Below are 144,179 nucleotides of genomic sequence, written 5' to 3'. Positions count from 1 at the left end.
GTCTTTAAAGGCGAGCTAGGCTTCTTTCTCAACAACCTCTGATAAGGCTTTCATAAATTGCCTCATCAAGCATAATTTGATATGCAGGGGTGGAGCGAGAACTTTCGTTGCCTCGATGAGAGGTTTTTTGAGTACATGTTTTACTCTAGGTTCCCATGACGCTCGTTGTGGCCAATCTTTCCGCTTCCAATGATTGTCCCTGTCTCTACTATCCCACTCACACATACAAAAATAAACACGGAAACTTTGTGTTACCACCTTGCTCTCCAAGGATCATCCAGAGTACCTTAAGATCAAAGCACATAACGCTCGTTGTACTTAATTTTCTGTACCACAAATTGTAAATTTTCTTAACGTTCTTGTAAATGTATAGAACGTCCTATGGGTATCGACGCATACCTGTTGCTGTTATGAAGCAGGACAACTTTCAGGCTTTATTTCGACGAATTGATGAATAGCCTCCAATCAATGCTTTTGTACGGAATGTTAAATGTCAGAAACAGTCCACACACATCATTGAAGATTACTAAGTCCCCTTTTTCCCGAAAAGAATGGAAAAAAATTGTTGTTCTTTGTACCTGAACCAGGAAAGCGAGGTAAAAGTTGCGAGTAAATTCATTTCTTTCTGCCTGGAACCAAATAATTCTGCCGCCTCTTTGGTAAGATGTAAGTCGTGAATCATATCGTTCAGTTCCGACTGTGTAAATGGTTGTGGTGCAGACATGCCAGATTCGCAAGCCTCGTCATTCTCGTCGGTGTTTTCATATCCTTCACTTTGGGAGCCATGTACGTCAAGTAAATGTTTTTGTTGCATAGGCACGGGCACATCTGGATCATGAAGGACAGGACGTGAGGTCGATGGCACATTTGGATAAACGATGTTCTTGATATTGAAACCGTAAACACTGGTTGAACAAAAGAAACAATCAGCACTGTGATTTTGTGGCTCACGCCAGACCATCGGAACCCAAAAATCTGAAAGCCTGTTGTTCTCCTTTTGAACACCGTCTTAGTCCTTCAACACACGTATAGCAAACATAGTGGGATGCCCAAGTTTTGAATTGATGTCGTACTTGTACACCAAAATACGTGAGATACACTTGCCGCACGAACGTTGTAATCTGTCTTTTTTGCCTTGTCAACATGAACTCACCACAAATATAACAAAAGGAAGCTGCAGACCTTTTACAGTCTCTTGACGTCATGTCGAATACTGTATGTTTGCTGCTCCGCCGACAGACACGCACTTTTCATCGCGGAGGATAAGTAAAACAGTTGCACCAGCACTAACAGTTGCAGTGTACACCACGTTTAATGACACAGGTGCTGTGATCTGCCGGTTTATGTTGCCAACGATTCTTTTTCATTATAAACAAACAGACGACAGCATTTCCTATGTCCTGACATCTGTCCGTAAGTATCATATTTGTGATGATTTTCGACATATAACACAAATTTGCGATTTGCAAATAATTCTGACGTGATGGAAACAAACTACAGTCATTTTTGGATTAAGAGCACTAACATACATAGGAATTTATCATCAAATCTTGGAAAACATGATACAACCGAAATAATGTAGGCCTGTGTAATTACAGTAGGACCATTAGCCATCATTGATGAGTCTTGTAGCATGAAATCTCGCACAAACATTAGCAGTTTTAGCATTTTCTGTTGACTATCTAATCGAACTTATCTAGTTGAATAGGAATGAGGATTGAAGAGTCGATATATACCATTTCGATTGTTGAACAATGGTATCCTTATCTGCTCCGATTGTTTCACTGATAAGGGAAAATAGTTGTCGAAAACAATATGCAACTCTTGGACATCACAAGTGGACATCACTGTCTGCAGAAAGCAGTGCATCATCTCTCCGAAGTCTTTCAGTGATGGCATTTTAATAGTTCGCAGCTCAGCCATGAAGTCGACGATCAAAACTGTTGGAAGATGGGATGTTTTGGTAATCGTTTATTGGGCGATTGGAGTTGGCTTTCTAGCTCCGGCAACAAAACGTATTTTTGTGGTTTTGTTAGTACGTCTCCTTCGAAAAGTGCTTTTGTATCGAACAGGTCATGTGAAAGAATATCTTGCATAGGCACACCTCGCTCTTTCGCCACATCAATGTCTCTGATCTTGAGCTAACTGCTTGCTGGAAATGGTATCTACATCCCCAACTTTAGAAGCATGTGTTCTTGAAGCAAACAAAGTGAGCAAATTGACGCGAGATATAGTGTCAGTAAGTTTTTTACTTTTTAGTACATATCTCTCCCTCATCAGTTGGTTGTAATTCTCTTCTCCTTCCGCCAAAACATTTAACAAGCGACATGCAATTTCTTCGTCCACGTACTGTCTAGTTAGAAATTTGTGCACCTTTACTGGATGCTGCTGGTAATCAAATGGATCGCCTTGCTTAATCACAAAATCTAGCAAACGCTTAACTTGGACACAAAAATTTTCAGTACTTTTCCCGATCAAGTCATGGTGAAGTACAGTTCCTCGGTGGTCCATTAAACGAGAATTTGTCAGTTCTCTAAATATGTTGGTTATTTCCAGAATTTCATGATACATCAACCGCCATTTAGCAACGTATTCCACTTTTCTTGTTTGCCCAACAATTCCTTTTGAGCTTTTTTGGGGTCTTTGGATAGTCTGCTCAAGTTTCATATCCAGAGGGCCTGCATTGAAGGAAACGTTCTTGTCTTTCACGACGAAGTGTCCATCTTTAAACTTGCTGTAAAGATACGGCAATTTCATTTCTAGATTTCTGGCCATTCCCAGGTACCACGAAGCATATCGCAGATAATTAGTGCAATCGAACACGTGAAACATTGGCAACAGTTTAACAGTGCGGATATGTAAATCCCAATTTCCTTCTCGATCCGCCGCAATCAAATTCTTAACAAGTTCAAGTAAGTGAAGGAAAATTTCCCAGTACTTGCATTGCTCAGATTTCTCGGATGCTTCGTGCGAAAAACTTTCAAATGCTTCCAAGAGACTTCGGATATGATATTTAAATAGGTGGAAAGCTAAATGGGTCTGAATATGATCTCTTTCTCTTAAGGCATTTTGACACAATTTTGCTAGCTCTATCTGAGTTTGGGAAACTTATGTCGTGCTTTGCCCAGAAGGGTTGCCATTGAAGAGTTCGTATAACTTCTGAAACGATATGCATACCTTGAAGAGAATGGACATAATGTGTTCCATGAAGCACAGCCTGTATTGTTTTATTTCTAAAAATTTCACATTCAATCATAGCTTCTTCCATTACATTTCCGATCAAGAAACTTCCGGCACAACGTAATGCGATTTTTGTCATATGGAAAGTGCTCATCATGGGATATATATCCGGAAACTCCAGAGGACAAGAGAATATTATGCCACCACAGTCCGAAAAACTGCTTCATCACAAAATACCGGAAGAATAGGTTGATCTTGAAGCTGTCCACGAATGGTAGGACGGAAGGAATGCCGTTCGCTTAACAGGAAATTCGTTGCTTTTCGTCATAGAATGGGTAGCACTCCATGTTGGAAGTTTACTTGGATCGCTTGTGTCTTCTCCACACCTATGTATGATATCGCTAATTTCACCTCTTTAGCTAATTGTCCTGCTTGCTGTAACTTTTGATCATCACCTTCTCTTATGTTGAAAGAATCAGGAAGATTTGGACGAGTAGTTGGCCGAGAGTGCATCAAGACGCTTTGACATGGTAGCTCTGTTTTTAGTCCAGAATTTCGTCTATTAGAGATCACCGACAAGACTGATGGTTTACCTGGATCAGAATCATTGACAGAATCCTGGCATAATATCATCGCAGTGTGATGGCTTCCTTTAACTCCAGACAGAGATGAACTATCCTCAAAATGGAAATTATCAAAAGCGGCGACTGTGAACCCATTTGTTGTGAAATGGGATGGTAAAGGTATGATTGTATTTGTAGAAGATTCGATAGCATACGCCGCAAGAAGATCTCTATTTCGTTTGACTTCTTTGTAGCTTACAGATACACCAACCTTGGTCATAGATGTTATAAGTTCCTTACTTTTGCATTTTTCATAGATTGAATGCCCGACCATAACCTGCAGCTGAATTTTCTTTTTCCCATGATGAAGCCCATAGATCAGTATTTGGAAAATAGAGTTAATGTTGATGGGAACAGAAAAATCATTAGCACGTTCTCCATCGTGTTCTTCATCACACATCTTCAATACTTCCTCATCCAAGCCTGAATCAAAATCTTGGTTCTCAAATTGCACATTACTACTAACAGTCAGAAGTCGAGACTTGTTCATATGAAATAAAGATGATAAAAATGTAGGTACACTATCTGGCATACACATTGTCTCCCAAGATTTTTTAAGTTCAAAGAAATCACAAAACTTATCTCGCAGCCCGAAATGCGCAGCAAGTAAATCCTTTGTTTTAGAATATTTGCAGCACACTTTAATGTGTCATTGGCTCTAACTGTTTCCGCAATTTCCTCTGGCGTCAAACTTGCCGAAAACACTAGAAGTGATTCATTGTTTTCTGTTGGATGGGCAAAACCTTATTTTTTCGCCGTAAATACGTACAGGGAATATTTTGATTTCATTGTTATACACTTGTATATCTTTGTCAACAGACTTCATAAACTCTCTTATTTCAGATAAGATCAGGGCATAACCAGAGTTAATAAGTGTTTCTAATTTCGGGTTAACTTTTTGAAATACGGAAAATTTCACTGATGATTGTCGCACTTTCGTTTTTGTCCCTGCAACTGCTTTCTCATACTTTCTAATGTATCCTCGTATACAATTTTCATGTGCGTACAGGTCGGCTGGAAAAAATTTCCCCCACTTTCCAGGTCAACAACTCGATAAAATACTTCATCTTGGAAATGGCTAGCTGCAGCTAGAAAGGAGTTTGCACATGCTGACTCGCAAATTCTATATTTTTTCCTCACAATCTCTCCCACATTTCCTCTAGTTGCCACGGTCGCGCGTATGACGCACGGTAATAGGTACGGCGAAACAACGCTGCTAGGTTCTGAACGTTCTCGTTTTCCTGAGCGAAGCGATGGTTTCCGTGGTGGGAATAATGAACATCCTCTCTCTTCCACAGCCCTTTCAGTTACTTCAGTTTCCTTTGCTTTTCGATTAGCATCTACAGGTTTTTAATCTATAGGTCTTGTAACAAGCGTTGCCACTATGGTACACCATTTTCTCTCCTGATTTGCTTTTATACGTTTACCTACGTCGTCATCACGAATTTCAGCAACTTCTCTTAGTCTTTTAATAACAGCAGCTGTACTGGCCAATCGTTCCGACGTACTATTCCGCTGACAAATTACGCATCCGCTGCTGCCGAAGAACTCTTCCACGCGTTGACGACTAAGTTGAACACCTGGGGCAAGATTTATTCTAGAACTATCAGTCATCCTTGTTTCTTATCTGAAATAAGAAACGAAGTTTCACTTGTTATTTTATATAGTTTTTGTGGCATATAAGTACATATTCATGGTATGAATATGGTCGAACATATATGGCTTAGACCCCTTGTAAACTCGTTCATCTGAAAGGATACAATGGAATACAATAAAGATAAGAAGCTTCCTTATCTCAGACAACTATAAACAGTATGGACAAAGTAGGAATGAAATCTTATGAAATTTTTCAGGGAACATTTAGTCCTTTACTGTGCGTTATATGCATAATTATCTAGAGCAAATCCCTATTTTTCATAAAAATAGCTGCTCTCGCCCTTGCCCATCTTTACCCCTGAGAATACGCTTCGTTCCCTGGGCCTGTCCTCTCCTGCACACCCTGCTTCTTGTTTGAACTCTTTAGGCGAATAAGTGACTGCCTTACAGGCATTTGAATTAGTCCATTACTTGGCGGCCTGATTACTAGCCGCCATATTGGACGCTATGTTCAATTTAAAGCCACATTTTTCTTATATTAATTTCTAAAATCTGTTTTCCTATGATGTCAACTACCAGCAAAAATTGGTTTTCTGTAGTCTTAAAAAGGGCACGCTACATCCTTGTGCAATATGCATCAGTAGCTTTTTATAGTTGACCGTTAAAGACAACAGTATTGCCAGCTAGTAAGTTTTCTAAGTGACATTACCGATTATGCCATATTTGAATTCTTCGACCTCAAAATCATATACTTTGACACCAAAATTACCTTTCTAAGTACCTTGGTTCACTAGATATATAGACATTTACATATGAGTAGCGGCCATTTTGGAAAATGACTGCCCAGAAAGAATGAACAGGATACCAGCTTTCTACCTAAAATTTTAATTATATTTGGTCACTGTATAACTCATTCCAGCAATCAAACTCTCCGGACCTAAACAATTTTTCGAGGGTATAGGCTGGGCCCTGGACTATTAGCTTTAAATGGAAGACTATTGATCGACACTAAAGCTTTACAAAACATACCCACTTGAATACTTATTTCAAACACGAAATAATTTCTCGAATATTCGTAGATTTGATTTTCCAAACTTTTATTCCGTTGCTGAAAGTATCGATCATAATAAAAAGTCCAAACAACTGACAACAATTCACATGTTCTCTATTCATAGGATGCTACTGGTATTGGCCATGATATGTAACTAATTCTAGGAGGATTGTTAGCTGCGGAGGCACAAGTATCGCAACCTAAGACCATTGTGAGTGTATTTTCATATATTTCCAGGAAACTTCCTTGAAAGTTAGTGTAATCGTAGAATGCAATTCTAAATGTTTACTGTGTAGCCGTTTTAAGTAAATAGAACTTACGAGAGAGAAGGAAACGTCTTTCCAAAATAGACAGTCTACGTTGTGTTCTAACTGAAACTTTTTTCAAAGAATGCTTATATTCTTTAACTTCCAAGTGCTGCGACAACTTTTTAGGAAATCACTATATTGACGTGCAAAAGCATAACACCAATGTTGGACTCGTTTACATTCTGCTACTTAAAGGAGCAGTTCGACTTAGAAATGCATTTTTTTTTACAAAATTATTTCCATTTGTAGAGTTGAAAATTCTAAAAGGAATGGTGTTTGTTTGATCGCGATACGTTCAGTCGTTAGCGACTAACAGAGGAAAAAAGAATTTGTAATGACGTCATGCGTGGGCAAGCTGCAAGAGCAAGCTTCCATATACACAATGCCAAGCATTTCGTTTTTGCTACATTCTAAAGTGCGATTTCCTTTTACAGAACTGATTGTAAAAACTAAGAAATGTCATCTGCATGTAGAAAATAATATCTGGTGGTGGGAAACACAAAAGTTTTTATAATATTATAAAACGTAGTTTCTCCTACAGAGATTAAATTCGGCGTTTTACAAAAGAAACTAAAAGTTTCGAAACCAATACCATTTAAATAGATGGCGGATGAGATTGCTGCAACACCTAAGTACCTTTTATTTAATCATGGTTCCGATTCCTAAACATAAGTAAGTTCATTTTCAAGTTTTGTTGCAATTTTTAATCATGACAATATAATTTTGTGCTTCAAGGTATGTATAGGAGCGTGACATATACGGCAAACATGAAATAATATCTTTAAAGTTTGCCAGAATGCGAAAAATATTTTTCCGGTTAAATTTCTTATACTCGCATTGTTCTCTGGGGAACAACTCTCGTCACCATCATCATCGTTCATCATCATTGTCACTTAATACAGAAAAATTAAACGATGAATCAATGTCCTGAGGAACGCTGTCATCATCACTGATTCCATCTACAAGCCGGTATATTCACATTGTATAGTAATTGTATTTAGATTTATTTCTAAAACAGTACCTTTAGAATCATGGGTGACACCATCGACATTTACCTCTAATGACCCGTCTTGACTGCAACCGTCAATTGCGTCTTGTACGATTTTTTACGTAGGTAACTGAACATACATTGGCGCTTGTTCAATGGGTCGGATTCTAAACATTTCAATAATATACTTGGAACAGCATTCGTTCTCAGTGAGCGAATATATGATTCCCCTGGCATTAGCTTTTTTTTTCAGTAAAAGTGACTGCTCTAATTCGGACTCTTCAAGATGTTTGGAACAAATACGAATGATTTTATTTGGCACAAAATTTTTCCTAATGAGCTTCTTGAGCAATAATTTATATCGATCTAATGATTTCTCACGACTTGGAAACGTAAAAAGGAGAAAAAATATCACTCGGCTTTTACTGCACGACAATTATAACCGAAAACACGGCAGGTGTTAGGCATTTCTGCCTCACTTCACAGACACAGCACGCGCTGAACTAACACGTGTTTTCTGCTTAGCACTAGTGCTTCTTTCAGAAAAATGTTCCCGGGCCACACTTAGTATTCGGAGGGGCACATAGTATTTTTACACGGTCCTATTCTATTTATTATTATATTATAGACATTATTGTAGTCTCCTTAAGGGGGGGGGGGCACTGTTTGAACTCCGGGAGTCAGTGCCCCACCCAAAAACATGAAAGGTAGAAACACTGTTTCGCACAACACTACGTAATCACTGCTCTCTCTCTCTCTATTTTTTTATACTAATGCTGTAAGGAAAACAATTAACAAAAACGTCCCTCAAGAATTCAACATAAAGCAAGACTGCTAACGAACCCAAAACAATCTATTTAAAGTACACTGCACTAGGTTTATCAGCTGCACACAAGTGAGTGGTTGCTGACACATTGAATTTCTTGCTAGCCCACGTGTGACGTCAGTATTTGCGATTCATCAAAAACAAACGCCTATTGAAACTGATCGAGACGGCCTATCACGATTTTAAAAATAATACCTGTCTGTTATTTTTAAAAACTCTTTCTATTGCACCAAACTTGTTCTTAACTCGAACTGCTTCTTTAAACAAAATAACTGTAAATATTTCACTGACACAATCTGGAGAAATAGTCTCGTCCTCTGTAGTAGTTTTCAAGAAATTCTAAAACGAAAACGTGCTACCTTCACGTTTTAGTTATATACAATGTAGAAGACATATTTTGAATGAAGTAAAAACCATGTTGCATCGTAGCAAAAGCACTACCTGAAGGAGCCTTAAGGTCGGAAAACCATTTCACTGGCTGAGTCCATAATAATCTTGAAAATTCTTCCGTGTAGGAATTTATGGAATTTCCGAATTACAAATAGCAGTGCCAAAGGTTCTTTTTACAAATGTGCATAACAGTGGCGTCCCATGACATAATTTTTCGGTAGTTCACAGTTGTTAGAAAATTCTGTTAAAGAATTCTTTCAGTATTCTAAATAAGAAAAACTATAAAATGAATGAAAATAACTATATATATATATATATATATATATATATATATATATATAGAGAGAGAGAGAGAGAGAGAGAGATATTCTGTTGATTGATTGCAAACTACTGTACATCTTTTAGTACCTTGATGAATTGTGAAAGTTTAGAAAGAAGTTAGAACATAATCGACCAAAGTTAACTATCATCTGCAGGTGAAAACTAAACTGTGTCGAAATTTCAAAGTTGATTTAAAGCCATAAATGGCTGATAGATTGTGAAATGAAAATACCATTGTTTTGCTTTTCTTGCGTCTTATATGAAGGGAATTAGCAGTGGACCTGAATTGTGTAATATATTTGGTACATCTGATTGAAAAAGTATAGAAGTATGAGAACTGTAATTTACACATTAAAATTAGACTAAATGTAACTGGTGTGAGCACCAGAGTCGCACCCACACGGAGAATCTACCCCCCTCAAACTTCTTAAGTCGACATTTGCTTGTACACTTTCATAATAAAACTAATAATTCTTTAGTAGAGAAATGACTGATAGAGCCTAAAGATTTGATGTTACCTTTCACCTGTACTCTTTCTTTACTTTAAAAAATCTAATTGTATATTTTTCTTAGAACATAGATGGCAGAACTTAACAATTAGATATCATTTCTCGGCTGTAGAATTACATCGAATCAATCATACATATATACAGATGTAATATCTTATAGTAATGTCTTATAGTAACTACAAAGCAAACTTTGGACCTATCCAACAATATTTCCTGAGTACTCAGAAACAACCAAATATTCTATCACGTTTCGTTCGCATGATCATTAAAGTCTCATAATAATTTTGTAGAAAAAGAAGTAACATTTCGCTTACTTTTGATTGATGCATCAGATTTTGGGGTATTTAAATATGCTGTACGTCTTCATTAGGAGTCCGAAGATTTTAGTAGCTCTGGTGCTTTCCGTGGATGGTTAACTTCATAAAGTGCCGTGTCATCCTCATTTTTATAGTGACTAGTGTATGTCTTTGGTGGACTGGCCCCGAGTTCAATTCCAAGTGGAGGAACATCGAACACATTACAGTAATTTTCTTTTTAAACTGTAAATTTCGTCTTATATAGTCTAACCACTAATAGAGAACTTAAATACAAAACAAACAGTCATGGAATGTCTTGAGACAACAATGCAAAAGTATACATGAACAAAGCGTTCGTTATTAAAAGTGCCTTTGCAATTATCATCATAATTTGATATATTGCGTGTTTCGTGTATACTATTAACAATTCACAAAACAGCTTACATGGCAATTCAAATATACGAGATAGCAGAAGTTTGCAGTCTAATTGGGATTCCATGTAGTATATTGTGAAATTGATGGCGAGTATGTAGAAAGAGAATGGCATACAACAAAATTCGTGAAAATCATAGTAAATAATCCGAAGTTGACTTCAGAAACTGAAAGTTGTGTTACCATATTAAAGAATATGAAAGCATTTAAAGGAGTACCGTAGCTCAAAATAGTCTCAGCGCATTAGCTATAGTATCAACAGAGAAAAAATGTAAAAACTAAACTTCGGAAGAGTTATTGACAAGTTGATTGCCCAGAAGAACATCAAAAATGATTTTATATGCGAATGAAACGGAGCATTTGTTTATGAATGGGTACTTCTTCTTATATATATATATATATATATATATATATATATATATATATAGGGTGGGCCATTTTAATTAATCCACGGAAATATCTGAAAAATGATAAAACATAGAAGAAATTTTTGAAGTACACGTTATATATTGCTAAGGGGGAAAATCAATTCCGCCAAAAGTACCCCTCCCCGCCCCCGTAAATGGGGGTAACGGGGGGTAACTTTGAAATGTCAAATGAGAACTTGGGTCGAGTAATACCTCGTTCGAAAGGCCTTGAAAAACTAAGTAACGCTGTTCCAAAAGATGTTTCATATTGTGCACCAGTCTCAAAATGGCCGCCATGATATGGTTCGGAAACTCCAGTACCCGTAGTATGAAAACCATGGAAGGTAAATGAATGGAACAAAATTGAAATACGTAAATATCATAGGGAATATCGAATGATGTCATCCCTGTGATCCCAGTGGCCTCCCTGAAGGGGTCTTGTGGGCTAACTTCAAAATTTCAATGTCCGACCGGACAACGGTTCGGGCGTACGCTTGACCTACCCAATGCTGTTTTGAAGGCAGACTTCATGCATAGAGAATTGGTGCACTAAGTTAACGCAGATGGCCACATTTACACTTTGATTAACTATTAGCACTCATGTCATACTGTGAGCTTGAGGGACGAAACGGTGTGTACGTATATCCCCGAAATGCTTTCTGAATAACCAGCACGCATTGCATAAAAGTTTCTCTTTTTTTAGTCACTACAGCGTCATTTCAACCACACCATACCTATTTGTAAGGTTAGCCTTAATTTACGAATTAAAGTAGAGTTCTCGTTTGAACTTTCACTTTACTTTCCACCCCACTCACATACAGAGCGCAGGGAGAGATTATTTTGCAGGACTTGGATTTCTCTATATACATTATGGCAATTTTACTCTAATATTTTTATCTCTGTTGTATTATTCTCGAGCCTTGGAACGCCTCCGTGGTTTTCCTATTTAATTTTCGTTATTTTCATTTATGTCTAACCGTATTCATACTATGGGCACTAGACGTTTTCTTAGACACAGTCACCATGTCTTTGCGATCATTTTGAAAACGATGTCTCATGTCGAAAATTTTCTTACAGAAGCTGTTTGATATTAATTAGTCTATGTAACGTGATGTTACTCGCTTCAAGCTGCTATTTGAAATTTTCAAGTTGGACCCGGATACCTTTCAGTTGGCCCTTGGAGTCACCCCGACAACACCTCTCGATGTGCCTTACGTCAGTTAGCTACTCCAGTTTCTCTTTTGTTGATTTATCTCCAATCGCTTTCATATTACGGGATCTAAATCTTTTCTCTGACACGGATACTATGTTTCGGCGGAATTTTGAGAACACTGCCATTTCACATCAATCGTTTTCTCCTGCAATATGTTAGATTTTGCAAGATTTATCGAACGAGGTACCACTCGACTCCTGTTACTATTTGAAATTTTGAAGTTAGCCCACAAGACCCCTTTAGGGAGGCCACTTGGATCACAGGGACCACACCGTTCGATATGCCCTATGATATTTACGTATTTCAATTTTGTTCCATTCATTTACCTTCCATGGTTTTCACACTACGGGTAGTGGAGTTTCCGAACCATATTATGGCGGCCATTTTGAAACCGGTGCACAATATGAAACATCTTTTGGTACAGCATTACTTAGTTTTTCAAGACCTTTCGAACGAGGTATTACTCGACCCATGTTCCCATTTGACATTTCAAAGTTACCCCCCGTTACCCCCATTTAGGGGGGCGGGGAGGGGTACTTTTGGCGGAATTGGGTTTCCCCCTTAGCAATATATAACGTGTACCTGAAACATTTCTTCTATGTTTTATCATTTTTCAGATATTTCCGTGGATTAATTAAAATGGCCCACCCTGTATATATATATATATATATATATATATATATATATATATATATATATATAGTTATTTTCATTCATTTTATAGTTTTTCTTATTTAGAATACTGAAAGAATTCTTTAACAGAATTTTCTAACAACTGTGAACTACCGAGAAATTATGTCACGGAACCGAAAAATTATGTACCTTCTACAAAATAGGGTAATGATAAGATTTTTCTTACAAGAAATCTTCCGAAAAGTACTTCCGTATCGAATAGATCTTACATGTTAGATTTATTAGTATTGAGAAAGTATTTTATTAAAACCTAATACTACAAACCTATCGAGTAGGATATACGAGAGTATACGGAATATATCCACCTAATTTTATTATACTTCAGCATATATTTACTTTAATTGAGAGATGTAATGGAGGTATAAGGATGGATATAAGCTATAGTTTTGAAAACAGTCGAGCGTATATCTACCTAAAATTTTAGCAGTACATAGCGGATGGAAATTATGGATAAGAAATAATAAATACCAGCACATTTATAAATCAATCACATTATCACCACACAACACGTTCTCACTTTTGCCACTTTGAAATACACTGAGAGAATAATGTTTCTGCGCATAAAGTATGATCTCCGAAGTAATTTTCGCGCCCTCATAAAAAACTTTTCTGCGTTTTTTAGAAGTGTTACAGCTGAACGTACGTTGCTGCAAATACCAATACTGTTTTTTTTTTCTATTTTGAATGTGTTAAAGACGAACGTTGAGAAAAATCAGTTCCAAAATTTATTTCAGTTCCCTCAATACAGAAGGTAAGATTTTACCATTGTAGCAATGTTACTAATTATGTTTTAATAAGCTATTCGATTTTCTGACAAACATTTAGTTTATTTAGGCAGGAAAACCTTAGCTTAAAGATATATCAGAGATTATATGTATTTTAAAAACGTCTTGAAAATAAATTAAAACTTAATTTTGTTCCGCGTTAACTTAAGAATCTCTGGGGAAAAGTTCTAAACCTCCCATTCCCTTCAGTGCGACCTGGGAAAGCCGTAATTTTGTTTGTCCCAATAGTTTATTTTCATTATAAGAAATTGAGATAAAAATAAATGTAGATAACTGATTGAAATAATGAGTTATATACTACTACTATATTTTTCTATTTTAAATAGCAGTTCATTCTTTGATTCTGTTTAAAGTGCCACATTACTTAGAAATAAGAATAGCTGTCAACGCTGCTCGTGCAAATCTTGATTTGATCGTCAGGAAACCGCAGTTCCTCTCCTCAGCTGCCCGCGTTTCCCTTCCGTACTACACACAGAAGTCTATCATGCTCGCTGCTCTGCTGTGAACGTGGTGTGATGATGGAATGCATATACGCAAGGGGTAAAGCAAGCAAAGAGTAGAAACAAAAATAAACAGTGTAAGAGTAATAAGAGTAGGAACAGTATAATAATATCCTAATATTATTAAATATTTAAGGAGCAATAAACAAAGCACGATATTCTTTGGTTCACGTGTTCTGGCGAATTGCACAAGGCGACGCCACTGGTGCATAATTTTCTAAGCGTTCAACAATGTAACAGAAACGTAGGACACTGTGTTCAATCTCATTTTACTATCATTATATCCTGCTACTATCATTAAGACCACTTCCACACTATCTAGTGACGCATCTGTCATTACTATTACCTTTTAATTTTTGTTGAAAGAATGAAATATTTGAACCTGTATAACCTGCTCTTCAGTCAACTCAAACTTAGGGCTGTTCCGATAATCGAGTAATCGGTAACAATTCGATAAAATTTCAAAACCGTTTCATCGATAAAGAATTTTAATTTTATCGAATTATCGAACTTTCGAGACTCCCGAAATGTTCGGAACTCTCGAAGTGTTTGAGGCACTAGAAATGTAAGAAACATTAGACAACTTCGAGACACTCGAACTGCTCGAATTGTGTCGAATTGTTTGAAAGCAGCAAATACAGAAATGTATCAATATGATCACATTTGTCGAGTTGCTTGAATATTTTGAAAAGTTTGGGATTATCGGAGTGTTCGGAAGAAACAATGCATTCGATGTTATCATAGTTGTATATAATAGTCTATGTATTACATATATGCAGGTGTTCATATTAAAACTTCTCTCCTTAGCAATGAAGTGAAGGAAAAGTTTTTTCCCCACAGATCTGTACAAGGTTTAAGCAGTCTATCAGAAGAGAGAAAGAGAGAAAGAAAACATGCATCACCCTAATGGAATTGGAACCCAAGACACCATTAGTCTACTAATAGTCATTTTGCCGATTGCGCCAATAACGGGGCAGGCAGGAAAATAATTTTACATATGATTTCGACAAATACAACTTTGCAATAACTTATCAGATGAAAAAAGTTGTTTGACTAGTTTGGCTGCAAGAAGAAATCATTGCAGAGATGAAGAAACCGAACTGTCCATCATTACTTCTGATAATACCCGAAACTTCGATAATACTCGAAATTTCGATAATACCCGAAGCTTCGATAATTTCAAATACTCGAACGGTTTCGAGTAACCGATGACAACTCGATAAATTTTCCCTCCCGAAGTTCGATAGGTCCTCAGCCTTATCGAACACCCTTACTCAAACTCTCTTTGTTGTTCTTTGCCCCATACCCAATGCAATCCTTCCTCATCTAGCAACTCTCAGTTGTAAAACTGGTAAGTGCCTTTGGTAAAAATTCATCATACCAAAGTAAGATTGTAATTGAAGTAATTTTTTTGGTCATGATACTTTCATTATTGGCTTTATTTTATCAGTTGTATGCATTATACCTATCTCCAAATCTCATAACCCAAATGCCTAATACTTCTTGATAAAAGTAAGCTTTTATACTTGTTCACGCATATTGCATTCTACCAGGGATAAAAGTGAGGGGGGAACGCGGGGGCGTCCTTTTCCCGTTTCCAGGAAATTTCCGTGGCGTCAAGCTACTTTCTAAAAAAAGTTAAAATAGGTAAAGATAGGCACGGGAGACGGAGTGACGTCATTCGTCTCCTACCTTTTTGGATCCATTTTTACCTCTGCTTAAAACAATCCAAAATTTAAACAGTTTTACTGTAACCTTCTTCCAGTTCGATCTCCCATATCAACACATCGTCCAAACAACATGTTACTCCTTGAAGATTTTACAAAACATGGTCCATGAACTGCTGACAAATATGTGCTTAGCAATAAAGTCCAAAAAGTATTCTCTTTTCTTTTATAGACTCCAGAGTGTATTTATTACTAAGTATTTCTTTTTTTAGCTTCTTGTTATCCCTCCAAGTATAAATAGGCTTACCTGAAAGCTAAGAGAACAAAATATAATGGTCTCGCTTCACTCTTTCAACAAATCTTCTATTTTAGGCAGTAAGTAACTAAACCGCTCAGTCACCAGATTTAGTGTTCTTTTAAAGTCAGCATAGCCTGAGGTTTCCGTTTCTCTTATTTGCCATTAACAAGGGCCTCGTTCAGTCTGAATAATCCATTTTCTCTAATATTACAACTTTACGAATTTCTTGGAATTCCTTTTTTATCGATCCATATAAAGTGGTCCAATGCATGTTGCTCTGTAAGGGCCTGGTTCGTATCTTAAGTTAATCTTCAAAATAATTCAACGCGTTTAACACTTTCTTAACTGGTTTTTAATATTTGACCATGAGAAGTGTACATAATTAATTTTTCTGCATATACAATAAAATATGTAGACCTTCATACACACACTTATTTACTCGTCAAGATGTCTACGTATCTGTACATTTATTTATATCGTTGCTATAGTAACAACAACTCTTATTTTAGTTACCGATTACACAAATAATATCTCGAAATCTCTATATGTCTTTCTTTTTCTTTATACATTATACTCCTCACATAATTCGCCTCTGATCCCTTTCTGTAAATAGGCACAGATTGCTAATGATACATACAACGTTATCGTTGTAGATGTCGCCTCGAACGGGACTTCCATAATAGTTTTATTATGAAGGAAAGAACCCTGGGTTAGATATCATGAAACATTTACCTTTTGAATAGCCCTCATATATATATAATATCACCTTTAATACAAATATTCTACTTTTCCATTTATATATAATATATTATAACATTACACATTTTTATATTTGTCAATATATCTCAATATTAATAACGACGAATTACAATTATCATAAGTAAGGCTATTCAAGAATTAAACCTATCTAATAGTCTCCTTCTAGGGCACAAATTAATTATTCCTTTATATACAAACAACACTATTTACAAATAAAGATCTTCATAATATTAAATATCGATAGGATCAAAAGTCAAGAAAGTTGGAACATATAAACGCATTGATGGCCATCATTTAATACATTAATAAACTTTAAAAAATTAAGAGATTCGATATTCATTATTCTTACTCTTTCCATATAATAAGGTGCATCCATTTGATATATCTGTCATTACTTTCATAAGTTTACATTAAAATTACGATCTTTTATTTTTAAATATTCATAATATTCAAATAAGTAATTATGAGATAACTTTGCAATAGACATGAAACACAAACATCAAACATCAGATAAAATATACAATTCTGGAAATTCAACAACAAAATAACAAAGTTTAATACAATGAACCCTTTTTCTTTTTTTAATTATTATTTATATTTGCTTGCGTCATGACCTCAGAAGGAACTAAGGTTTTGACTACATCTAACCACCGTTTTCTAGTACTTTCCGTAGGCTGTCATAGCTTGATTTCATCAAGATTCCGTAGTCCTAAAGTTTTTCCCGTTTTTACATCTACAAGTTCAAATACCTTAGGACTGAGTTGTTTAGAACATAGATAAGGTCCAGCATACAAATCACAAAATTTGTATTGCAAAATTTTTAATGCAGCGTCACCCTGAGGGTGTAAGCGTACAAATACCAAATCTTTAGGTTGAATTTTGACTTTTTCTAATTGTTGTTCTTCAATTTTCGAATTTCAAGATTTAAATTTCTGTACTCGTCGTAAATGAATCATGCTCACTAGGTGGGAATAATCTATTTCATTGTTATTGTCGAGTCGAATCCCAAAATGTTGTTCAATTGGCGTTACGTAATCTGTACCATTGTGAATATTGGCAGGCGTCACTCCAAGTGTATCAGACACTGAATAGTTCAGAAAATACGTGATTTCAGTCACATATTTAATCCAATCCTTATGATTATTACGACAACAATGTCGAAACAACATTCCTAGATGTCGATGAACATTCTCTACAACAGAACTGCTGGGATGATACGGTGTCACGAAATGTACTTTGATACCTGCATTATTCATGCCACGTAAAAACACGTGACTCCTAAACTGTCCACCATTATCACATAATACATGCTCAACAGGACCGCAATGCGGAATGTATACATTTAAGATACGGTTAACTATCGCTGATGCAGTTGCTCTTCGCAAAGGATATGCTACTATGTATCTGTAAAAATATCCATTACAGTAAGCAAAAAGGTTTCGCCAGTGGAAGCTCTTGGAAGTGGACCATACAAATCTATGGAGATGAATGAATGTGGTCGTTCAGGTATCATGGACATCATAGGTTTATACATAGAACGATAGTTGTGCTTGATTCTCATACATTCTTCACAATCATTAACATAATTTTTAATCTGAGATCTAAATGATTTCCAATAGAATGATTTATTTATAAGAGAATACACCTTCAGATAACCGAAATGTCCAAAGTCATCGTGATAAGCTTTCAATACGTGGGGCGCCAATTTAGGTGGAACGCAAATTTTGTTTCGATGTTCAAATTTAAAATCTTTAATTACCAATACATTGTTCGACATACGATACAGGGTGTTCCAAGAACGAGGACAATCACATTTATCTAGACATGAAGTCAGATGTTGAATGATCTTTGCATAAGGTTCATATTCTCTTTGCGATTTTTGCAATTCATCAACAGAAATATTTGAAATTTCTTCTTGTAAAATTTTGAAGTCATTTATTGACAATACATGATGGTTTTCACTAGGAAATAACCGGGATAGTGTATCTACAGGTACGTTATCTACTCGCTTTATATGCTTAACTTCGAAATCGAAGGATTGCATCTCTAAGGACCATCTTAACAAACGGCTATTGTATCGCTGTATTTTCTTCAAATGGCATAGTGAGCTATGGTCAGTAATAACGGTAAAGTGGCATCCGCTTAAGTATGGGGCAAATTTTTGCAAAGAAAATCGCACCGCCAATAATTCAATTTCTGTTATGGTATATGCCTTCTCCGCATTTTTCAGAGTCCGACTTACACAATGTATTACCGATGGTTCATTAGTGTTAATCCCAGGTTGCCAGACAGGGTTGGGTAATTACGCGTAAAAAAAGGTTTTCTACATGACGTGTAAAATACGCGTAAAAAACGCGTAATTTACGTAAAATACGTAAAGTACGTAAAAAACTAGAAACAGGTCTACAAATGAAAAGAAAACGTTCTGCGCGCTGAGCTTCAAAAAAATTCTTCCTAAAATTGTATGGAATCTAGCTGGATTTTGCAAAACTTAATCTGTAAGCATAAACTGAGAATTTTGTATTGGCTTTGTAAAGTAGCATTGTATAATACGGTTTGCACGCGTGACTGTTCAAAACCCATTTCATCATGTTTCATGTTTTAAACCCTCTGTAATCGAGAAAAGTTTTATGCCAGAGAAGCCATGGAAGAAACTATTGTGCAATATAATAACAATGGTAAGCCTTCGTGGTCTCCATTTGTGACGACTTTCTGCAGTGTCTGAGAAAAGCACCACGAACAAGTAAAGGAGTTTCTGTTGGAAAACCTCGGCTCTTCAGGAATAACTAGCTACCAGCAGTATCGGGGAAAATGTGGGAATTTTGAAGAACTTACGAAGAAGGGAATTACAACACCACCCACATTCTGGTATTTCGCTACTCGGTAACATAAGGAGTTGTCGGAATTTGCTATGAAGTTACTGAACATCCTAGCATCTTCTGCGCAAATTGAAAGACTTTTTCTCAAATTGGTCCTTTGCCCATATCATCACAAGAAACCGGCTCAGCTTCGAACGTTCGAAGAAACTACTTCAAATATACTACACCCTCAAATTACAAGACCACTCAAGTTATAAATATTGGTGTGATTAAGAGTATTGTGTTCGAATTGTCCTAAATTATAATAGAAATGGCATGTAACATTTTTTTAGAATTAAAATAATGGCTAAGTTTTAAATGAAATGATATAGGCAGTTTTATTGGAACCAAGTGAAATATATTCAGTATTCGAACTAGGAAGAAAGACAAATTGTTTCTTTAAAAAAAACCCGAAGAAACAAGTAGTTCAATATTCTGTTGAGTATTTTCTTCAGTTTTGTCTATTTATTATGAGCATGAAAAATGTCTACATTAAATGTTCAAATGATAGTCAAGTGCTAAGGGAAGTAATATATTTAGTGTTGTTGTTGGACTTGGAAGAAAAGAGCAAAATAAATGAGTTCATTCCGAAAAATTTAGTATAATGTTCTGTTGGGTGCTTTTATATTTTTTCAGTTGTGTGTGTTTAAAATGAGAATCTAATAACTTTTACATCGAAAATTCAATATGTTCCAGTGCTAAGTGAAGTGGTATATATAGTATTGTTCAGACGTGGAAGAAAAACAAATCAGTTTATTCTAAAACTTCATTATTTCAATATTCTGATCAGTACTTTTCGTATCAGTTATGTGTGTGTGTTAGTGTGTAATATGAATGTGAAATGAGCCTACCAGTCAATGTCTTTTTCTTTTCTAATAGAAGTTTCAAAGTATACTGAAATGTTTCGAGTTTTATATTAAAAGCTGCAAAGGTATAACAATAAATTGTTATAATCAAAAGGTTACTTGATACTTTGAAACATATCCGAACCAACACATATTTTTAATGTGTGTGCTTCTATGTTGGGTGGTTGTGCTTGGGTGTGCGCTAATAGGTGGAAAGTAGTAGTGGGCTGGCGAGGGGCTATCCAAAATTATCTTTTATTACTATGATTTGGCATGAAATCATTACTTTTAAATATAATGTTTAGAAGATAATAATGTTTTAATGCTTAAATAAGAAAACTAAGATTACAATATAACCGACTATTCAAAATGATTTTAGTTTTAATGAAAGAAATATAGTTTTCTACGTCTGCGTAAAAAACTGGTTTTCTACATGACGTATATTACTAGTAAATTACGCGTAATTTACGTAAAATACGTAACAAGTAAATTACCTTGCCAACCCTGTTGCCAGAGTATACCAGAATTGCCTGTAAGTGCTCCATCGCACTGAACAAAAAAAGGACGACTATAGTCTGGATGGTTCAAACGAATGTTTCTCATTATGCAGGTTTTTAAACGTTGGAAGCTTCGTCCTTGTGCCTCTCCCCATTGCCATGGTACTCCTTTCTTCGTAATAGAAAACAATGGTTCAGCCGTCTCAGCAAACTTAGGAATGGATCTCCTAAATCAATTAAAAAATCCTAATACCTGCCGAATTTCTTTTAAATTCATGGGAATTGTTAGATCTCTAATTGCTTGAACTTTAGAATCGCTATAGCACACTCCATTGGCGTCTATTAAGTAACCCAAAAATTCTATAGATCTCTGAAAGAATTTTGACTTTTCAATGTTTACTGTTAAACCAAAATTTTCTAATCGTTCCAGTACTAAATCCAGATTTTTTTCAAATAATCTTTCGGAGTTTTGCCCATAATCAAAATATCATCAGCGTAATAAACTACATTATCGCGTAGGTCTTGCTTTAATACTTTATTCAGACAAGAAGCTAATGCTGCACTGCCAATAATCAATCCGAATATTACGCGATTGTACTCATAAAGCTGACCTTCAAACAAAAAGGCGGTATATGGTTTAGAATCTTCATCCAATAACACCTGATTGTATGCCATGACTAAGTCCAAATTCCCAAACACAGTGTTGCCTTGTAATGTACCAAGGATCTCATCTACGGGAGGATATCTCACCTGTTGTAACTTAATGTGCGAGTTCAGTTTTCTGAGGTCCATCACCATTCTCAGATTTTCTCCATCCTTCTTGGGCACTACATGCAATGGATTGAGATGGATACTCTGGGAAGGTCGTATTATTCCTTGAGCTAACATTTCAGCTATTTGTTTGCGCACATTATCTCTATAACGATAAGGAATAATATATGGTTTTGTTACGATGGGGTCCTTGGTGTCCACTTCAATAGTGTATACAAAATCTTTACAACATCCTGGTCTACGTGAAAATACCTTTTTATGTTTATAAAGTATGTCTCTAAATGATGAAGCGATTTCCTCATCAACTGATCTTAATGAATTTAAAATTTCATCTACGCGCTTGTAGAAGAAATCATCATTTTTCATAATTGACGACTCATTTATCACATTAACATTATTTTCTTTCAGTCTGTCGAATTTAATATTAAAAACATCATTTCCAAAAGGTTTACTCTGCGATGCAATACTGTCTTGTGCAGGAATTAATTTTTGAACAATAACATCATCCAATGTTTTTATGGTGAAAGTTTTGTTCTCGAAATCTAATATGGTACGCAGCTGTGTTAAGAAATCCAAGCCAATTAATATTTTTTCATTTAGCTCATTAATGACTAATATAGGTATAATTTTAAAGTTCTGTATACCTATTTCAATTTGAGTTTTACCTAACACCTTTTTCTGTGTTTACCGGTATAATCAACCAATAACAAACTGTCTACCTTTTGTAGTCTTGGGTTCGAAAAGTCCTTAGTTATTTCTCGCCAAAATGCATACGATAAAAGCGAAACTGTAGCTCCGGTATCAATTAGGGCGCGAATAGAAATTTTATTAACTGTTATATCAGTTCTTGCCGTGCAGAAAGTTTTTAAAAATACAAAATCTTTATCAATGTTACCTAAATTTACATCCATATCATCATCAAATCTCCAAAAACAGTTAGCAATTGGCACGTATTGATAAGCGATATTCGTATCTAAAAGCTTTAGATTAGTTTCACAATCAGAAAATTGATCTGAAGTATTCGATGCTGACGTGGATTCAACCCCTCCCACATCAGCACATTCTAGTTTAAATTACGTTGACTTGTAACCTCATTTAAGTTACATTGTACCCCACAATCGATAGTACTTCTTGAGCAATTAGGCATTGTTACCATATTTTGATTCCTATTTACGAAATTCCTGCCATCTGCAAATTGATTTTGTGAGAAACGGCGATAATTATTATTCCTACTGAAATTCCTGTTGTTATTTCTGAAATTCCTAGCTCCAATTCTATAATTAGGTTGCGTTTGATTTCCGGTACCATTATAACTACTCGTTCTATTATCGAAACTACGAACATTAGAATCATTTTCAGGTTGTATGTCTACATTACGAACAGATGCATATTGTGTCTGATTACGTGCATAATTACCCTGACCTCTATCCTGCATCTTATTGTTATTCTGAATTGCAGATTGACTCTCATAACTCTGAATGAGCATAATTAAATGGTTGAAGTTTATGCACTGCGCCGACATTAACAACTGTTGTAGTCTAAATGGCAATAAGATCCTAATTGAAGCTATAATTCGGGATTCCGGATGATTCGGATTTAATGATCTTAACTCATGATAAGTCGATACTACAAATTCAGTAATACTACGGTGTAACTTTGGATTGTATTGGTTCGTTCGCAAAACAGCATCTCTATTTCCTACCATAAAATCGTTTTCATAATTTGACAAAAGAGCATTCTTAAAATATGAATACGAATGAAGACTACCTCTAATAGCCTTAAACCATGTTAAGCAAGGTGGCAACAAGATATGCGGTAATAATTTTAAGAATTGAGACTCATTTACACCCATAAGCTCGCACTCATCTTGAAATTTTTCGAGAAATGCCCTAGCGGGTATATCTCCTGGCACGCCACTAAACTTTGTGAGCGACTTTACCTCGCTAAATCGCAACTGTTTACCTGTGGATGTCTTCATACCTCTACTGGAAATGTGTTTGCGCCTGGATGTTTGCCTCACTCGTTCTTCTCTGTCACTACTCTCTGCACCACTCGAAGATCCATCAAATTCCAATGTTGTTCTGGGAGGATGATCAGGTACCCAACCTGTGGCTATAGGATGATTCGTTCCTTCGGCATCCTGGAATGGAGTTCCGGGAATACATCTTTCTTTGAGGAAATTTACTTCATCTCGCAGCACTTTAAGATGGTTTTCATGGGCATTAATTGTGGTTTCTAAAACATCCATGGATTCTTGCATTTCTGTGCTTCTTTGTAGAACTTTTTCTATTTTGTCTTCGTATTTCTCGAATTTTTCCACCACATGTAAGTTCATCTGATTTAACTGATGTTGCACATGCTCCCATCTGTCTTCATTACATTGGTTTAATTTCACTATTTTTTCGTTAAAGTCATTGTTTAACTGAGTTAATTTCTGGTCCAATTTTTCTTGAATTTGCTTGGACTGATTTCTTATCTGTTGGGCCAAGTCTTTTAGAATGTCAGCCAAATTGTTACTCTGAGTCAATTCAGGATATACATTCTGTTCACTAATCATATTATTACTTTCCGTACTCATGGCCATATTTCGCTTAATTACTTTTCCACTCCGCAATATAGTAATATTAAGGTCGCGTTGAAATGCCGTTTTTACTAACCTTCGGAACGTTTAACACTTTCTTAACTGGTTTTTAATATTTGACCACGAGAAGTGTACATGATTAATTTTTCTGCATATACAATAAAATATCTAGACCATCATACACACACTTATTTACTCGTCAAGATGTCTACGTATCTGTACATTTTTTATATCGTTGCTATAGTAACAACAACTCTTATTTTAGTTACCGATTACACAAATAATATCTCGAAATCTCTATATGTCTTTGTTTTTCTTTATACATTATGCTGCTCACATAATTCGCCTCTGATCCCTTTCTGTAAATAGGCACAGATTGCCAATGATACATACAACGTTATCGTTGTAGCTCGACAATTAAAAAAAAAAAACTCTGATTTTTTGTGTGCTGTTACCTTAACATGTCGTTAGTTCAAAAGTAGCATGATTTTAATTTTATTTGCTTTTAGTTTCGAATGGCAACCATATTTGTTTTCAAAGATGTGCCATTTTGTAGTGTTGTAAGGGGTTACAGAATCTGAAATATCTTAACCCCTAATTACCCTATCGATGTGAAACCAAAACCAAACTGTTCAGTAGGTTCTACACTTTAATATTGTAAATGAGTTATTGTCATTCATAAATTATGAATGGGTAAAATTAAAATTTGAAAATATAGGTGATTGACGTTAAAAATTCCAACTTTGGCACCTATTTTTTTTAAAGAAGGGAAGAAGTCAGGAAGTTGAGCTTTACTGAATAAAGAGGTCTGATATTGTTCTTATCATTCACTAAGTTTCAACCCTTAGACGTGTACCCCTTTTCTTCTAGAAATTATCAAAAATTCAGAAAAGCGGAAAAAGTCCATATTTCACAGGTATATATCTCTGGTGGGGGACCTGATAAAAATATACAATTCCTTCCCATAACAGGCCTACATGATATTATTCTATACGGAAAATTAGGAGTTTCAGATTAGACTATAAGTACCTTTATTATGGACACAAAGTTATACTCACAAATGAGAATAGGCAGAACTACGGATAAACGAGAGTTTACTGTATATTCATCATAAATCGGTTGGCAATGGATGAATAATGCATAGAATGGTTAAGTACAACATACAAGAACAAATGATATCCTGTTAATAAGCAAACAGAACAAATATACTGAAAACACAATTCAGCCGAGTGCTTGTTCCAACATGCACAATCGTGTTCAGACATGCATCAGATAGGAATTCACTACTGGTGCTTCACTCAGATGCTTACAGCGCAAGAAGACGGTTGTATTTCTGCAGATCTGTGTATCAATACTGCATCAAATTAGTGAAAAAAATGGAATATGATGTAGGCAAATGTATTGGTGAAGAATGTCATAAATATGTGTATGGGCCGGTAGCAAGATGCATTACGTCCCTTAGTGACTTCAGTGAAGAGAAGAGGAATCTTCTGCTAGTGCGAACAAGCAGTGTCATTGCAAACATATGCAACCACCATGGAGTAAATTTTTCTCGAAAGTACCATCATCTTTTTGGTAATTCGTGTTGCGACCCTCTAAAAATCCATAAAAATATATATATGTACATATAACCAAAGGACTTTCAGAAATTTCGAGTGCACATTTACTAAAGGACAAGAATTATGCAGTAGATCTGGTTCCTGGAAAATCATTATATGCTACATGCTACACAAAAATCTTTGTTGTACAAGAAAAAAGCAAAATCGAAAACAGTAATGTTGAATCAGGAAATGGACCTGATTTTGTCCTTCCATCAGACAATATTGAAGTTTTGAATGCAACATGTTCAAAATTAGGCGTGCCACCTGTTTCGAAGATAAGGAAGTTAAGTGTTGAACAGAGACCAAAAGCAATGCGTAGAAAGTTAGAACAATTGAGTACAGGATTGAAAAGAAGTCTTGAAGTTTCTTTTGACAGTTCAGTTGCTGATGAATCACCGACAGAAAATATGCATTCAGTGTCGCTGGCCGAAGAATATGAAGTGCTCATCGAAAAATTGAAACAGAAAGGCACTGTTATGAAGAAAAGTGGTACATTGGAATTGTTGAAGATGTGAGTATCGAACATGACGACATGAAAGTGCATTTTTACGAACCCCCAGAACCACGAACTTCATTCACAATTTCAAGAGACGACAAGACATAGGTAGCTTTCAAGAACATTTTACGAAAGCTAATCTCAATGAGCTTACAACAGAAATGGGTCGGTGTCATACTATCACTCCGCTGTTGTGTGATCAAATATCCAAACTTTCTTAAGAACAAACTGTTTAAGTGGTACGTAAGAGCCAGTATTGTTCTTGTATGTTGTGCTTAATTACTCTATGCATTATTCATCCATTGCCAACCGATTTATGATGAATATACAGTAAACTCTCGTTTATCCGTACTTCTGCCTATGCTTATTTATGAGTATAACTTTGTGTTCATAATAAAGGTACTTATAGTCTAATCTGAAACTCCTAATTTTCCGTATAGAATAATATCATGTAGGCCTGTTATGGGGAGGAATTGTATATTTTTATCAGGTCCCCCACCAGAGATATATACCTGTGAAATATGGACTTTTTCCGCTTTTCTGAATTTTTGATAATTTCCAGAAAAAAAAGGGGACACGTCTAAGAGTTGAAACTTGGTGAATAATAAGAACAATATCAGACCTCTTTATTCTGTAAAGCTCAACTTCCTGACTTCTTCCCTTCTTTTAAAAAAATAGGTGCCAAAGTTGGAATTTTTAACGTCAATCACCTATATTTTCAAATTTTAATTTTACCCATTCATAATTTATGAATGACAACAACTCATATACAATATTAAAGTGTATAACCTACTGAACATTTTGGTTTTGGTTTCACATCGATAGGGTAATTAGGGGCTGAGATATTTCAGATTCTGTAACCCCTTACAACACCACAAAATGGCACATCTTCGAAAACAAATATGTCTGCCATTCGAAACCAAAATCCAATAAAATTAAAATCATGCTACTTTTGAACTAACGACATGTTAAGATAACAGCATACAAAAAATCAGATTTTTTTAAAAAAAATTGCCGAACTGTGAAACATTTATTCCTTTTCTGGACCACTTCTCATGGATTTACCCATAGAGTAAGCTATATTGTACGCCTTCCGGAAAATTGTCGTCATACCTGGCTTAACTGGAATAGTAATTCTATAATCTTAATCGGAGTTGATTGTTTCTTTAAAAGTATCCTCAAATTGTTCCATTAATTTTTTAGTTATCTCACAATTTGGTGTAACAGAACTTTTGTCTACTTTAAAAATCTGAACCTATCAGCACAGAATTAAGCATATATGTATACTATCTAATTAGGCATTATAATATCCTCTATTAGACCTATTATCATGATATCATCTGTTTATTTATTGCCATCGTAGTTAACGTCCACGCTTGATTCTCTAAACGTACTTGTTCTGAAATGGCAATTTGCTCTGAAGAGTTCACCGCGTTCTTTAATTTGCCTTCATATGCTCATGTTTCTTGCCCCTGTGGTGCAATCGAATTAGCACATATAGCTTACACAGCTGCCCTAATCGGCCAGAAATGAATGTTGTGTTCTCCACAACGCAAGTAATACATTGTGGTACTGTATAAATTGTCATGGCTAAGACCGCATACATTAAACGAAGATTCGATAAAACTAAGTTTTTTATTGGATAAAACTGTGGAACATTACAGTATTTTTTAAAAAAATAATTTACTGTATGATCCAAACACTACAAACTTAGAAGTGAAACTAAGTAGTTCAGGGTTTATATTTCCCTGTTTTTTCCTTGGTGGAACTGAGGGAAAGAACTGGAAAAACTTCAGTCAATGTAGCTGATCTCCGAACTCGAACTCTGTACTTCTCGATGCGAAGCAGGAACAGTATGATTACATGTTTACATGATTATGTTTTATATTCTCTTTTCTACTTAATTCAGTGCGACGGAGACATGAATACATATGCTTGAAAGACAGTTGAAAACGCTCATGTTCTTCAGATTTACTCGACTCCTTCCGCCTCTCAATAAGTTCACCTCACGATCGCTAACGGGCCTTATGTAAGACCACTCGACTACAGCACTAGGATTCGTTTGCTCAATTATACTGACAGTGAATATAATACAAGAAATGAATCCAATAAAAATAAACACTTGGCAACAAATGAACTTATATAAGAGTGGCTGCATATCAACGCTACATTATTTATTTTCGTTTTTGAAAATTGAATGTCGTTGTTTTTCTTAGAAAACCAAGGATTGCGAAAAAGGTTCCATGCATAATTCCTAACTTTACTTTTAGGATTATTTCCAGCGCGTTCTGTTAAACTGCTTTCTCGCACGTGTAAAAGCACCATAAATGGAAACTGTGAAAGTCATTGTGCTTAATAATGGATTATTTGTTTTAGATTTTGTAAAGGGATAGAAAGATAATTTCTGGATTTTGTGCTAAAATATACAACTTTGAACTTTCTTGTGTGACATATGACTTTTCCGTTGCGGAAACGCACTCTCTAATCCTCTCAACGCAATGAAATTAGTTTGAATTAAGCTACAGAGAGAAATGTGGAACTATGCGTAACACTGTTGTCAATTAAAGAATGAAAGAATTCTAAATACACAGAAAGTAACTGATGGTAATATTCTTATTGCACTTCATGGCGTCTCATTACAAACGAACTTGAAAGTATGTTTTATGTTTTCTTCATACAGTTTTTAAGAGAAGTTTATATTATATTTCGTAGAATTCGCTCTTATGCAGGAAGTGCATTAATTGTATATAAATGTATTCTTGAAATATGGCATAAAATTGATAGCCTAATCCTTTACGTGATAATTTGACAGTGTTTCAAAATGATTTGAACGATTTCAACTCATATTTTTTTTATTAGATTTTCTATATTAAGCGACTTATTAAGAATCTTAAACAGATGTACTATAACTGTCTACATTTTAAAGGTAAAAATTATAATACGTAACTTTAAAAAGCTCAATGCAAGTCTCCCTTGTTACTCTGCATACAAGAACTACTCGAACATTATCCTGGTACATCACATGACTTACATAGACAAACCAAGCAGCTTCTTTTGAAAATCCCGTCTAATACAAACAAATGAAAGTTTGATCTTAACGACCTGACAAAAAGAGGGTGATGTGTTAATGTATTGTTTTTGTACTTCATACTAACATAAATACACATATCACATCCACTGCTAATGAACTGTACATGCTTATAAATTCCATACCACTGTTTCTAACCGGAATATCATACAGGAACAAGAAATAATAGAGTAATGAACATTGTAGTTAAGTCACTCTTTCTGCTTTGTAATTCACCACTACATGCAATTAACATGATGCATTTGACATGCTTTGTTAAATTACATGTAAACATGTTTTGTGTGTCAGTATGATAAATACTTATACCGGTACCTGTAATGTTCTTGCTGAAGATATAAAAAAAAATATTTGATAAATACTTAGTTCTGCAGGACATTCACACCACGTCGTCGCCATGCACACAGACACTGAGTAGCAATATAAACCACTGTAGCCAGTCAATGCACAAATACAATAAAGAATCAGAAAAAATATAACTAACAACAAATAAATTAAACAACTATGTTTCTTATATCATGTGAAGTCTCTTACGTGTGTGTGAATGTAAACATGTCAAGGAACGAATTGTGTACGCACGTTCCAGCATTACAACCAACATTTTGCGTGACTGGGAATGCAGAATGTATCTAACAATCATCAGGGATGAGGAACACTTCGAACATGTCCTGTAACAGTTGAGTGATCCTTGCTGAACGACGAACCTCTTTTGTTGGGGATACAACAAAGAGATAGTCATAACTTCGTAAAAGTTAGCGTTGGAGCAAAAAAAGTGCCATTCAATTTCTACAAAATGAAATTGCTATTAAAGCGACATACCACGTACTATGATTTCGATTTAAAACCTAATTCACGCTAATCAACTTCAAGATAGCAGAAACCATTGTGACGTGTCCTCAAACATTTTTTCCTTATCCCTATCTCTCACCTACATTGTTACTTTGGTTATGTTTTGCAGCGTTTACCATTTATGCGGGTTTTTCCACACTTTTATTCACCATGTGTTTATTGTAATTGATAAAGTTATGCACCATGCGCCAATTGATTTACATGGGTATTATTCGCATTTTAAGCTGTATCCATTCGCGAGTTCACTTGTGTGTTGGTTCTCCCTGCATTGGAAAATAATTCTGCGGACGATCCAGTTAGGAGTATGTGCCTCACTGTTAACTCTGTCTGTATCATTATTAGAAGAACAAGGTACGATCTGATATAGATCATTGTTTTTACATATATAGTGCGTAAATACAGACATAAACAATTCTTCTCAGGAGAACTATCAATTATTAGCAAACGACGTACTTTTTTAGCGCCAGAAAAATACATTTTTGTCGATACGCATCAAATTTTACACTTATGATTGTAATTTTGTTAAGCTTGATGTGGACTTTCAACTGATATATGTCTTATTTTTCAAAGATATTTTGATTAAATAGAAAATAAAGTTCAAATGCTAATCATAATTCTGAATTATTGCCAATTAACAATAATACGTATTGTCATCTTGCTAGTAGGGTCTACCATAATAAAGAACTTATTTTATTTATTTATTTATCATTATTACCTATTATTCAACTATTGCTCCCTTTACAATAGGTATTACACGTATTTTACATTTTTCTTAATTGTACACAGTAATGCAGTACATAGTAATACAGACATTACAAAGGAAAAAGCAGAAAGAAGAAATATAATAAGAAACATATACAGAACAATGAAACAAAAATTATATATATATATATATATATATATATATATATATATATATATATATATATATATATATATATATATATACAAAATGTGATATCACATTTTCCTTTGTAATGTCTGTTTTTTCTCTATTGCATTACTGTGTACCATTAAGAATAATGCAAAATACTGTAATACCTATTGTAAAAGGAGCAATAGTTCAGTAATAGGTAATAATGATAAATAAATAAAATAAGTTCTTTATTATGGTACTAGAACGATGACAATACGTGTTATTGTTAATTAGCAATAATTCAGAATTATGATTGGTATTTAAACTTTATTTTTTATTTATCATATATTTAACGCATTGCATAGCAAAAGAATAAACACATCGTTTCGTTATAAATGTACAGTAGAATATACATATGAACAGAAGAATAAAGTGCAAACCATTATTATTCTTATATAGCACTTCATATTTTTATATATGGTTTTTTAAATTATAAATTTGAAAATTTGCATGGTCCAAAACTCATTGCAAATTAATAATTCATCATTAGTTATGAAAGTACTGTCTTACTTTTTAATGTACCTTAAGACGGGGTTACTTTGCACCAGATTTAAGGAATTTCGAAGAAAATGGCATGTAACTTACAAACGTAATGATTTAGAAGACTGTATTTTAAACATATAATACATAAATACATATATAAGGAAAACATTCGTGCAAGTACATTAGAAAACATTCAGTATGACCATAGTTATTGAAATATAAACTTTGTTGCAAAGTTACCCCATAGGTGGGGATACTTTGCACTACATACAAAAAAAAAAAATGTTCAACGTACGAACATAACGTTTTTGTGCAATGTTTTCCCTTCAGTATTTATGCATTTCACTTCCTACCCAAAACTGTATGCAGTGTACAAATATTGATATTGGAATGATGGTACCGGTATCAGTACTTAGTATGAATTATCGATATTTGTAAAGAAAATTATGTATTTTCTGGTACCGGTACAGAAACCACATTGTAATAGTTTAGCATATGCCCAGAGAAATGCCAACTCAGGAAGAGAAAAAAAAAAATGTCCATGAACTGATTTGCCTTGGTTGCTTTTTATGTCCAAGAATATAAACCCAAACGTAATCAGTGGAATATTTACGGGGTTTGGGGCTTTCAATCTGAAGCCCATTCACATTGCATGATATCTTAAAAAAAATCTAATGTTAGTCATTCCTATGCGTATAAGCTCCAAGCCTCCCCCCAGAAAAGCTAAGCTTTCCTGAGTGAAGCCCCTCTCAAACTATTTTCTGGATCCGCCGCTGTTAGTAATTTATTTTCCAACAAGAAATCAATTCCGGCATCTACCTAAATAGAAAATGTACCTAAAATTAGAAGGCAGGAAGTACCAGCAGCAGTAATTTAATATCTAAGGGGTTACTTTGGACGGTGCAAAATAATCCCGATTAGAGGCCGAAACCCCTTCTCCCAGTTTTATTTTTTTATGACTTTAAAACATTTCACACTTCAATTTCAACTATTGCTTCAAAGTCTCATTATACACAGTAGTATTCTACGAAATTGACTTTGACGGAAATTCTTGTAGGTGATATCTTTGAAATTTTATCAGCCTTTACAGTAACTGCTTTCCATATATGCACAACAACAAACCCTCTGGATAATTAGAACTGATGTTAACCGCCAACATTATAGCCAAAATACAGTTAGATATTCTATCTTACGGTGACAGCTGAAACTTTCTCTTTATAGTTCATGATTTTACCAACAGAAGCCCGTGTAACTCGTTTCATATTTTGTGCAAAGTTACCCCTGAAGTGTAAAGTAACCCCGGCTTACAGTATCCCTTTGTATAGTTATATAATGACCCCATATTCTTCGTAAAGTCGACCTCACAACAGTTTCTCAGTAATAGGATGTGTTTTCTAGTTATCCTTATTATTGGCGAGTTTTCATGTACGAGAGTATTCGACTTACAACAATAAAAACGTAAACGTACGCGAAGACTGTGCTTCCTAACATGAAAGTTTGATGAATGTAAGAGTTCCTGGCTCTCAACAAAACCATTAAATATTTTGTACAAGAACATGCGATCAATTAATTCACTCCTATCACACAAGTTATCAAATTTAAATTCCCTAAATAAGATTTTATAAAACATTCTCTCTTCATACGATGATCAACTTCATAAGATGTTTTCTTCAGTTTCCTCGAAAACTACACGTGAGTTTTAACATTGACAAATATAATTTTGTTCTATTCAGCAAGATCTATCGTTTAAGTGTTAAGTGTCTTGTAATCAATACGTTCGCTCCATCGCCAATATTCTTCTTGGTATTTCTTCCATGCTAAAGTTCACTACTACCTTTTTCTGTATCACTCCAACTTTTTTATTATGATATTTTGTCAATACTCCAAGTTATATGCTTCCACGTGAATAAAAGCTAGAACTGCGCATGTTAACCAACTCTACTGGGGAATGACAAGAGAATATTTTAATGACACAAAAATGTACTGCAACATTTTGTTAGATGCGATAATATAGGATTTCGGTGTTCACCACGATACCTTAAGACTATTGGAAATGTACTTTAATTGAGGATTAGCGAACTCTAGTCAAAGAAACCAGAAATAACGGCGATGGGAATCGATGTATCCCTCACACATCATATACCTAAAAGAAGCCGTTCGTAGGTTCTACAGAGTCTAGTATATAATGTTTCAAATTTGTCATGTTTATTAATCATTGTGTCTCACAAATGTTTAAGAAAGCGAGTTAATTGGCGGGAATCGAAACAGTAAAATATACCATTAGCTCTTACCATTTAAAACAGAACAAATGTTACAATTTCTATGGAAAATATATTATTGAACAGAATTTACAGAATGGCTATAAGAAAAGGAAAGGGGCGAAGAGCTAGAAGCGAAATAAGGTAAGAAATTCTAATATTTTAAGTTCTAGCACTTATTAAAAAATTCTAACGAAAGAGAGAAAAACTCCTTTTTCTACTATCCTGAGCCCGTTAATAATGTTTCTTAAGCTCAGGTTCTTTCTCTCTGTTCTCTTGAGTCATCTTACCCCTTTCGTCTCTACACCCAAATAAGAAGAAAGAAAAGGAAAAGAAATAGTAATAATTTTCTTCTGTTATTCTTTTACCTCAATTTCTGGAAAGAAAATTAAAGCAAAAAGTAACCTTGGACTTAAGAAGAAAGTGGAGAAATATGAGTTCGAATTTTTAAAATTCTTTCATTCGTGAAATTACAGTACGAAGAAGAAAACGAGAAAATAAGGTAAAGGAAAACTACGTGTATTTTTAAAAGTGTGTAGGAGCATTCCAGGTTTTCCATAACTACTACTTTTATCTTAGGGTAAAACATGCAGATCAAATAAGAAAAATATAACTGTAGTATAGTGATTATTTTCAATTATTACTTCTCATAGATGAACTGAGTTTTATGCATTTTATATGGGCGATTTTCAGCATTACGCACTGGACAATTGTACACAAAAACTGCTTTTCTAAACAAAAATGTATTTTCAAATAAAATTAAAAGTATGTCAAAATTGGGGGGTAATTATTAGTGCATAGTTAAATAAAATGAAACATTCAAAACAATTGCAAATTTGGTTTATAAGGCCAAATTTAAGCGTTACGCACGAGACTTAGACAAAAAGCTCATTTGACAATCTCTATTTCATGAGATTTTCTCTCTGGCAGTATTTTAATTTTATATCCCATCACTTATGTTCTACATTCATTCTCCTTACTGTGCATTATGTTTTTAAATTCGAAAATAGAATTTAATTAGAATCATATTTTGTTATCTTTTTTGACTCACCGTTACGCACGGAACAGAAAAGTAACCATGCAATTGTTTGGTTGTTCTAACATTGTTATTATGCAATATCCTTACTAAAGAGATTGATATTTTAACATTAACATTTGGACATTAACAAGAATAAAAATTTTGCATCCATAATTTAATTTAAGTAAATTAAATTACATTCCAAAGTATCAAAATCGTTTTGCTTTGCTAGGCAAATGCTTAGTGTTATTACCATGTCTTTGGGCTACTTGTCTGAGCACTGATTGGTGGCGTTCAAGCCACATAATGTTGTACAACTGTTGAGATGCTCGATCGTCTGTGCTAGCTACCAAACGTTGATTTGTACAAACGTTGCCATTGTCAGGTGAAACGCGGGAGTGAATTGGAGGAAAACAGTTGGTTTTTGGTTATATGGTATGATTTTGTTACTTCACAATGAAGATTTGCTTTAGTGCGAGCTTTTATAATAAGTAATATGGATTTACAGGCAAGTAAATCTGTTCCAAGTAATATAGTCAGTGATGAACTGAATCGATCAACAAAATCAATGAGTTTCGCTGAAAGGGTTAGAAAATTTAGACTTAAACATAAAGACAAGTGAAACTGAAAAATAAAGTGAGAATGCAGCGTTATAGGCAAGTTAAAAGAATAACTCCTTTTCCTTTTGCGAAACTCATTCAGCATGGTTTTGTTGTTGGCCACTTAGAAGAGGAAAACACACTAAAATTAGAAGAAGAACAAGGTAATTCAAATAGATTGGTTCAAGAAAAACGAAAAAGAGTAGGTGTATTTCTCTTAGTGAAATTTGGTTGTGGTTCTTCCAGAAATAGTATGAAATATTGGTATGTATATGTGTCTGAAAGTGATGGGTACATTAGAGTAACATTCTGAAATTCATGAGCAACAGTTGTAGGCTACAAAGTTTTGTTTCGATGAAAAGAACAGATATTATATCCCAATTTGATCAAGTTTTAAATATACTTCCAGGAGCTAATTTGCTGATAAAGGGTGAAATAATCTTTATAAATCTCCAGAACCAATAGACGTTTTTGAAAAGAATTTAGCGAATCTGTTTGCCCTCTAACAAGACTGTCAAACTAACTTAGATATCTACCTTTCTAATGAAAAAAAGAAAGTGTGATTTATCATAATAATTTCTTTCTAAGCCTCGTGGTAAATGTTTCTGTGTAGCTTAATGTAGATGTTTATGGTAGTTATGTTTAGTTTAGTGTCTCTAATCAAATTCATGTTTTTTGAGTTGATATAAAAGTTTCCTCATTGTTTAACCTCAATAACAATAAACATGTACTGAAATCTTAACTTGATTTTATTCACTTTCTTGCATAAATCTGTGGGACAACATTTCTATATTTCATGAAATAAGGAGGATAATAAACAAATTTAGTAAGTACCACTAACAGGATAATTATAATTCTACTTTGGGATAAAAGTTTCAATACTTTATCTTCTACAGTTACAAAGGAAACACTAAAAATATATGTTTTATGTTATGCACAGGACAGCAAAACATGACATGAAAAAACTACGATTTTTGCCTACCAGAAGCAAACATTAATTAAAACAAAATTATCATTTTTTTGTAGATCTACTTCACATTTTTTGCTATTGTTCATGTAATTATAGATTTAGAATTTAGTTTGAAAATTATTTGAAAGTTGTGACATGTGAAAAGATAAAATGTAGAACAGATAAAGTTTATGTGGTCAAAACCTAAGAAATATATTTTACAAAAAGATTTTTAAGTGTCTCAGTATGTAAAGCTACACTATTTCTTAATGGAAAAGAACATCATAGTTTCAAATTAATTTTGAAAATTTGCTGATCGCCCAGAGAATCGCCCATATAGAATTATAAGCAATTGAATTACATTTAATAAATTTGAATTGAAGAGTGGTTTTCCGTAACAGAATATCAAATAATGTGGATTACACTAGACTGTCTCTGCTCCTGACATTTCTTACAAAGAAGGGTGCTGGATTATAATTTAGCGAAAGTGCTAAATTATTGAGAGTGTCTGAAATTGAATTTAACACATACAGTACTATAATTTACTAAATATAATGTTAAAAACATTGTAACAGAAAAAGATGTAAAGAAAGTTAATGCTTGAGATTGTACGTAGATTATCAGTCATTATAAAGCATGTCATCGCTGCACCTCGAAGAAGCATGTGAGGTTTTTTTCAAAAATGAGTTATGCTGTGCAAATAAACCTGAAAGCTGTCAGGCAGCGTCCCTTATAATGTGATAAGTAAATATTAATTTGTTTCGGCACAACAATAAAAAATAATAGATTGAAACTAAAGGCTTCAGGCTCCCATAACGTACGTATTGATTAATGTATACAAATCCTCTATGTGCTTATAAAGGCGCGAAAGGTAAACCGACATGTACTACTACGTAAATACAAAAACAATAATATTATATTGTTGAAGCAATTTACAGCAATATCCAGTGCATAATATACGCAAAACCAATTTTATTATATTTTTCAAGTGATTCCGTGTATATATGGCAAAGTGTTAAGAATTTGGAAAGTTTTTTTTCTTCTTCTGAAAAGTTGTGGTTTTACCACATAGTGGTTCTTTGAGGCGCAGCAACGATGTCCCAAATTTTCAGTTGATACAATGAAGATGCTCGACTTCGGCATGCATTATCACGCAATGCTATCCAAGCAAGAATAAACGGAAGCCATAATAGTAGTGTATGTATTTTTCCGCTACTACAGTATAAACAAATACAATCGTTAATCTAATGTTCTCAGGATTGCTGCCAAAGTGAATGTTGCTGTGCTGAGCTTTCGTTACCATACAGCGGTAATATCTTGATAGGTCTGAAAATGTTGCCGCTGTATGTTAACGAAAGCTCAGCACAGCAACATTCACCATGGCAGCAATCCCGAGAACATTGCGTTAATAGTAGACGCCAGCACAACTTCAAGATCATCACAAATTAAATCATTGATAGATTCTTGCAACGTTATGCGATAGACACCAGATGTTGGGACGAGATTGCTTAGAGGGCAGACTACTGAGAGCCGGATTAGCAGGAGGTGAAATTTTAAATTTTGTTGAACGACAAATTGAATAGACAATCAGAGATAATTATCGCACTTGTAAATCATTTTCCTTTATTCATTGCAGAGTGCGCCTAATTTTATTCTTCAGAAAATTGATACCAACAAGTATTCTCATTTCAGATTTTGCCAGGGATGTGAAAGGGGGGACAACATTATCTACTGACATAAGAATTTCACGTTTTCTATTAGTATTTTAGAATACAATTTATTAAAAAGCACATGTACCTCAAACTCAGGGAATCAATTGACCCCTGCTGTTCCCAAATGACGCCCCTGATAACAACAATGGTACTTTACTAATAATGTAACAAACAAGGTATTTAAAAAAGTGCATTTATTATTCTTTGATTATTACTTCAATTTGTTTTGGCCAAAGTTCCAACTTCCATTTCTTAAATTTCATTGAATAACGGAATATTATTGTTTTCTACAAAATACGTTGGAAAGCTAGGAGAAATGTGGTGCTATCTGTTGGTGATTGAAAATCTTTTAAGCTCACATTACAGAAAAAAAAATTCATCATACTTAAATAATCTTCATTGAGACATTACTTACATTCAAGGGCGCCGATTTCTCTGTAACTTGATTCAAATATGAGTTTGGTTGCAGACAAGGGTCTAAGAAGGCATACATGAGGATTTTAAAACAAATTGAATTCAAATTATGCCAAATATTGTATATTCATAAAACAATATATAAAAATAAAATACATATTCATAATAAATTACATGGAGGCCCACATAAGCATTGGAGGCGCCCCCCAGGAACGGCGCCCTTGCTTAAATTACTTAGGGATGAGGTGGTTCTGTCGCGCTGACATATCGGATAGTTTTACCTGGCGCAATCAAACTTGTTACGCAATATTGACCATTAGTATTGTGAAAAATATCTACGTCAAAGTACCATTGAAGTATGGAGATGTCTGATGAAGAAAGGAGTGCAAAAAATGCCTAAAGGTAATCTAAGATATATATACAAGAGGTACGAACGACTCAATTAAGAAGTAGTGTGGGATTAAGAAGGCCAAATCCCAGTTAGGTTTGATTACGATAAGGGCTCAGCCTTAAGCCCATACCTCTTCAGCAGTGTCATCGATATTATAACTCAAGATGTGAGAGACAATGGCCCCTGTTATACGACATTGGCCAACGATGTTGCACTATGCAGTACAAACAGGAAGGGAGTTTAAAGGAAAGTAGAGAATTGAGGAACTGTTTGCAAAATATAAGAGTAAAAATTAGCAGAAAGGAACCGGAGTGGCTCGAGTTAAATGGAGAAGGAAATAAGGAAGTAAGGCTACAAGCGGAACGATTGAATGAAGTAAAATTTATTAAATACTTAGATTCATCTGTTGTCAATAATGGTGATTTGGATGTGGAAGTAGCTCACATATTGTAAGACGAATGGCGAAATTGAAAGAAGGTATGATTTCGTTCTGTGCCCTCAGAATCACGGTGCAGATTAAAGGGTTGACAGTGTTTAGGCCATAGTGAGATAGCAGAAACCGGGGCTATTTAGGTATAGTAAGAGAGAAATCAATTTTCCTGATAGCTAACACACTTGACAATTTTGTTTATGCTGCGAAAATAAGAACAAATTAGTAAATTATTGTAGTACAATATATTAAAAAATCAGAATCCCACTATAAGATGGATATTTAGAAAAAAAAATATTAAAATGGGAAGAGCAGAAAATGAAACTTGCAGAAAACACGGGTCTATTTTGGTCTCTGAATTGGCCATTTGAATCATTACTGTACTGCACTTTTATTTTATTTTATTTTTTTAAAATATTGCATATCTAAATGTAATTTTACGCACTACATGAAAACTACGCCAAGAAAATAATTATTTTAGAGAACGGCATCTTGTTAAAATTAGAAGTTTTTACAAAATAGTAAGTTAGAAACTTGAATCACCATACTACAAAAGTAATCGACCGAAACAGCTTTAAAGTTGTTAAAGAAATATTTACTTCACAAGTACTTCCACACATAAACTGATTTTTCCCGAACTTCCTACATATATCACACGATATAACTTTTTTTTTACATGCTTGGTAGCGAATCCGAACGTATTCCCGAGGGCCTGGTGGCATAGTAGTACTAACAGCTTTCATTTCTAATACATGGGACCCTCGATTCCAGCTCCCGCCAAGTTAACTTTGTAGTAGACAAACACCGTGTGCGTGGGTTTTCTCGGGATTCTTCAGTTTCCATCCACTTTCTCATTACACCATTTCCTTCTAATCTCATCAGCGTCTCCTTTAGCTTGATCGGCATAACCGTTGGACGTAAAACTAAACAATTTCATTTCATTTTTCCGATCATATTCTTGACAGATTCAGTAGAGATATATGCAAATGTTAACTGTCAGTTTACATGTCACATTTTTCTCGAATTCAATAACATTGTAACATTTTATCGCGGCTATTATTGACTGACACAGGTCGTATAGGGATTTTTTCTTATGACTTCTCTCCGCATTCGAGATACTCTTGATGCTCTTTCGAATATAATATCAAATGCTTTTCCAAAACTGTATTCCGCAATTCTATTGTCGTTCGCCTTTCATGTACATTCCACGTTAGTATTAAGAATGTGATCTGGAGCCTCTTGTGACAAAATTTTTCATTGGTTTAAAAAAAACGCTCTATCCAATATTTATAATTTGTAGACACTGCGGCGATTAACACGAAATTTTAATCTCATGCTTTTCTCAAAATGTCGACTTAAATAGCCCAGTTATTTGCTTCTAACATTTTTTTGTAACAAAATTTATAACTATTTTTAGTGTTGCCCATGGGACAAGACGAGACTAGAAATAAAGTTTTTTCGCTTCGTTTCGTAAATTTTGTAGAACTTTTGTTTCATTTCAAAGAATTCTTGTCTCATCTTGATTCTAGAAGAATACTTTCTCGATTCTCGGAAAGCTTTTCCCGTTCCATCTCATTTTCTAAATTTATGTACAAAATTTGTGCCCCGATTTTTTCTTAATTTCATTTAGAAGTTATAAAAATCCTTCCGTGCCACAAGAGGTGCACAAAGGGTGTAGTATAACAATATTGAAACCATATTTATTATTGGAGTTTATTGTGTTATGATTTGCGTGTCTTTAAACATTGAATGTTTATTACAGGGATCGCGATGGCTCAATGACAGAGTGTTCATCTTTGGTGTGTGAGGTCGCAGTATGATTCCAGCTTGAGCCAAGTGGGCCTTGTGGTGACTATGTTTGAATTTTCTGGAGATTCTCCCGTTTCCTCCCACTTCCTTCATTCTATCATTTTAATAATTCTCATCATCACCGTATCCTTTTTGCCTAGCTGAGATAACTGCGGGATGTAAAGATTTATATTATGTTACTGCTAGTATTTTTTTCATTTATAGTTTTCATACTATGAATCATGTTATATTAAATGGTGTTTAAGATCTAAGACTTGGTTGAGGTAGTGTTGCTTATGAAATTGAAAAAGAAATTAATCTTAATTCCATAGCATTCACAGTAATAAACTCATAAATTCACATTCATCACATACACTACCAACACTTAATTTAATTTTGTAAACCGATTAGGTTGAAAAAGATTCAATTTTGGCACCAAAGATAATTGTTTTCCTTCCTATTTGTTAGCAGCCTGTGATCTAACGATGCCAGATAGTGCTGCAGTTGAATAAAATTTTTATTCCAAAGAGTACCTCCAGAGGTCATAGAGAGCCATAAATTTTCTTGAAATGAATTTAAATATCAATTAGTATATTACTATTATAATTAGGTGGAAAACTTATTACTACTTTCATTGAATAACAGAAAAATCAAGGCTAATTATGATTTATAATTATTATTTTCGAAAATTACATTATAATTATAATTTAATGACATGTTACATCTCGTATTTGAATATATACTTCTCGTCCCTTGGGCAACATTAATTATTTTTAAAAATCAAAGTCTTCACATCAAATTTTGCACAGTCAACAACCTATTTAACTCTTCCATAAATGAACTAAATATTCAATATATGGCATGGATATATGGAAATATACAAAAAGTAGTTACAGCAGTCTGTTATCACTCCAAATGTGTTTCATCCTATGTCTAATATTTTCTATGTAAGCTTTACTTGGAAGAATACTAGGTATTAAATACAATGATACACAATGGTCATTAAATTTAGATTACGGCCACTTAGCACGTTTCTATAAAGTCCCGACCTAACATATATTTAGCTGAAAATATACACGTAGTTCTTGTAAATAAAAAGACCAAACGAACTGTGTGCGGCCTGACTAATAAACCAGGACCTGTAAAATTCAACTGTCCGGTTGAAAATCAGCGGTTGGTAATGATACTTGTGACACAGGGAGAGAGAGTAGTAAAAAACTTACTTCAGCAGACAGAAGATTCAGACGAGCATACGATGAAGAAAATTTGTGTGCATTTCCAATTAGTTTCTGTATGTGAGAAAAAATCAACAACAATTAATCAACTGACATAATTTATACTTGGCTGATCCTCAGATAAGAATTTCAGAAAATTCCCTGAGATGAGGAGTTGTAAATTGCAACATATTCCACGCCTTGAAATTGGAGATTTTGAATGGAATAACTCATACAGAATCAGGCACATAAGTATCTTTGATACGATAAGTCATTATTTAAAATTTGCAAAATGATTTTATAAAAATAAACGTGTACTGGATCGAGACATGGCAATGCTGTTGGCCATGTATACTGTTCTAAAATATCTTCGTTGATGTCCGTTCGTACAAGTCGTGTTCTGCCATGTCTTTCGATCAGTTCTATTAAAGTACGATTTTACATGTAAATTGGGTATAAAATAGCATCCTTTTCTTTCGAAATCCGGATTTTATCATCCCTGTATACATACACGTGTGTGTGTGTGTGTGTGTGTGTGTGTGTAAGTGTGTATGTAACCTCTTTCTTAATAACTGTTATACTAGTATTTCTTCTAAACTTTTCGGCACGCCTCTTCTAAGTAAATGAAATGCACGGTTTATAACAGAGCTATTGACTTCTTGTCAGTCACGCCTCACTAATAAAAGCAGATCGTAAAGAACATAAATGGGAATGAACATAAATGAAACTAACTAATAAGTCACTAATCTAAGAAGAAATAGTAATAGGACAAATATTACGAAAGAGAACACTTATTTTAAAGACAATAACATACATACAATACATGCTTTTTTGTTGATTAAGTAGGCTCTTGCCAGATGTATATTGACCAGCAGAAGGCTAGCTAAGCCGAGGCATAGGGAGACTGAAGAGAATGAGGACGGATAGACCTTAATGTATTGATTGTATGTCTCAGTCACAACGTTAGAAAGACAATTGTCTAGATACGAGGTTTTTTGTTGCATTGTTCACATTACTGAACTTCATCTCGGCGAGATATCTCATCTAGTCAATATACAGCTAGCCTTAGGAGTGGATTTCAAGCATTGGAGATGATTTTGCGAAGTCCAGAAGAAAGCTTTAGCATTGTTAACAAATTTATTACTATTATTATAATTAGCCCTATTATTATTTGTTGAATACCAGAGATCACGGGTATCTTGTTCTGTTGATAGAACCGTGAATTTCCTAGTACATATCGATAAAATGGTAGAGCAGTCCTAATCTCAAACAAATTTGTCTCCTGTCAAACATGGTACCGAAAGTGAGCGCGGGAGCGCGACTGCCCACTTAGTGGATGTGCTCACCCACCCAAACAGAATTAGATAAATTTATTCAATATCTTATACTTCAAAATGAATAATTTGTATTTTCAATTGTAATGTAATTATACGGTTTTAACACTCTGTTTAACTCTAAATTTGTGATAATGATCCCAAATTTGCGACAACGACTTAAACAAAACTTCATTTGTATTAAAAAAAAAAAAAAAGAAAAGAAACAGTCGTGTCATTGGAAACTTATTTATTGCACTGAAGGAAAGGACTTTGCTTTCAGAGCCCATTGAACGATGGGCAGCGTCAAGTAGTATTGTCTCATTTTAGTAGAAGAAGAATATTGTTTTGTGTTGGCGATAGCTTCAAGTTGAAAAATGCTGCAATTAGTTATAACAATGCACGACATGTCTTACCTGTGTAACATTAAACTGTAAACACATTTGTTTTAAATATTCCTTATTGTAGTACTGTGAAGTTGATCTTTGTTGCAAGTCACAACTCTCTGTGCTTGTCCAGCTGAAATATGACCAAGATACCTATCAGCTGATACTTGTCAGAAATTACCTCGGTTCAGAGAATCGAGATTTTGCCAATTTATCCGTTTATCTTAGGTTGCAGCATATGTAGCTATGAAGACAACATTTAAAGCAATTATTCTAACGATTGCTGAAATAAGTATTTATAATGAGAATCACAGTAGAATCGCAGGAGAAAAACCGCTATTTAGTGAAGTGAATTTTTAGTTTGTGTATGTACCAAGTCAAATTGGTCACACTTTTTCTTGGAAAGTTGAAAAGATTGTCAGATTACCTACAAAACAAGAAGAGCACATTGGCTGATGCTGTTTTATTCATGACGGTTTTATTTGAAAGATGAACTGGATTATTTCAATGATATTCAAAACACAGTCGAGGAGCTTCAAGCAATTTGGAATGAGTCTTTGACTATTGAAGATAATCATTAAATATCTCTACGGTGTCTAATGTGCAGAGCACTGCCCCCTCGCTTAAATTGAGGAAAAATATATCAAATACCAATATTTGAATATCGCACAAAATATTTCTTTGTGTAATTGACAAAATAATTACAAAGATGAAAAGGCGTTTTACAGAAAGCAAATATTGTATGGAAGGTAAGTAGTTTTCATACAAAAAGCGAGTAGTTCCTCTCATTTGAGAAAATTGAGCCACTTATACGTCATTATGGATGAGATGTAGATTGTGTCAAGTTAGAACTGATGAGACTTCTTCCCAAAATTTGAAACGTTTTAAGGAGAGAAAAGTGCAAAACTACCTGAGTTTCTCAACCTGTCGACGAGACGGATCGTTCCAAAATTCCTGTCCACGAAATTCACAAAATAGCAGTCATTGCTTTCATCATTCCTATATTCTATTATAAAATTCTTTATCGTATCTTAGTAACATTAAAACATATCTAAGAAATCGATTAGCAGTCACCAAAGCTATACTCATTTTCAATTCAGTAGAAATGAAAGAAATTAATTAATATTGCCTTAGTGGGTATGATGAACGCATTCGATGCCGAGCATAAAAATTGATGCATTGCGCTTCATTAAACTGCAGTTGTAAAAGTTGATTTATGTAAGTTTACGAGTATTCGTGGTATTTCAGATGTGATCATACCGTAATATTCTAAAGTCTATTGTGGTTTCTATGTACCAACAATGTAATTTTATTATTACTGTACTAAATATTTCTATCCAGTTTATAATTTTCATTTTCTGTTGCTAACTTAAGTAAGAGTTTCAAACAATTCTGTGTATACTTGTAAGGTCTTAATGCTTACATATCCAAGTTCTCAAACTTTCCTATTCTTTTAGTAATTGAATTTTTACCGTTGTTACGTAGTCTTGGTTGCATACATATAAATTACTTTAAAAAATCCAGTGCATCGGGTCAACAATATACATCAAAATGTGATTGTGTTAAAGAACTTAATTTTAACACAATCCAGTGATTCTAGCATGACTACTACTTAAAAGTGTTATTTCAACACCAAGAGGTCTGGTGTTACCGATTTTATACAGAAATGGGGTTGAGGTGTGTGAAAAATCATTGCAGTTGTGTTTCATAACTAGGTAATTGAATGAAGGAACGTAGAAATAGGAACAGTAAATTTTCTGATATTTACATAAGCAGAAATGCTGCTATCTGTTGTTGCTATGTTCACTATGTTTGTCTTCGTCGTCGACTATATTTCTTTCCTCGTAACTATGATGTACTTATAAATAATTTATACTACATTATCATACCTTATAAGAGTCATGTAAAAGTAGTTGTTTAGCAACCGTATTTGAAACAAAACAAAGGCGTGTTACTAAAATGACTTTTCCTCATGTCAGGTAGTTGATTTAACTGCTACCATTTTTGACATTTTACTACAACTGCGATGAAGTAGCACAAGGGTTGGGTCAAAATTTAACATAAAGCAATTGTGTTCAAGTAACACAGCAATTTCTTTATTGTTCATGATTATTCATGTTTACTTTCTGTAATAAAATTGCTCAAGCATGTGTGCAGTACCCTATTTTTGTATTGTAGTTTTAATTTACTCTGTATTGTTTGAACCTTCTTTCATTTCTAAACGTGTACATTCTTGTAATGAAAGGACTCCTTGAAGGGAGGGAGAAAAGGAGGTAGCATTTTAAGAATTAATCTCTCTTGGCCTTTCCAATATCTACTACACAATTGTATTATTAGCCAAAAATGGCCTTCATAGACCAGTTCTCATTTTCATTGCCCTAGGCCAAAAAGCTAGGTCTTACACCCCGCCGCCCACCCCATTACGCGTCTCTAGTATCGAAGTTAGATTTAACATATTTTTCTTTTCATGCTTGTTCATGTAATTAAAAAGTTATCACGCTGTTACATGATTATTTTTTTTACTTATATTATGTTCACCGGAATCTGAACTACGAAAACAAAGGTAGTTCAAATATTATTTTAAAATTTCAGTCAAGTATAAACATTTAACGCATTTGAAACCTCAATAATTTATATGATAAAATGCATAGTGAATTAGATAGATATACTTTACTCATGTAATAAGAATATGAGTATTTATATACAGTGTACCTACAATGATGGTAAAAGGAGAAAAATCCCATTCTACTACAGAAAAATAACTACCTACTACAGTGTTTACTGCTAGACATCCTCTGCAATAGTGCATTTAAGAATACATTTTTTTATCGGGTGGTGAAGATTCTTTGCTATAATGACTTTGTGGTGGACAAACACCGTGTGCGTGGGTTTTCTCGGGGTTCTCCCGTTTCCTCCCACTTTCTTCATTCCACCATTTCACTCATCTCTCATCATCACCGTCTCCTTTAGCCTAACCGGCATAACCGTGGGACGTTAAACTTAAAGATTTCATTTCATTTCATTTTCTTTGCTATAATGAAATTTAGAGCTATGTGGGATGTGGTTCATCACCAGAAAGACTACACCTTTCAAATTGGCTTAAGCGTAGTCCCAAACTGAACAAGATGACATTCCTTCTAGTAGTCAAAATTGGGAAAGATCGTAGTGACTAATACGATAAGTGGAAATTTGGCATTAGCACCTAGCAGTGATAACTTTAGAAGAATTTCCGGATGTACGAAATCCCTCCCGGAGCATAATTCCGATCGTGCTCAGCCTGGGTTAGCAATATTTTTGCAGTACCACTATCACGCTCTGGCTAATCAATTTCTCCTTCCCACCGTGGGACGTAAAACTCAAAGATTTCATTTCATTTCATTTCAATTTCTCCTTCCCCTGGGGAAATCTGAAATCATCACTTGGTGGTGATCAGAGTAACTTTTATGACTAGTATCACTTCCTCCTCTGTACTAATTAATCTTAATGTTGGAGGAATCTTTACCAATATAGGAGTAATAGGCTAACACTGTTGATAATATTCAATTAAATAAATTAATGAATGATTAAATATTTTATCTTCTACACTAACTAGTAAATGTAGTAGAGTGATGAATCTATTTAAAAGGCAAAACAATTAATAACTTAAAATATAATTTAATTTAACAAACTAAAAAGAGAATGTAAAACCAATTTCTGATGAGAGGACTAGTAGTTTTAGGTGTAATTTTGAAGAATTAAGCAATTAATAATTTAAATGATAAATAACAATATATAAACAAGGAGCCAATAAGTAGTAATACATACGACAAGTTAATTAGGAATAAATGAAATATATTGAATCCCCTTCCCCAAAACAAAGTTTATTTAGATATCTAATTTTACAAAAATAACAATTTACATGATGATGTTAATAAAAAATAAAAACAAATTGCCTGTCAGGAAGACCTTCTGAGAGACAGACTGTACTTTGTTCCAGTCCAAATCTTTCTGAATAGATTGTGAAAGAGTAAAACATTTCTACTTGTATCAAATCGTCTACTACCATCTGTCTTTGTCTAGAGTTTAAATAAGAAATTACAAAGGGAAAGAGATAACACAGGAGAAGAATTTTGCGAAAGAAAATGTGAGAAATAGAATAGTTAGCAAGGGGAGAGGAATATGAAGAAATGTATAATGAAATAAAACCTATGAAAATTATAAAAAAAAAAAAACTGTGATACAATTTGAACCATTGATATCCAAAGATAAGTCTTATCTCTCGATTATTTCTGTTAATTATACATTAATATGCACTGAGAAAAGTAAAACTCTGAAAAGTTAAGAATGCCTTTGAATACCATAAAATAGTATTAAGCTATAACGATGTAAAACAGTATATACATAGCATATAAATTAAAGATTTGAACTAGTAAAAGGTAAGGTTAATAAATATTTTGAAATATTTACAGTCTATCTCCTGGCAATGATCCTCTATACATTTTTAATGAGTCACCTTGGTATTTAATTTTAATTTATATTTCTTCTCAATATTCACAAATCATCTGCTTAACAGATAATACGCTGCTGATAATAATCAAAATTTCAGTTGTAATAAACTTGCAGCAATTAAAATGTAATTATTGTTTGATATTATAAGCGAAAATACTATATATAAAGGTCACACGTTTAGTGCACGTATATAACATCATTTTTTTTAAAGGATAACTTGAGGTTGTATCTTGTGTGTACAAATTCAATTGAAGTAAGACTCAACTCAGCAAGAGAAAATTGCTACTAGTGTTAGTCGCACTCATTGCAAAAACAAAACATTACATGTTGGAAATAAAAGTATTTTCCTCTTAACTTAAATTAAGAAAGACCATCTTAGTTAGAGGGTGGTGGCTCAGTTGATTACCTAGGGTTTCCTTGCAGTGTTTATAACTACACTCGCGAGTCCAATGACGCGAACATCTTATTGTATATTCTACTGCAAAGGTGGTGCCTCATTTCATGGCATTAGCTTCCTTCTGTCTCGGGGAATTATGAACTCTAGGCTGTCAAGTTCAGTGGTATACGAAAGCCTGTGAAAATGTTTTTCCCTTAAACTTGCCCCCAAAAGAACGTGACTTGAAAGTAGATTCATTTGTCGTCACTCATTCCTCCACCATTAAAAAGAATAAGACCAACGAACGACTTGTTATAAAAGCGGAACTGACTCATAAAAGTTACTCCTCAAACTAAAACCACCACCTCCATCACTTTCTTTAACACCTCCGACCTCTCTCTCTTTCTGTATATACCAAGGCAACCAACAAACTCTTCTTCGGCGCGAACTCTTTGGTCTATTCTCTTATTGCTGAACGACTTCTGGCTTTCCGTTACTCAGAAAAGGCGGGTCAAAAGACCTTTTCCAATAGTACGTGATAGCTCCCATTCATTCAAGACATCTCCGAAGATTTTCCTTATTTTTCGTCTTTCTTTTAGTTTTCTTTTCTTTCTTTCTTTCCTTTTCCTTTATTTTCTTTTGTATGTTAGGAAGTTCTGAAGATGAAGTGCTTGACATCATCAAAGGAAAAATGTTCCTTAATTTAACTCATTTTTATTTTATTTATTTATACAGTGGCTTATCTCTTCCTTATCCTAGTGACTGATTTGTAATAACAATAATAATGTTTGTAAACGTGTTAAAAGCAGCTGAGCAAAATTATTGCACTTGGTCACAAAATTCAATGTTATTATTGTTAACACTATACAATGAGGTAGAAGAAAAGACAAAAGAAACACAAAGCATTATGGTGATTAGATTTACAAACGGTGAATAAAAATCCGACAATATAGACTCCGCCAATTCCTGAAATATTGAGAAACCAATAATAAAAATAAAACTCACTACTAGGTTACATTATAAATTCTGAAATAAAGTACTACTCATAATATAGAACTAGTGTAGTTTATTTGTGTTTCTGTTGTTTTTGTGTATGTTTCTGTTAGTTGAAATATTTTAGCCCTCATACCATAAAGATTTTCATAAATACTAGCTGAACCTGCGCTCTCTACACAGTGCATCATTCACATATGAGCATGAATCTCCTTGTTATTCCTCCCATCTGTACATGTCCCTTTACAGACACAAGTGAAAGACGTCTTGATAAAAATTGGCAAGATATACCATAAAGAGGAGATTTTTTTCGATTACTTTTTCAATATCTCGCACCGTTTGGGAGATTTGAACCTACTTCCCGTTGGACTTTTAATTCATGTATGATCAGTGTTTTCTTTCTTCTTGCATGCAGTATGTAATAAGCAAATACTGTACATTACACACACAATTATAATGTCAGTGATATATGGTGTTCATTGGATAAAACACTCCAAACAATGAAGATTCAAGTTAGAGTGAGGGGGCCGCGGTGGCTCAGTGGTAGAGCGTTCACCTCTGGTGCTTGGGGTCCCGAGTTCGATCCCACCCTCCGCCAAGTGAACTTTGTGGTGGACAAACACCGTGTGCGTGGGTTTTCTCGGAGTTCTCCCGTTTCCTCCCACTTTCTTCATTCCACCATTTCATTCATTACTCATCATCACCGTCTCCTTTAGCCTAACCGGCATAACAGTGGGACGTAAAACTCACAGATTTCATTTTCAACTTAGAGTGAAGAAATGGTTATCCTTCGTTTTTCGTTATAATTTGGACATGAAACAAACGCTTGAGGGGTATGCAACCATTATATACAATAATGTGGTGTTGGAATGTATAATGCGTAGGATATGATGCTTTTTTTCAAAACTCAACACCCAGTGTATCCGTAAAAATGCAATAAAGAAATAATTGCCAAGCTTTTTTTAATATTCAATTAGAACTGGACAATCTACACCAAATTTGCAATCGATCAGTGAAAACGACATCTTTTTAGAGACTGTAGTTTCCGAGATCTCATTGCCGAAAGGATTGGCCACAAACATAAAAACGTCCACAAGCGTATAGTTTAAAAGAAGTCCAAAGATGGCGGTACAATTCTTTTACATTGATTTTGGAAAAGGCTTGTTAAAATACAGAGGCTCTGAACAATAATTTTTTAAAAAATAAACTTTATATAAAAAAGTCTATTTAAATAATTTATACACATACACATTTATATTAAAGTACACATACTTTAAAATATTTGTCTTTGTTAAACGTGAAATCACAAATAACCGTAAATCAAAGGTTTGAAATCCAAAGTTGTAGGTTGGAGCTTAGGCGCTTCTGTTCTGCAAGGGAGAAACAACGTTTTACGGGCTTTATTTGAACTACACTTCAATTCCATATTCATAATCTTTCTGATCCCACTCGACCAGCTAGTCAAACAACCCCAGATGTAGTAATCACGCCTCTATCGCTTATATATGACTCTGAGGTAAAAGTTCTTGACACGATTGGAAGTGATCACTGTCCTATCAAACTAACCATCAAAAAGAGTTAGAGCCACATATTATCCACCGTTACGGTAAGGCTGACTGGACTCAATTTTGACAGACCATAAATATTGATGTCTCCAATTTTCAACCATCAAATTCAGAAACTAACATGTACAATGTTGTCAAACATGACGGACGCTTTACATACTGGTGCTCAACAATCTATACTTGTGGGGAAAATTTATCCGTCTAAGCCAAAATTGGCTCCATCCTACCTTTCTTTAATGCAGAAATCACCACAGCAATTTCGAGAATATAGACGAACCGGCAATGAAGAATGTCTCCGTCAACACATACAATGGCACCGAACTGTTACAAATTATCTCACAGCATACAAACGTCGCACTTGGATCAGCGCGTGTAATAAACTAAACCACGAAGCCTCACTAAGCCGATATTGGAAAACCTTCCATAGACTCACAGGCAAAAGCACTAAAATATCGTACCCTCTGTTGGACAATGCTGTCTCTCTCTTTACAGATCATGATAAGGCAAATGCTTTTACAACACAATTACAAACAGCTTTCACGCCTGCAATATCATATAATTCACATAAACGCAGGGACTTGTCCACTATTCCAGCTTTACAACCATCACTCTCACACGTAATAGATATCGACCATGCCCTTTCAGTACCAATCACTACACATGAACTTTAACGCGCACTTCATAAGAAACGTAATACTTCACCAGGCATCGATCATATTTCCTACCGGCTAATAAAAGAAGCTCCACTCTCTTTACTTACACTACTCGTTACAGTCTACAACTTTATTCTCCGCACCGGCTTTTGCCCTGCGGATTGGAAAGTATCCAAAATCTGTATGTTTCTTAAGCCTTATAAACATGCACATTCTGTTACTTCTTACCGCTCAATACAACTGACAACAGTTTTCAGTAAACTGTTTGAGAAAATTCTTGTCCAGCGGCTTCATTTACATATCCAGGACCATAACTTTTGCCCATACATCAATCAGGTTTTCGACTAGAATTTTCTATTAACGATCAGTTACTTCGGCTCTCTACAATAATAACAAATCAATATAACAATGCCTTTCCCTCTTGCCTCGTTTTAATGGATCTTGAAAAGGCTTTTGATAAAATATGGCACTATGATCTTATTCAACAGTTGCAGAATCTAAACCACCCTATCTGCTACTTACGTATCATCTATTCCTTTTTAGGAAAACGAATCGGAGATGTCTATAGAGGTACTGCTATCTCACACCCTATCTTTCCGTATTGTGGCGTTCCACAGGGTTCTGCACTCAGCCCGCTCTTATATATACCATATGCCTCTAATATACCAAAACCTATGGAAAATGTTTTCTTATTTCAATATGCCGATGACATGGCCTTTCGAGCTCTTGGCAAGACCATGCATCAGATCAGCACGGCATTACAATCCACTCTCAATGGCTTTATGCAATGGTGCAAAACTTGAAAACTTACTGTCAATAGTGACAAAACGCAAGCGCTGGTCTTTTTACCCCCGAAACTCCGCTCCAAGGTTCATCGCAATCCGCGACACCTTAAAGTCACACCTAACGATCATTCTCTTCAACGAACTACTAGGGCCACTTCAACCAACATATCTCGGGGTTATATTCGCCTCCAAACTTAACTGGAAGGCTCATCTTGAGATCTCTCAAAAGGCTAATATCCGGCTCAATCTTCTTCTCCGCCTAACTGGCACTGCCTTGCTCCAGTTCCTTTGGCCTATCTTAACTTTTGGACACATCGCTTGGTGCAACGCTCCCACGAAGTTCTATGACTATTTGTCAATACTTGAGCGTCATGCCATTTGACTTGCTCATCGTATCAGGCTATCATATCTCAACTTTCTGACTTACGAGTACATTGACTTCCCTCAACTGATTCAACACCTCGCCGATATTCGCTTGAAATATATACTCTCTCGATTACCAGCCGCATACCCATTTCTTCTCGATACTACCCTACAAGCAGATGCTGAAACTGACGCCCCATATAAGTACTTATACACACCATTAAATATACGTATTACGATGTATCTTAATACTGAGCAACCTACCGCCGATGAGCGCGATATCTTCCATATTTATCATATAGTTGATCATCTCCCTCATTTGCTTCCATCTCTGCACCATGTATAATTTCAGCACTAACACTGGGCTTTCCCCATGTCGTCAACAGCCTCGAGCCGCCCCGAGACAGAAGAACTAATCTGCATTTGTCTTCTTAACAATGTGTTTGTGATTGTGGCGTGAACGCACTGTATCTCATCTTTTACTGTCATCATATTTATTTCACAAAGCACCTCAATGTATATATACTCTTTCTTAAATAGTAAAAAAAAACTTTTGTTTCCTAGTTGCACCACTTTTATACGTGTTCTTTTCTGCACTCATATTTAAATTTTGCACTAATCTCGTGTTTAGATTTCTTTTTAATCTTTGGTTTTGAAAATTACACATAGACCATCATCAAATTCTTTAAACAGTAGTGTACTAAAATCTGTGCCAAAGGGAGGGCGTAATCCTTTAGTGGTCAGGGTTAGAAATAGTCTTTAAAATTAAATGATGAATAAAGCATTCGCCAATCCCTAACCCTTTACTATTAAAAGAACGTTTATGTTCGTACTTAACCAGCTGGCGCAGTACAGCTTTCGTAACGATCCTAGACTATTCTTTGAGTACGTGTGGACGCACGGCGATCGAAATTCAGTTTCGGACGTTAGGTTACGAGAGATCGAGGGTTTCATCCAAGTGGAAGTCTGGTGAAATACACTATCATTGTGTACTTTTTATTCATCATTTCATATCATTTTGCTTTACTCACTTCACAGTTAGCTCTTCAATCTTGATCGTTTTTGGTATTGAGCTATGGATACCGGCCAGGCTTCAGGATTATCAGCTTCCCGGACATCCACTATATCTATGAAAATAGAGAAGCGGGAACCTCGTAGGGAAAAATCCAAAAAACACCATACGGATGATCCCAGCATCTCTAGTTCAGACGATGAACGTCTCGTGATGGATGAGGATTTTCCTCCTCTGCCAACCTCCGAAGCTACAAACGGGAGGCCATAGTTATCTTCTTCAAAACTACGATCCTAAGTACCGGAATTCGAAACTGCTTCTCCAACAAATTCTGAAATACCGACCACGCTCGGAGATATCACAAATAGTAGAGACCAAGAACGGCTTCATCATCAAATCACTATTAGCGAACTTCGCTACCACTATCCGAGACAAACATAGCTTTGAAATCTTCGAAAAAAAACGCAATCTTATTTCCGAGGCCCAGTAACAGGCAGAAACATCGCCCACCCCCACGTCAACCACCTACTATGTCGGTAGTAGTCCGCGGGGTTGATCCATCAATAACGGATGCAGAGATTGACGAAGAACTCCGAGAAGAAGCCTACTCCTTCAAAAAAATGTATCCGTATTCGGGATAATCATGTGTCTACTTACATGGTCGGGACCTTGACCACTTCGCAAGACACGATAAACGATCTTCTGGATAACAGTGTTTTCATCTTCAAAAAGTGACATCGTGTCGAACCTTCACGATCACTAACACCACTTTCTCTTAGATGCGAAAGATGTCAGGAATACAACACATTCCACTGATCCATTCCACTGATCGCTGCACAAACCAATTCAAATGTGGTTACTGCACTGGACCTCATCCAACTCGCACATGCAGTAATCTTCAACAAGCTCCTACTTGTAATACTTGTAAAGATCTCATCCAACTTATAGTTAAAAATGTAAATCTCGACCTACTCCAGAACAGTCAAAATCAGAACTAATAGTACCATTACGTACTCACGACGCCTAGAACCAAACAGTGGATACACCATTGGAACCCAACCAATTTGTTACCCTTCATCAACTGTTAGCATTCATCACTTTGACACTTCAAAACGTACATCCTTTTGCACGACCACTCATGTTACAGCATGTTCAACACGCCGCTCGCAACCTTTTCAATCTCGACTTCCATGTAACCTATAATGGTCCCTATGTTCACTTCCATGCAAGTACACTCACAACTTCAGTATAAATCTATCTTAAACATTGCTCTTATGACACTCATATTCTTATTCCTCAACATCCGCTCATTATGCACTGATAAAACTCTCTCTGGACAACTTCTACTGGAAGAAAAAGTCAATACTTTCATTCACAATGAAACTCATCCCGCATTCAAACACCTGCCGTCTTCTAGGCTATCACATCTTTCAAGGTATAATCTTCTGCCACTTCACCAAGCAGGATTCCGCCCACAATTCAGTATTAATGATCAGCTCATGCGTCTTCTAAACTATATCACTAATCAATCAATACGGCTAAACCATCCTGCTTAGTCCTTTTTGATCTGGAAAAGGCATTTGACAAAGTTTAGCATCAGGGACTTCTTTCTAAGTTACATAATTTTCACCTTCCACTCGCATACATAAGATTCATTATAACTTCTTGTCTGGACGACTCGCATACGTTTTCATCAATTAACAATCATCTCATCCTATCTTCCTTCATTCCTTTGTACCACAGGGTTCCTCTATCTCTCTCTCCTCTACTCTACCTGCTATATGTCACCGATAAGCCTCCACTTCCAACCAACGTTCATTTATTTCAATACGCTGATGACACAGCCTTTCTTGGCGTAGGCCGCACTTAACTTCACCAACTTAATATAGCACTACAAGAGGCGATTGATACATTTGTCCTCTGGTGTGATATTTGGAAACTTAAAATCAATGCCTGTAGAACTCAAACTACAGTGTTCCTACTACCAAATAAACGCTTTAAAATTCACCGCAATCCATCTCTCTTGAATCTCACCATTAACGACACCCGTCTTCAGCTTTCTTAAACAGTCAAATACCTGGGACTTACATTGGACAGACACCTTACTTGAAAAGCACACCTACAAGCTTACCGACGACTTCACGTACTTAAGCGACTAACTGGCACAACTCGGGGTCTTCATTCAGAAATTCTATTAAACACCTACAAAGTGTTTCTTCGCCCAGTGCTGACTTATGGCCATCCTTCCTGGATTGCAGCTCCCCCTTCCTATTATCACAAACTAAAAGTCCTAGAACGATACGCCCTTCCTATCGCCTACAGCACCAAACTTCCCAGTCCAACTCAGGTTTTGTACAATGGAATGTCTTTTCCCCACATCTTATTTCATCTCGAAGAGCTTAAATACTTTCAGACACGTCTAAATTTGCATCACCTGCTCCTCTGTGACACTATTAACGTTCATACCAACTTTGATCTTTTACATCCTATTACACATTCTCCTCATTCCCTTCGTTTTACATTGTATCATTACTCTCTCCAACCCGACCACCCCGATCTTCCATTCACTCGTACTTTTCTCATAGACCATCATTCACCTCATATCATACCGTCATATTCCGCACAGTAGTTCTTTGTTACTAACAGGGCTTCCTCTTGTCTCTCATCAATGCTTGGAGCAGCCCCCAAACGAGAAGATTAACTTGCATCTGTCCTCTAACAATCACCCTCGTGTTGTGTTGTCAAGTGCACCTCTTCTCATAGTACTTTCATTCCTCTTTTCTCCCCCATAAAGAGACATTGTCCAATCCAGCACTGTACTGTAATCAATTTATCAAATAATGTCGACATTCCCCTACCTTATGATTGCTATCGCAAAGATAACAATATCCAACTTTTATATACTAAATATTATGAAATAAAGTGATAATAAAAGAACGAAAACTCCCATAGACTATCTCCCAGTCCTTTCCCCTAAATTCCCAAACTTATCTTTCCCCATGGAGGGCTAACCCTCGAGCGGGTAGCTAGCTTCGGCTAGCAAAATAAAAACGCTTTTGTTGCTATTGTAGCATTTTACTAGATAGATACTTCTATTGGGCTTTACAACAGTTTTATCATAAGAATTTTCTGTTTGGATCGAAAGATCCAATATGTTTCTGTCAATAATTTTCTTGTAGTCCTTATATCTGGATAACTACATAGAGTGTGCCCGAACCTAAACTATCAGTTAACTCAGTATGATGTGCTTATTCAGGGGAAAATACGAAATTCCGATTTAGGGGACGTTCAAAAATTTTGTGGCCTCTGATCCAAAAACTAATTATTGACCAAGATTGCAATGCTTTGATCCATTTTTTGGTTTTCCTAAAATTCTTGTTTATTAGTAAGTTCTTGACTGCACACCTTTATCGCTTTATTTTTATTCATTTATTTGAATATGAAGGAAGGATATTAAATATTTACCATGCAAGCCACTGAATATTAACAAAATATGTATTATTACAGCATGACTGTTCAATCTCCGACTCAAAAGCTAACTGTAAGCAATCTAGCTTTATCACTTTGATCTGAGGTACATGAGAACCTATTCATAAATGAAATTATTTTATAGTAGCTTACAAAGGGCAATATTTTGTATATTATTGTTCCATGCTTTCTTTTTTGTGGCATCAGAGATTTAGATAAAAATGGCGACAGTTTAAGCAAAGTGCCATGCAACTCAAAAAGCTGTAGGCGTGGTTTCTGATGCACTTAAATTTATGAGTTTCCTGTATTAGAGACATCTTGAGAACAACTTATAAATATTTATTAACACCCTTTTGTAAGTTCTTAACGACAGGCTATATAAAATTTGTGAGTTACTACTAGTACCAAAGAATTCTATATTGGATAATAGCAGTTTTAAAATACTGAACAGCCTACTTTCCAAACTTTGTGACTTACCTGTTTCAGAGAAATCTTGAAAACTACTAAATATTGTTTATTAAATATAAAACCCTATTTAGTATTATTGAACATCTGTGGAAAATAAATGCCTTTTGGACTTGAATATTTTTCTCGTTCTTTACTGTTTCGAATTTATATCACATTATATTATTTTTATTCATATTTGATCTTTCTTCTCATTACCTCTACGGTACCGAATTACGAGGCGCTAAATTACGCCAAATTACGATGCGCACCAGTTGAGAACCATCACTCTACTAGTACATTACATTTAACGTTATTTTGTTATCTGTCGGGCAATGTAAGTAGAATCTCTATCTCGCGTAGGTTTATAGCTTCTTTGTTAAAACGTCATTTACACCTTATGTGGTCTTATTACTGAAGACAGACATAAGAAATAAACCTGTAATTCACTAAGTTTCAGGGTAACTATTGGAAAAATATCTATTTTTTTTTTTAAAGTAGCAGACTTTGGTTCAAGGAAATTGTTGATCTTTTAAACATGGCCATGGTTCTTCATAAGTGAAAAGTTAGTTATTATTATTATTATTATTATTATTATTATTATTATTATTATTATTATTATTATTATTATTATTATTATTATTATTATTAATAGTAGTAGTAGCAGTGGTAGCAGTAGTAGTGATAGTAGTGTTTCTTGGAGCATTGGTATTCTACTTCTTCTTCTATGTATAAAATGTTATGTGTTTTCCAGCATAACTTTGGAACACCAAGAGCATATTTCAAGTACACTTGGTACATACATGACTTCCAACCTGGAAAAAATAGCGTGGGTTAAAACAACTCTATTATTTCAGACAACATAATAATTTTAAGCTTGATAGGTAAACAAAGCTACAATGATATTGCTGTGGTTTGTTACTTGTAAGAAAAAATGGGAAGGCCTTGTTATTTGCAATCTCATCACGGGAAAAAGCAGCTGAAATGTTTGAAATAAACTGTGGATCCAGGGGCGGATCCAGGACGGACTTCTGGGGGGGCGGTGGGTTGTAATACTGCTACTTAGAGCTAATTTTAAGAGCGTCAAAAAATAAACTATATATTTTATTTATATATAAAATAAGAAAGTTTCCTCTTTTTGGGGGGAGGGATCCCTCCGATCGCCTCCCCCTGGATCCGCCCCTGTGTGGATCATTGTTAGTAACTACTACGAATCAAGTTTTTATCAAGTCACTTTGATTAAAAGGGCATATCTTACGGAGATAGGGCCTCAAAGTGTACGATATATCAAAAACAGAGTATCTCATGAAATTTTTTCATTACACTTTCGTTGAAGTGTATATCGAAAGGGTTTCAATTATTTTCCATAAACCTATTCTCGATGTGCAAAGAACAGGCAAGGTGATAGGTAAAAATAATTTAAAACAACCAATATTGGTGTCGTATCCATAATTTTTGGGGCAGTGAGACTATTAGTGACACTCTCAATGTTCTTTATGTTCCAGTTCAGCCTTTCTCCACATGTGGGAATACAAGGAGTTAAAAATAAAATGCCCAAAAGGACCGAGATTAGTGTCGAATACACAGTCTTCGGGGTCGCTAAGGCTATTGGCGATAATCTTAATTACATTTAATCCCAAGTATAGGTGAATAGAATGATAAGCAAACACGAGTTTTGGAGTTTTCGAAAATCCAGTTTTTAAAGGGGCAACTTTTATAAAATACTTTCGTCATATTAAAATTAACATTGATGATTGTTATCGCATGACAGGAAAATAACCGTTTGAAATGAAGTTTGCAACATACTTACAACCCAAGTTATTCGTATTTTTTATAACGATAAAAGAACGCATCCTAAAAGAATAGAGAGAGACAAAATTTATGCGAAAAGTAGGGTATCTTGCGGATTTTTATCATTACAATTTCATTAAAATTAAACCTGCCATATTTGTTTCATGAGAATACGGGACACCTTCGACCCTTCCCCCTTCCAAACTTTACAACATAATACATTTTTTGGAAACATTTTCACTCCATTATTTGAAATAAATACAAAGAAGTAACGAACAATTTGTATCCCAATCTGTTCTCGGGAAACTTTATGCTTCTAGAGTGTTTTTCATTTACATGAGATTTTTTTTTTATTTGAAAATGCTATCCAAATAATGTTATTTAAGAATCTAGCAGATGAAAGAAAATCATGAACCTTCAATGTTCTTCATAGGTACGTACAATAGTGCGCAATCTAGAATGACTCAAGAAAATTAATTGCTGTCCTTACAAAAACATGATAATAATGGATTTTCACACAAACAGTATTAGTACATGAAATTTTATTCATGTATTGTACGAAATATGATTTTCTTTTCTTAAATGATACGGTGATATTCAGAGTAGAAATGCGATGGGACTAAAATACGGGACAATTGCCTGTCTCGACTAAATTGACGGAGACGCGGGACACTTTGCTCCAAAATCGTGACTGTTCCGGTTTTTTACGGGACGTATGGGAGGCTTAATTAAAATCCGTACCCAAAGGGGGCTCAATTATTTTCGATAACCAATTTTTTCCGTGCGAAGGACTGGTATTTTATTTTAACTACTTTAATTACAACAGAGCTCTTTATATCACTAAGAAATATATTTTATTCAAAGAAAATAAGAATAAAATAACAGACACTGAAATATAGTTATTCGACATTTGAATTAGCAACACTGTTTTATGATTGTAGTTGTACCTACTGATAATAGAGAACAAAACTGCTGAATGAAAACAATAGGATTCCTAATTGTCAAAGCGCATTGTTCCTCTCAGTCACGCTCTCTTGAAGCTATCCAAGTTTGAAACAATTGACTCATAATATTTAACTGCTTAGTGCAAATGCAGCTGGATTTAAGGGGAAAAGGTTAGGATCGAAATGGGAATAATTATTGTTTGCAGCTAAACATGAGTTTCACATTACCAACACTGGAAAACATACAAAGCATACAAACATAATTTCTAAGGTTTCGTTTATGGGAAGTGTTCTGAAAAGCATTAATGAGACATATTCAATTTTACAGACGAAAACTGTAATTTTAGTTATCTCATATTTCTCTCTCTTCCCATTGTAACATCCACCTGTGGTTTGACTTCAAAGTTTTCAACTCAGTGTTTTGCTCTAGTTATTTTTTAAATAAATGCTCCAGTTGCCTTGCATTTCTAGTTCTGTTGTTTCATATCGCAGGTATTTGCGTGTGAATAATGCTGTACAAACGGATAAGGAAAAGAGACATGAGTAAAAAGTACGTATTTACTTAAAGTCTTTACTGTGAAAATTTAAATTTCTTACTGTTTTAGATAAGTAGTGACATATTTTGGAAATCCAGAAATAACCAGTAACTTTAGTCCTTTATGGCACACTTGAATTATTTGCAACAACAGATTGTCCGAGGGTGATAAACTGAAAACGTAAATTAAAGGTGGTACCTAACCACAGGCTATCCATGTAAGGATACCAGAAGTTTATCCGAATTTTGTTTCACTGAACCAAGGGTCACGAATGAATTTGTATTCACGTGTTGTTTTGTAGTGTTATCCTCTAGTTCAGCGTTTCCCAACCTTTTTCAACTTGCGGCACACTACGGGTGTTACTTGGATTCTCGCGGCACACTTATAGATATTATTACTTGTAAATATAAAACTGGTATTTTTTCTGTGATTATTGGTCTCCTACTCACAGAGAAGAAAGCTCGATCATTGTTTGTTTGTTTTTTTTCCCGTGGTAAATCATTAGGCTTATTTTTCATTCTAATTTGAAAATAGAAAACAATTGCAATGAAACATTAGACTCAAGTTTTTAAAAATACGCTTTCTTTTTAAATACTGTATCCAACCTTTTACTAAGAAGGAAGATCACTAACGAACGAACAAACAAATCTCATTTACTTTTAAAACACAAATGTAGGTACTTTGTCGAAAGGATTGAATGATATTTTAAATTTTTAAGTTAGGAAATAGTCTGCAACAATAAAGAAGCAATAATGGTCATAACAATGATAACCATTTTTTTTTCAACATTAGAAATGTACAGAACAGTAACCCGGTATGAAACTTAAAATTGTAGATTCACAGTAGAGTTTCATAGTAATGTGAAATACAAATATACATTTTTCCCTACCTTTTGCAATTTTATTGCTATAAAATTAATAATTGTTTCGATTCCTCGCGTCACACCAGCGGCCCATTCATGGCACACCAGTGTGCCGCGGCACACCGGTTGGGAAACGCTGCTCTAGTTCAATTGCTCTCAAACGTCTCCTCAGGCCTATCCTCTGGTTTTGGAAACTTTACGGACCCCTCATGATGGAGAACTGAATTCCAAAAATTGCTGAAATGAATTTAAGTAAATCAAGTCCTTATTGATTTATACACTACAATACATAATTGTTAGCACCACAAAAAGTGAAGGAAAATAAATAATGGTTCATTTTACACTATGTGTAGACGTGCCAAGTAAAACAAAAACTGTAAATTTGGTATTTCCGATAATAGTAATCTTCAAAAGATATCTATTTACTTTTTGGAATATCCTCTATCCTTGTCCATACACGGAATTGAAATAAATAAAAATGAATGTTTATGGGAAGATTAAGATCTATATTTTCAATTCAAAGTATTAAAAATTCCGACGTATATTCCTGAAAATATGGCCTTTTACAAATAGACTGGTGTCCAGGAAATATTATACAAGACTGCACATAGAGACAAAAAGTGATAGATTATTTCGTTAATTTGGCTAAAGAATTCTTGTTTCAATTAAAACGTCATCAGATGTCTTGTCTTTGTCGACGGTGAAGAATGGACCAGTGTTGTCCATCTAGCGACCCTTTCAAATTTTCAAACACTATCACATACCAAGCTGGATAGAAATCTTCTCTAACGACCCAAATTTTGGAGAATGATGGAGTTAATTCTATTTGAAAAAACGAGAAAGAATAAAAAACTGTGGGTTCATTTACCACAGAACTAGTAAACATACGAGATAATTTTCTAAAACAGTTAGCAGTTCTTAGCAATATCGTAAGGATTCAGTCTTTCAATGGACCAACCCAGCTTCTCCGTCTTTTTGCATGATCTTTATTAAGGTTGCCGTCTTATCAAGTCTAGGTTTATCATAAACATCGAGAAATTTCGAGAGGAGAAATCAGAGTTCTCGGTCAAATCGGTGTTGAACTGCTACGCCAGTACACTAACAAGACAGCCTGCTACAGATGTAGGAAGTATCACCGCACTTGGATCAACTAAATAAGAGCGTCTGTGTCATGTGGAAGAGAAATGAACTTCACACATACAGTGAAAGGAAATAATTGGAACCTTCGACCTTTCTAAAATTAGGAGCCAACCCTTAAACTTATCATTTAAGATTATAAAGTCTCAAATTTAAATCAGAGCTCATCCGTGGCTAAGTGGTTAGCGAACGCGCCTTTGGCGTAGAAGAGCCAGGTTCGATTCCCGACAGGAGTTCATGTGGTTCGGATTCCACGTTAATCAGTAGGTCCTATCTCATGTAGCCTCGCTCCTAAAAAGACATTAAACTCAAAATCAACTCAACTCAACTCAAATTTAAATCAAGAACGATCGTAGGGCCCAGGCAATTAAGAGGAGCAATGGTCTTAATGAAGTTCACGAAGTCAGGAAGATAATATGGTTAACATAACAAAATATTCTCAACGCTTATCAAATTTAGAACCACTTGCTACGATAAAACTAATTTACAATAGCATACTAGTCAAGAATCGCAACAGTTCGCTATACAGAAACGTCTAAAACAATCCCACGAACCGCATTAAGGAAATGAAATAGGTACCGTCCAACAGCTACAAGACGTTCTTACTAAAAACTCTGTCACTTCGATGCTTACTTTCATCACTCTTTAGCAACAGTTGTATAACCTTAGTAGAGCTTACCACTTCATCAGAGAAGATCCTCAATATAAAGCTACAGACCTTTCATAGTACCAGTGTTGCCATTTAAATTGCATTGAATAAATAACTCGACATATAGCACAAGAAAACAATTTACCGCATTCATTGTTGAAGTTATAGATTGTAACATCCATACAAACAGAAAAAAAGACAGGAAGACGATTTTCTACAACATAGAAAAATTAAATATCGCATAACCTTTAGCAACTTCACAAGACGATAACAAATGAATCTGAAGCCATCTTTCGTCCTTGTCTAACTGTGAAGACTTCTGACTTCGCCATTTTTAAAACTTTAATTGTTCTGGACTGGTAGATATGTATTGGGCTTGACCTTTTCTCTCTGAATAAAGTGGAAAATTAATGATGATGAAGATGATTGATCATTCATTAAATTTTGAAGTATTATAATCATTCGTTCCTGTTGTTTAGGTGAAGACAGGGCCTTGATTATGAGTATTAAAAGTTTGATTACCAGTATCCAATATTTTGAAAAACGACGAAAGTAGTTATTGGCTCAATTGGCAAATAGTGATAATGGAAGAAAGGAATAACATTGAATCTTGAAAATTTAAACACATATTGTATATAACAAGTTTATATGTAACCTGGGATCGGACCAGAGGTTCTACGAACCAGATGTCCTTAAGGGTGTCTCCCTACCAATCACTGAGATAACGTTTTTCATGCGTTAAATTTAGCATAATAGAATTTCATAGAAACAAACATATAAGTAATTGATTTTATCAGTACAAGCTTTTCACCTATTTTCGTTGGGACTAAAATTGACCTGTCTAATATTTGATATATTTTGATAATTTAGGATGTATAATTACGCAAATCTGTATCTAGTATGTAGTCTGTATCTGAATGGTGCTCGAATTCCAAATCAGTTTTTTTTTTCTTTTTTTAAGTATTCCTCGTTCCAAAATCTTGAGATGGAATGCTACCTCCACGTAGAAATCCGTTCTTAACCACTTTTAGCGCTCTCTCCTCTAATGTATTTTCTTGCTAAAATCGTATATGGAGTATATGGCTTTCAGTCATGTGCCTTGAAGTTAGTCTAGTATCTAGCACGTGCATCTTTGGTACATGTAGTCCTGGGCTCGATTAACAGTAAGAGAGCTATTGACATTTGAATACATATAGAGGTTCGGATTTAACCTTAAACTGAAAGTCGATATCTCATATACATTGATTGCTAAATTCAATTCCAATCAATCAAAACAAGAAACCTTTCAGTTAGGTGAATGCATGAATGGCGTTCTTGTATTTATGACGGTACACTTGGGTTCGATTCCTGACTCCGGGAAATATACGAAGATCGAATTCAAAGTTAAATTGTAAGTCTCATAACCATAAGTTGAAAAGATGCTAAGCACGAAACAAGCAAGAGTTGCATCTAACTGAGTGTGTTCTGTTTGTAACGCGAAGATATTTACATAGAAAGATTAAATGTTTCATATATGCAGAAACTTTCCCGGAAAATTTAAGAATTCTGTATGTTTCCTGCTAGAAGAAATTTCCATCTTCTGATTTCTTCGGTTTTTTTTCCCCTACAAACTACACTACCAATTTCATTTTCATATCTTCTATAACAATCAATATATGCATTAATTGAAATGAAATTTATACTTTTATGTTCTATAGTTATGTCCTGTAGGCTAAAGGAGACAAATGATTAATGAAAGTAATTATGGTAAAATTGGTGTAATACGAACGTGAGAGAAGACGGGAGATATGAAGCTGGAGAAAACTCAGGGACACGAATTTTTGTTCTACAGAAATTCAAATAGTCTGGGATGGAAGAACGAGCGGATGTTGATGGGTTTGAGTTGACGAGATAACAAATGCTTCGAAATAAGACACTGTCAACTAAAGAACATGGTTTAGATTATGTGTAAAGTTATTTTGCGGATTTTCCGTTACGTAATGTTCTAGATTGTGTCAATCTAGATATCAGTGAATGTCTGGGTTTAGGAGATTATTAGACAGATACTTACATATAGCGTTGCCATGAGACGAGAAACACATTTTTTATTTCGAGACAAGAATAGAAACAACAATTCTCGTCTTTCTCGAAACGAGACGAAACATTCGACGAGTCTCGTGAGCTACACTAGTTCGCCCAAGCCTTAGATCTCAAAACCTGTTTTAGTGTTACATCATTCATAGTACATACACTATAAGTAAACAAAGTGATTGTATTAACACAATGAAGTACATTTTTCAATGTTTAATTATATGTAAGTTATTACACAATATACTTCAATAATGAGTATTATTTACATGTTTTTACACCACAAACTTCGTGGACTTCTCGTGACATGGAAGGAATTTGGTAAATTTTAGATGAAATTATGAGAAAAAAATCAGGTCATAAATTGTATACATAAATTTACAAAACGACAAGAAACGAGACTTCTACAAAAATATACGAAACAATGTAATCTTACTTCTTATCTCGTCTCATTTCATGGGTGTTACTAGCTACATGGACTGAATTGTGTACTGAAGATGCGCATTCTTAAGGTAGTACTCATGAGGTGTAGTTCTGCGGAATAATAAAGATACCTTCAACAAGTGTTGAATTTGATAGTCATTCTTTACCATAGTAACCAAAAGCCGTTAATGGTAGTTAAAATACCGTAGATTGCATAATTTACCAAACGACTTTTTCACACATAGAAACTTATCACCAGGGCCCGGATCTTGTTGACCTAAAATTTTCTAAAAAGTTACCTATAAAATGACACTAAAATTCCTGTAAAATGCCCCTAAAATTCACAAAAATTGACCTTAAAATTTGCGTTTTCTAAAAAAGTTTGTTTTGTTAAAAATCAACATTTCTTGAATATCTATTGGATTTTAATTACCATTTGTCACTCATTTTCAAAAGTTTTGTTTCAGTTAGTTGTATGATATTGTACATAAAGTGTTAATCCATTCCCGAGTTAAAACTAGGAAGCACACTTAAAGAATAGAATTTCGCAAGTGTAGACTGTATACACGAGAATAATAGATAAAATCCTGTTTAAAATCTTTGTACGTCTTCTAATTCATTTTTAGTTACTCACGTGATCACATCCTTTGTGGTCAACAACCCAAAACCATCCCTTTGGCCACCTAACAACCTCCCACCCCTCGTCAACCAGCTACAGCTTAGTGTTCATTAGTTTTTTTAGGAATGCAGTTTTCCATCTCGATATTCAGAAAGCAGGAAAAGAGATAAACTAATTTTGTAAAGCAGGAAAAAGAGATAAACTAATTTTGTATTTTTCAAATTTTTTAAACATTTTAAAATTTCCTTATGTAGATGAAAAAGATTAAAAAAAGACCATAAGTGACCTGAAAGTTACCTTAAAATCTTAAAAAATGACCTAAAACTTCAAAACAGCAAAAAGTGACCAAAAGTTGACCCTAAAAAAATGTACTTTTAGAACCTTGAGTTGACGGATAACGTTTTTATTTGAACTCGTCTTGTCCAATGCGTAATAGGAAAAAGTTGACTTGTCAACAAGATCCGGGCCCTGCTTATCACATACAGCAGCTAACCCCTTTTATAATTGTATATAACCACAGTAGTTAAAGACACCTATAAACTATTTGAATATTACATAAGTACATGCTTTTTTATATACATAAAAACGTACGTTCGTAGAAATATTGATTACTGGAACATATGCTAAAATCATAATGTTGAAAACAGGGAGGTAATGCAATTGTGCTTTCACAAAAATACAAAGAAGTTATGAGTTCAGCATTCAAAACATGAAAATAATCAATTCAGGTTTTGAAAACTCTGCGTTTTAAAGAGTGACATTTTGATTTATCCACGAAATGATTTGGCGTGATTACATTTGTGTGCCAACGGGGAACTTTGAAGTAGTGTACATTTGCGAGAATAAAAAAGCATGAGTACTATTTTATGGTTTTATTAGGTTTGACAGAGGGGAAAAATGCGTAGGAAATAACGTGCTAATAACAGACTATATTAATTGTTGAATAAAAAGGGTTGTCATTTGCAAAACAAATCATTAGATCTTTTGTTAGGGTTTTTCTTTTAGTGTTCATTTGCAATTCAGTTTTTGCGTGAGTTATTTGATGAAGTGTATTATTATTTCGTCTCAGTGAATAAAGAACATTGCATATCAGCAAAATTTTTGAGAGGAATGGTTTTTGCCTAATTTTTTGAAGAGAATGTGATGTTTCTGCATCAGCTCTTATGTTTTATTTTTTGGTGACGTTGTATTTTTACAATTTTAAAAATATAATAATAATAATAATAATAATAATTTCATTCCGGTGCCCCAAACAGTTCTCAGCAATAATACATAAATTTGTATGGTATCGTTATAATACATTTACAGTAACATTGTAAAGAAAGGAAAGAAAAGGATAAAACTAACATAATATATAATGGGAAATGTAGGTAAACTAAGCAGAATTAATTCCTTCTGGCGTTGTTAAAATGTTTACACCTTTAGTATCATTATGATTAAACATGACAATCTGCGAAAAGTTATTAAAAATTTACATTTACCTGAATGTTTCTTATCGTCACACTAAAACAATGCCAAATGAAAGATAATATTAGCAGTTTACAATTGGTAGATGCCAGTGTTTTTGAGATCAATGTTGAAAAACTGGAATCTAACCAGTGGTTCCAATTGCGTTACAAGCAGTAGCGTAATGCAAAAATGTCGGCCCCCCAGGATTATTTTTGGGCCCCTTTCCCATGCCCATTAACTTCCCACTATATTATGTCCCTGTAGAAGACAATGGTTAATAAATCCATTAAATATAATAAAGTTACAATTAAAATTAACGCTCACCGAGAAAGGCAAAAATTATTTTCCCTTAACCTTCAAATGAATGCTAAGATGATTTTCAAACTGATGTTGCTAAAATGGATAAATTTTTACCCATATTTTTCTTTTCTAAAGTAAATAATGTTCAGGGAAATAGACATTCCGTATTCAGCTCACTTGTTGTAGCCTATAGTTCTTGACATTTGCTTCGCAGTGGGCCCCCAAACTCTGCGGGCCTCCCCGCACTGCAGGCCGTGTGCCTCAATTACGCCACTGGTTACAAGTACTCCATAAGGGTACGTGCTGGACCGTCTAATAGTACATATCTACTAGATAGTGTCTGATGAAGCCAAACTGCTACATAGTTGGCGAAACTATCTCACGTTAATAAATTTTACAATAAACTTATTACTTTGCTCAGCGACTAGTTCAAATCAAACTTACGTATATTAAAAGCAAAGCTTGAACAATAGAAAAATGATGTACTTATCGTATAGTTGCTACCTAAGACACTGGACTTGAGACAATATTTTATTATCATTTATCCAACAGTACTAACGTCATATTTTGTACATTCATGAATGAAACTTAGTTTTTATATGTACTATTTTTATTGCAGAAACAAATTTATAATCAAAATACAACTATCGATGTTTTCGCTGGAAAAAATAGTGAGATTAATGCAAAAGTGTCCCCAATGAAAAATACTCGAAAAGGAAAAGAAAAAAAAATTTTTTTTTACAAAACCCACGAAATTACTTTTGAAAAAGGATATACATTCCTTATCAATTAACGCAGGAGTTCACGTGGGAACTACGCTGCTGGGCGATCATTCGGCCCCTCGTCACATCGAACACAATTTGGTAATGCAGAAAGGGGATTTACTAACCATGTAAGTGGTTCAAAGTCGACCAGTATTATCGTGGGCAACCTTCTGTATATTCCGGTATCTGCTGTAAGTTATACTGTTTATATAAACCTTCATATGTGAATCAATCAGTAGATTGTGTATTAGTAACATTTGAACCATCATAACATTATATTCTACTACTATCATCGCTTACCACAGACATATGATTAACCACCTCAAGCCGGTAGAGAGGCAAAAAAAGTATGGGAGGCGGTAGAAGTTAGGGAAGCCCTATCCAACCATGTTATAGTTAATCACCATATTATAGTTCATTTCTAAACCTACCGTCAAAATTTTAGGGGGCCAGCAAACTTTTAGGAGGGCGGCCCCCTAGACCCCCGTGGATACGGGCCTGAACCACCTGTACACTCAATGCCAAAATAAATTTCAGAGTCATTGATTTCTGGTATCAAATCTACATCATCATCTTAAATACTTAAATCAATAATATTGCAATTACTAAGACCATGCGCGCCACTTACGTGGTTGCTCCGGGACTTCAGTACCCACACAAATAATCGTGTGGGTGTACCGCACCCACAAGATTTTTAGTTTGATAGAAACGAAATAAAATAAATATTCCTAACTTGCCATTATCAAAAATTAATAAGCAATTAAAACATTGGGATGGAAATTAAAATTTATAACTTCTAAAACATTATTGTTTGTTTCAAATGTGTTTGTGCAAAAACAACTAACCAACACACTTAAGTCAGTCATTTTGTAGTTTATGTTCAGAACAAAATCCTTCCAAAATTCTTGTTGCAATAGCATAAAATTGTTTGCTTCTATGAAGATTTTCTTCATCTTAATTTGTATGGCTGTGGTATTTTCCTGTACTAACATGTTGATAATATCATTGCCTCTTGCAATCATTGTGTATCATGTAAGTTTTTTAAAGTAGACTATACACTTAATGTTACGATTACAGTAACTTATCCTTAACCTTGGACCCAGGTTTGAAACTATTTCCCATGCATTTAAGTCAGCCGTGTTACCGACTGAGCTAGGGTAGCCCCAAATTATCCTTATAGCACTGTTATATCTTACGTTATCACATCACAGCCCTTTATGATAGTGTTCATAAGAGATTTTAGCTAAAAGGAAATCAATCAAAAATACGGAGACTCCCCTGAAAACATATAACACGTTCCGCCATTGATATGCTCCTCATAAATTCTGGAAAGTCGGCGTCGTTGATCGATACGACTAAGTTCTGACTTTATTTGCACACCTTGCACACCATAAAATGTAATTATTAACAATGAACCAAATAGAAATCTACACAGCCCAGCGGCATCGATTTCTGTACAACTTTAATTGTTCCTTCAGACATATGTTTCATTTTAATGCTTCGTAAGCAAACACATCCAGATTCTGGAAAGAAGAAGCAAAATTTGGAGAGGTCCTTGAGCACCCTGGGATCGGTACCCGTGGCACATCTGTCAGAAAACAAAAACAACACCGTGAACAATAACGGTTTCGCTCGCTTATTGAAAGTAAAGAACAACAACAAAGAAACAAGCAAATCAATTCCAAAAATGGTTGAAAGTGAAATTTCGAATTAATAGTATAAAACGTGTAGCATATACGTAGAAAAGAACCTACAGTCCAACGAACCTACAACTTTTATGCTCATACTTTCAAACTTTTACACTAGAGTATGTTAAAATGTTAAAGGTTAATACGAAAAATGTAGAAAACACTAAAATACCGTCAAGGAGTGATTGGTACAGGGTGTAACCAGGGGCATACTAACTCATCTTGCTACACTGTAAATGCAGGGTGAGCCCATCCCAACTCTTAGCAAAGATGGGTGTCATTGAACGTTAGACAGCAGACGAGTTTGAAAAATATTTTAATCTCACTTATATCACATTGACTTCTATCTACATTAAAAATAAATAAATAAATAAATAAAATTACATTAGTCAAAGGGTTAAAAGGAAAGTAGGCTATTGGATTTCAAGAACTTCACCAGTGAATAAAGCTGGCTCTGCATCATCCTAATGTAAATGCTCACATGTCATCATTATTGAACTGTATCATTTCTTAATGGTGCAATAATGATGTAGCTAATGTATATATGTTGATTTTGGAATTTTCACTAGGGGATCTTCTAACATTTTTCATTATCGTGCAAAATAATTTCTTCTTAATTTCTTAATTAATTTCTTCTTAATTAATTTGTGCAAATTTCCTAATTAATTTGTGCATTAATTTCTTCTTTTGGAGATTGGTGAAATAATTTATATTAGATTGGCGCGAATGAAATGCCCTATTTTGACGTTTAGTTCGAAACATTTCAACAACACAACATATGGATGAACTAAGAAATGCGTCTAACATCAAAACTTTGTATATGTCCAGCAAACAGGTTGGGGTACCAAGAAAGTCAGGATGCATGCATTCCTGAACAGGGTCGTATGAAAGTGCAGTCTGGAGAAACACATTTGCGAGTGATTTTTCTTGACGAAATCAAACTGGGACATTCTACACATCAAGAAGGACAAACAACGTTTGCAGTACAGTTAGGTCAAGAATGACGAATGAACGCAAGAATACCGAAGTATTTTTTTCGTCTTCTAGAAACAAATATGGTAGAGAAGTACTGCCAACGAAATGAATAAAAAAAATAACTATATCGGTTTAAAACACTAACAAATATGTAGTATGCAGTATATCAGATTTTAGATTTTATATGCTAATTATTTATTCTTATTTGAGAAAGTATACGAGTATATACTTATACTTTTATCTTAGGCTTAATTAATCTGCACTATACTCCACTTAAAGTTATATAGCTGATCATAATTCCTATTAGGCTATGTGCTAAGGAATAAGTTTCGAAACTTTCTGATTCAGAATGTTCTTCCACATACATTCCAACAAGTTTAGCATAGTACTCACCTCAAGACATGCCGTACCACCAACAGCAATGGTGTTTAACTTTGCTACCAGCATAATGAACAATCGATCTCTGTCATAATTGCTATTGTGGGAGACTACACTGAAGAATGGGCACTGATATTATCTCACGATCCTCTCTGAAAGCTTTCCATATACCATGAATAAACAACGATGTTTCAGGAGTCCAAATGCACAAAAATTCATTGAACATAAATCGGAACTCTTCATTGAAATGTCTGAAAACGAGTTAATCTAGAGAACTATTTTCTGACTCAGTTTGTGTAGAAAACGGATGAATGTCTTATTTTTGTAAATGTGTACTTTTGTTCTGCTACGTTTATTTAAACATGGGATACCTGTCATGATGGCTGATTGGAATTAAATGACATTTATTTCTATATGCTTGTTATTGGTACGGATCACAAACTTTCAAGCACGACCAAATTCAATAACATTTTGCAAATGATATCATGCAGTAGTGAAAAATTCATAAGTCCCTTGCCACCGTTTGATCGGTAGGTAACAGTCTGTATTTGACGACAGTTGAATAGGTAAATTGCCTTTCGTTGAGGGATATACTATATTTGGAGGTGGAATGCACAGATTTTATTATAACAGTACAGGCTTAGATGTTAATTGATGGCTTTCTTTATGCTAATTGCAAACACGTGGACCCTTCAGACCATTTTTCTTTGTGAGAAATGATTTTTTGACAAGCCATCTGACGTATGCTAAACAGCACTTCAATTGTTACTTTCAGTTGAGTCCTCTTGTGGATAATTTTTATGGAAAAATGTTTCCACATGGGATCATCCTGGGTATAACAGATAACTGCCTAAAAAGCAAGTCATTTTTAGATAATTAGACCATTATTTATACATTGTTTCATAATTCTGCAAGAAGTGAACTACACGTGGGAAAGGGCCATGATGTATCTTTCTTATTAGCGATTCAGCTTTGAAGGCATTGCCCTGCTGCACGCAATTCATTGCGGAATTCATACGCTAATAAGCAATGTGAGGGCCTCTGCTACATATTATACTTGAAAATGGTAATGATGCATTGAATTTGTTCACATATATCCGAAACAACGTTCTGTATTTAAACAAGTAAATTTCACTTTACTTGTGGAACTAGGATGAGTTTTGCACTGTTGGAGTACAAAAGTGGTAGAGGAATAATGATGTAGATTGATGTATTATTATACATATTTTTCATTACAGTGTATCGTTTTTCCTCTTCTACTTGTCGGCAGATAGAAGGACGAACAGAGGATTTATTTAATAAGCCATACATATGCAGAGCATAGTTTGAAAATTTAAAAAAGGGAGTTCTTAGGTATTTTCTTCTGGTCACGACATTGACATCAAACTTTTTATTTCCTTTGTAAACAGTGTAACTTTATTTTAATAAAAAATGTACATTTTCTTCGCATGTGAAGTTTTATTTTTAAAGGAAATAGCTGCAGTGGGTGACTAGGCTCTCTTGAACACGATTGTACCTAGGTATATCATTATCACAAGAATGCTCAATAACTTGTCACGTATCACAACTTTAAGTGCTTTCCATGCTCTATGATCATCAACTAATTTCTCTATTTTGACATAAAAATGCAAAACTAAATTTTTCCTACCGAAAAAGTAAGAATTTGATGTAAGTAATGTGGTAATGTTTTCTCTTTGAGATCTTAGTAATGACATGGACATTACGTGATAGCACCTAAATTAAAGGAAATTTTAATATTAGCATTGTTTATCACTGACGAGTTACGGAGGCAGTTTCACACGTAATGAAATCTTAGTTATGAATAGACTGTTATGCACATTGCCATTCACCTACATACATTTTATGCCTAATATGTTCTCTCTTCTCTTCCTCCCTCTTCTTGAATATGGCTTCATTGCTTGTCCCACTAGGTAATCATTAAAACATACATACGCTTCGTAATATATCTCCCAATGACACGTACGTCACCAATGAATCGCACAAAGCCAATAAATTGGACAGGAGTAATAAATCTGTTATCGCCGGCACACACACACACACACATACATACAACGTACTAACACATACATACCAATCTTAACATTTATGCATACATTGTGTGTGAGGATGACACACTGTTTAGTGATTCGAGAACATTATTCAGTCTCGGATAGACATGTAATTTCTGCCATAGCGACATTATGAACAGTGGTCTCCTGCAAGTGAATTGTTGTTTAATGAATGTGCGTGTTCTTTTTTTGATACCCCTAATTACTCCCTTTCACATTTCCCTACGGACATGAAAAAAAAGAAAAAATAATCTTTTGACGAAATGCTTCAGCGGTTCAATATAATGGCTATTAATGCGTAACCAGAAAGTTAACAACCGGCTCATAACGACATTAATGGGAACTGTTGTGCAATACCCACAAGTACCCTATTAACAGCCCAAGTGTTTAAAGGCATCTTGAGCCGTAAGATTAATTACCATTGCTTTCTAAAGGCCATAAATAAGAACGTGCAAAAACCCCCCAGCAGCGTTCTCGTATAGCCCAACCCTCTCTCCTCATCTCCCACGATCCGCTTTGCGTTCGTTAAAGAAAGGTTCCTGGCATCCACGACCTCAGGAAGCGCTACTGGTTTTGCGGAACGATCATTTTGTGTTCGGAAGGAAGCTGCGTTTACTCGCGCTGGAGGTGTTAAAAAAACGACAAATTTCCTCATGGGACTATATTAATGGTTCTGGCATTGAATGTGCTTAAAATATCGTTTCAAGATTTTACATCGAAGTAACAAATGATTTAAATGTTACAATCGACAGATAGCAATGGTTAATTGAACAAAGAATGTTGTAGTTTCCTGACACTTCAAGGGCATACCACACTCTCCTATGATTAATGTGGTCTAAGGTTCGATTCCTTTTGTAATATTAGTTTCTCAACTGAGTAAAATAACTCTGTAAAGTCTTTTAAAAGCAGTGGCGTCTTTCACACTGGTAAAAAAGGTTTTGTTCTCTAAGCTCTAAGCTATACTTTAAGTTTTCTTCCTTTAACTTGTAGCGAATAGATATTAATTTTTACCTATGTGAGTTTCCTCTACAGCCGCTATTGCTGAAAATAATGTGTTCCTAAAACTGAGAACTTAATTAGTATTAGAGATTGCTTATTATTTTTATAAGAAGGAGAACTTAAGTGCTGATTTTTAACCGCAAAATAATATTACTAATTATATCTATTGGTAACGACAATTTTGAACTTCATTTATGCTTTAGGTTTGAATGTAATCTATTTAGATACAGCGTCTCAAACACATTCTTCGTAAAGGAAGAATAATTATATATTATTTATTTATTTATTCTAGATATTCTAAATTTATTTATTTATTTATTCCTGCAGGGTCCGTTTAGAATGGAATGATGAAATTCAACAAGATTAGCAAACAGCAAGTAAGTTGGCTGCGGTTTTTAACATTGCAGACTTTGTCGAGTTAACTTGAGAAAAGTCGTTGAGAAGCCTCTATCTGGATGGGTTGTATATGTTTGGATTTGGAGATTCCCGAAAGTGAAAAAAGATTGCTAACAAGAAGGTTTGCAAAAGAGATCAGTGGTAAACACTTATTTTTGGAACGTAGTCCTTGGTTCGATTTCCGCTCATGTGTAGGTATATATATATATTCTACAATTAATTCTACAACCATAACACTGAGATGTGTACCCAAAAAAATTTGTTGGACGGGGATAAGGCTTTGGTGGGGAAGGGACTAATACTATAAACCACTACGTCTATGTAGTATTGAAGATAGATAAGGGTGTAATACTTCCAACTATGTTTTTAGAAAAAAAATGATGAAACTAGATCGTATTTATAAGAGAAAGAGTACAGATGAAATGTAAGAACAAATTTTCATGCTACACCAATCATTTCCCTGTTAAACAAGTATAGTTTTATACTTGTATAATGGGTTAGGAAATATTGGAGGGAGGTCCGGACCCAGTCGATTACCCGTGAGTGCGTCCTTGACAACATCTATTAAGATGGAATTGATACTGAAACACACACATCATGACATGTGACCACGAGATTTTACCCCGTGGAATTTTGGCACGTTGAAGTTTCGTCCGCGGTAATTTATCCGTCCGCTGTTTAAACCAAGGATATTGATTTAAACATAGAACTTTCAATAGTTTTGTGATACAGTTGTTTCATCTGTACTATGAGGTTCCCAGGTCGGTCCCTAAATGTTATTAACTTGTACTTAAACAACATTATTGTATCAGTTAATTCGTTTGGGAGTTATTTGTTTCAACACTACCTATTTTTATTCTAGCAGCTTTCATTATTATCTTTCACTTCCTTTTAATATATGTATTCTAGTTTGCCTAAAGAACCTTGCTCAGTTGTGTGATACTAAAAACTTATTCAAAAAAGCCAGGCACTTCTAAAACATTTTTTTGAGATGAAAAAATAGGCAATTGCAGAATCATGCAACTTACATTTTGATTTACTACATGCTGTCGAAGGTATTTTCTAACCATCTATCAGTTCAAGAATGTTTGAATAAGGCGAAATGTTTCATCAAGTAGATACAAGAGTGACTCTATGTATTATTTGTTTGCAGCAACACAACTCAAAATTTGCGTTTTAGTTTCTGATAATTGGTATTACGTACTAATTTTTTGAATTTGCGATATCAGTAAAGTAACGCAAAATCACATTTATCCTCCGCATCTTTGATTACGGACTCACTATCATAATAATTCTTAACACATATCTTACGCTTGGTTCCAATCGCAAATTTTGAGAAGATTGATATGTGATAAGACTAAATCTTCAATTAAAATAAATATAAATATTACTACAAGGACGTTATATTTATGAACGTCATGTAATTTATATTATTTAATTGTTGCACCTAAACCTTCTATCCACTGTATGCAATAGGCTAATACATGGTTATTGTTATATTCGACGCTAATAATGACATAATAATCTGCACAAACTATTGACATAGTGAGAAACACTTTTCAGATTTCCAAACTAAGCTATGTATAAGTATAGGAATTGTTATATGTAGGACTATGCACTCTGTCCATCTGTCTATCGACAGATATCAGAACAAAGACGGTAAAGGATAGCGTAAATAGCTTTTTGACATGGATTTAACGTCCCAAGATATGTTTCATCTCCACCCTAACCTGACTATGGAAACCGTAAATTATACATCTACCATTCACCCTTTCAATATTAGATCTCCTTAGTTCAGAAATCTTTCGTAGTTTTATAACCTAAAAGGCAACTAACTTACACGAGGTAAGTAGTTCAATGAGTGACTCTGGAAAGTAAATTTATTAACTTTTTTTTTAAGCTAAAATGTCCGTTCTTTATATTAAAAGGATAACGTTTATGTATAATATCTGAGTAAAGACACGGGTAAAATCTAAATAACAGAGACTTTATCTTCTTTCCTTTAGAAGAATAACATTTATCCTGTCTTGTTATGTAATCTCACATAACAAATATGTAACATGGGTTGCGTACCGATAGGTCGTCCTTAGAAACAACCCGACTTGTGCATAGATTTAGAGCTCCCATAATTCCCCTCAGAACCAAAAATCGATGAAATGGCTTCGTATGTAGTTGGATCTGGTTAAGATCTATCTGTGTACCGGTACAAAATTTGGTGGTTCTAGGTGACTCCTTTCTCTACGAAAATCTGATGACAGACAGATACGTACAGAGACACATTATCTTATCTTTTTATTAATAGTTTAACAAAATTACAGACACTCTCTGCGAAGGCAATTTAAACTGATTGGTTCATTGATTGTGTCCTTTGTCAGCAACGAAGCTAACAAGGAAAGGTCAGAAGAAAGAACTCGCCTGCAGAGAAACTATACAAGCATTTGACGGACCAATTCATTCTGATTACAAGAAGCTAATAAAATTCCTCTACGGTTGAGAACTGTTCGAGAGATTCAACTTACAATTTTACATGAAAAAAAAATGAGTATATGCTCATTTAAACGCGTTAAGTACAACATTATTACCAACGAATATTGACAAACGAATTGAAATCTATCGGAGGTAACACATAAAACTGTTTTGCATTAATTAACGGGTTTGTTAGTTAAAATTAGTCAGTATACCCTTCACAACAATGATAGATAAGAGATGAAAATTGATCATTATTGTTCTTATATTCTATAAAGAAATGACGCAACTAAAAGACTTCCTTGCAACATGAATATTTTATATGTGCACTTGCGTTGCATCCGTCAAGGGAACAGTTTGCATAACTAAAGCGAAAAGCAAATTCTACAGGAGATTCAAAAGGTGTATATTTTGTTCGGTAACCTGCCTTGTGGAACGTAAACTGAAACAATCCAATGTATCGCGGTAATCAGAACTGGTTTATTAGCACGTACACGAACTTAGATTGATTGTTTCGTTGGTACATTATAACGTCGGACGAAGACGTTTCATATTATGTACAAATATCCTGCCATAATCTTTGATTGGTTGGAAGCCAAACATGTAAAATGGTTGTACAAATCGTGTGCAGTTCTTTGGTATATTCTCAACCATTACATCTTTGCTATCCGTCATCCAACTTGTAATGGATAATTTATCTGTGAATGGACTCCAGTGATCAAGGAAGAGCAAGCTCAAACCATTAGGCTTTGCCATGGGAGAGAATACTTCGGTAGTGTTGTAAATAGAAAAAAAAAACGTTCGTATTTTTTCAGAAATGTACGTTTTTTTTAGAAAAAAAAACTGCCTCTCGTTTTTTTTTCTAAATTTCGTTTCTTTTCAAATAGTCAGTTGTAATGCACCTTACGCCTATTTAAGTATGAAATATTTTTATGTAGGTCTAATCACCGTAAAATGCAACATAAATTAAACGCTAGATACTAATACGCTACAAATATTTTACAATTTACATGAATACCATACCTATTAACAATTCAGGTTTCAGCAGTTTTCATCAATATCAACTAAGAAATAAAAATAGAATTGAAATTTTGTTTTTTTCGTGAAAGCAGGCCTTTAATATGTACGAAAATGATGTCATAAACAGTATAAAATTCGAATAACTTGTGTAAAGGTAAAATCTAATACTAATTTGCCTAATAGTATTTTACTAAATATCATATATAAATAATTTCTCGACTAGATATATATGATATGCAGAGCCGGCTCTACCATACCTGTAACACGTGCATTTGCATGAAGCGGCAAGTTTGGAGGGTCCGGCAAAATCTGTTATAAGTAGAGACCGGATGTTTATTCATTAAAAACTTGAAAAATAGGCACTTAATTTTTTAAAAAAATAAGCAGTAAAATAGGCACTAATATGTAACTCGAAATAATGAAGATAAATACTCAATACAATTTCAAAAATAGATTAGTCATAAATAGTGTTCAAAGAATATAACAATATACCTGTTTGTTAATGTCTTCTTTCATTCTATATGTAAAGAACGAAGCTTGATATGTATTTCATATATATATATATATATATATATATATATATATATATATATATATATATATATATATATATATATAGGGAGAGAGAGAGATTGTAATGTACCATGTGCTTGTGTTATTTACAATATATATTTCCCAATTAAATCTTATTTGAAAGAAAATGCATAGAATATGCAACATTAGGCACTAAAGCAGTTATTTAGGCAGTGAGGGGCGAAATAGGCAAAATAAAGTTGGCTTAAATCAAAACTATAATTCCCGATATAAACTTTAAAACGTTATTTTTGATCATATCTTTAACATTAAAGAATAGGCATTTTACCTAACATCCGGTCTCTAGTTATAAGTATATTATTTAAATTAAATATTTCTTGTTGGAAAAAGACTTCATGATGATGGTAGTTACATTTACTAAGCTGACCTATTTGAATACTACATTCATAAATTATGTGTAGGTTGCATTAGTTTAAGGTTACATGGACAATGCTAAAGCAAATGGTCGAATCAATCCGAGCACAAATTGCTTGATTGTTTTCAAATGCAAGAATTCAGTTCTCGAATAGTAACGAATATCTGTTCCATTTAGTAAGTTATCACAGTTTTGATATGACAACTAGTCTTGTTTTTGTCAGAAACAAGTTCCTTATCATTGAAGATAGAAACAACTTTTTTAAATAATGTTATCAGATGTAGAAGAAAAATTAAGCAATAAAGATAAAATCACTAGTTTCATTGGAATTGCAAACCGATACATTGAGATTGAAGCTCGATATTGAATTTTATAAAAAGGATTAGCCTACCATCATTCTTCTGCAGGTGTGTTTGCTTTATCTTTCACTAACATAATAGATTAATATTAAAAAAACAGACACAACGGGATTGTATTTTTAGTATTTAAGCCTTTCTGAGTGCGACTACACTTACCCTCCCCTTCGTTGTTCATGCTGGAGTAGCATACTTAAAATCATGACTTTTAAGATTTGTTCTTTCTGGAGAAACGGGGAGGTGGCAAATTATGCTATTGCACGGGCGACAAATTGCCTAGGGCCGGCCGTGTGTATGATGATGAAAGTTAGTAGTTGATAATAATGGCACTTCTTGTATATGTATATACAAGACATGAATATAGGATGACTGAATTTGAAGTAATGCAGAGTGTTTCAAAATTAATATTAGGGTTTAGAAACTTGGTAGTATCTATTACAATTAACTTACAATTATAGATATTATATCAAATGAAAGAGCAACTCAAACAGTTTTGTACGCACGCATGTACATGCATTGTTTCTTCTGTCTGCGTTAGAAAGAGCAAGTAGCAAAGATGGAGACTAGAGAGCAGAAAGCAGAAAGAGAGCACAATCTGTACAGTGCAACCGTCTGTGTGAAGAATATTAAGGAGACGATTGCAACTACGTCCTATCGTTTGCAGTTGCTACAGGTCTAAAGCCAACAGACTACGGTTTACGTGCCAATTTCGCAAGTGAAATATTGCTGCATAACAATGAAGGTTTTCTGGATCTTATCGTCTCCAGTGATAAATCGACATTTCACCTAAGAGCTAATGTGAACACTCATAATGTTTGCATCTGCCCGTCAGCAAATCCTCAGGAGATGGTACAGTTGAAACGAGACTCCCCTAAATTGAATGTGTTTTGTGCCATATGGCGGAAGGTTTATGAGCCTTTCTCTTCTATCGACTAGATGTGTACCATGTGACGAATGAATCTTACATCGGACACTTGTAGCAAAGGCCGTTTGAGGTGCTCTTTTACTTGATGCATTGCTTATAATTGTACGTGAAATGTAATAAGTACTACGAAGACTTAAAACCCCGATATTCATTTTGAAACACCCTGCATTTCTCACCAACAGTGTTGGAACTAAGATGTAAAAAGGAGAGAAAATTTTCCTTATAATTTATTGTTTACAACAACGATATTATTATTAGTCGAGACTATAACTACAACAACAACACGGGTTAGTAGTCAAAAAATGTAATCAAATATACACTATGTGGCCAAAGTGGGACACACGGGTGTGTCACTTTTTTAATCCGCTCATGTGTGGACACTAATTAAGATATCGGGATATTATTCTTGCTAAATGAGGTTGGACCATAGTTTATCATATTAATTTCTTTTTCTTCTGGTGTCGAATTTCCTTCTCAAATTTCACCCGTCAAAAATTCGATAATTTTCTAATTTCGAATTTCCTTTACTCCTTTTTTCCCGGTAGCTTCCTTCGTTGTAGAAAGACCTCCTTAAGACTTACCAGATAGATACCTCGGATGGATACCTAACTGTTGACATCAATTAGGGGGATACCAAAAATTATTTTAAGATAGGTTGTGTGTGTGTCTGATAGCAGTGTTGCAAGCTACAGAAAATTTTAACTCCAGATTTTGGTGGCAAATTTTGAAAAAAATTCCCTTTTTGTTTCTATTATTTCCCTCTGGTTAACTACACTCGAACAAACATACCAGTGTCTAAAAGCTTTATTCTTAGCCTACACAGCGCACCATAAAAATTTTCACTAGAATAATTAGAAGAAGTGCAGTTGAGGTTTATAATAAACCATGTTCTGGAAATGGTAAGAAAATGGTGAATTTCTGAGGTAGAATGAGATATATTTTTTAAACATTTCGTACTTACTTTGTTAGATATCGCCATCATACTTGTAGTATATATTCTTGGAGTACTAAGGTTTATTTTCAGATAATTTTCGTCTGTCTGGTGGGTGTGTTTCCAGCCAAAACAATTAATTCCCGATTTTAGGTGAGAAATTCGGAAAATTTCCCTTTTCCCCTCTATTATTACCCTCTTGCTGGCTACATTGAAACAAACGTACCACTACCTGAAAGCTTCCTCTTTGCCTTACAGAACGCACCATAAAACGTTTCAATAGGATAATTAGAGAAGCTGTAACCCCGGCATATTTGTTGATTTTTGCTTCTGAGGCGTAAAAAGTGTCAAAATTTCATTTGTATGATGACAGAGAATTTTTTCTTTCCCTCTTTGAATGAAAGCCAGCGACTTCAGGATTTCACTGTACCTTGTCAACACACCAAAGAATTTGATTAGGTGACTTGAACTCATATAACAGCAGTGGTGCTAGATACAAAAAAAAAAAAAAAATGAAATTCGGTTAGGGAATTTTTTGTAAAATTCCACCCCTACATTTACCTCATTAATTTCCCACCCGTTGGGAACACTGCAATGCAACTTACACCAACACATAGCCACATCCATTTTTTAAGAAACAAGGCCTTAACCATATCAATCGAATGAATGTTTTTTGAGCAATAAGTCACTAACTGAAAATGTAAGAAAACGCCAAAAATGACCTGGGTCCGAAAGGAATAATCACACAATTGTGCTCGTATAGGTACAAAGAGACAAACGATTTGTAAGCTACGAGAGCTTCGACTCAAGTTCTGTTATTTCAATAATCTGCAACATAAATCAATAAATAATAGTTGCCAGAAAAAAAACAGACATTTGAAAAAAACATGAAAAAGAACAATGTTTTTTATTGAAAAAAAACTTCACAGAAAAAAACCGTTTTTTTTTACAACACTATACTTCGGTTATATAGTTCTGCTATCATACGTCTAGGAGGCGCAATAGTGCATTTAACATTGAGTCTCTCAAATTTTATTCTTCTTCTTGTTCACCTCAACCATAGGTAGGTGGGCAACATGAAATTTTAAAACTTTTCTCTCTCTTGGGAGAGCTGTTTTATACTTTGATAAGGCCTGTGTGTGTAACTCAAGTGTCGGGATTCGGTGTCGGGAATCACCTCCCGAATTTTGTCGGTGGATTTTCCTACCACCCTGTATATCTATATCTATATATCTACACCTATATCTATACTTATCGATTTATCTATCTATCTATCTATCTATCTATCTATCTATCTATCTATCTATCTATCTATCTATCTATCTATCTATCTATCTATCTATCTATCTATCTGTCTGTCTATCTATCTATATGTGCGTGTGAATCTGTGTGCCTTCTTGTAAAATCTCCCCGATTCGATGTTATTAATGTTCATAAGTTCATATTTGTTCTTTGAAAAAAATATAATAAAAGTGATTTGAACACTATACTGTGTAGCCATGTAAAATAATAATCTGATATTCCAGTTCTTTGCGTTAACACTATAAAAGAAGTTAAAAAAAAATCGGAGTTAAAAAAGGGTTGGAGCAGCCCGAAAACTATGTAGCTAGAAAAATATATATATAGATACATGAAGTGGCGTATCTAATTTGCATACAGGGGTAGCATTTATTCTGGCTGCAACCACAAATTAGCACCCACAGCAACGTATTAATCGGATGAAACGGCCGGAGCGGTCCAGATGTGCTCTGTTATGTTGATGGGTGCTGTTGGTTGCTTTTATTTTGCGAGCTATATAGGAATACTCTTTACGGCTGGGAGGGGCAGGGAAGGAGAGGTAGATGAGAGGCTTATTCTGAAAAGGGAAGGTGGAGGGGGCGTATAGCCTATGTGTGGATTCCACCCCCCTTGTATTGTTCGAGTTCGCTTCCGGGTCTCTTTTGTGTTGGGATGTTTCTGTAGAAAAGCTCTTTGTAACTGCTGGGGTTGTTTTTTCACTTTTATTTTACTGTACATTGCATACTAGTGTAGATTCACATGTTGGGATGATTTTTTATATCGTGTTTTTCCTTCTTTTTTTTTTTAAAAAAAATCTAAACAAAAAATTGATGTGGTTGGCCTGCTTAGTGAACTCTTATGTATGTGCAGTGCAACTATATTTTCATGCCTCTCTCATTCCTTTTCTGTCCAAAAAGAAAAAAAGCATACTGAATAGAAAATATGTGGTGGTAGTCCCAGTTGTAGTGTGAGATGACTCACAAAGTACTAACCAAAATTTTGCAGAAATTCCTGTAAATTATTCTGCATCAAAAGAGCGGATTTTAAGAAAATATTGAAATATTTTGGAAGGAATGAAGGTTTGGATTAACAGAAAACAGAATTGGCGAATTCGCAGCTTATTTGAAAATTCTAGACCACACTAAACTCTACATCGCACGCACTGCAGATTATGATCCATTGATGGAAACCGTAAAGTACACTGATGACAGCATACTTTCGATTAATAATCCACAGTGACGTAACTAGGAGGAAACAAATGGGGCTTGTGCCCCTGGTGCCGGATCGCAAGGGCGCAAAATTGGACAAAAATTTGAGGAAGCGTTTTGGTTTGGTTGGTCCGGAGGACGCTAAGACGAGTTCTTGCCCCGGGCAACAACTAGTGTATTTGCGTCGCTGATTATCCATATCACTCGTTTTCGAAGTAATTTTTGTGTGATATAATAATAATAATAATAATAATAATAATAATAATAATAATAATAATAATAATAATAATTTATATTATTATTATTATTATTATTATTATTATTATTATTATTATTATTATTATAATCTATAAATTACTATGATTGTTTAAATAATTTGTTTGTTAGATTTAGATAAGAATTGTATATGTAGCAACTAAAGATCTTTAGGGGATCCACTAATGGCCACTTTCAGACAACGAATGATTTGTTTGAAAAATAAAATCGTCGAGTTCTTGCTGTTGAGTAAGCAGAGGAATGAAACATATTTTCTTCTTCTTTTTTTAATGGAAGCTCAAGTCATATTTGAGATTTCGATGGGACAATACGTCCGTCTGACTGCCTAAATACGGAAAGGTTTTGTCAGGAAATTGGTTTGTCTGTAAACACAACTTGAAACAAAAAAAGTAATATTTACGAGATATTACTCAACATTTATGAATATATTTTCCTTATAATCAGAAAACTTATCTTAAATTCTAACTTAACCTTCCATTTTCAAAGTAGTCATCTCGAACTTGTATATAAGAATTCTAGCAATTTTCCCATTACTGGAAGTATTATTGGAAGTCCATTCTCTGTAGGGTAGGGATTCACAACTTCTTCCGCTGGCGTACCCCAAACTGTATTAATTATTAATAAAACCAAATGTCGTACGCACGACCAACAGCAGCTCGCGTACCACCAGAGGACGAAACATCCATCAGATAGCTGCTAAAGTGCATTGTGGTGTTTTTTCTCACAATAATATGGTCCGGAGACAGCATTTAGATGATTTTACACGGGAAGGAATTATCGGGAAACTGGAAAAAAGGTGTCCTCCTACTTGCGTACATTCCTATTTGCGTACATGTCAAAATCCTTCCTAGTTGCGTACAAGTGCCAGATGCAATGAAATGTCATGATTTAAAAGCGATATAAGAATTCCCATTTGCATACAGGTTCAGTAGCTGGTACTATTTCTGTGAATTTTTGTTAGTTTTTGAACAGAGGGGGATATGGACTCTAGAGGTTTCGTTTTGAGTAGCAGCCACAGCGAACAAGAGTCCCTGAATAGTTTCATTTTGCAGGCCAATACGATTTTCTTTATTGACGGCACAATTAAGAGCTACAACAAACTTTTCTCTCAAATTTTTGTAATTCATGCAGATATTGGAAGTTTAATAGAGGAAACTTATGAGGATATTTGAGTTTGTTTCTTGTGGGTTACTGTTTGTATAAACAGATTTAAAGGCATTGGGTTTGATTTTTGAACGTTTTTGTACTGATTTATGAAAGAAAACTGACTTTTGGACTGGATGATACCAACCTACAAGCGCCTATATTAACCAACAAAGAACAAAATGGTGAAAGTTGGGATTTGAACCATGGATTATTGGTATTAAGTTTACATTGTGTTTGTGGTAACTTTTTGTATTTACTTCAGCTGAATCAGCTGATTGTTTTTAATAGTGGTTACCCAGTTTTACGGTTAGAAGTTTGGGGAACGTTGGGTGCGATATATATTTTTACTATATTTATTTCATGAAGGATTATATTAACCTGTAGCACTGCGGAAACTGTCAAGATAATAAAATATACATAGGCACAATAATTATTTTTAACACCGTATATTATTATGTTATATGTACACTATTACATTTTTATTATAACTACTTGAGGGAGTAACTAAAGATTACTGAATATATATTTAGGATATATATTTAGAACTATAAGCTACTATAACACTTTCATAATTATAACACAAATATTTTTCTTTTTGTGGATAAACTGATTTGGCCCATTTTCGTATATTCGCGACGGAAGAACGATGTTTCCGCACGCGTAATTGCGATTACGAAAGTTAGTTGACCGGTACGCGTAACACTGATCATTAGAGATGAGAAATTTATTCACATTTTTTAAAATTATTTTTATTTATTTGCGTACTGGTTTTATTGTTTATTTTAATTAACATAGAATACTGTATTTTGTTTGTTGATATACTTTATAGACAACTAGCAGCGTTCACCCCGCTTCGCTGCGGTCACCCCGGAACGCAATAAACTTTGTTACTTAGATAATTTTTACTTTTTCGCTTTCAAATTGCAGTAAATGTTAACATTATAGCGCCTGTCACTTATGTTAACCCGCCGAGTGACACGGTCATGCGGGTTGCATATAAATACGTTTATTTTTACCTATGATGAACTAATAACAAAGGATTTGTACGTATGGACACTTGAATGGTCAATTATCTCAAGACACTGGTAATTAAAAATTAAAGTGATATGATAAAAACCATCTAGGGTCCAAATCCTAATAACCCCCCAAAAATAAAAGAAATTGGTTCAGCCGTATTAGCGTGATGAGCTAACAAAGGATTTGTGCGTTCTCTTTTATAATATAGATTGGAATTTTTGGAGTACTTTAACGTTAAAAGTTTTTAAGGCTATAATTGTTATCGAAGAATTAGTGACAAAGTGAGTTTAAGGAGTTACGTTGAGATTTATGCTTATTATGCTGATTATTATGCTTATGAAATAAAAAAAGAAAATTGAAGTGGGAAACAAAGTGATATGATGTGTTTTTTTTTAGTGGTCAGAATTTCTCTGTTCTCGCTTTTTTTAGAGCGTCACTGTTTTCTTTTACAATGGAGAAGTATGAATACACTATTAGAACAAAAAATATTTTTCATAAAACGTTAAGTTTTTAAGAAGTTGTTTTATTGATAGGAATTGACTGGTTAGTTAATGCATTATTAAAAGCACATTAACCACATTTAAACAATGGCAATATGAATAATTAATATTCATTACAAAATATGCCAATTATAGCATAAAGTCCTATATTGCACCTTTGCTTCGCCTTACTTAGGAGGGGAAAGAGAGCTAAACTGAGAATTTTTTTTTTTTTTTAAATTAGGTTATATGAAGAGAGAAGTGGATGAGCAAGCACACACACATAGAAAAACTTGTGAGCGAGAAACTTTGTAGCTTTTTGATTTTTAAGAATTTTGTCTTGCTGCAGGTTGATTTTAAGAAATCCTGTTGTATATACGAGGGTTGTTTAAAAGATGCATAACGATTACGTTATAAACTAACGTAGTAGTTTTTAGCCTTTTCCCGAACAAGAGAAAGCATATCTATGAAAGGTTGAAGTCCTGAATTGGAATCCTGAAGTTGTAATGGTAGACTCCAAGGAAGCAGTAATAAATTCTTTTAGAACAATTTTCCCTTCAGCTTCCATAAGTGGGTGCAATTTTCATTTTAACCAGTGTCTTTGGTGTAAGATTCAGAATTTGTTCTTGGTTACAGACTACAAAAACAATGACTTCAGGTTCGAATGTTTGCGTCATTAGCTTTTCTTCCATTAGAAATGATCGACAGTGGTTGATTGTCTATTCAAGAAGACATCCCCTAAGCTTGAATAGTTTTATGGCTATTGCATTGACCAGTGACTAGAAAATTCTACAGTCCCATTAAGTATGTGGAACTGTAATGAAAAACGCCATAGAATAAATAATCCCGCAGAATTCTCATGTCATCGAATTCTTCCATTTTCTCAAGTTAGAAGTCAGGAGAAGTGACCATGCTTACTACAGAAAGTATCTCAGCTTGCAAGGTAAAAGAAGAAAGTATATATGCAGCTTGACAGGAAAAAAAAAAAAAGTTTTGGGTAGTTTTGATGTTTAAAAGATGTTAGATGATATTTGGTTGCACTTTCATATATTCATAAGTTGTCATAAACTGTAAATCGTATATAAATATTGATAAGCATTACTTACAGGTGGTGGTAACAACGGTAAATGCAATACTGCACATGGACCAAGATCATAGAAGATCCAGATCAGGGGCGGTCTGGTCAGGTCGGCAAGTCGACAATCGCCGAGGGCCCCGGAGCTGTGTGGTCCCCAAGAACAAAACAATAAATTTTTGGTTGGTATTAAAAACGTTAACATACATTTAGATACTTCTCCATCGCATTCAAGCATAGGATGTGTAAAAATTACTTCAAAGCTGTAGGGCTATGCCTCGTTCGCACTAACTCATGTTTGCAATAAGCATTAATATAAACTTACTTTGCAGTACATAAATTTGGTTGAAATTCTGAAAGAAAGCAAACCTGGTGGGTGCTGAAATTTAGACCTAAAATATGAAACTTGTATAACTTAGTGGTACTCAGTAAAGAATAGTGACAGTGCAAGCATTGGAACGCACCGGGGGCCCCGCTCAAACCATTTATTATTCCGTACTTAATATTTATATTGTTATTTGTTTCTTATGTGTGAGAAAGAATTATTGTGAACTTTTAGATTACTAGCAATTTTGGTATTATTTTTTTCCGTTTTGGGGGGCCCCCTTTGAATTGTCAAAATCCAAGTGATGTTGGAAATTAAAAATATTTTCGCTGATTAGTATTGTTTTTAGGTAAATAGTTAGCGCACGTGCTTACGATGCTCATGGTCTGAAATTCGATTCCCGATAGGGACAGCCAAAAATTTCAGTGTTGACCAGTATCGTAAGGGCAATTGGAAAGCTACCTGAATTAAGAAGTAACGGACTCCGGTCTAGAAAGCCAATTTTAAGGACTTCGGGTGTCGTTGCACTGATTTCGCACCTCGTGGCGATGGCAGCTTTCGAAAGCCAAAGCCGACATGATATTTCAACATTATTAGCTTCCAATCAGATAAAAAAGAGAGAAGCAGAAATTCAGACCAGAAGATTGGTTATGTAGTCTTTAATCGACATAGTGTTATTTATAGGAAGGTAAGAAATTGTTTACAGAGGGAGGGAGTCAGATGGGGCGCATTCATTAGATTCTGTAAAAGATCATGGGAATTTCCTTGAGTTGGTCATGTTAGTTGCAAATTATGATGTGATTTTGCAAAATCATGTTACAAAGTGTATTGAAGAACTGAAGAAGCGCACAAACTAAAAATAAAGAAAGAAAGGGAAAGTAGAAGGAAAGTAGACAAAAGGACAAACTAGACGATTCTCTCTCTTGACTTTTTTTTTTTTGTCAAAAAGTTAATCAAGATAATAAATTTGGACGAAATATTATTTTGAAAGACCTTCAAGATAGTGTTGTTTATAACTTGTTGGTGGATAGTACACAAGATATAGCTTTTATGGACCAGTTGCCATTCTGTATCCGCTACGTAGTCCAAGGAAAGGTAAATGAAAGACTTAAATTTAACAGTTGATGATTCAAGTGGACTTGATTGTACGAATATATAAAGTCAAAGCTAGTTGAATAAGCTAGTTGAATGTGGGATTAAAATTTCGAATATTATTGCGTGTTCTTTTGATGGGGCGAGTAACATGAGCGGCTGTTACAACGGTCTTCAAACGCATTTCAAAAGGGAGAGTCCGTATTTAATTATACAGCATGAAAAGTATAAAGTATTCCTGGTAGTATTTATTGGTTACTTACCTTATATCATTGATCAAGGTATTGAAACTTTGTTTTTAAAGAATATTATGGTAGACTTTATGCAATTAGAACATGTAAGCATACTGTAGAGGTTTGCTATTAAAACAAAGCTCCTATAAAACAATGCGGTAGTTAACTTTACTTAAATGGGCCAATAATAATAGAATTTAGTAACATACGCAAGTGGACATATTTTTTAAAGGGGCACCTCTTACCTGCAGCCGAGGGCCCCCAGAGATGCCAGACCGCTCCCAATCCAGATATTACTTCGACGAAGACCATAAAAGCCAACCTGTGTATCCCTTTGATGTGATTTGTGAATTCATATCACACACATTTCGGGGATACATTGGTCGAATTGGAATTCAACGTGAAGAGTTGAGTCGAAAAAATCTTCCAACAGTATCGAAAGCATGTATGCATCCTTTCGTATTTCATTGAGCATGCAATTCCATATCCTCCTTTGCTCAAACTTTATTAAAAATGCACAGAAACAGTTATTAAACAGGTCTTATCAATATCAAAATATGTCATGACATCGCCCATGGCACTTTTACGCATCTGAAAAGGATTTTGACATGTACACATCTGGGAAGTAATGGGAAAATGAACGCAATGTGACGAGCGTGCCCCTGGATTTTTATATTGCCCACAGCATTGTTTCACGTACATGAGGAGCATTCCGAACCACAGGCAACGCTATGTGAAGGAAAGAGTGTGGTCAGTCACGGTCAATTACATTACGTTGTGTTTCATTGACACCCGTAGATCGGCTGCACCGTTTTCTGTAGGGCCAAGTATATCAGGACGGGATCGAGAAAAAGTTGGGCCGTTTTCTCTTTTTCGATGAAAGAAGATTCGCTCTGAATAGTGATTCTGCACCTCCATTCATTTGTCGAGAAATGGGGTTACACAATGACCCCAGGAACATTATCGAATATTTATGTACTTCATAAAGGAAAAGTCTGCTCTAAGATTTTCTGTTATTTTGAAGACTGTATAATAACATGTAAACTAAACTCCAATAATAATAATAATAATAATAATAATAATAATAATAATAATAATAATAATAATAATAATAATAATAATAATAATAATAATAATAATAATAATAATTTCAAAGCAGTTTATTGGCAGCAACAGCTTGACAACTACTAATGCCCCAAGAATAATACAAATTACAATGAAAAAATTTAACCATAATTTTAAAATAAACAGTTTATACATTATTATTATTAATAATAATAATAATAATAATAATAATAATAATAATAATAATAATAATAATAATAATAATAATAATAATGTACAGGTTAGTGGTACCCCAAGCCATTAAACAAATGTACGTTACTGCGTTTAACCTGCATTTATATATGCAAGTTTAGAATTGGAGAAAAAATGATCGGACAGTATTCATATTATGACGAAATTGTGATTTTGTGAAACAGAAAAAGGGAAGTTTCCGAAATATGAGGATCACATCAGGCAGTTGTCAAATTATGATGAAGAATTCTTTTTGGAACATCATATGATTGCGAAGGGAGAGAAAGATTTTAAGATCTGGGGAATTAAGAATTTATAAAATCTTCAACTTCCGAGACAAGTTCCTAACCACCAGTTCTTACGTATCAAACGTTGAGAAGTAATAGCTTCCTCTTGTAGCTTCGTTACAGGGTGCATAACGAACTTCCCATTGTTCAGGAACAATTTTTAAGGTAGTAAAAGTTTGTTACTACTATGTTAGTTAAGTTATATAAATTTGATAGAACTGTCTGATAAAGTAGTACCAAATATTCAGACATAAATCCTTTTTCGAGAAGCTCTAGAGGAAAATGAAAGAAATCGTTGTAAATATGTTAGAGTTTCCAAAAGAAAAAGTTAAAAAACAAGGAATGGAAATGCGCAAAAGTTAGGAGTGTCATTCGGATGCGAACCTATAACTTTAAAAAATGTTTCATTTGTGTAATTATGTTTATATGAATGGTTAGTGTAAAGGACTTGTACTTGGGTAGCCGTAGGTTCGATTTCCGAGCGTTCTTATCTTTCTGTTACGCTCATACTATGCATTTCAGAGGTTCAATTTTAAAGTAAATGCAGTAGCACCTAGCTCAAACTGAATTATTTTGAAATACAAGATTTGTTATTACATGAACAGGCTTTTTTTTTTTAATTTGCAATGTTTCAACTTCAAATTTAATCTTACAACCTGAATTTAACACATTTCCCTACATCATATCATGATGATGTTTTACACTACGACGACAATCGAGCGGTAAAAAATATTCAATTGTGATTGTAGTATATTTATATATCTTTAGAAATGTTTGAAATGTTGTATCTTACAGTTGACCGCCGACTCCTGGAGGAATTTGAAATAAATCTAGTATGCGTATAAATTACCATCTGTGAAATATATTGGGAGGGATAAGACATTGAAACCATTTCTAAGAGGAGAACGGGTGATATGTAAAAGTAATAGAATACGAAAGATATTGGCATCAAATTAATAGTTTTCGGGTTCAAAGAGATGAATCATGGCACTCCAAATGAGCGCTTCTCACGTTTTCTTATCCACGCATAAATGGAAAATAGTTTTAAAATTGTATTTTTCTTTTCAAGTATGATATATTTAAAAAAAAAAAACTTGTCCTTCAACCTTATTTTTAAATTCATTTCTACTTCTTAGTTATAACTTCATATTTTCTGTTTATATTATATTCTATGCTGTACATTTATTATTAACATTTTATGTCCTATACATTTGAAGAGAAGTTTGTGAAAATTCAAACAAGCAGGAATATACACAGGATGTAGTCCCTGGCGGTCCAGAGTCCCCCCCGAAATCACTATGTGTCTGTAAAATTTACCTAATTTTAGAGGTGATGTTAGACATTTTACTATAGTATGTTCTCGTATTGAATTTGAACCCTTCAGAAAGATAAAATAAATTAGGCCTACGCCCCTGCAAACAGTGACGATTTTAGCGAGTGATCAGGGGTAATGCCTCCCTAAAACAACGACATTACCATTTTTCACTCTCACAAGATACATTCGGGAAGTGTCCTCTCGGGGTTCGTGTAAAATTGATTCAAAATCAAAGTTCTCCGCACCCCAATATGAATTGCACTAATTTTAGCGGACCATACGGGTAATTTGCATATTTATGGGCCTTATCCGGAATTCAACCATATACTACTATAACGCTCGGACACAAAATTGCTTTTAGTTTCTTTAGATGTAACTGGACATGAATATGGGCATGTGCAAAACAAATTGGATCAAGTACTGATTCTTTAACAGATGTTACCCAACCCAGCGGCCATCTTGGATTCGCTGTATTGGATTCTACTTTCGGTTTTTCAAATGGGAATAGGTGCACGTGATACATTAAATTCATGTACAATTTTCTCGGAAATTCATTGGTGTAGAGAGTTTTACCCTGGTGTAGAGAGTAGACTTCACGAATATTGAGCCAAATAGAAAGTTGTGCAGAGCCCTGTGTATATATGTAATCTTTTACATGACTTATCGTTCACGAAATATTCTCTGAACATATATACATACAAACATACAGACTTCAGTATGGAAATGGAAGGTCTTCACCCAAATCTGGTCGTATCTGGAGTTACGTTAAGCATTTTAACGTAATACAATACTACCTTGTTATAGTATAACATGGAAGTATAACAACCACCTACAGAAAAGTAATAAGATTATTGCACCAATGCTCAGTGGTCCAGAAACCCTCCAAACCTGGCCAAAACCTCAAAATTTGAAATTATCAGAAATATGAAAGACCTTACAGATTTTATAAGGAAAGATGTAAGGAAGTAGGTAAGTTTTCGATCATCTCGTAAGGGTTTGGCCTGCAGTTAGTATTAATGTGCAAGATTAAAGTCGTGGAAGAAGGCCATGTGTCCATCCCAGTAGTGGACGCAAAGTTCATGATGTGAAAACAAAATGTTTCATTGTTAGGCGTCAATAATGATTGTGTAGAACATTATATATTTGTCGTTCGTGACACATACATAGAACTCTAATCTGCTTGCATATACCAGTCAATACGCGGATAAATAAAATTAGATCGACAACTAAAATTGGTATACTTGATATTGAATTTCATGTAGAGTTTTGAGTCCAGCCGAGTCCAGTTCTATTATGTACTTAATGTGATAATAGGGGATATTATCTATTACAGAGAAAGACCGTGACTTGCCCGTTTTTGCCCAATCTGGTTTGAAAGGCATATTTATATGTGAGTAGGGTAATATTGTTACGAGTAGTATTTAGGCTGGAATATTTTTCCTTGGCATTCCAGAAATGTCATTCGAAACCACACGAAGGAGGCATCTACAAGTCCTGCAGAATATAGAAGGAAACAAAGATGCCAAAAGGCAACACCTGATTAGTTTCCTTGAGAAAGAAGAGTTCACTGAATTGACGCCACTATGTATTGTATTGTACTAGTAGACTCGGTCTTTCTCTCTAACAGATAACATCCCCTACTATCACATCAAGCACATAATAGAACTGGACTCGGCTGGACTCAAAATAAAACTCTACATGAAATTTAATATCAAGTGCGAAATCTTTTGAACTTTGGTGGAAGTCCTTGAAAGACTCAAAAAACGAAGTATTTTGAAAACTATGAAGTCGATATGTCAAAATTGTGAATACATTTTATGAAAAACTCAGTTCTACTATTTTGCGAGCAAATCCTGTATACTGCTGAAAAATGATTTCTTAAGGGCCAGACCTAGAAATAGAAACAGAAGAAAAGATACTCGTCACTTGCACACCAAAATGAATTAATCCATATAAGTTTTTCAAGGTTTGTTTTACTTTCTTTTCTATTATGTTTTAACATAGAAACTTTACTGTTATGGAGATTATAACATTGATATTGTAAAAAATTGTGATTTTACTTTATTTCGTGAAATCTTCAACCATTTTGGACACACGTTGCCAGAAAACAGCATAATGGTTTCAAATATTATTTCTTGCACCATATTGATTTCGATAGGTTTTTGGTAGCTTCAAGGAAGGCCACCACACACAATTAACGAAAACAGATGGTTAAGCATCGTATTCTCCTATTTGTAGTTATCGTATTGCTCTTACTGTCATCTCTTCACTATTTAATCGTTCTAGATTTAAAATATATATCATGTGTTAAACTCGCAAAATTTTTAGTATAATAATGTTATGATCGTAGGTCTATATTATACAGGCATTAAAATTACGGTATATATACCGTAATATTATCATTCAATTTCGATCTAGTGTTGACAATTTAGCGGTTTTCCATTCTTTGTTCTAATCGTTCCCCTCAAGTTAGACATGACAGAGACGCCCACGGATACCACGCACTCTGAAATCCTGCGTGTTGACAATTTGACTAAGCTGGAGTAATATCAATATTTAGAAAAAAAATCAACTTTCTGTTTTTCTAAGTTTTTTTATTCGCTCACGCAGTTGGTAAAGTTTGCTGTATATAGGGTAAAGGAGCCTAATTTGGAGATAAATTTACATTTTTTAAAATAAGTAATCTGTCTCTGAAAAATAAGTGTTGTTGGAAAATGGTATATGGTTTTAAGCCTTGGATATAATACGTATGATGATTAATTTCGTTCGAAAGCATGTGAGGAAAGAGAGAAGAGGAAAAAAATGTAGCCTATCACCAACTTAAGTTCCCTAACGCTACTACACTGAGAAAAATGATTGGGTTGAAACGTGACCATGCAGTGTGGTTAAAAAGATTTAAACCAAATTGGGTTTTTTAGGAACGATTGGTGGTCACTTGCAACCCAACTGCATTAACCGTTGGGTCAACAAAATGACTATATGTCACCGTAGAGTATTTTAGACCAACACTTGAGCCATACCTGGTTAACGGAAAGTGTCATGATACGTGAAACATATAGTCTAATCGAAGCTGATTTAAGTGGAGTATTAAGTACCACAAAAATTACAACACATGTTTGTTATTTACTGTCTATTCAGTCGAAATTATACAGAGTTATATCTTGACAGAGCACGATTACAATAGCAACGTTAGCTCCGGTCCAAGCGGAAGGCTACGGAGGAAGAAAGTAGCGCGAAAAAGAAAAAAAATCATTGCATCAAACCACAATGCATGAATAGCAGTGTTGTAATATTTATTCCTAATGTTATTCTTATGTCCTAGCATATAAGAATAACAGATGGCGCCACCGTTACTGTGTAACTATTGTCTGACTGTTCACAAGTTTAAAAAACGATTATTTGGAAAATTACAGGGAACTTAGAACGTTATTTGTTGCTTTGCACAAATGTCAAATATTCTGCGAAAAGCTTTGAAATAACTACTTACTGGCTACGAGGAATGAAAATATTCACAGCCAGTACGTAATTATTTCTGATATACTCGGAAGGCGATAGCGTTGGTGTTAATGCTATCGCGACTACCTTCGCACACATAATCCTGATGCACTTATACTTCATCACCAATTGCAGCGTACTGTCCGGAATTATCTCTCCGCCTATAAACAACGCCAGTGGATTAAAACATGCAATAATCTAGCAGACACTTCACATCCAACAATCTATTGGAAACGTTTCAACGCTCTATGTGGCAAAACCTCAAAGACAACATATCCTCTCCTTGTCCATGACAAGCCGCTCCAATCAGATCTAGACATATCAAATGCCTTCGCCGACCATTTTCAAAGCATTTTTACACCATCAGTTTCCAATCATACCTACCGCACTCATCCTACTGCTCAAATCAACACTGATTCACCTCAATTACAGCCCAACATCACTCACACTCTTCCGCAGCATGTCCTCACTGTTCCCATTACACCTCATGAAATCACCGCTGTACTACGCTGCAAGAGAAACACCGCTCCAGGATTCGATGGCGTTACTTATAGACATATTAAAGAATGTCCCTTTGCTCTTCTCTCACTACTTGCTCTTATATACACCTTTATTCTCCGCACAGGTCTGTTTCCCACTGACTGGAAGGTTTCGAAAACACTCATGTTTCTCAAACCTAAAAAGCCACCATCCGATGTTTCATCTTATAGGCCAATACAACTCACCTCCACTTTCAGTAAAATTTTCGAACGGATCCTGGTTAAAAGATTACACCCATACTTAAACGATCATAATATCATTCCAACACATCAAGCTGGCTTTCGGCCCTCATATTCAATTAACGACCAACTCCTTCGTCTTACGTCACTTATCACCAATCATTATAACTCTATTCAGCCATCTTGTCTTGTTCTCTTCGACCTCGAAAAGGCGTTTGATAAAGTTTGGCACCTAGGACTCATCTATAAACTTACCAAATTACGACTTCCTTTTGCATATATCCGGCTTATCTTCCATTTTCTTACTTGCCGTCTTGCCTATGTTGCCATCAACGATCAGCTGTCACACCCGATCTTCTTGTTATCAGACGTTCCACAGGGTTCAGCATTATTACCACTCCTCTATCTGCTTTTTGCCGCAGACTTTCCTGACCTACCTCCGAATGTCTCTTTATTCCAATACGCCGATGATACTGCATTTCTTGCCCTCTGTCGCACTATGGCACAAATCAATCTTACTCTTCAGGAAGCAATTAATCGTTTCACGGACTGGTGCCACACTTGGCAACTGACCATCAATGCCACCAAGACACAAGCCATCGTTTTCATTCCACCCCGAAAACGTACGAAGGTCCATCGAAATCCTTCCAAGCTATTCTTACAAGTCAATGACGTACCGTTACATCCTGGCAAAACAGTTACCTATCTAGGCATCACATTCGACCACCACCTCACCTGGACACCACATCTCAATTCAGTCAAGGCAAAAGCATATAATAGACTTAATCTTCTGAAACGTTTAACAGGTACCACATGGGGTCTCTCTTCGAATCTTGTTCTTAACACTTACAAAGTCTTTCTTAGGCCAGTACTGACATATGGTTTTCCCGCCTGGATCTCTGCACCAACCTCATATTACGAAAAACTTGCCATTCTTTAACCACATGCATTTAGAATTGCCTTTCGCATCTCATTGCCTAGTCCTACACAAGACCTCTATTCTCGTATTTCTTTTCCTATTCCACCTAGAAGCTTTACGCTGCAAGTTCATTACCGACCGCTTCACTCATCACCAGCCACTTCTTTTTGATACCATTCATTATCTTACACTCCATCCCTACCGAGCACGCTATACTTATACACCTCTACATTTACTCTTCACGCTATATCATTACAGATTACCTCCTAATCATCCAGCTCATTTGCTCATAGAGGACTTTTGCATTCATGCTCATATACCTCATATATTTCCATCTTATATCGCACAGTGATTTCCTCTGTTACTAACAGGGCTTCCCCATGTCTCCATCAGCCTAGAGCCGCCCCTAGGCAGAAGTTAACTGCATTCGTTTACTTAACACCTTCCTAGTGTTGTGACGTGTTTGCACCTCATGCTATCTATCATGCTCATAACATATTTTCCTCGCCGAATAAATAGAATCTTAACGCTTTTTTTCTTCACTTTGCTTCACTCATTGTTTTGTCCTTTCCATCACCATGCATTTTTTCAACTTTGTCCGTCAATACCTTCTTATACCCTGCTTACATTATGTGTTAATGTTTTGTACTGTACTATAATATTTGTATTGTATTTGTAATATGTCTATGTTCCCAAATTCCTTCCACTACCGATGTCATAATGATTATGATCGTAAAGATCATAATGTCCATGTCATTTTGATTTAATAAATAAATAAATAAATAACTGTATATAATGAAAACTATAACCCAGTCCTCTAACCTCCCTTAGACCATCCAGAAATAACCCATGCAACAAACTTTTCCTTTAACTTCCCATCCCTGAAAGAGGGCGTACCCCTCTTAGAGGTAGCTAGCTTTCAAGCTAGCATTAAAAAAAACGTTGGTGTTCATACTCAGATCGATACTATAATCGATCTCATCAGCTGTGGATGTACCATACGTCTGAAAGCTGTCTTTTGTACGATTACCTTCCTATTCCTCATCCCGGGTACTCTGTCGTTCCTTCTCAAGAGAACTTTGACGTCAGACTGATCCAGCCAAGGGCGTCTGGTTCTACTGTAAAGGCAACGGGAGCTATTCAACCTAGACTACTATCCAAACGGGTAGTCTAACCTTTGTTCATCTCATCATCACACAGTTAGGCTTACACTGCTTTGTTTACGGCCTTCGGGCCAATGATCGGTACCATGTCAATTGATACTTCAAGGGATCTAGGGCATCATCAAGGCCTACCTATGGTTGTAGCTGCTCCTTCTGCTACTGCTTCAGGAGCAAAACGAAAAGGTGCCACCAATCCGAGTACGAGTCGTGAAACCAGTCCTGCTAGGTCGTTAAACGGGAAACCCTATACTGACCATCATAAGTCACCGCCATCAAAGAAAATTCATCAAGGCGACTTGTCAGACACAGCCAGTGAATCAGGTCTTGTAATGGACCTCGAGAATTTTCCCGAGTTAACAGAGACCACTCGTCCACAAACTTATCAGTTTCTGCTTACTAACTTTGACCCAAAGTACTCGCAGGCACACCATCTATACAAGCAACTAGTTAAATACATGCCACGAGCAAACATAACTCAAATCATACCTACACGAAACGGCACTATCTTACGGACTCCCGATCCCAACTTTCGAACTACCCTGCTGAACAAACATGGATTCGAAATTTTTGGGAAAGGAACCACACTCGCTAGGCTTGCAGAAAAACCGCTTAAAAAACGGCCCCCACCACGTAAAGAGCCTTTGCTGTCAGTTGTAATTCGAGGTGTAGACACTGATATTACTGACCAAGAAGTCACTGATGAACTTACTCTAGAAGGCTATACCATATCCAAATGCATTCGCATTCGTAACAATAACGGCTTAACATACAGGTGAGAGTGCTTACACACTCTCAAGAGACCATAACGATCTTCTATCAAATGGTGCATATATATATCGTAAACGCCATAGAGTCGAGCCTTCTAGATCTCAGCTACCACTACCCTTACGCTGTGAAAGATGTCAACGATATAATGCTCACTCTACCGATAAATGTCCGAACCAACCAATCTGTAGGTACTGCTCCGGACCACACAATACCAGGCAATGCCAAAACCTTGCACAACCTCCAACCTGTTCAACCTACCATGAGCAACATCCAGCATTCAGTTACAAGTGCAAGCAGCGACCACCTCCGGAACCAACCAAACCTGAAATGACTGTTCCTTTGCAGCATCACAACAAGTCCATTCCGTCTTCTTCCATACCTACTGACAAACATCAGGCCGTCACAATTGAAAAACTCCTTGCTTTCATCACACTCACACTTCAAAATATTCATCCTTTTCACCGCCCTCACATCCTACAACAACTCCAATACTCAACACGTGCAATTTTTCACATGAACTTCCATGCTACCTACAGCGGGCACAAAGTTTTCCTTTCATGTCAGTCCACTTGAAACCGAAGTCTAATTCCACCTTCCTTTTCTTCCGAACCATCATGGCATTATCCTTTATATTTGTTAATATCAGTTCTCTCATCCAGCACAAACCACTCTTCACTCATCTACTGCAAGAGCACCGCACTTCAGGTTTTCTTCTCAATGAGACTCGCCTTACACCTCGAAGCTCCTACAAAATATCTGGATATTCCGTAACAAGAAAAGACAGTAGTATGCCAGCTAGACGTGCTAACGGCGGAGTTGCAATAGGTTTTCCCCCTTCTATACCGTGTCGTCATTACGACCTTCCACAGCACAATCTTCCAGAGTACCTAATAACAACTCTCTACTTCAAAAACTTGTATATTACGATTGCTACAATTTACGTTCGACCTGGTCATATTATTCCGATAGATTTCTTCTAGTATATCTCAAATAACTTCCCATATTATAGCATAATGGCAGACATCAATAACCATAGCAGAACACCTCAACAGCGACAGACTTTTCTCAACTTCCTCACAACTCATACCACTGGTACTTTTCATCAGCTACCTAAGCACACCCGACCATCATCTCAAACCACACCTGATGTTTTAATTACTTCTACAAACTTACTATCATCCCGTACCGTAGAAGTGCTGGATCCAATAGGCAGTGATCACTTGCCAATCAAGCTTACCATCAACCGCTCGCATCCTAATACCTCCAACCACAAAAGTTTAACACGCAAATCTCTCAACTATAACAAAGCTGACTGGATCGGATATCGAAATTTCCTCACTGCAAAACTTTCTAACATTCCAGAACCAACATCAGAAGACGACATGTATAACTCTCTTAATCTCCTAACGAGTACAATCAATCAGGCCTCCAATAACTTCATTCCTACATCCAGTTCAAATCCATACAGTCCAAAATTACCTCCGCACTACCTTCCGCTCATACGTAGATCTCGTCAGTTCTATCGAGACTACGAGCGTACGGGAAACCGAGAATCATTAGTTCACCACCGATACATGCAACGCGTAGTCAGCAATTACATCACAACATATAAACATCGGCAGTGGGTTAAAACTTGTAATACGCTAGCTGATACTTCCCATCCAACGCAGTACTGGAAAAGGTTCAATCAACTCAGCGGCAAACGTAGTATCAACACATATCCTATTCTGCTTCATAATCAACTGCTTCACACTGATACTGACAAGGCAAATGCTTTCGCTACTTATCTGCAAGATATATTCACACCGCCTTTAACACATCCTGATCCTCGACATCCCGTTGATCGAATTGATTTTCAATCTCCACATCTTCAGCCCGCACTCAGTCACACATTAGGTCATAATCAAGAACTTACATCACCGATCACAGTCGATAACATTCTAACTGTCACCAAACGAAAGCGCAACAGTGCACCTGGCATGGACAATATCTCTTACCGGCATATTAAAGAGGCCCCTTACTGCGTCCTTCATTTGCTGGCTATACTGTTCACATTCATACTCCGCACAGGTTTCTTTCCTATCACATGGAAAATGTCCAAAACTTTAATGTTTCCGAAACCGCACAAACCTACCAATCTTGTTTCTTCCTACCGCCCCATTCAGTTAACCAGTACACTCAGCAAAATCTGCGAACGAATTCTCGTTATTCGCCTCCACCCTTACTGCACCGATCATCGCCTGTTACCTCTTTATCAAGCCGGATTTCGCCCTCAATTCAGTATAAATGATCAGCTACTTCGCCTTGTCAACCATATTTACAATCAATTTCTCTCCACGAAACCTTCTTGTCTGGTTCTTTTCGACTTAGAGAAAGCTTTTGATACTGTTTGGCACCACGGCCTGGTATACAAACTTACTAAATATAATCTGCCTCTCACCTACATACGACTTATATTTAATTTTATCACTGGACGCATAGCCTACATCTCCATTAACAATGCATTATCTCATCCAGTCTTTTTACATTCATGCGTTCCACAGGGATCTGCTTTATCTCCGCTTCTTTACCTTCTCTACGTGGCAGATATTCCACCACTTCCAGCAACTATCAGCACCTTTCAATACGCGGACGACACTGCATTTCTGGCACTTGGCAAAACCATACAACACATCAACAAACATCTTCAGGAAGCTATCGATCTATTCACATCCTGGTGTTCCAAATGGCGACTTAAGATCAACGCCGACAAAACTCAAGCAATTGTTTTTGTGCCTCCTGGCAAACGCACTAGGGTCCACCGCAACCCAACACTGCTGAATGTTTACGTTCACGGAACAAGAATTCACACTTCCAACACAGCCAAATATCTAGGACTTCTCTTGGACAAACATCTCACCTGGAGACCTCATTTAAAACATATTTTGTCCAAAGCCTATAATCGAATTAACCTACTCCGTCGCTTAACTGGCACCAATTGGGGTCTGAAAGCCTCTACAGTTCTAACTACGTATAAAGTCTTTCTCCGACCAGTACTGACTTACGGATTCACAGCCTGGATACCTGCAGCACCTTTCTTTTATAAAAAAACTACAAATATTAGAACGTCACGCCTTCAGAATCGCTTACCGTATATCCTTACCTAGCCCCACTGCCGATCTCTATAGTCGCATTACTTTTCCCACACTTCTTTCTCACATAGAACACCTTCGCTTAAAATATATCACTGATCGACTGACAATGAACCACCCTCTACTCATGGACACAGTATATACTGCAGCCGACTTCGTTACTCTCACACCATTACGCCCCACCCCTCTATCTCTGCTTTTTACCCTTTATCGATACACTGTCCCTCCGAATCACCCCGACATTCCTCTTCTCGATGCATTTCATCTCGATATTCATTCACATTTCATCTTTCCATCACATCATTCACAGTAATCCTACTGTACTAACAGGGCACCAACTGTCTTACATCAATGCCCCGCGTTGCCCCGGGGCGAGAAGATAACCACACTTGTTTTTCTAACCTCACCTATGTGTTGTGATGTGTATTGCACGTACTCATTACTTTCATACCACATAATCATTCCATATCTACCTATGCTAATGTTTATGATCACAAGATCATAAAATCCAAGGACAATTAAATGTTAATAAATAAATGAATAAATAAATAAACCAATATCACTTATCCCAACAAAAGTAGTCCATATTCCATTTTCCCGATGACCTCTTCCCGAGTCGAGGGCGTAACCCTTGGGTGGGGCTAGCTTTGGGCTAGCAAAAAAAACGTTGGTGTTCATACCTTAGCAAGCAACCAAGCCTCTCTTGTGTCAGTTGCTGTGCCAGCGAGGACCAAGTATAGCATACGTACTTGCGAGCATAGCACAATTACAGCACTTAGGGGTCTGACGAAAGTTTTCACTTTCGGAGGGTTTCTTGTTTTTTGAACCTCATCCAACATATTTTTCATTTTTTCATCTTCATCTGGGCTTTGGCCCTCGGCTCCGCTATCACGATGACGGACACTGGCAAAGTTAACGGATCTACGAATCTCGGTCAAGATCGAGGAGCCGAGGGCCAAAGCCCAGAAGGAGATCTACGAATCGAAGCTTAACATCGGGCCTAACGGTCGCCAAAAGACGCAGCCAAGGATTGTTACGGGAACACCTCGTTCAGACCGTAACTCTATTCCTTCCTATGCTGACTACATCACCAAAGGACGTAGAATTCGTTCTCGATCTTTCTCTGATGGCGAACAAGCGTTAGATTCAAAGAAGCAACGAATTACTCCCAGTGTTAATCAGACTACAACTGACAGCCATTGTATGGATTGGGCATCCACTTCAGCCGATAATCATCATCAGCAATACCAGCCAGATCCCGTGTACAACTTCTTGCTAACCGACTACGATCAGAAATATGACACTGTTCGTGCTGTCTTCCAGCAATTAGTCAAGTACGTCCCTCGGACTGAAATCCGTGAAATTGTTAAGACACGCCGTGGCATCATTTTGAAATCCACTAACCCAAATTTCGTCACGCATGTTCGCAACAAGGCAACTTATGAAATTTTTGGGACGAAAGCAAAGATTTCTACTTTACAACCGAGTACACGCAAAACTCCTCCTCCACCACGGCGGAATCCTATGCTGTCTGTAGTTATTCGTGGTGTAGAACCCGATCTTACTGATGACGAAATTCTTGCTGAACTCCATCAGGAAGGGCTACCTATAAAGCGTTGTATCAGGATCAAGAACAATCAGGGACCAACTTATCTCGTACGAGTGCTAACTGATCAGCAACAGCTGATTGATCAACTTCTATCCAAGGGCGCATATATCTATAGACGCAAATATAAGGTTGAGCCCTCTCGCACGCCAGCACCTCTGCCAGTTCGCTGCGAGAAATGTCAACAGTATAATTCACACCCAACAGCTGAATGCACAAACAACACCAAATGTGGCTATTGTTCCCGCGAACATCCTACAAAAAACTGTCCAAACCTTGAAGAACCACCACGTTGTGATCGCTGCTCTGAACGTCACCCAACGTACAGCTATAAATGTAAAGCTAAGCCTCAGCCTGATCCAACTAAGCCTGAACTCGTTGTCCCCATACGTTCAGTCGATGCACCAACTCCACCAGCAAATTCATTGCGCCATCCAGTTACTGTCGAAGATCTACTTCGTTTTCTCACTATTTCCCTACAGAACATCCACCCATTTCTTCGCAACCATATTCTAACTCAAATTATGCACGCAGCCAAACTGTTATTTAATCTACAACTACATGCAACGTATTCCGGACCAACAGTGCATTTTAAAAATCCAACCACTTGAAGTTTATGTTTGATATGGACAACTCTACCTACGGACTAATATTCACTTTCATTATGAGTTACAATTTACTATTCCTTAACATACGATCACTGTTGACGCACCAACTGCTCTTTACACAGCTCCTACAGGAAGAACAAATTGCCGCATTTGCTCTTAATGAAACTTACCTTGCACCATATTTAACATGCTATATACCGAAGTATCACTTACTTCGACATGACGCACCAACTGGACCACGTCTCTACGGAGGCACAGCTATTGGTATTCGGCAAAATCTTCCTTATCGTGCAGTTACTGTTCCACCTGCTCTTCACCTTCCTGAACATAACATGACGACAATTTATTTTAGAGGCAAAACCATTACCTTTGTTACTATTTACTATCGTCCAGGCAGAGCTTTCAGCTATGATTTTTTCCTCTATATTGATACCAACTTCCGGCATTACATTATCATGGCCGACCTCAATTTCCATAGCCGTTCCCAACGTGACAAAGACAACTTTCTCGATTTTGTTCGGAATGAAACACGAGCTGAATTTCATACTTTACCGAAACCTACACGTCCTATCAGTCGCATTACTCCTGACGTAGTCATAACTTCATCTTCACTATCTCAGTCTATTCACATATCTGTACTTGACTCCATAGGTAGCGACCATGTCCCCATCAAAGTCGAACTTCATTGTTCTTCCAACACTCAGCCGAAGCCTCCTCCTCAGAAGGTCTACTGCTACCGAAGGGCAAATTGGGAACAATATCGCACCGATTTAGATACTGCTGTAACTACGCTCAGAATGCCTAGTACGCAATACGAACTCGATCGAACAATCACTGGACTTACTACAGCCCTTCAAGACGCAGCACAACGTTCTATTTCAACAATCGAAGTTCAGCTACACAAACCTAAGTTACCTCCGCAATATCTACCATTTATTTCAGCATCCCGGAGAGCTTTCCGTGAATATCTCGCTACGGGTAACCTTGAAGCGCTTCGGCTTCATCGCCAGTACCTAAGGATCACTCATAATTATATCGTTGCGTTCAAGAGACGCCACTGCATTCAAACTTGCAACACACTATCTAATGAAACACATCCTACAAAATATTGGCGCAAGTTTCATCAATTAACAGGTAGAGTCTCTCGTACGCCTTACCCCATTGTTCATAATCATCAAACAGTCCTTACGGATGCAGAAAAGGCTAGTATTTTTGCTTCCTATTTTCAAAATATCTTTACACCTCTACCCGGTTGGCATACACCAGGTCGCTTGCAATCAACTATAAACCGACATACCGATGCAGCTTCTCCTTTCTTTCGTTCGTCTGCTGATCATGATTTAGAACCAAATAATCCTCTAAGCATGCCGATTCAACCCGAAACTATTAGTAATACACTTAAAGGTAAACGGAATACTGCACCAGGATTTGACTCTGTTACATATGTACTCATCAGACAGGCGCCTCACTCTTTTCTACTCTTTCTTAGCACCATTTATACCTTTATTCTGCGAACTGGATATATTCCACTCGACTGGAAATACTCAAAAGTGCTTCTCTTTCCTAAACCAAAGAAACGTCCATCAGAAGTCACATCATACCGTCCTATTCATCTCACTAGTTGTCTCTGCAAAATCTTGGAAAGAATCCTTGTCCGTCGCATGAACGACCATCTTCACTCACATAATCTTCTTCCAATACACCAAGCTGGATTCCGACCAAATTTTAGTACTCAAGGTCAATTATTCCGTCTCACCACAGCTATTTACAATCAATATAATACAGGTTTTCCTTCTTGCCTTTTAACGTTTGATTTGGAAAAGGCTTTTGACAAAGTTTGGCACCCTGGCTTACTATATAAACTTCGTAACTATCTTCTGCGAACTTCGTACATCCGCTTCATACACTCCTTCTTAATAGGACGATTAGTTTATATCTCAATTAATGGAACGCTCTCTCATCCTATCTTGCTGCAGTCTGGTGTACCACAAGGCTCATCATTGTCTCCTTTATTATACTTACTGTACGTCGCTGATTTTGTTATTCCTAATAACACCACAATATTTCAGTTTGCTGATGACACGGCTTTTTTCACAACTGGCCGCACCGTACAATCTCTCAATAAAACCATGCAAGTAGCCATTGATGCATTTGTGCGATGGTGTCATGTTTGGAGGTTAAATATTAACTCTTTCAAAACATAAACCATAGTTTTCTTACCACGTTGACGCCGTTCACGAGTACATCGAAACCCGAATCTACTTCGCCTTCAGGTTGACCTTACGCCTATTCCAGTTTCAAGTACTATTACGTATCTCGGTGTCATTTTTGACACTCATCTTTCCTGGACTCCACATCTCACCAAACTCATAGGTCAAGCGCAAAATCGACTTAATCTTCTCAAACGATTAGTGGGCACAACCTGGGGATTAAGGGCACATACCGTTCTCAATACATATAAAACCTTCATGCGGAGTACATTAACCTATGGGCATACAGCCTGGGCATCTGCGCCACTAAAATTCTATCAAAAACTTGCTATACTAGAACGCCATACTATACGCCTAGCATACCGCATAAGCCTACCTCATCCAACACGTTTACTTTATGAGATGATCGAATTTCCGCCATTATTAACGCACCTCGAACAACTACGTATACGTTACATCAGCAAACGTATAACACAGCCCCATCCTATGATACTTGATATACTCCGCTACGACCGTGACAACGATGCACCACCAACATTCATTGACACCCCTCTCCAACACTTCATGACATTCTATCATTTACAATTAGATGATGACATATTGGACCCCGAAATCTATACAATCTACCGACCGCATGAACTTTCATCTCATATCTATCCATCATATGCACAGTAATACCTATTAACAAGGGCCTCCTTCGTCTTCATCAGTTCCTGAATCGCCCCAGGAACAGAAGATAACTTCATTCGTCTGAACTAACATAACCTTGTGATGTGACGTCCAAAGCACTGCATTTCATCCATTCATTACAGTTGTTCATTTTATTACTGCAGCCCTCAACTTTCTTTTCCTCTCATATTTTGTGTTTATGTAATAATAACTGCCAATATTCTCTTCTAACCATTAACCTATTAGTGTTTGTGTTATATATATATATTTTTTTTCTCTCCTGGAATCAATTCAATCCATGTATGTTTCATATTAATGTGATGAATAAAGAAATAATAAACCTAGCAACCCTTAGACCACCTACATTTCCATAGAGACACTGATCTACAGTACAACACTTACCCGAAGAAAGGGCACAACCCTTTAACCGGGACGACGAACAAAAAAAAAATCGTTGATGTTGAATAAAATTCCAAGTAACACGCTAAAGTGGTAATCATTTTATATTGTGTAGTGTTGGGTCACCTTTGTAACCAACTCATGGTTTGTTAAATCCCGTAACGGTTAATGTGACATTTACTCTTTTAACCCATTATTTCGTCATGTTTTAACTCAACCATGGTCAATTTTATCTCATTGGTGGGTTATTTACACTCCCCTTCTCCAAGCGACCCCACACTGTGGTCATTTCTTACCCCATGTTTATTTACTTTTAACTACACGTTTGGTCAAACGCATTATCGGGTTAATGGAAGTTACACTCTGTTGGGTCATATTGTACACCAAGTTGGGTTAAACGTATTAACCGGTTAAGCGATTTTAAACCAATTGGGTCGTTGGGTTGGACACCTATATTTAACTACACGTTGGTTTGAATTTATTTCAACCCAATTTAACTAAACGCTTTGACCCTATTTGAGTCGGAGCAGTTTTAGCCACGTGGTTGGGTTAAAATATGCACCAATAGGGTCAATTTCAACCGAATCATTTTTCTCAGTGTACAGAGAAAGAAATAGGGGCGGATACAGGGGGGCAATCGCCCTCCTCCAGAAGATGAAACTTTCTTATTTTATATATAAATAAAACCCATCCCAAAGTTTGGAGCTCTTAAAAGTAGCTTTAAGTAGCGGTATTACAACCCACCGCCTTCCAGAAGTCCATCCTGGATCCACCCCTGGAAAGAAATCAAAGGATATAACTTATTTGGTGAAATCTTATGTGGGGTTGAATATAAAGCTTCTGGGAAGTAAGTTTATTTGAGCATGACTGTACGATATTTGTTTTTTGCTGTAATAGGTAATAAAAATATCCTTAACAACGAAATCACAAATGGAACAAACTGCACGTATAACCGGAATCCATCTTCGGTATCACTGTACTAAAGATACTAAAGGGGGAAGGGGAAAGAGGCTTGAACCGAGGTAGCCCCTCTGCGTATGACACTGCCATCGCCAGCTTATGAAACACACTTTAGGTTACGGTTTGGTTAGGTTAGGCCCTGCTTGGTGTATGCAAGTAATCACAGTGGCGCATAATGTAATTTAACTCCAATTAAATTGCCAAAATAGTTTTAAATGTGCCAATTGCCTGCATGCGAGCGACATCTATCAGGGTCACGTAGGCAAACGCGAGCGAAAGTAGCGACATCATGACCGTTTACGAGTGAGAATTAGCGCGATGTATTGACATGTTCGTCACTTACAAATAGATTATTATTATTATTATTATTATTATTATTATTATTATTATTATTTCGTTTAACTGAAAACTGAAAGTTTTAAAATATCAATTTTCTCATATATTTTTTTGCAGCATTTCAAAATGTGAAGGCTCATTCAAGGAATAGAGTTCATAATTGTCATCAATTTCTTAACCATCTAGGCATCTTTCGGGAATTTGCCGAGCCGTCATTTGATTGTATATGGGTCCTCAGCGCCCATAGCCTGCAAATTACAAAGTAGAAAGGAATCTGAGAAAGATACCATTAAGGTAAACAACCGTCGAAGCTGGAATTTTTCTATAGCATTGAGTTGAGTTGATTTTGAGTTTAACGTCCCTTTCAGCAGCAAGGCTATATGATACGGGACCTACAGATTAACATGAAATCCGATCTCCTGCCGGGAATCGAACTCGGGTCTCCCACGCCAAAGCTGCGTACGCTAACCACTTAGCCACGAAGGAGCTCCTCTATAGCATTAAGTTTCGAAGGCTTGCATTCTCCGTTTTTCTTCTTTTTCTTTGTTGTTTAGAACACACAGCTAATTTTTTGTGTTGCCATGCGTACTGAAAAAAAATATAAATAGAACTTTTGTGTATTATTTTTATTGTTTTCTCGGGCAAAGCTGACTAAGTGCATTTTTCATTGAAATACTGAAGCATTCATTCACTTGAGTGACACATACAACACTTTTCAATCACAATATTTAATTGAACTGTTTGAATGAGAGTGGATAAAATGTGGCTTTGGAGGAAGTTAATGAATTACTAAAATAAAACTAATAACTGTTGAGTGCATAAGAGGCATAAGAAACTACCTGTGGTCCAAATCAATACCAAATAACCGATCCAATTTCCATCTTACACTCAGTTAGATAGATCTAATTTGCTTGTTACATGAGGGTTTTCTTTTTAAATTACGGGAGGTGAAGAAGCTTACATATTTAGTCTTGATGCTTTGATGTTTTAAGATTTTGATCAGTATGATAAAATTGGTGGGGAGATGCACAAAATTAAAATACGAGGACAAGTCAAAAATTATCCGCAACGTAAGTAGTTTAATTTTTTTGTTTACATTGTTTATACTGACGTCTGTCCTCGTATATTTTATTACTATGCTGTTGTGTTCATGCTATGAAAGTTTGATCCTAATTCATCCATTTGTCATCCTTTAGTTGCAGATATATCATGGCCGCTCCATTAGAAGTTTGCACCAAAGAGGAACAACGAGCAGTGATGTGGGTTTTGTGCTCGGAAAGTGTACTCGCATCAGAGGCCGCAATCCATTCATGAAATCCATGAAAATTTCTAAAACGGTCGCACAGGTGTTACGCACGAAGAAGGAGCCGGACGAGCATCTACGGCTTCTTCCTCGTGCGTAACACTTGTGCTATCATTTTCGAATTTTTTCAATCCATTCCTAGACACTCCGTTGCGGCAAGATACTGTTCCCGTATTGTGCCAAAAATCTTTGATACATCTTCCGACCAAAAAACTGGATCACTTCTCGTTGTTCCTCTTTGGTGCAAACTTCTAATGGAGAGGCCGTGATCTATCTGCAACAAAAGGAAAACAAATGGACGAATTAGAATCAAACTTTCATAACATGACCACAATAGTATGACAATAAAACAAACGAGGACAGGGGTCAATATGAACAATGTAAGGAAAGTTATAGCTATATTGTGGATAATTTTTGACGTACCCTCATACTTACCTAATGTTGCGAAAATTGCCTGATTAAAACATTAGAAGAGAACAGGAGGAATCCGCAAAGAAAAGTAAACACAATTATGATATTGTCCTCCATAAAGTTATGTGAACTGAGATTAAAAACTAAATCACTATACCCTTTTAAAAAATAATTTAATGTCTAGATCAGTCACTTGCAACTAGACAGTCTTTGACGTCACAGTTTGGTAAACCGATTCTCAAAAAACAATTCACAAGAAAAGGCAGCAGCGTCGTCGTTGATAGTAACACAGTAGTGACAGGCTAATAAGAAATAATCGATGGGTTTGCTGATACACTATTAGTGGATTCATGACTCTTCAAGTACTGCCAAGCGTGTTTTATTCCGTTCCACCAACCTCGTTCAATTTCATACTCCTTTTTTTATTTGCTTAACCTGTTTTGTTAAAGCGGTACCTTAAAACGTGCAATTAAAACATATCTCTATCCTTTAAAAGCTTCTAGTATAATTGTAAGGCTTAACGTTGTAAAATAAAATTATTATTAAACATGTCTTTTCATATGTTATACAGACATGCTTTTCTGATTTACAGCTCATTTTCAGCTCATATGCAGCTCATTTACAAGTGATTGAAGTACTTTTCATGTGTTTCCGTGGCCTCGCTCGTTGAAGCGATGAAGCACTACTTAACTGCTCAAACAGACGAAACCCTCAAACAATTTAAATTTAGTGATGTCTGGGTTAGACGTATTCAAAAAGCCTATTTTGTAGTGTATATAATATACATTGAATCCATATCCATTGGCATCACTCTCACTTACCATTTAGGGGGCCGCGATGGCTCATTGGTAAAGAGGGCAACTCTGGTGCGTGTGGTTTCTGGATTCTACCGTGCGCCAAGTAGCCTTTGTACTGGGCAAACACTGGTTCGTGAGTTTCCTCGGAGTTCTCTAGTTTCTCCTACTTTCCCCCCATCATTTTATTCATTATCATCATCACCGTCTCCGTTGGCTTTCGAGCATTACGTGGGACGTTAAACTAGAAACAAGAAAGAGGAAGAGAGAAACCTAAATACCTATTTACCCACAAGCAAGCACCCTTACCATTAATGTGAAAGGCCAGCATCCCGAAGTCTACTATATACCACTACTATTAATTTTGTTGTTTGGAAACTTCATTTTGTCACACCAGATACAACATATCTAATCAAAAAACTTAACTGTCCGAACAAAACAATAAAGTAAGAGACAGAAACACGAGAAAATCGTAAAAGAATAGGATTATATTTGATTTATTCTCTCTTTCCTAAGAGAATAAAACTACTGGAGCAAAATTATCTTACAGCTGAAGCTGCAAATCTTTCCAACACTCGATTAGTTTCATAGACTTCAATAGGTCTGTAAGCTTACTTTCGATCAATAACTAACAGACCCAGTCTGCTAAGTCTTTCTTCTCTCATAGTACGTTAAAAGCAGTGCCGGATTTATATGAGCTAAACAAGCTACAGCTTAGGGCCCCCACTCGCTTGAGCGCCCCAAAAAATTAAAGAAAAACTTCCAAATTCGAAATAACAAGAAAAAGCAAATAAGGTAAAACGCACATACAACAATGATGTTTTGTATTGTTGTGTACTAGGCTTTTATGAAGCAAATAATACGGCTCTATTTGTCAGCCCCACTTGTAACGAGGCCCCTGCTATCCAGCCCGCTTATAATGGAGGCCCCGTTTCCCAGCTCTGCTTGTAATGGACCCTTGTTTTCATTTAGATATCCATTAGGTTCATAAATTAGCATATAGCACGTATTCAAAAGAAGGGTAGGCTTGTGTATAGCCCGCTCCCCCCGGTTCTTTGTCATCGGAACTGGAAGAGTCACTACTACTACTACTACTACTACTACTGCTATTACTACTACTATTACTACTACTACTACTACTACTACTACTACTACTACTACTACTACTACTACTACTACTACTACTTCGACTACTACTACTCCTTATATCGAGAACAGAACCCAACCAACCCCTGCGGGGCTTCTAACCCGTTCCAACTACTACTACTATTAGTATTGCTAACTACCACCACTACTACTTCTACTACTACCACTACTTCTGCTACTACTTCTACTACTTCTGGAAGAGTCACTACTACTAGGCCTACTACTACCGCTACTACTACTAATACTAAAGCCTTCTTACCACAAGATTTACATCTTAAATCTTGATAACATGTGATTCCGATTCATTATGAACTAATATGAATCGTTAGAATCACTATGATTCGTTAAAAATCACTGGGGGGAGCGGGCTATACTCAATCCGAAGGGTAAAAGTGGGGGGGGGAAGCGGGAAGATGTCGTTCCCCCAGTTCCAAAAATATCTGTGGCGTTCCCCTACTTTCTGAAAAAAATACAATGGGCAAAGATAGGTACGGGGAATGGTGTAACGTCAAGCAGCACCCTACCTTTTCAGATCTACTTTTACCCCTGATTCAAACCTAAAAAACGGCGACATTTTGTCGCTGAAAAAGAAAGCTTGACGTATAAAGGGTCTGTAATGCTTGACGTATAAAAGACCCCTTTCAATAGCTTAGTACCCCATTAAACCTAAATCCGATGCTTGCTATAGTAACAACTCGTGATTTTAATACATTGGCTGAAAATGAGAAATGAATACTCTGATATAATGGTTCCATGAGGAAACTATTCTTATGAACATAATACACAATATTTATCAAAAGAGAAAACGGTAATAGTATACATGAGAACCCCCTGTCTTCCGTGCGCGAGGATACTTCATATTATTTATTTATACGTTACCAAATTAAATCACTGCGTTGTCTTCATTATATGTGCTTAACATTCTATTTTTACTTTCTAGAATAAATTTTGTTGATTTCGATTCGAAAAATGTTAAATTTTTTAAAATTTATATCATGATGCAGACCAAAATCCTTATTGTATATAATGTAATGCGCTATAGCATATAAAGTACAAGGGCAAATAGGTACGTTCTTTCTTATTTTCGTATCAGTGGATAAGTAAATGAAAGTGGGTTTGTTACCCCCTTTCTAAGTTCGTAGATACTCAATGAATAATCCCTAAAAGTATGAGCGTCCAGCTTCTTCTGGAACTCAGACGGTCTTACGTATACTATATCCGAGAAGGTAAACATATTAGTACGTTATATAAACATCGCCAGTTGAAATGAAGATCTGAACTCTCGCATGTAGACGGTCATAAATTTGCTGCATATCATCCTGCGTATTGGCATTGCACACTTGTTCTACCTAGCTGTGCAGTGAGTGAAGGATTGTCACCTAAGTGGGAGACCGTACTAGATGCGTCTAATTTTGTCTTATTCATGCTAAATGAGGCTGTAATACCTGGATTCTTTATGGATCAATACAAATGATTATTTTCATAAACTGTCTAAAACAATCAACCATGTTAATCTCTATGGACTAATTGCTACTTTCGGATAAATGAAAGTTCTCGATGATATAAAACAAAGAACTAAGTTATTTTGAATATTTAAGTGATAATTTTATGGTATTGACCTCCATTGTTTACTTTTCATAAGGTCTTCGTTATTAATTTATATAGTGGTTTTCAACCTAAGTATTTCCAATTATGATCTCCCCTGTTGTCAGCGACTTTCATAGGTAATGACTGGTGTATAATAAGAAGTTTTTATGTGAGGTTTATGTTGCTTCTTTGCAACAAAGCTAGAGGGGGTTGCGTGAAAAGAAGTCTGGCGAGCATGTGTCCAACAATGATTGTAGATGACGCAGATTGGCACTCTGGTTCATCATTTATTATAATCTGTGACGTAGTTGCTATGTAACCAGAAAATGCATGGTCTGATGCACATTTATGAGGCACTCATCCTTATTCCGCTGCCTTCGAAAAGCAGGTTGCCGTTCGTGTGCACCTCCCGTGTACGACGACAAAATATCATTAAGGTACAGGGAACAACTTGTGCAATGTGTTGCGTTATTCTGAGGAACGTCCATCCGGCCTTTAAGGATATGTCCTCTCTCAAACTTGGTTAACTGCACGGCTCTAGCCACACATGTTGTTCTGTCATGTTTCCAATATTCACTGTCAATTTGACACATAATATACTGATGAAAATACTCGATCACTGTTTGACACATTGCTATCTTCTGATCAAGCTCAGAATTTCGACAGTCACTAATCACTTTCTACTATGTCCACAGCACGGCGCTGTTGATCATTGTATGTCAAATCCTCTACCAGTAACTCAAAGGAAAATAATATTTCTATATCACGTCCTTGCAGATGGCAATTTTTCATTTACTATTTTAGTGTATTTTTAAGGGCTTTAACATGGCATTAATTTTAGTATTTAGATGATTCTGAATAAGCAAGGGACCAACTTCCACTTATAACTAAATATTCTTCAGTATAAAGTTGAGTTGTACATAGCTTATTACAGGGGGCGGATCCAGGACCGACTTCTGGGGGGGCGGTGGGTTGTCAAAATGCTACTTTTAAGGGCTCCAAACTCTGGGATGGATTTTATTTATATATATAAAATAAGAAAATTTCCTCTTCTGGGGGGGGGGCAATCGCCCTGATCGCCCCCACTCCCTGGGTCCGCCCCTGGCTTATTACTATCCTGAAATGAAAAAATGAAATGAAATTTTGAGTTTTACGTCCCACGATTATGCCGGTTTAGGCTAAAGGAGACGGTGATGATGAGTAATGAATGAAAATGGTGGAATGAAGAAAGTGGGAGGAAACTGGAGAACCCTGAGAAAGCCCCCACACACGGTGTTTGTCCACTACAAAGTTCACTTGGCGGGAGCAGGGTTTGAACCCGAGACCCCTAGTACCAGAGGTGAACGCTCTACCACTGAGCCACCGCGGCCCCCTTATTACTATCCTGTAGCTTTAATTGAAATACAGAAAGTAAAGCTTAAGGTCCATTTAGGATAATTTATTCTTAAAAGAAAGAATGATATGAAGCCAGCCAAAATACAATTTCCTCATATCAGCATGAAGAAACTTGCGTTTTACTATTCTGAGTTGTCCTTTCAGCAAGAGAGGAACAAATTTATTTTGTGCCTTATTGTACTTATAATGGAGAAAGTGAAATGCATTTCTTTAGATTTATTTCCTTGTTGTGCTTTCTTATGATTATTTTTTCTAAACAGGCTAATAACATTTTGTATATGTATACAATTTCTGTTCTACTGTGACGAAAAGCGAATGCACTTCCTAGATTTTTAAGTCTGCTGAGGAAGAAAAACAGAAAAGAAGAAAGTAAATAAAATGGAAAATCAGATGCAGAATAATAACGAGTTTTTATTCTCTTCAGCTTCTACACTAGCGCCAATGTGATGCATTGGCAATGATCGTAAACTCCTTCAGCTTTTAAAATGTCACCCATTGTTTAGTTTTTTCTCTCTTTTTATTTTTCTCCAGTGGTACTTACGACGTTTTGTTTAATTTTTGCCTTCTTTTTATTGCTTCTGCATACAACATTTGTTCCTCTTCATTGTGCCCCCACTCCCTTCTTCGCAAACAATATCTGTCAATATATCACATCTTGTCTTCAGTCACGGAGTGCTTCAGGAAAATTCATAAAAATTGATATCTGTATACGGACGGTGTGGACGTCAAGATTTTTCAATATCCGGAGGGCCATTTATAGAGCTCTTTCCTCTTCAGCAACGCAATACACCATACGGAAAATATTAAAAATAATATATACATCAGTAGCTTTAGCTTTATATTACAGATGCCATGCTGTTACCTCTTTTTCATGTTGATTTTCAGTTAAAACTTACGTATGTATGCCTTATACAGATCATATTTTACAACAAAATTAAATGTTTCGTGTTTTAAATACTATTATTGTGTTCTGTTGTAGATTTGGCTTTTAGAAAGATGATGGTTTCAGTAAGTTTTGTTGTAAAATCTAAAAAAAAAAAAAAAAAAAAAAAAAAGTTTCTATTTCATGCAAACGAACATACTTTATTTCTTAAAATTGATTCTTTAGAGCTTACATGATTCAACTGATATATCATTGCCAATATGCAGTTTATTATAACTACTCCTTGAATTATATATAGATAAGTTTGTCCTGAACAAAACCTTACCGACGCCTGAGCAACATAAATCGTTTAAAAATCATGCACATAAATCGTTACCGGTAACGTAGTGCGAAGTTTGGAAATGGTGATTCATACAATATATTCTTTTGCAGTTGACTACACAAGTAAAAATATTACAATAATTCTGTTTCATGTGAAATATGACTGCTTATATTAATTAACTGTTCACCATTCAAACACAAACTCTATATATCCACTTCACCCGTAACAACAAATGTGAAGATCTTAATTTATAACGTTAGTACTCCAGAATACCATACACTTAATTATGTTAAGCAGAGGGTTTAATGAATTCAAAACCGAAATGTTGTAAAAATTGACCCTTTTCCCCTTTAGTTATGCTACCAAAATACTGAAACACTTTCTTCCTGATTTTAAATTAAAAGTTTAAATGACATGTCAAAAGGACAACGGAAATTTTATTATTATGAAAATTGCATCTACCCTTCTTTGACGGTGAAACCACGTATTCTCTTATAACCGAATTTCACGTCTGCAAATTTTTCAACATAGGTTGAAGCAAAACTCATTCGTTAACACTATAATCTGCGGATATCAACGACGATACGGTACGGAGACGTTTACATCCGGATCGTACTTTAGGGACTAGATAACACTGTGAGCAACGCTGTACAATCCGTCGTGAGAGCAAGATGTCTGTTATTCCATTCTGTAGTCATATTATGCAGTTTGCTACTCATTGTTTCCACTCATATCACTTTCATGTCAACGTATATCAGTTTCATCTTACGAAAAGCTTCCTTCTTGTAAGCCGATCATATGGCCCCATTTGAAGCAATTGTTCGTTTATGTAACCTCTTTTGAAGTCAACGAGGAACACTAACGCTTATCAACACGCCTTCGGTTCGGTTGTCGAACCTTCACTGAGTGCTCCGCAAGCTGTATTCCTACAGTACTTAGGCTCGGTTCAGACAAGCAAAAAAGTCTGTTGTGGGCCCGCAACAGATTCGCAGCAGACTCGCGTGGGCGTCATAGATCAACCAGTTCAGACCAGCAGAGAAGTTTGCTGCGGGCTCGCAACAAACTCGGGCGGGCGTTTCAGTCCAACATAGAGAACAGTTTATTTTATTTTCAGCTACAATTGTCTTCCATGTTTATTGATTTACGCAATGACAAAGAGAAGTTCTTTAAATTATATTCGCATGAGCAGCACTTCGTTTGATGAACTTAAGGTACTATCATAAAACTTCCGATGCCACCAATTCAAATGTTAGCTGTTACATTAAAAGTAAGCTAATTATGTTAACTAACTATCGTTTATATGAATACAGAAAGTAAGAAATTTGGGGACCTATTCATAGACATTTTCAGTTGTTTTTAGCGTCCACTAGCGTGGATTAACTGTCGCGTGACGAATTTCAATTTCTGGCATATGTTGGCTACTATAAATTAAAAATTAGATATTTATTTGAGCGTTTCTAAATATTTCGCTCCTAAGAGGGTAAGAGAAGCATTTCAGTAACAGTAAAATTTCCCTTTATTTATTCCCAAAGAGTCGAATGTGAGAATTCACTTCGGTTAGAGAAGAAAAATTCAGAATGTAAACCCCTAAATAAAAATAATGGAGCACAGGTTCCAGCGTTTTTGAATTTTTTTCTCTCGAAGAGGAGAAGGGGGATTTCTATGGTAGTGGGGTCGCGGTAGCTCAGTGGTAGTGCGTTCCCCTCTGGTGCGTGGCGTCCCTGGTTCGATCCCAGCTCGCTTTAAGTGGGATTTGTGGTGGACAAACACCGTGTGCTTGGGTTTTCTCGGGTTCTCCCGTTTCCTCCCACTTTCTTAATTCTACCATTTCATTCATTCTCATCTTCACCGTTTCCTTTAGCCAACCCGGCATAATCGTTGGACATAAAATTCAAAGATTTCATTTCATTTCTATAGTACTGAAATTTCCCTTTATATACTGAGAAAGTGTTCAATGTGAGGATTCGCTTAAATTGGATATGTGAAATTCCGAATGTAAACACTTAAATAAAAATATTTAATTTAATGTTTCCAAATAGTCCACTTCTAAGGTGGGAATCAAATATAAATACTGCATGAAATATTATTATTATTATTATTATTATTATTATTATTATTATTATTATTATTATTATTATTATTATTACATTTGCTCAGCCGCGTAACTCTAGCCGGTGCCTTGAGCATTCAAAACCGGCGAGGTATCATCATTGGGAATGTTTATTTTTTTAAATTTTCGTATCCTTCATTTCATAAGTCAAGGGAAAAGGGAAAAAAATAGGAAAGGGAAGGGAAGGTCACCACAGACAAATGATTGATAAACAAAAACAAAACAAAGCAAAAAGAAAACCAAACAAACGAAAAACAAAACAATTAAGACAACGATATTTTGACTCTAGTTTTAAGATGTTACTATGTCACTAGTAACACAAAATCAATATTAGATTCTCACATTAAAAAGTAATAATAATACATATCAATGCTGTTTTTCCTCTTTATTCTTTCATTAACTTTCTCACATAGGTCTACGGTCTCACACATCTTGTTTCATGCATCTCGATTTATGTTTTTGTTTCGATAATTTTCACACTTTAAAACCACATCTCGTGATATTTTTGTATTTCGTTAATGAATAGTTCTACTTTCAGTTCTTCGATTTCCATTTCTGCGGGCGCGGGAAAGTCTGCTCGTGTGGCTTGACTCATTGCCGGCAATGGTTTGCCGACCCACTATACCTGTGTGGACTCGCTGCGGTCCCCGCAACTCAATTTTCGGCTCCGCAGCAGAGTCGCGCGGGAGTGTGCTCGTGTGGCATGAATGATAAGAATGAATGTATTTCCGGGTCGCGCGGGCCCGCAACAGACTTTTCTGCTCGTCTGTACCGAGACTTATTCACACAATGAACCAAGATTTTTGCAATTCCACGTTTGCACCGTTTTGCTAAAATTGTCCCATATACTGCTATAATTTTCATGAGTTCGGACTCATTTCCGTAATTTTGTCTTGGTATTGCAATTAAAAAAAAAAAACAGTGTATAATAAAATCATGAGAGGAAATCTTGTCATTATTTCGCTTTTATAGGTTTGGTTTTATGATAATTTGGTTAGTCACTTAGCTTGTGATGGTCGTGTGACGAAGAAAATAACTTATCCTATGTTATCATGATTACATATGAGACGTTTGGAATTTTTCATTCATGACCTTCAATGGTACTTTGACATTCATCATATTTACGGTTCCATTTCTTTGCTTTTTTTCATTTTTTTAAAAAATATTTTTATGTAGGTGTTTCGTTCATTTTCCCCTTTCTTGTGATTCTTATCTGCTACCTTCTCTCATGTAACAGATTTTTTCCACTGAATACAACAAATGAAATTGAATTGACTACGTACCAACGCTTTTTCTTCACGTGGTCTTTTCTTTTTGTTTTATATGTTTCTTGTGTTGCTGGTTTCTTGAAAGTGACTGAGATATTGAGAGAGAAAAGGGGAGAAAAACATTCCTACAACAATCTGTAAGTCTCTCTCTCTGTTTACATATGAACTACAGACAGAACGAGAAAGCATAGCTGCAGCTGTAAGTGAGAAATGAAAAATCGACGTTTCCACTGAAGAGAAAGAAGAAAGGATGGAACCGCAGAATTGCTTATATCACATCGGGGGTGTTGGCATATGCTTTTTGTTTATTTTATTATGTTGAAAGTTATGAACATAAATCAAATAAATGCTTGGATGAATTGTATGTTGCGTATATTCATGTAGAGAGAAATATTCATATATAAGATACATAGAAATGGAAAATGGAAGAAAAAGCGGCGATAGTGTAGCATAAGGGAATATTTATTCTTTTGTTTACACAACAAGTTCTAAATATAATTTTCCCAAATCTTTTAATGTTTATTTGTCCTGAGTATAATTAAACAAAAGATTTTAGGAGAAATGAATAATGCTGAATTTTAAGGAATCAAAATGAGTCAAATGGCCATCATTAGAGATCCGAAGGCACTTAAATAATGGAAAATAGGCATTTATAATAAACAAATAGTAAAACAAGGACTAACCCTTAAGAGATCCGGGGTTTTTGGGCTATTTTTTAGACTTTCAGTCAAGCAGCTACTGCATCGTCACTATTTATCCTAGGATCATGGTTCATATCTCATTCTCTTCAGAATGGAGCTGGCTTTCAAATGATACCACTTGCATGCTCATACCATATACCAGGAGCGGGTAAAATGATGTTAAAGGGAAAATTTCGGAGGGAAAATTTTTTTCTCGCATTTTGGGCCCCCCTGGAGTGACCCTTTGTGAACGTAGCCATCTAAAAAACTCTGATAAATAGTACTTGGTATACTGAATGTATGTGCCAAATTTCAAGTTTCTATCTTGAATACCAAGGGCGGGAGAAATTTTATCAGGAATTCCCACCATGCCCCAAATTACCGTAAAACACCATGATCTCAGGTAAAAAATTTCCTGAGACATCCCTAATAACCCTAGGATCATGTTTCGCCCATCATCCCCTTCAAAATAGAACTGCCTTTCAGGCGGTATGACTCACGTGTCTCCATCATGTATCTAAGGCGGGAAAATGAGGAAAAACGGGATTTTTTGGGTTTAAATATCCTTTTTTCAACTTTTAGCTCCCCTGGACCCCCTGTTTTAACGCAGAGATCTGAAAAAAAATCTGGTAAATACTACTCTGTGGGCTGAATGTTTATGCACAATTCCAATTTTCCAGGTGCAAAAGTAAGCCCGCCAAAAAAAAATATACCGACAATGTCCCATATTCCCGTATACAGAGGGAAATTTTTAAATATTCCCTGAGACATCCCTAATTACTCTAAGGTCATGTTTCGCCCATCATTCTCTTCAGAATAGAACTGCCTTTCAGGCGGTACCATTCATTTGTCCCCATTATGTATCTAAGGCGGGAAAATCCCGTAAAAGGGACTTTTTGGTAAAAATTTCCCTTTTTCAACGTTTAGCCCCTCTCTACCCCCCTGTTTTAACGCAGAAATCTGAAAAAAAATCTGGTAAATACTACTCGGTGGACTGAACGTTTGTGCACAATTTCAATCTTCTAGGTGCAAAAATAAGCCAGCACAAAAATAGTACCAAAAATGTCCAAAATTCCCCTATACAGAAGTATATTTCGATAAAAATTCCCTGACACTTCCCTAATTACCCTAGGGCCATGCGTCGTACATCATTCTCTTCAGAATAGAACTGCCTTTCAGGCGGTACCATTCACTTGTCTCCATCATGTATCTAAGGCGGAAAAATGAAGAAAAACGGGATTTTTGGGTAAAAATATAACTTTTTTCAAGTTTTTTACCCTCTGGATCCCCCCTGTTTTAATGCAGAAATCTGAAAAAAATCTGGTAAATACTACTTGGTGGACTGCATGTTTGTGCAAAATTTCAATCTTCTACGTGCAAAAATAAGCCCGCCAAAAATACTTTACATAAACCCCCCCAAAAAGTATTACACGAAAATAAAAATTTTAGACTTATGACGTCATCACCTCCTATATCTCGACACAGGAAGGTGTGAAACCATCCGTAATGTCTTCTGCAATGACTCTGGACTTGAAAAAGAAAAAAAAACGGACGAAAAAGCTCAAATAGGAGAGTTATAACGCAATGTACCATGAAACACCCCGTATGGTGCAAATTGTACCATGGGATCCCCAAAGGGCTAAAATACAGCTCTAAATAATAAACATTCAATGATGTTCAAAACTGAAATTAAATCATGCATCTTAAACCTGTTAGAATTATCTAACAAACATATCTGTAGGGTGTATCTTGCGAAGAAATTGTCTTTTTCTTACCGCCGTAGAAGGAAAGGTGTAAGGAAAGCGAGGAATAGGAAGAATAAGAAGGACAAAAGTGATCGATGCTTTAAAAAATATAAGAAAATTTTCGGAGTTAAAAGAGGAAGCTAAAGATCGTGAATCGTGGGAGAAACATTTCCAGGCCCAAAATTAAAATCAAGAAAAAAGGGGGAAAAGCCTGATTAGTCCCAGGACCTGCCTAAAGGCAGAAAAGTTGATAATAGTAATAGGGTGTTTGTAGTGATTATCTTCTTTTACAGAAGGAAGAGTGAAATTCTTACATTATAGGAAGAGTGAAGTTCTTAGGTACTTTATCATTACAAACAGCAGTTCAAAGTTTTACAGTACTACAGTCCAAAATAAGAAAACTTAATTGACAAATAAAAAAAACGACTACGGTGAAAACATCTAATTTAATATTAATAACTGAAAACTTGCTTTTTAATTTTCAAATCGAAACAAAGAGCGGTAAATTATTATCACCATAGTTGGTTTTTCTATTTGTTAATTAAGTTTATTGTGTTCTACTTTTCAGTACATAGATGATCTATGAAGTACTTAATAAAATATTTAAAAAAAATAACTACAGTGAAACCTCTCTAAAGCGGACAGCCGTGGGGAATCAATAATTGTCCGCTATAGAGAGGTGTCCGCCTTAAAGAGGTTTTGATATGCAATTAGTAACAATATTTTTGGATGAATCATGTATTCACGAATATTACCAAAATGTTACTGTACCTGTGTTGTCCTCTGCTGCCCTATACTCCAGGTTCGTTGCACAAGATGGAAATAAGATGTTATAGTTCTCTCTGTACTTTACACTGACGTTTTCAGTATGTCGCTTTAATTTGTGGGTTACTTGCAGTCCAGTAGTGTCTTTTTGTGACAATATGCGTACCCGCAGGCAAAAACTATCGAACTTGTCTTCTGCTTGGTTAGAGATTCCAGCAGGACAGTAGAATAACGTGTTATTCCAAACGGCGGGCAACTGTCAATCACTTTTGTATCTAAAACAGCTTGGGTGGGAGTGGAATGCAAGCAAAGGACATGAGAGTGTTGTTAAACAGAGACTCTTCGTCTGGATTGCTAAGTAGACTGTTGAGGAGACAAAATGTCACAATGCTTTCTTGTTGACACATGTATGGATTACTAAAAATGTATTTTTACAATAATTTTCAACTTATTTATAAAGTGTCCGTAATACGGAGGTAAATAATACCTATAAAGGACAGAAAAAACTGTCCGTGTCCGTAGTAGAGAGTGTCCGCTTTAGAGAGGTTTGCCAATATGTTTTATCCTATTACAGTGTTTGGGGATTACAAAATATGTCCGTTACGGGAGGTGTCCGCTTTATAGAGGTATCCGTTAATAGAGGTTTCACTGTATAATATTATACACTATGGATTATTGTGGATTGTAAATTCTGCCTATTTTCCTAAAAATTTTATCTCTTTTCCTCCTGTCACAATTTTCTTTCACTTTATACAAAATGGCTTCTGGCATTCGCCATATTGAGTTTTCTTGTGATATCCTCTATTCGATACTACCCAGACTGTCACCACAATTACAACAATACCTCATATATTAATATCGATTAAAGCGTTTGAGATCCACAGTGGAACTAATGGACATGAATACATTCATACCTACATACAGACATGTTAAACACAATATCATTCTTTTTTCTTCGCCATAGTGAGGTAAAAAGAAATTAGTGGTAGCTCTCGAATGAAGAATATGTAAATTTATTTAAATTTAACACATTTTGATAACACGTCAGAAGGAATCATTTGCAGTGGTTGCACATGATAGCAAGATATTTATTCAAGTTGTGAATGATAAATTATGTTTCAGTACTATGTAAAACACATTTCTTAAGACCTCAATCGATATCGTTTTCAAGGAAGTATGCATTGTTAAAGTACTTGAGTACAAGTGAATCAGATTTAAGTGTGAACTGGGGCTTTGCGAGGATGCCTTGAAAAATGGGATAAATTTAACATGGGCTTTTTTCAATTTTGCATGATATCACGTCCTATATTGCTCATTCGGAGAAAATAGTAAAGTATGTTTATACATTTAACCATATTATTCAAATTTATGAAATATTCATAAAATGTATGTGTGTAATTTACACAAAATTAGTAATATCATATTTTAGTTTCTCATAAAGAAATCAAGATTTACCACTAAACTCCACTCCACTCCACTCCAGTGGTTCATATTCACATTTCGACACTTGTCCAACTATATTTAATTTACTCAAGTATTTATGGGGCGTAATAATTGGACACATTTTTCTAGATGGCATTCATTTTCTGTATCAGAGTAAAACTTCATCTGGATTTAAATTTGTTTCTATAATTTTAAAATTTGTCGGAATCCACAGAAATCTTTATTCCCAGTGAAGTCCTGATTTTGGTAGAAAATGCAATTACATGCCTATTGGCCAACAAGAATTACCGTCTGAAGGTGTGCAATCCTCTGAGTGTAATGCATAACTGGGAAAGTTTTCTGTATCGGAGTCTCACTTGTGATGAACAATGAATCTGTTATGGCAGTCGTAAATGGTGGACATAATTAATGTCTTGGTTGTAATTTTGCCCTCCTGGAGCCCTGGTGCAGGGTGCATAGGACCAACCTCATGGCAATGGGCACGTTAACTCACTCCAGAAGGGGCGTGTAAAAGCGAGATGTGTACCTCTAGATGTTTGTAGGTCCATCTCGTTCCATTTTATGCAAAAAGAAAAAAATATATTTTCGGAAGAAACGACTTGAGCCATATTATAGAGTTATTTATGATATATGAACAAAATTGACAAAGCAGTTTTTCAGAAAAGGGTCAAAAAAAAAAAAACGCGATAGAGTTATTAATGAAATATGCATTTATGAAATGTAAGCAAAATCGCCAGAGCAGCTTATGATAAAGACTATCTTTAAAAAAATACACCAAATAGACTACTTCTTGTAAGTTCCCTGAGAATAATAGAGTATAAAGTTGTTGCATTTGTTTACGAGATCATCAGAGACCTTTTTGAGACAATTTCCCGATAAAATCGCACCCTAAGAAGAAATTACTTCTTTTTGGAATGTTTTAGGGAGAATGATTTAACTTACAGTAGGCTATGGAGTAATTATTGAAATACTGAAGTATGATATATGAACAAAATTGTCAGCGACATATTCGAGAAAATTGTTCAACAAAAACTCACATTCAAGTATGAACTACCCCTTGTGGATCTTTAAATGAGAAACCATTTTCGCCATACTGCAATTTTAATAATAAAATACATATTTATAAAGTTTGAACAAACTCTCCTCAGATGTTCTTGAAAAACTAGTCCAGAAAAATTCATCTCAAGAGTAAACTAGCCACTTGTCGGTTTTTAAAGGAGAAATTAGTTATGTCGTTAAGGAGCTGTTAATAAAATATCTTTTTATGAAATATAAAGAAAATCGAATAAGTTGTTTTTTTAAAAGATAATATTTAAACTTATAAACTTATACTGTATTGTAGGTTTGTAGACAATATGTTAATTTATATTTTTTTTTAAAGTTTGAGCTGTTTTTGAGAAAATCTCAAATTTTGATTTTGACCTCCTGTAAACTGCCCTTATTTTGGGGATAGAAAGAAAATTAACAAAAATTAGAAAATTAGCTATTTTGTAGAGAATCTTGTAAAATCGTAAGTTGAATATTCGGTCTGGACAGATAAAACGACATGGCTTTTAAGTTGCTGTATATGTATCGAAATGAACGAATGGAAAGATGAACAGACAAGAATACATCCTAAAATAACTTTTGAAACCATTGAAATTTCAAATTCGATGATTTTGACAATCACCATATTTTCTTCGCTCCTGTCGTCACTCGAAAATAGAAATAAATACTACTAGGTATACGTTCAAAGGGTATAGAAAACTCCTGTGCTATTTATTTTACATAAAAAAGACGAGCAAAGTATTTTATAACTTTCCCAAAATCACACGGTCTTAATTACATTGACTTGCGCAACTTGCGCAGCTTCACTATTCCTTGGTAAAGTAACAAATTTCTCCCCAAAATTTTCAAATTTGTTGGTCCATATTCGACAATACGACTTATTAGATCTTAAACTCAAAAATATCCATTTTCATATTCTCTAACAATTGAAAAACAAAAATACATATACCAAAGCTGTCTTTATATGCAGCTTGCACATACATGATGTTCCTTTTATCCTTCTGTACTTCACCCTTTTCTAAAGCCATATATGCTTAGTGCTATTACCATTATTTCGATTACCTAATCCACTTTACTCGCTATAGTTTGTATACTGATGTCATAAAACAATTACCAAGAAATTTGTGTCAATATTTCGCTGAAAAGATTGTGTATTCTCCCTACCTATCAATCGTTCCTAGCTATTTTGTACATTCACTAGTTTCGTATTTTCAACTAAATAAAGCGCCTCTTATAAATATTAAATTCCACTTTTTGTATTAACATAGCACATAATGACTCATTATGGGGTGGGGACCACAGAACATATAAGGGGCAGGCACCCTTGAACCATGGTTGCAGGTCTGTACAGCTATTATAGTTATGCAACGTTATTGGTAATCTCAACGTAGGTATGTGTAGTATTAAGGTTCTAAGTAAATTAGTAAAAGACATGAAGACATATTTGTGAGAACATATTTGTAGTCACTATATTATGACAAACGTATTCTTAATCTATATTATCATTAAAATATATTATTTCATTCATTTTTAAAACGTATCATAACCTGGTTTAATGGTAGCCTTCAATTTGAGAATAACTTTATGCTTTTTCGATTAGAGCCTTGGATTAAAGTACTTTTGTTGAAACAATTTATGAAAGAACAAAAGTCAAGGTAAGAAATTATTATGTGTAACTGTGTTAAGTTAGCATGTGTTCTTTCAAGCTTTCAAACATATTGCAGAAACAAAGCTAATATGTGTTAGTTGGATTGTACATAACTTTTTTTGGATTTGTATAGTTGTTAAGACTTAAGAAAGTTCTCTCTAGGAATCACGAATTTTTAAATTATAATAATTGGGGCGTTATTGCGCAGCCCTTCACCCCTACTAAGGACACAAACATATTCTTTCTCTCAGTTGAAATTTGAGTTCATGCTAAATTGAAGCAAAGAAACCAGGAAATAAAAATTATCAGCTTGAATGATTAAAGGAGGAGAATAAGAAAATATTATACAGCTATCCTCACGTAGCGAGGTATTGTCAGGTTCTACATTTATATAGAACTTTTGTATAACATGAAAGGCTTTAGGCATAGATAGGATTCTGAATTGCTTAAAGCTATATCATGAAAACCAGACCTGATCCAGTTTACGGCAAAGATATCATTGTTGTGTTACAGTCAATATTTGTGCACATTTTGCATATGGATGCTCTTTTGTATTGCCGACTATTATGTTTGAGAAATATGGAAGTAGTGCAAAGAAAACACAAGATGTTCTGACTTTACAGAACGCAAGATTTGATTTGTACGTTATTCTATGATTTAAGTTATAATTACATAGAGAAACTAGATATTTGGATGTTCCTGTATGTATTTCATTCCATATCTGTAGTTAGTAACATAAAGCGGTTAAAGGAGAGAGGTGATATGTAACAAACTTTACGTTTCTGGGTAATTAATCTTCACAACTTTGTCCGTTAACATACCAACTTCATCGTTTCTAAATATCTGCATTCAGAGGAGGACTCACTAAATGATGTGTTATGTAGCATGACTAACATATAACACGTGCATGAACAGCCAGAATGTAACGTTTCACAAAATATAACAAAACCTTTATCCTTTAAGCGCTTCATCTACCAAATTTCCTGTCATTATAGGGCTATAAACGACACACACCTTGTAGCTAAGTGTTGCATGGTCAGTACATAACGAATCCGATTGCAGTTATTTCTGACTTTCTAGGCTGCGATTTCCACCCTTTAATTCAAAAATCACATTTGCCGCAACGGAAAGTCTGTGCGCGACTTAGAATTAAACACGAGACCAAATTTTTGAAACCTTCGTAAAATTATCATTTCTTACACGGAAGTATAAAAATTCCAGCAAGAAGTAATTAATTCACAAACTGGTTCATAAATAACATACGTTTGAAAGAAATTATTTATCAACTAGAAACTATTAAATTACACTGGTCAGCAAGGTTTTTGTCACAAGGAATCTGATTAGTGTTCTAAGCTAAGTCGAGGGTGCTAAATTCAAAAATGAAATCAGTTTTTGTATATTGGGCTCAGTTTTCTTGTGATATGCTACCCCTTCCTTATTGAAATCCTTGAAAATCGGTCAAAATACTACTTATGGTTTATTCTGTCATGACTGAATTTAAGTAACTTCCAGATTTGTTGATTGAAATAAAGTTGAGAGAAAGCGAGATAAAATCGAACAGTGCATGAAATTCCTATGTATGCCCCTGAGGTCAAGGAACATACTACAAGAAATGAGTGATGTTTGGTAACATTGCCGATGAGCCATATTCAATCACATAGAATTGCGTTGTAATTATTGCCAAATGTGAGTTCTAATAACGTGCGAAGTTATTGCATGTTGTTCGAGGGTCTGGACACAAAAATGGCAAACAATCCTCTTGTTGGCCCTAAAAATTGTGTCTGCATTACACTGCACATTAAATTGGGACTTTAAGAAACTTTGTGAAAGGAATGGACCAAGCATTACGTGCATTCGTGTACTTGCGACAGAAGTTCTCAAAGATCGGTGATGCTGAAATAAAGGAAGGAATATTTCTAGGACCGCAAATTAGGAAATTAATAAATTATGAAAATTTTGTTGACTTGTTGAGTGATGTTGAGAAAATGGCATGACTGTCCTTTGTGAGTGTGGGAAAGAACTTTTTAGGCAACCATAAGACAGAGAATTGTAGCGATATTTTACATGAACTAGTGAGATCATATCACCATATGGGATGTAACATATCACTTAAACTGCATTTCCTGAACGACCATTTGGACTTCTTCCCGGATAACCTCGGTGACATTAGTGACGAACATGGTGAACGCTTTCTTCAGGATATTTCTCAAATGAAAAAGTGTTATCAAGGGAAGTGGAGTGCAGCAGTGTCTTTTGACTATTGCTACGTTACGACGAGACTTTACTGAGGCAAAGTTTCGCAGAAAATCGGGTAGAAAATATTTTTAGGTAAGTTTTTACTTACTTCTATGCTGCTGATTCCTTTGTGTACTAATACCAATTTTTAAAAACTTTATGTAAGAAACTATTGTTGTGAGATCATATCTTTATGGCAAATACATATAATACGTAAAGTGCCATAGGCATGCACAAAATCCACTTTCACATAGAAACAACTCAGGCCGATGGAGAAATTCTGCAATTTGATCTGGATTCAGCGCCAAATTATCTTCCAGAGACAGTTTATCTTGTTCTTGTAACATAAACTTTCTTTCTTTCTTTTTTGTGATACTACAGGTTTTATCATAAGACTAAATTAGGTTAGGATGTTAGGTTACTTAAATCAAGTGTTCAAACTGTTCTCCATAATTTTCAATGCACAAGTTATACTTTTTTGAAAAGCACAGAAGAATATGGTGCACCATTAATGCTGTTGGATGGTAATTATTATCACATTCAAAACTACTATGCTCTGATAAATGCTTTAGAACCATATTTCTTTTCATAAAAAATCCCCATCATTCATTATTCCCTAGACAGAAGAGTCCATTGTAATTGTGACCATGCAACCACCAGTTTTGAAGTATGAATACACATTAATCCTTTGATAGCATTATATCCATTGCAAACAAACTTAATTTCAAGTGTAACAAACGCAATTTAATCTAGTCTAATATAAATAAAATAAAGAGTCTGTTTGTATGTCTGTTTGTTTTTGTGCAGCTTGGGGACCAAATGAGTGAACCGAGAGTTACCAAATGTTGGTCACCCATACCTTGGTCCAGGTCCTAGGCCAAGACGAAGCGTTTAAAAAAAATGGAACGAGGAGATCTCAGGGGGGCGTTAACCGGGACATGTAAAGGTAGTAGAAAATGACAGATATTAGTGTCAAATTCATAGTTTTCGCGGTCGCTGATATCTATGGTGAACCTCGATTGCATTAATTACATTTACCCCATTCGGCTGCGGGCCGGGGATCATTGGAGGGAAGGGGGAGAATACCGAGACATGTAAAAAGAATCCAAATGACCGATATTAGTGTAAACTCCATTAGCAAAATAAGGATTCCCTCCTTGCGTTGTTCAGTTTGTTTACAGAAACATTTTATCTGACCCGTGCGAAGTGCGGGCATTTCAGCTAGTTCTTTATAAAATCAATTTCTTCAATGTATTATTCACGAACCACCTATTGTTCACGAAGCACACCATAACGTACTGTTTACGTCAATCACCTATTGCTACTCTAGTCAATTGCTAGAATCTAGCGACTAGTGGCCCAATAATTAGAGCATGACTATACAATAATGAAATAGAAGAGATTTATTTCGCATGCCACACACATGTGCTAAGAAAGGTGTAGATATGGTATTTGAACATTTATTGATTGATGATATATATATATATATATATATATATATATATATATATATATATCTTCTCTGGAGGAAGAAGAAAATAAGATTGGAGGAAAGAAAAAGAAGAAAGAGTATAACTTATGATTGGTGAATGTGGGAAAGCAGACTGATGGAGAACATAAGTGACGCTAAAAAATTGGATGAAGAAAATAACAATAGATTAAGAAATATGTTTTTCTTCCTCACATCGAAGATATATATATACATATATATAAATATATATATATATATATATATATATATATATATATATATATATATATATATATATATATATATATATATATATATATATATTGTATCTTTGGATTTTGTTAGGTTAGGTTTCTCATACTTTATCACGTTTCTTTTTTCCTTTTTATATCATATACGTTCCTCCACTGCTTCCTTTTTTCTTCTTTACTTTGTCGTCGTCACCTTCCCTTCCTCCATCGAAGATACACGACTTTCAATCTTGCTTGTCTCTAACACAAAATGACAACCAGGAGCAATAGCTGATGTTTCAATTCTCTATACTGTTTCCTTCTCATCTCTTTTCTCTTCTTCGTTGCTTCTGAAATTCAACAACCTACCTGTCACTTGTCGCTCTTATTTCATCATTCATACTCTCTTTTTCCTTCTTCTGACTCTTCGCTTACTACTTCTATCTATATATACAATATATTCACACACTACAGAACCATGTTATGAAAAGTTACACAAAGAGGCAGCAGAAGCAGACTGATTTGATTCTATCCCGTCATCCTTTGCGGTACGCCTGTCACAAGTTTCGAGATTGATTCCTTTATTTGGTTCTCAATCTTTACTATACCATCAATCTATTTTTTTTATTTTTGCATTCTAAAGCAACATCTATATGCTACATTATTACGACTTTTTATGAACTCTATTTTAATGTTACATGTAGTTTCTGAGGTCGAGGTACCACATTTATTTACATAAAATGTAAATTAAAGATTATGAAACTTTTAGAAGTAAGTTTATGGAATTTATAATGTTAATTTAATGATAGATTTAAAATTTAAATGTAGGTATGCAATAATTGGGAAACTGATTTTTATATGATCAAGACCATCGGATTAAAGTTTTGTCGAAAGACCAAACTTTCACTAGATGCGCATGTTGTTCTTGTTGTTTGTTGAAATCGAGGGTTCTATAAGACGTGGTCCTAAAGATGGAATCCGAATCACCGTAATGCGTTCAAATTTCAAAGTTCTTCACCTGGGAAATGAACCCAGGTCCTTGTGCACTAAAGAAAGATTCGGATGCTAGCTACTAGACCAACGGAGAGGGTACTTTGTCAGTAGGTAGCATACGAAAAGCTTATTAGGGCAAAAATCACCGAAATTCTCTAATGGACTCGCACGTAATATTGCATATAAGTCATAAAATATACCAGGTGTGTTAGTTGAAGTTTGCCGTTTTTTTCGAGAAAGAAAACACTTAATATTCAGGGAATCTCACAATTTCTTTATTCAAAATAATGACCATTGGATTCTACACACTTTGCCCATCTTTTAGGCAAATCATGGATACCATCCCAAAAAAACTTTTTCTCTTTCGAGCCAAACCATTCGACAAGCCAATTTTCGACGTCTTAAAATTAGCGAAGCGCTGTTCTGCAAGTGAGTGTCCCATCGAGGCGAAAAGGTGATAGTCCGACGGGGCGAGGTCTGGAGAGTACGGCGGGTGCGGTAATATTTCCCAATTAAGTGTTTTTAATGTGTCCTGCACCAGTTTAGCGGCATGAGACGGCGCGTTGTCATGTTGCATGATAACCTTGCCATGTCTTCGGGCCCATTCCGGCCGTTTTTCGATCAACGTATGATTCAAATTAATAATTTGTTGTCTGTAGCGATCCGTATTCATTGTTTCACCAGGTCTTAATAACTCGTAGTACACCACACCACACTGGTCCCATCAAACACAGGACATTGTCTTACGGCCAAAGCGATTTGGCCTTGCCGTCGATGGGCCGGCTTCACCAGGTGCAAGCCATGATTTTTTTCGCTTCGGGTTCTCAAAATAAATCCATTTTTCGTCCCCCGTGACAATTCGATGCAAAAATGATTTCCTTTCGAACCGTTGAAGCAGGATTTCACACACGGTTTTTCGTTTTTCCATTTGTCTATCCGTCAGTTGGTGTGGCACCCATTTTCCATACTTCTGGATCTTTCCCATGGCTTTTAAACTTTGGGAAATTGCTCCTCGAGTCATATTTAGTGTTTGTGCTAATGTTGTTTGCGATTGGGTTGGGCCTTCATCTAATAACGCCTGCAATTCCTCGTCTTTGAACTTTTTCGCTGCACCGGGATGTTCCTTTTCTGTCAAATCGAAATCTCCACTTTTAAATTGACGAAACCATGTCTCGCATGTTTTAATCACTGGAGCATGTTCACCGTAGGTTTTTTACCAGCAACCGATGAGCTTCAGCTGCTTTTTTCTTTTGATGAAATAAGAACAGCAATGCATGCCGCAAATGCGATTTATTTGGAACGAAACTCGCCATATTCACTGAGGTAAACAACTCTGACACTATTCTGTTGGCCGAATGTGACTTGTGTATTTTGGAAGGTTAATGTTTACCGAAACAAATGACGTACATGCCGCATCATAGAAATGTATACATATTGATAGAGATATCTTTTGGTAAAACCGGCAAACTTCAACTAACACCCCTGGTATAAAACTTAAGGACTAAAGTAAGTTTCCTATGCTGCATCGCTCCCAAGTGGTATAGATCAGTGAAATTTGAGCCATAGATAGAAATTAGGAATACAGTATGATAAAGGAAATAAAAGACAGAAATACATAGTTAGAAAACAAAAAGTGACAGTTCGTACAGAAAATAACTTACATTGCTAAGTTTCATTATGACCACCCTGACTACAAAAGGAAAAAATGAAATGAAATCTTTGAGTTTTACGTCCCACTGTTATGCCGGTTAGGCTAAAGGAGACGGTGATTATGAGAGATGAGTGAAATGGTGGAATGAAGAAAGTGGGAGGAAACGGGAGAACCCCGAGAAAACCCACGAGCACGGTGTTTGTCCACCACAAAGTTCACTTGGCGGGGGCTGGGATCGAACCCGGGACCCCAAGCACCAGAGGTGAACGCTCTACCACTGAGCCACCGCGCCCCCCGACTACAAAAGGAGTAAAATGGCTCTTAAAAGGGCACGTGATCAGAATGGACAATGGTGAGTGATTTCAACGTGCTCCCATTTTGTTCACAATATCGGTAATGAGTTGTTGTGGTAAGGACCTCCATTCCTCCGTCAGCATTATTAAAACTTTTTAAAAGTTTAAGGATCCTAAAATTACCAGCAGGATTATTCAACATATTTAGAGTTTCTTGTAAAAATAGAAAAATAAGGATATCAGATTCCAAAATTGATACAACTACGAAAGGTTGTTTTCAGTGATAAGTCCTAGTCCCAATTTTCTGGGATATCATTTTTCAATCTTGTCTGGAACAATTTAACAATTTACAACAAATGTGAGGAGCGATATACAGACGATATATCTTTCGTCTTCAGTGGTAAAATCAGAAGAAAATTAGAAGAAAGGGAAAGCATCATTATTGGATAACTTAACACATGGTGTGAGAACAATAAACTACAAATCTCAGCCGAAAGTTTCAATAAGAACATGCCAATAAAAAATTTGAAAAACCACCATAAAAAGAACAAGTGAGAATAAGTATCTAGATATCATATTGAACGAAAAAAGAAATTACAACAAACATTACAACAACATATGAAGAATCAAACAAAGTAATGCGCAACGTAATAAGCATTGGACATAAGAAATTTTATCTTCCACTACAAACTATATTTAGATATTATCAAAATTTTTTAACGTTCATAATAAGCTACGAAGGCAGCATTTATGGACAGAAAGTTAGACAAAAGATCAAAGTGTCAAACCATAGATAGAATCTAAAGAAGGGTACTAATCAGGTTCGAAGGAGCATACATAAACGAACGGTAAATTACTGGTTGAAACGAAACGAACAGAACAAAATAATTCTCAACATAGGTTCAACTACGCATTCAGAAAATAAAGTAGATGAACAAATAAGAAGGAAATGACATGAAAGGTGGAGCAGACGCACAACAGGAAGAGAAGTATTTGAAATATTTCCAGACATCAAACGACGACTTGAATTAAATCACATAGTACCTTCTCAAAGATCCGTACAGTTTCTAAGTGGACAAGGTGTTTCCAACACAAATTTGCACAGACTTGGTTTAACGACTAATTCAAACTGTGAATGTGCAGAATACAACGCAACCCTAGAGCATATAGTTCTCTAGCGCGGAATCATACTGCAAGTGAAAGGAAAAGGAGAAACAATAACGATTAAGAGAACAACGCAAATTGTAGATATTAAGGTAGTATTTGACAATTTAAACAAATTAGCAGTGGCGTAGCATAAGGGAACGCCGGTATGCCCGCATCCCCTATTAATAAGAAAAAGTATGTATTTCATTATATATACTACTGTAGGTAAATTGTTTGCTTGTAATTATCACAATTATTTCCATTGCTATTTTCTGGATGCTGTCTCTCGCCTTGCTTTGACAAGTGGAACCTACACACGCGCGTCACTCAGATTCACATTTTCTGTCTTTCCTCCTGTCGTGTGCCATTTTTCTTGGGCATCCAGGCCTACTACAAGCATCGGGGTTTTCGTTTACTTTCTGTCGAATGACGATGCCCAACTGCTTATTTTGTTCCTCTTCCTCATCCCTTGCAACTTTACATTTGCTTTAGATATAAGCTGGCGTATGCTCAGGTATTACCAACTCTATCTATTTTGAACTAAGGTGTAGTTTCTCTACAGAATGTACGAGCGCTAACGTCAAGGAAATAGAACAAAAAAGAAATGGTTAGTTCGACGACTTTTTGAAGCATGACGCTTATGTAAATGATAGTATAAAAAATAATTCTGCTTTAATCGTAGCTCTAATTAAATGCATCATAATTGTAATTGTAATTAAAGGCAAACTATTAATTTTCATCATAAATATATAGTATGTCCCAGTGGCGTAGCCAAAATCTCTTTGAGGGGGTCTCTCTGACACAAGCATAAACATAAAGTATTCTGTAGAATCACGGTCACCGGCTTAAGCCCTTCAGCATTTGGATATCTGACAACGAAATAAAAACACACAAACAGCCCCCAGAGTTGTTTTAAGTGGCATCTTCAAATTATATATACACTCAGGTCCATATTCACGAACGGGCATCTAAGGTTCAGGCCCAAGATGACAAATTTCTAGCGGACTTTTTTTAAGGAACGAGATTGAAGTATGGTATGCGGAGAAAAAAGCTGCCCATGAGAGAGAAATAAAGAGAACTACGTTCATACAACAGCTGGGCCGAGTTTCCTCGTCACAACGCTAATGGCGCAAGAAAGAACTGAGACAATTGCTTATTGGTTTCTAACGTAATCTACACGTTCGCTTCTGTATGCCGCGCTAGGCCCGCAATTAGATGGCCTGACCCCCTAAATTTATTGGACCCCCCAAACAAATTATTATGAGTAGTTATTGATACAATTTACAACCCTGTATTTCTCCTCGTTGCTGATTGCAGTAGTATTGTATCGCACAAGTGACTAACTTTGGCATCCCCTTTTCCGAATATCACGCTACACTACTGCAAATTAGCTCAGAAAGCAGACTTTATATAATATGTTCTTAAATCGCACCTATAAAACAAGGAATATCATGCAAAATATTAATGAAGAAATGAGTGAATGAGTCACGGACAAAGAAGGAGAGAGAAAGGAAAGAATAGAGAGGCTCAGAAAGTTAATGATGCAGGAAAACTGAACCATCAAAGTTTAATAAATCACATTTATTTCTTTACAAATGTTTGATTCTTTTTTATTCCTTTTTAGTTCAATTTTATTAATTTTAATGTTCAATGTTCAAGTTATTGTTAATTTTAATTATGTTATTTACCAATATGCAGCCATGATTTGTTAATTTCGTATACCACGCTGTTTTGAATTGCGTTGGCAAAATAGCTCACTTTCGGCACCATAAGTCTCTGCAAAAGACAAAGAAGAAAATTTTAAACAAGATATATAAAAATGTAGAAATAAAATATTTAAAAAAAATAACAATTCTACAATAAAAATTGGGATTAGTGTAGATACACTGATTACCCTGATGAATCACTCCCTACATTCCTAATGTAAATTCAAATCGTTCCCATAATGCAACAAAAGTGACTGCGACAGTACCGGCTAGAGTTGTAACTAACTGCATAGTCTGATACTGGTAGTAGCTAAGTGTATCATTGGCTAATTCTATCAGACTCACGCGCTCTGAATGATGTGATTCGTTCTTGCTTTTAGTAGTTCGTAGTACCCAACTCCCTTGAGAGGCGGCGCCACAGTCTCCACAGTTTTAGCGGGAAGAGCAGCTGAAACCTCTTATACTATATTATTACTCTATGGTGGAGGTAATCCTCATCCGTCCATCAATATAAAGTCTTAGTGAAATATATTGCAAAAGAAAGTCAAATAGTGAAATAATAAGGATAATTTAGTCGGAAAAAGATTTTATTACGAAATGGAGAAGGCAAGTTAAACAATATGATATTAAGGTTTAGTTGAACCAACAGGGTCCTGATACTTCTAAATTTCATCCAACGTTATTTACTATGTCTTGAAATTATAGCTTACATCTTCAGAGCTTACAGCAAAACGTACAAAGAACATTTTGACTACTATACTTACCATGTCAACGGATAGTTTCTTGTACATGAATTAAAAAACTTGCGCACTGCCATCGTATTTAGGACAAAACCAACATAACCAGAAGTCGATATTCTAAAATAAATGAATAGTAAGAATAATCAAAGTTTAAGGATTACTGTTATTCAGGGTGCGAATTACCGGGGGGATGAGGGGGATTTTCCCCCTCAATCACATTTTGTTCCCCCCCAAAGAAGTCAGCTGAAGTATCCCCACCGGGGATGCTCGCTTTCCCCCTCAAACTATGCTTAGTATAACTCCAAATTTCATTGATTTTTGTTATTTCTTGTAAATTTAATCTTCTAGCTGTATTTCGAAATGATCGATGTAAACTGTTCAGTTTTGGTCATTTCTACTTACTACCTAATTACCCACTATTTTCAACGTTGTTTAGTAGAACTATATTATTATGACTACGGTTGTTACTTGCAACTGTACCTTCGTACCCTTCAGTTCGTCATCGTTTGTGAATTTGAATGTACTAATTGCGTATAACAAAGCCACATATAGATTTATAAATGTTCTTAGCGGTTTTCCAAGAAAAAGTAAACAAATAGCTTCTTCTACCATACTTGGCGAAGTTCGGATATGTCATATTCATCCTCTATATTTGTATCGATTATCATCTTATTTTAATTTTTGTTATAACATGTTATTTCATTTTCCAGTGTACTCTTTGTAGCACATGGTTTTCATTCCCTAGTAGGTTGTGTGTATGCTACTCAAAAGTTGCATTTAATTTGTGATAATTAGCATAGTAATGACTGCTTTTACAGTTTACGGAAATGAACTTTTGAAACTGTACTCAAAATCTGAGATATAGGTATTCTCTCGTAAGTATATGTTAACGTACACGCTGGGGGATACGCTCCTAGTGAGCAGACATGTTAATGAAGGTGATTTTTAGGTGAATAAGCGAATAATTCAAGATTTGTTTCAGCATTTGTTAATACGACTGGTTTTCCGTGTCATTGTCCGTGTCTGTATAAGCATTTCAACTGGAGCGGGTTTTATTTTTAAAGTTAACCCTTCATTTTTCCATCTTTTCGCTGTACAGTTTGCTGTCCACGCAATTAATGTTGTCTGAAAAACTTCAGTGTAATGTTTTACTTTATTTGAATAACGTAGCCCATAGTGAATCAACTCATCTTCAACCTAACAGTAAAGTAATTTTTAAGTGTTGACTTTCTGTGCCCATCACGGAATCGATATTTGGAGAAAAAAAGTCGTGATGAGCACAGCTTTAGCGGGAAGTAGAAGCACAAACTCGAAATTTGAATTGAGATATTTTAAATATTTGGCCTTCGATTTGACCTTGATGTGAGAAATCGGGACCAGCAACAATCCATTTCTTGTTTGATAGGCTAATATCTAGATTTTCTTAAAATAAATAAATAAATAAATAAATAAAAAAGTCCGGTTTAACTGATAATTTTAGTGGTTTTCACAAGATTGAAGTAGGTTTCTTTTCGCAACCTGTATGTATTAATGCAAAGTGGAAGCTTTCAATATGAGTGGAAAAATTAACATATGCTTGTGATCATGGCTATCGCTCGAGCGGAATTATTAATTAAATAAACCTTAGAGAGCTACGGGGACAAGAGTGAGTACAACATTAAAACACGTTCAGAAAGGTTTAGTGGGGTGTGTGTATGTCAGACAATATATATGTGCATAGTTATTGTCGGTAGATTTATTAAATTAATAAATCTCTTATTTATTACAGATGTCACACACACACACACACACACACATATATATATATATCTATATCTATATATCTATATATCTATATATATATATATCTATATATCTATATATCTATATATCTATATATATATATATATATATATATATATATATATATATATATATATATATATATATATATATATATATGGGGGTAAGGCATTTATTGTCTCATTTTGAAATTTGAACCTTCAGACTATGTCCTTTGGCCTAATTTTATCCCCCCCAATATAGATTATCTAATTCGCACACTGCTGTTATTAATATTATTTAATGAACTATGATTTGCTTTGAACAACACATAAAATATTTAATGCAATGACATATGTTACACAGTTTAATGTTCATATTATAAAGTAAGAAAAGCTATGAACTCAAGACTACGAAGCGAATCTAATTATAAGTAAAACGACTTCTTGTTAGATGATACATGTTGTTCTCAACCACTGCGTCCTAAGAGGAGTAAATGTTTAGCAGAAAGGATCCAGAACTAAGTAAAAAATACAAATTTTACGGGAGAAATGGAAAATTCAATTATTTAGACCTAACAGAACCTAATCAAATCTAACCTAAACCAAAGTAAACTAACTTAAACTAACCTGAACTAATCTAAACTAACCTATTATTAATATAAATAAGCGAAATTCTATCATTTTTCTTTCGAAAATTATGCTTGACACCTACACTAATATAATCTAACATAAACTAACCTAACCTAAACTGGCCTGAAATAATCTAAACTAAACTAACCTAATGTGAACAGAAACTACCGAAATTGATACATTTTTCAGAAAGAAATAGCTGGACCCCTTCTGCTAAACATTGTCCCTAAGAGGTAAGTATATTAATAGCTACTGATTACACAAATAAGCTACCATATCAGTATGACTACATCACACTGCGACTACGATATGGTAACTACTCTACAGGAACTGCACTACAAGCATATCTAATACTACAAAATAAAGCTAAAGAAATACTACCTGCTAGCATCCTAAAGGATTTCAATCGTAGACTGTTCAGGCCGGCGAAAATACAAATACCTATAATCATACTTCTTGCTGTTTATATGATTAGTTTATTAGTATAAATATTCCATTTTCATGTGTCTAATAATAATCAGAGATATTTGTTAGTTGATTGTATGCTGTTATGCAATTGTAGAAATTTTATACGTTTGATGTACACAAGTTGAATATTGCTTCGTGGATTAAGATTTCGTGCTTCAACATTCCTGGAATGCTTTGTCTGAAGTACTATCTTCTGTTTATTCTTTTCCCAGATTCAAAATGTGGGTTGCAACCTAAATATTTACTGTGTCGCCTCATGTTACAGAAGTTGTCCATCTTCGGTCCTGCAGGTTATTACATTCAATATTTAACAAGCTTATGTTTATCTCCTACCTTTGTAACAGTCAAAGAACGCGAAACTATGAGGGTCTGAAAGACCTCGCAGAATGCTCGCTCTGCTCTGTGCGGATGAGGAAGAAAGAAGAACTAGTTCAAAAAAGTCTTACAAATAAGAAATGAAAGAGCCGTGTCGAAAGCAAGTGCATTTCCTGGACACATTCTGGGACACTAAATTGAACCGGATAATATTTTTGATACACGGTGTAAGTGAAAAGAAAGGAGAACACGGCTCTCACAGTTACCTGTCTGAACACTGAACCTCATGAAGTGAAATGAAATGAAAACTATCGTCTTACTGGTGTCATTATTAAGTGCTTATTGAGGACTTTCACTAACAGTTTCATCTAAACAGATGGCCTTGTTTTAGTTCAGCATCATTTTTTAACTTCACAAAGAATTTCTTCTTATTGATTTTCTCAAAAACAACGCATGATGATTTACACTCACTCATATCACTTTGTTGAGTTTAATGAAATCTATTGATTGGTCTGGACATATTTTTCTTTAATCGCTAATAATATTATAGAATTTATAATGGAACATACATACAATTTAACGTAAAATTCGATGAATGTTAAATCTAATTTTGAGTTCCTCCATAAATACAAAGTAAATATAAAATCAAGGATTAAAATAGATTTATACCAATGCTCTTATTTGTTTAGATTTGCAATGACGTAACTGGTTCAGACATTGATGGAACGCTGTTCCAGTTCTCAATGTGTTCCAGTGCTTGATGCGTCTTCCGTTTTCGAAACGAATTACTATTGGTAACCTCTTGGGTGGTTGGGTGAGCACTGTATTTGAAGAGTCGCCATCTG

Source organism: Thermobia domestica, chromosome 12 (assembly GCF_964235325.1).
Source record: "Thermobia domestica chromosome 12, izTheDome1.hap1.1, whole genome shotgun sequence".
In the NCBI taxonomy this organism is placed as follows: domain Eukaryota; kingdom Metazoa; phylum Arthropoda; class Insecta; order Zygentoma; family Lepismatidae; genus Thermobia; species Thermobia domestica.
Note: the sequence above shows the minus strand (reverse complement) of the source record.